The sequence below is a fragment of the Mytilus californianus genome, unplaced genomic scaffold, assembly GCF_021869535.1.
Source record: "Mytilus californianus isolate M0D057914Y unplaced genomic scaffold, xbMytCali1.0.p SCAF_6, whole genome shotgun sequence".
Classification (NCBI taxonomy): domain Eukaryota; kingdom Metazoa; phylum Mollusca; class Bivalvia; order Mytilida; family Mytilidae; genus Mytilus; species Mytilus californianus.
Window position 1 is genome coordinate 96,511,299 of NW_026262712.1, and position 121,896 is coordinate 96,633,194.

Here is a 121,896-nt window from a genome sequence, read left to right on the forward strand (position 1 = left end):
TTTAAGTATCATATAGCTACATGTTTATAACATTTTCGTTGTCATATTTCTGTAAATTGCGACATAAATATTTCTACTTTCTATTTACTACGTGCTGACCTGTATTCTGTACAAGTAAACCATCCCCATAAATAACATCGTATAGATGTTTTCTGCTTTGCATATACGTTTCGACCACATATTCCACCACTGTAAAAATAAATGGAAAATCAAACGTATCCGGATGTTATAGTTATCCCCGCAACATTGTGACAAAATTGCGGATATGAATTTTTATTTGCATATTTATTACAATAAAAAGAATTGAAAAATTCCCGGAATTAAAATCAAGGTTCTGGTACAATTTACCTCAAGTAACTTTCGCATATAAGACAGTTTTACAGATGATGATTTTAATCATTGTACTAAAATTCCAAGGATCTGATAAAATACATTCATTTTAAGCCCCTCTCTCCTATATCTAGTGCAATAGTTTGAAATATGTCACGTATAAGACAGATAGCCATAATTATTAACTTCTTTCTCTAAAAAGGAAAACTGCAAACGAATACCTCGTTTAAAGAAATGACAACTCATGATTTAAACAAGTTGTTTAAACTGACATCATCAGGATCCCTTTTGTTTCTTTTTTTTTTACTTTACTGACACCGTATCTACTATGTTTGATAAACTTTTTCTATACAAACAAAAAAGAAAAAGAAAAAGAAACCTCATGCTCTCCTTTTACCGAAGTCGTATCAGCCAGACTTTATATATGAACTGCTCAAGATGAAGGACACCATGCTAGCATTATCTTTTAACTTCAGAGTTACACTAATGTCTAATAGATTTACACGATTAAAATGTCTTACCTTGAATTTTGGGGAAATAAAACCAACAAAGAATTGATGAGGATGACAGCAATCAACCAATTCATCATAAGAGAGAAATATAACTAAAACATGTTCCTCTCGTGTATAAGTTTTATACGCTAGTAGTCTAAGGCATTAACCAATCGTAAGTCGATATGGAATATAAAAAGAGAACTTAAAATAAATATTCTAGCACCTTTATGAATATAAATTCAAACCAAAGATTAATAAATCTTCTAACGAGGAAGTTCGTCAAATTCAGTTCTTTATGGATATAAATTCAAACCAATTTGAAAGATTTATAAATCTTCTAACGAGGAAGTTCGTCAAATTCAAAGAGGAGGAGGGGGAAACTTCATATTAAAATTCTATTGTTACATGAAACTGTAATCTATATTTGTCTGTCATTCTATAAAATATAGGACGTTTTTATACAGTGCCCCATCTCTTTTAATAACTGTGAGATCAAAACTTTAAATATTAAGTTTGAGAGTCAAACGTGTGCTCAACAAGTCTTCAAGTATTTATACCGGTACAACATTAGCTTTCATCTTTGGTTTGACGTTTCTTATGAGTGTAAAACCAAAAAAACACTTCAAACGTATCAAATCTATATGGTATGTGTTATTTTCATTTTATGTTTAGTTTCATTAACAAGCTATAAATCTCCGTTTATAAATGTTTACAGTGAAGGCTATAAATATCTCTTTTTTTAAAAGCTGATAAATTCATTTCATCCTGAAGTTTTTTTTTATTGAATCAGTTAAATAAAGGGATGTATCGCCCTCATGCATAGCTCTTGATCTGATTCCTTGTCCGAATTTTTTGGTTTTGTCAGCACTTCAACGTTTGTATTAGGCTTTTAATTTTCAAAACAATTGCCTTGTAGCATCACAGTCAAAATGCCCATCTGCTGCAGTAATATCGATTCCGTTAATGTTCTGAAAATCGCCATGAAGAATAAGTTATCACTGTTGTCTGTATCTTGTAATCATGGATTCAATTCCTTTTATATAATCTATTACTACAGAGTTTTATAATTTGTGACCATGGAATGAATTATTTATCACAGATTGATATAATTCATTGTAAAGTTATACTAAGTTATCACAAATAAAAAAAAAATCTTTTATGAAATCGTTTCATTTTTTGTTTTTGTTATATCGAATTATAATTCGTTATAACGGATTTAATTAGTGATAACGTTTCGGTGGAATATTGTATATATTTCTGTCATTTACGGAAGCCTATTAGGACCTCCCAAAAATATAATTTGAATTCGATATCACGAATTAAAATCGTTCTCACGAATTGTAGAATTCGTTATAACAGATTAAATTCGATATCACGAATTTATGGAATTAATTATAATCGTTTTTGTAATTCGTAATAACGGATTTAATTGGATATCACATTTTTTTGTAATTCGTGATAACGGATTAAAAACGTGATAACGAATTTTACAATTCGTTATAACGGATTCAATGTGTTTTCACTAATTTGTGTAATGTGTAATCACAGGGTTTTTTTTGTAACTCGTGATTACTGATTAAATTCGTTTTCACAGATTTTTGTAATTCGTGATAACGGTTTAAAATCGTTATAACAAATTGTATAATTCGTGATAACAGATTAAATTCGTTGTAACTATTTCTACGAATTCGTGATAACGAATATAATCCGTTACAACTGTTTATGAAATTTATTTATTATATTTATTACGATTTTAATCAGTTATCACGAATTACAAAAAAATTGTGTTAACTATTTCTACGAAATGGTGATAATGAATTCAAACCGTTATAACGATTAATACAATTCGTTATCACGATTTATGTTTGTTATTACGATTTTGATCCGTTATCTGGAATTACAAAAAAATGTGATCACGAATTTATTTCGTAATTACGAATTACAAAAACTGTTATCATAACTAATTCTGGAAATTCGTTATCACGAATTTAATCAGTTATAACTAATTCTTCATTTCGTGATAACGATTTAATTTCGTGATATCGAATTCAAATATATATTTTTGGGAGGTCCTAAATGGGCTTCCGAAAATTGACATGACTTTTTTACGTATTATGTCTGTTTGTTTTGTTCACACATTGTTGTCAATATAATGGAATTCTATGCGACTGTCATACAAGTGAGAGGTTTAGCTAGCTATAAAACCAGGTTTAATCCACCATTTTCTACCAAAGGAAATGCCTGTACCATGTCAGGAATATGACAGTTGTTTTCCATTCGTTTGATGTGTTTGAGCTTTTAATTTTGCCATTTGATAAACTCTTTGATGATAAGTCCTGAATAGTAGTCAGTAGAACAAAGTATAATTAGAAGGGAATACTTAGAAACCTGTAATTACTTAATTCATTATTTTTGTCAAACAGCAACAAATATAACACCAATGCAAAAAAGTTGAATGAAGCAAACATAATTCAAAATCCCCCTTTTTTTAATGTATCAAAAAAGGACAGAAAACATCACCGTTGATTAGTTAAAAAAAACTAGCCCTAAATCATTCGTTCAGACTTTATATTCGTACGAGTTAAAATCTTCAAAGACAATCTCCTTTTTCTTTGAGAACTTTGGATTTATTTTATACACTTATTTACATAAGTTTGATATAGAATGTTTATCTCAACGACAAAAAAGAGGTTTATTTGCAATTTACAGTTATGGTCTATTGTATATAAAAAAAAAATCTGTTAAGTATTTGCAGGTCAACTAGTTTATCTTAAGCATTTATTGATAGAAAATCAGCACTTATACCGTACAAAGTAGTGCATGTTTACTGATAGAAAGATTTACATTATTTGTAAGTAGGCGATCAACAATGTACATGTGCTTCAATCTGAAATATATCAATGTAAAATTTACTGCTTTTATCAGTGTTCGTTGCAATTTTTTTGGGACTTGCTTAGACAAAAATGTGTGGAATAAAAGAAAAGTTTAAAGACGAAAAAGAAAAAAAAAATACTGAAATAAGAACAACTTGCTCGATGAGTTTTAAAAGAGAGTTGAAAACTTTATACCAACAAGCCTCGCAGCAGATGGTTATACATCACGTGGAACAAATATCTTAACTCTCAACTGGCATAAACAATATTTAGGAAACATTGTTGTAAACAGATACTCAAAAGTTATTTTGTCGCGATTTTAGTTTTAAATCATGGTGTTGACGGTTTCTGTAAGACTTATGAATTTTATTGTTACTTTTGGTATCGTCTGCCTCTTATTTACCTTTATTTTGATAAACGTTTAAGTTATATATGGATATTAAAGATATAGTGATAAGCTTTTAAACTCTTTTTTAAAATGCAAACATTATACCAATGCTGGTATACAGTATACACACAGTTTACCCATCGACTGCATGCTAGTATATAGTATACACATATTGTACCCATCTGCTGCATGCTGGTATACAGTATACACACAGTTTACCCATCCGCGACATGCTGGTATACAGTATACACACATTGTACTAATCTGCTGCATGCTGGTATATAGTATACACACAGTGTACCAATCTGCTACATGCTAGTATACAGTATTTACACATTGTACCCATCTGCTGCTGTATGCTGGTATACAATATACACACGGTGTACCCATCCGCTGCATGTTGGTATACAGTATACACACATTGCACCCATCTGCTGCATGCTAGTATACAGTACCCATTTGCTGCATGCTGGTGTTCAGTATACACACATTGTACAAATTTGCTGCATGCTAGTATACAGTATACACACATTGTATCCATCTGCTGCATGCTGGTATTCAGTATACACACATTGTACCAATTTGCTGCATGCTAGTATACAGTATACATACATTGTACCCATCTGCTGCATGCTGGTATTCAGTATACACACATTGTACCAATTTGCTACATGCTAGTATACAATATACACACAATGCTGAATGTTAAGAAAATCTGTGACATAGCCTATTTGAGCTTTTGATTTTGCCATTTGATAAGGGACTTTCCGTTTTGAATTTTCTTTGGAGTTCGGTATTTTTGTTATCTTACTTTTTACTGTAACTTGACCTTAAACAAATTTATTTGTACAATCATTTTAATTGATATATATTTTGTTTTCTGTTTAGCAAACTAAACCTGACATCACAGGAGACAGAAGTCACCTGAATGGTTAAAGTGGAAACTAAAAAAAAATCGATTGACAGCTGCTATGTCATTCATCTTTATCTACATGTATTATATATGGGAGTTATGCTATCCTAAGCAGTATCAAATTCTAGGACAGTTTCAACATTGCATTTTACAGTACCAAAGAAAAATTTCATATGAGTGCTAGTTATTTAAAGTTTTGTTAAAAAAGGGGGAGGAGAAGATATTATGATTGGAAAATAGCAAAACTTATATATCAATCAGTGTAAAGATGTTAAAAATTTTATGATGTATGAACGCAAGCAATATTCAGATAATTAACATGAATCAGATGTATTTTTTTAAAACTTGGTGAATCGAATGTAAATGAATTAAGTTTGCTTCTTTTATTCGATTTAATCTTTCAAAATTTAAGTAAAAACACATGCATTTTAAAAATTTATTTCATATATGCTAATGATTTGCCTTATCGTCGAAATACATATTCATGTTAGTCTAATTCATGTGAGACCATTTTTAAATAAACAGAAGCAGCCTACACAAATGTTAAAAATGAAAACCCTTAGTGTCTGTTTAGCCAAAACAAACAAAAAAAATTCGTGTCAAACCTAAAGAGGAGAATTCAGTGTATATCAGTGGTTTTACAGCAAAAGCTAAAGACCAAGACAATCAAATGGTGTTTTGATATAAGATAATGGAAACTATGTTTTGCATTGAGAAAACAAAGTGTGCAGTTAGTGAATAACATGTTTACATTCTAAAGAAGATTGACCTAAACATGTCATCAGACTAAACACTTCTAGGAAAACACGTTTAGACCTTAAGCACTTTCCAAAACATGCTTAGATTGTAAACATGTTTAGCCCATAAACATGTAACCAATTCTTTAAGAGGAAATGTGTTTAGAAAAGTGTTTATCTACATAATTCTAACAATGAACTCGAACTATCCTACACACAGTGGCTGGTGTATTATTTTATCGTTTATGGACACAACTTAGACCATCAACGAAAACAATTAAGTCCGTACCCCCTTCAACAATGAGAAAAACCCAAGGCCACGCCATGATAAAATATCGACCAATTTAAAATACAAAATCAGAGAGCTAATTCATGCTAAATCAATTAACAAAAATCAAATATTCCATCCAGAAATCAACGACAGCCACTGATTAACGGACGCGGTGATTAAACCGACTCCTAACTTCGTACAGATATAAGAAGATGTGGTATGAGTGCCAATGAGACAACTGTCCATCCAAGTCACAATTTATAAAAGTAAACCATTATAGGTCACAGTACGGTCTTCAACACGGAGCCTTGGCTCACACCGCACAGGCACATTAAGGAATTTGGCGGGGGTTCAACTTTTTTCTGAGAGATTAATCTTCCCCTTACATGGGACAGTGGTTAAACAGCAATGCAAACTGTAAAAAAGGTTGAAAAGGGCTTGATTCGTTAGATGGACAAACAACAACTAACGAAAAGACAATAGAAACAAAGCACCGATCTATGAGTGTAACATTTACTGATAGCTTTGTTAAAAGCTTAACACAGCTAAAAATGTTTGAACTTAAAAAAGTAATTGATGAGAAAAAAATCATACGGCAGTGCACTACTTTTTTAGCTACGGTTATTTGAAAGTACCCAATTTCAAATGATTTTCCCATTTTTCATCAATTTGCACCAATTTTGGGGCTATTATCATAAAAAAGATAAACTTTTTTTCATACTTTCACTAAAGATGAAGTGGACCAATCTGAATAAATTTAACTTAAATAAAAATATAGGTTGGTGTTAATATAAGAAAGTTTTATAACATTTTGTTGCTTTTTCGTGTCAAATTGACCATGTTGTCAATTATGTGAATTTGGGATTTTTCTCTTTTTTTTATACCAAAAGCATATTATTTCAACTTCTTTGTTATAAATGATTGAAAAACGACTTATTGTAAGTGCACAATTTTTTCACAAAGTTTAGTTTGATTATAATATTTTTCGAATTCATTGATATTTTCCCCTTGTATCACATGTTTTGGAAATAATTCCCGAACGAGATTCCAACGAGACTGAAACATCAGAAGAATACATCCTAAAGTCAGCACCAGTGTTAAAATTATCGCGTACCGATACACTAAAACACTTAAAAGATGTTTGCATCATCAAAATGAGTAGTATGTGGTACATGTACTCCATATGCTGGCATAAAAAAAACTTCTGTGGTATCGTTGCCGCTGTCATTATATATTTTTCATTATCAACTTATTATCATCCGTCTTTGATAAATATTACGTGCTTGACTGCTGGATTCAACAATATTTCGTCCTATATTTGGCCATATCAATGTCTATTGTAGTTATGCTCAGTACACAATGAAGTGCGTGTAACAAATGTGTGTCACCAAACAGCCAAATGACGGCTTATTAAGAAATATGGAAAGTCGCGCCGGAAAAAGGTGATCGTGTATCTCAACTGAATTCAAATTATACTATATGTAGCAATTTACTTCCAGCTTCATGAAAAGTGCAATTCTGGAGAAACACGAGTTTTTGAACCGGCATTATTACAACAAAGGCTAATTTACAGTTGTGAATAACTAATGTTTGCAAAAGTTGTATCGGAAACAGTATGTGCCATGGGATTCATACTGAACATTATATTTGACTATTCCCTATAATCACCATTCTACTTTATGCAGACGATAGAAATACATGGGTTTCTAATTACTATCAAGTCGTTTTAATCTAACTCAAGGAAAACATAGATTTGATTATTTATTTTCTAAACTTAAGCTGTCAGCATTTTTAGTCTATCAATTAATAGATAGGAAAGGATATGGGGTATCCATCCATGACTCAAAAACAGTACAATTGCATAGCACAAAACACGAAAAGCAAAGAAACAGCGTTTGTATTGCTGTTCTTCATCTCAAGGTCATAGTGAGGCCTTCAACAAGTCTATTAGCAGAAGTGTCTTAGATCTTATATTTCAGTCTGTATTGTCTTGTATTAAAAGTTCCAACAGGCATATTACATTGTACCGTTATTGGTTTTAAGGAATACACGACACAGAATATCAGAATAATTCAGAATTGGTCGGGGCTTAGTGGCATGGATTTTCGGATCGAGATTCAGGCATAACCAATTACATGTGGTGTGTACAAACTAAATCTGTTACTGTACCTTGCAATTTGAGAGACTGGGAAAATGTCGGGATTCACCATTCTGTGTCCAGGGTCATCAGGGGCGTAGCTGCCGTTAGGCACTATAGGCACGTGCCTACACATTATTTAAAAAAAAAAAAAAAAGTTGAAAAAAATTGACAACGCAATTTTTTTCATTCTAAACTTTTTTTTACTCTTTATGGCCTTAATCATCTTACTTTTAGATTCCTTCCCCATCCCTTTCAAGATGCACGTGAAGGCGTCACAACTCCTTAATCATCCTGTCAAACAACACTGTTTATACATATCTAGTATGTCCTGATTATTGTTGATGATTGAAGGGAGTTTGAGAGAACAATTGATGTGCAGAGTAACTAAGTTAACCATATTTTAACTATAGAAATCGAGTCACAATAATTGAATTCAGTTGTGAAAAATGTCAGAACCCAAAGAAAAACCCAAACTAAAAAATAGAACTATAGACGAAATGTTTAAGAAAATAAGACAAAGTGAATTTCCAGAAAGTCAAAGTGAAACGCCGCCGGTATCAAAACAAATCCCGGAAAGTGACGAAAAGGAAGAAACAGTTGCAATGGATGAGAGCCAGACTGACTTAGGTGAAGCAGGGACAGCTACGTCCGATTTGAAGCCTTCTAGCTCTAGTTCAGATTTCACTCTTAGTCTAATCAACAAATATGAACCTCCATACCCTGACATTGCTAAATTATCTGATATGGATGACTTAATAAAACAAAAACTGTTGTCTACAAAGTGGAATGACCCTCACTTATTTAAATTCCCAAGCAGGTAGGTACATAAATCAGAAAATATATAATTTGCTAAATTCAATTTGTGTTGAATTTGAGTATGAACAAAATTTGAAACAACCGAATTTGTGTTGGGGCATGATATTTTTCTCGGGACGAAAACAATTTTTTCACTTGCCTTCTTGGCAACGGATTTTTTTCTTCAAGAAAATTAACGTATCAATTAAAAACAGAAAAACGTGCACCCAGTCAGCTGCCCCCCCCCCCCCCCCCCCCCCAAAAAAAAAAAGAAAAAGAAAATAAAGGCCTTGTTAAAAAAGAATAATATTTACCTGCTGCGATTTTTATTTTAAACAAGATTTAAAACATAACTGAAAGGCTTTGTTGGGCAATGCAGATTGTAAAATAAAATACCTGGGAAATTTCTGATTGAACTGCGTTAATGACTTAATGCACATATCTGGCTGCACGTATCTACCTTCAATTACGTACCTATATTGTCTATCAGTTGTCAGGACATTTTTATTTAAATTTGATTTTCCACTCTTTCTGTTGAGTTGTATGTGGGATATGTGTAGATTTTTGTATTGTTCATTAAAATTTACTTTGATTGTTTCGATTTACAACTTTTACTCAGAAACTAACATTTTGTCATGCAAGAACCTTTTATATCTAATTATGTGTTTTCGTATTGCTGAAGGCCGTACGGTTACCTGTAATAACGATAGATGTTATCATCCTCGAGCTTTGGTCTCTGGTGGATACATTTGTCTCATTGGCAACTACCAAACCATATGATCATCTTTATGACAACTCGTATTTTCAGGGTGTTTGGACAAAAGCAGAGAAAACTTCAAAGTTCCTGGCTTCAAAATCATCCATGGATGCGCTATTCGGTATCAACTGATGCACTTTACTGTGCACATTGTGTGCTTTTCTCGTCAAAAGGCAGTAAAGAAAAGTCGTTCTCAAAAACGCCTGTTTCGGATTGGAAGAATCTTCCCTTAATTGTAAAAAGGCACGAGAGCTCAGCCAAACACCAAGGATGTGTAGTAAGTAGCGGTGAATATCTCCGCATCATGGAAAATACAAGTTCCTCAATTGCCAGTATGATATCCACAAGTCATAAAATGAACATCGCAACAAATAGACATGTACTAGAAAAAATAATTAAAGTTATTTTGTTATGTGGAAGGCAGAATATACCTTTGCGGGGTCACGTTGAAGAAAGGAGCAACTTCATGGCAATTTTGCACGAGAAAGCAAAAAACAGACGATATATTGTCAGATCATCTAGCATTTAGTGCTGCTTTAAGGGCAAAATATACTTCGCCAGACATTCAAAATGAGTTAGTAGAGTTATGTGGAAGAGAGGTTTTAAATCAAGTTATTGGTGCGTGCAAGAGTGCACCCTGCTTTGCCGTCATTGCCGACGAGTGTACAGACAAGGCAACAAAGGAACAAATGTCATTATGCTTGCGTTTTTTGGATGTCGAAAAAAACAACACGGTCATAATAAGAGAGGAATTTGTAGGCTTTCGACATGCCGAGTCTGTAAAAGGGGCTGCCATCTCTGATCTTATTGTTCGATTTCTAGCTGATCTCGAACTTGATATTAACAAAATTCGTGCACAGTGCTATGATGGGGCTGCAAACATGGCAGGCAAGTACAGCGGTGTACAAGCAAGGATCCTTCAACTAAATCCAGAAGCAAATTATATCCACTGTAAGGCACATGCCTTGAACCTTGCTCTAATACACAGCAGCAAAGATGTATCTGTACGTAACATGATGTCAACCGTACAAGAAATCGCCTTTTCCTTTGATTATTCTGCAAAACGACTTCAAGCTTTTTCTGAGGAACTATCAGATAATCAAAACGTTAAAGAACAACTAGACAGACGCACAAAGCTACGCACACTTTGCGAAACTAGATGGTCGAGTCGGGCAGACTCCCTGTTTACTTTTCTCAATGCATTTCCTGTTGTTGTGTCATCATTGGAGGTTTTGAAGGATGACAGAGATGATAAAGCAGCACAATATATTAACGCAATTTTGAAATTCGATTTTCTGATAGCACTGGTGGTAGCTGAACATCTCCTGAGTACTACAGTTGCGCTCACAAATTATTTTCAAAAAACTGATATCAACTTGTTAGACGCTGTGCAGGAAGCTCGAATAGTAGTCCAAAGGTTAGATAATGAACGGACTGACCCAAATGTATGGACAGCACTTTTTGAGAAAGCAGTTAAAGTTGGAGAGGAATTCGAGATTCCTCCAAGTATTCCAAGGCGAGCTGGACGTCAGATGCACCGACAGAATCATCCAATTAATGACCCTTCGGAATATTGGAGAGTGTCTCTTTACTTGGTTTTTCTTGATCACCTAGTTACAGAAATAACAAGTCGTGTGATTAAGAACGAAGGTAGATTCTCCGCTGAGTACCTTATTCCTTCAAAGCTCCAAACCTTAACCGATCAGACTACCAACTCAATCTTCGAAACCTTCCATGTAGATCTTGGGGACAGACAAGCATTTAATGACGAGGTTGCTAGATGGAAAACAAGATGGGACATGGTAGACGGTCAGCGTCCACAGAAACTATTAGAGACACTAAATGCTACGAATAAGGATTTATATCCGAACATTTATTCAATTCTGACAGTTCTTCTTACAATGCCTGTCTCTTCAGCATCTATTGAGCGTTCATTCAGCGCTATGCGCCGTATTAAAAGCTACTTAAGAGCTACTATGGGGGATGAAAGGCTATCAAACTTGTCAATTTTACACATTCACCGAACAAGAAGTGTGAATATCACAGAAATTATTGACAAATTTTCAGTGAGAAAAAACAGACGCCTTAACTTCGTTTAAACGTTTTGATTTTGTCATGGTTAACTCTGAAAATTTAGTACTTTATTAGTTTGACTTTGATGGTTAATTTTATGTTTATACTTTTACATTGTCCTTATTTGCATATTATATAAGGTTGAAAACCGTTTCTGGACAGTCATTCATCAGTCAGATGTTATTATTAAATTAATAATTATACTTAGAACTTTCTTCATGTATATTTCATGATAAAATTACCAGTAAATTATATGTTTTGTGTACGAGATTTGATCACTTTGATAGGCTACTAGTCTAAATGCCACATGTTAAGATAGTCAGTAAGATCCGTTACACAGTGTGCTAGTTACCTTATACGATATATATGGGGTCAGTTAATGTTGGACATAAATGATGTAAATAAAAATGGCAAACATATTCACGCCCATGTGGTGGCTCTACATCAGTGGTCATCCATCCATGCCTCCTGGAGTTTTTTTGATCCAGAAAGTCCAATAGTAGATTATATGTGGGCTATAGGTAAATATAATTTAACCCTTTCTGGACCCATTGTATAAAAAAAAAATCATCAACGTGTTGTTGCCGATAATCATAGAAGATAATTGGCTGAGTGTGAGGGTCATAACCTTTGTCAGCTCACTAGGTGAATCGAAATGAGCTTACAGGTGTTAGAGAAATTGACAACTTTGGGGAATGTGCAAGGCACTCGGAGGGGAAACTCATTTATCAAAAAAGAAAAAGATATTTGATATTCATGAGAGAAACAGATTCTTACATAGCTACTCGTGTATTATCGGATTTATCAAATTTCAAACAACAATCCCATGAACGATACAAGAACATACATGTACCACCGTTCATATCGTCAGAAATTAATTTTTATAGACCTTCATTGCAGAAAAAAAGAAAATTCAAGTCTTGTTTGAAACTCTACTTTGACGAATCGACGTCAATTCCCACTCAAAAAGCATCAGATGCAATGCGTGTATCACAAATAAAAGATAAAACTTAAATTCATAAGTCTGGGAAATAAAAAAAAGTAATTATATGATATTTTTGAAGAAAAAAAATTGGTGTGTAATCAACTGAAAACTTTTATAACTAAATAATTTCTTATCTAGGCTATACAGAGGGAAGTACAGAGGTCCAAGGATTTACAAATGTTGGTCTGAATAACTTTGCCTAAAACTGAAATGTTAGTCTAGCTCATACGTCAGTCATCCATATCACTTTAATAGCTACAAATGCAGCTGGATTACGAAGAGAAGCGCATGCGGAGGATCTTCTCGTGGATTTAACAGCAGAAGACATTAGCTTTGTTAATGATGGCATATGTTTGTGTACCAGACAATTCGAAAAACAAAAAATAAAAAAATATGCTTGATATGAGGTTGAAGTGTGAAATTTTGGTAAATAAAATATTACTTGTTTTAGATGTTTTATTGAATATAATGTAATTTTACAAAAACAAACAAGTAATAATTCATGCCTCTACTACATGTGAAGTACTGAAAACACTAGTGTCGATTTTTAACATCATTGTGCTTTCCCTGATATGGTGTACATCCAATTGTATGTGTGTTTAGCATCACACGAATGATTAACCATGCTAAATGAATATATAATTAAAAAACATGGCTTAATGTAAAGTACTTTTTGAAATAAAGAACCCAACAGCAGATGGAGCCCTTGTTGGATATGTCGTTAAAACATTGTATTTTATGATTGTTAAATGTTACTTTTTGTTACCATAGCATCATATTTTTCCGCATTGAATGCTAGAAAGGTTTCTTACCAAGTTTGTGGAATTAAATTCGTTTTTCTGTCTAATATTTAAAGCTTTTTTCGATTCTACAAATGAAAACTTACATCTGCTGTTGAAGGTTCTGATATAGATGCACACACTACAGAAGAAGTATCTGCATACTGGGAGTACATGATGCTGAATACGGAATAGATGTCTATGAATGGGCAGTTGGTGAGTACATTCATTCCAAATAAAAAAAAAAAAGATCGGAAAATACCATGCTTATAATTTTGTCCACTTGACGCGCTTTCGACTTCAAAAGACACATCAGTGACGCTAGAATATAAAAAGTTAAAAGGCTAAATACAGTACGAAGTTGAGGGGCATTGAGAAAACAATATTCTGAAAGATTTTAACAAATACAGCTAAGGTAATCTAGTCCTGTGGGAGAAAATCTTTAGTTGTTTGAACAATCTAAAATAGTTCTTGTTCAGTGTATATAAAAAAAAATGTAAAATTGTAACACGATCGATATATGTTATCTGACTTTCATCAGATATATACAATCTATAGTTTACGCTTCACACCCCACACACATTTTGCAATTGAAACTTATCGTATTTTTAATACACTTATTCTTAAAAACATCATATAGGTCGCTATATTTGTTCTGACTTTTTATCTTCATATTCAAGTTCTGCTGTAAGTTGTTTATTCAAACGAACAATAAAAATTATGCAGATCAGTTTTCTACAGTTTCTTTACCATTTTCAATTAGCATTACAAAGGCAAAAGGATACTGATCGTTTTGTCCGTAATATTGCCGGACGCATCATTAAATGCAACAAAGGAGACGGAGACAATTTTCATTCATTTCATTAGTGAGCGGCAAGGTTTCGACAAAATTTATACAATCTGTATATTTTTAGATAGTTTCATGACGTCAAAAATATTAATTTCTACAAAGTCGAAAATTTTATGTTTGGTTGAACATTCCGATCCAGACAGAGTTTATTGATACCTAAACTTGGCTTTTCATTCACAAATTAACTTAGAATAAATATGAAAAACAGCAGTCAACATTGTGTTATAATCTTAATCACTATAAAAAACAAACAAATATGTCAACAAAGAAAAACAAAATGGCACTTAGAGAAACATGAGAAAATACATAAGCAAAAATGAACGACAAGAATACAAAAAATTACCATTGCACAATAACAAAATGGCGGGATTTATAAGTACCGATCCACGCTTAAAGGATATTACCGAAAATGGACTTATCAGTAAAGGTTAATAATTTACAAAGACAAAGAACACTATAACACGTAATTAAGGGGATAAACAACGTCAGTACCTAGAATCTATACTTCAAGACCATCATGTATTATTTGTGAAGTTGAGACGGAATATTTATCAACAAGATCTTGGTATCTTCCGGAGAATATTTTTAGAAAAAGGACCAGACGTTCTTTGGCATAACACTGGTTCACCAACTTTCTGCTCAGACACTGGTGACGTTTTATGAAGTCTGAGTAGCAGCTGCAAGCTGTTGAATACCGAATAAGTTGGGATATGTATATCCCATATGCAGGTGAAGTTGTTATATTGCTACTAAGGTGGAGGAATTGATGATTTCAAAATTACAATCGACTAGTTTATCATAGATTCTGGTACTGAGATGACCGCTTTTGTCAAATTCGAGGTATAAGTCTAAAAATGAGGCAGAAGAAGCCTTGTCTGTTGTTTCTTTAATTTCTAGTTCTGGAGGATATATAAATGCAACCCAGTCAAAAAGGATGGATTGGTAATGGTAGGAACATCATCAATATACCTGAATGTGAAATTAAATGATCTGGCTTCCTTGATCTTCTTGTTTTTGAAAATTATCTGAAGGAACCCCGACTCATATGAAAATAAGAAGAAGTCTCAAAGGAGACTATAGGGATGTCGACAATTTGTTGAAAAAGTCTACTTCCAAATTCAACAAATATGTTGTTTTTCGAAAAAAAATGATATGAATTTGTAATAGACGGGGTTACGTTGCCTGTTTATCAGATCGGAAGTACCTGTTTTGAACATCCGGACTTCTTGGACCTAGCGCGCTCTAATATGCAATTTAAGATATGTTGATTTTTTTCTACACAAGCCAGGCTTGAATAATGTTTTGACATGGAATGGCTGTCCCTTGTTTACACTTAAGACAAAATGGCTATGAATACCCAAAATTGGTGAATTTAACATAGAAAGCAATGTATTCACGAATGAGGATTTGATACCAAAGTTACGTATTGATTAAGATGTGTTAAGTGAACGTTTGAATAAGGTACGTTTAATTTGCAGGTTATCAGCCGTATGGGAATGAAATACAAACTTTCCGGCCATTAGCGAGAGGAGTTAAAATGATATCAAAAGTATTCCCTAGCAGTCAAGTGTCTATGCAGATGATACACGTGAAGTTGCGATGTAAAAATAAGGCAGGATTGCAGTCCTCAAAGTCGTCAAATGGTGTTAAAATGTCAAGTCTTCCGCCAAATACTACCTCTGCCGAGGTACACATTCTACCACATACCTTAACGGAGTATAATCCAAGAGATCATTATCAAGGTGATATATCCTCTACTAAGGTAAAATGGACAGGATTTGAGTATTTTGACTGGTCTGGATTCCTACCTAGTAAGTTAATTCATATATAAAGATGATGTACATATTTGGCATATAATCAATAATGTTTAATTGACTGTTGCTATATTAAAATATTAATTTCTCTATTCAAGAATGAAAAACTATAATAATACATTTTCTTGACGTGAGTATGATACAAATATTTAATTATATCTTAGCTAAAAAACAACTTTCTGTATTTTTTCAGCTGACATTGCAAAGCCATGATAAATCAACACTGATTTCAAAGTCAATTATTGCCGAAAACCAAGACATGTCGTATTGTTTGTTGGAGGGATTGGATATATCGAATGGAAACTATTCAGCTAGTGTTAATGCTGTAAATAAAATGTACTTACGGAGTATTCAAGTGTCCTCACAAATTGTAGTTACTCAAATTTCGCCATTGTTAACAGGTATGTTATAACATAAAACTCTTGGCCCAAAGGTATTTTGGGTACATAATGTACGAAAAATAACTCTAAAAAAAGACATGTATATCTTCGTCGAATTAGACTTTATGTTCTCCATTGGTATGAGGTAGTCTCAAAAAGAGTGAAACGATGATAAAGACTCCTTTACTCTAGACCAAGACCATGAAGATCCCACTACGATCTATTAAAAAATAAGATCGCGGTGAAATCGTGGTATGGTCGGCATGAATATTCAATATTTCTTAGTTTTCCAGTTCATACCACGACCTAGCTATGATCCTGATAAGATCTTGCAACGATTCCGCTACGACAGTAACACGTTCTAGTTACGATGTTGTCACGTTCTTGTTATGTCTAATAAGACCTTACCAAGACTTGCACGATCTCTGTATGCTTCTACCAAGACCTTCCCGATCGCATTACGATCTCAATACGAGTCTACTACGATCGAAGCACGACTCCACTACGTTGTTACTGCGCTCTTTGTCCCTAAAATATCTTGACTTTCCCATTGTACACATCAGTGTCCTTACGAAAACATGCTCGCTAAAGATATAAAACACACTTAGAGGTATCAACAGAATGAGGTCGTGTAACTAAGGTGGCTAAGACATTCATTTCTTAATTTGGCGTATAAATATTCGCATACGCTTAGACTCGGTAATTCGGTTTTCATACATATATATCTGGATTTCGCGCCTTTTCTCTTGTCGAGAAAATTCACTGATCAGATCGACACGTATACTGACCTTGTTAATATGAGTGAACCTGAACCGGAATCGCCTATACGAATTGAACGCAGTGAAGAACGTGAAGGGTCTACTCGATTTTCACCTGAGGATGCTTTATCGCTGTTTACCCAGAGCCTTGATTTGACTTTGATAAAGCACAAAGAAGAGCTATTCAAGGAGATTGACACGAGAATTGGTGTTAAAGAAGCTGAAAGTATACCTCCGGTAAAACAGACTCCTAAATTCAGATACGACGGTAATGAAAAACAATTTAGTTTTAACGGTGAACGTTTAGTAGAACTTGAAAAGACCCTTAAGCTCATAGAGAAATACTCTCCGGCTTTAGCCATTCAGTACCTAGAAAAGAGCATCAAAGCCCTAAAGGAAAGAAATAAGATTCTTCGAATAGCTGACAAATACGGTTGGGACGTCGTGGACGAATATATAGACGACCCAATTACATAGGGGACCGACGACGCAACTAAGTTAAGACAAGCTGACTACCGGGCTAAAGCTAAGAGACGTGACAAAGTAATGACCCGTCCTGCTCCTTATATTCCAGAACCAGAGAGCCCTCAAGTGACTCAAGATGAGCCTTTTCGTAAAACTTCATCAGCATCTACAAGAGAAGTACCTAGAAACTACAAATATCCGATTGGACAAGGAACACAAACCCGCACAGAACCTCGCACCGGTATCTACAACCAGAATGACTACTTCACCAGTTCACAACCAACAGATAGGTGCTACTACTGCGATGGCGAGGGTCACTGGGCCTATCACTGCCCAAAGAGACATAGGTTCCAACCAGCCGAGACCAGTGGTTCTTCAGGAGCAAAGTGATGAAACAGTTAAGTACAATTTATCTCCTTTTATAAGTCACGATCAAGATTTTGAATCTGAGTGCTCCTCAGCTAGCTCGTTTAAAGTAGATAACTTACGAAGAAATTTAGACTTTTGGAAATATACTTTTTAAAAATGCTAATACTTTTGTTCTTAACGTTGTCGAATTTGGATACCTTTTTACAAATTGCCTACGTCAGCTTTTTTAAAGAACAACAGTTCAGCTATAAAACACACATCTTTTGTTGAGTCGTCAATTATAGAATTATTGTCAACAGGTGTGATTCGTGAGGTGAAAGATCACATTCCTTTTATTGTTAATCCGTTATCGGTGTCAGTTAACGACTCAGGTAAAAAGAGATTGATTTTGGACTTGAGGCACGTTAATAAGTTTAATGAAAAAAGGAAATTTAAATACGAAGGTGTTACTGAGGCTTTGCAATTCGTATCAAATCCAGGATTTATGATAAATTTGATTTAAAATGTGGATATCATCATATTAATATACATGAAGATCATCAAGAGTTTTTAGGTTTTTGTTGGTTTTTTCCAACCGGCATTCGGTATTTCGTTTTTAGATGTTTAACGTTTGGTTTATCTACAGCTGGTCATGTGTTTTCTAAAGTTTTGAGGCCACTAGTTAAGCACTGGAGATCACAAGGTTACCGTATGATCATATATTTAGATGATGGTTGGGGGATTGAGTCCTCTTTTGAGGATTGTGTGAAGCTTTCTTAGTTCGTAAAGCGTGATTTATTGTCGGCGGGTTTTTCCCGAATCATGAAAAAAGTATTTGGGACCCCACAAAAGTTTTAACTTGGCTTGGGTTCCGTTGGCATTTGGACATTTTTAATTTGGAGATACCTGAAGATAAAATTTAGCGCTTTAAAACTTCTATAGATGATATTTTTAGCAACATCAATAATATCACCGCTAGACAATTAGCACGAGTTACTGGCAAGATAATTTCTTTTATTCCCAGTTTTGGCAACATTTGCAGGATAATGTCCAGGAATATGCTCATCCTTATCGCCGCTAGCGATTATTGGGATTTTCGTATTCAGTTAACCAACGAAGCAATCCTAGAACTAAATTTTTGGAAGAATAATTGCAGATTACTTCCCAGGAAATCTCTCTTACCCGTATCATTTCTGCCGGATAGAATTGTCTTTACTGATGCAAACGTCAAATAAAATTGTACATAAAATGTGGACTCCCGACGAGGCGAAGAAAAGCTCTACATTCAGAGAACTTTCAGCAGTATTTATAACCCTATTTTCCTTATTGCCTGACTTTCAAAATCGTTTGGTGAAAATTTATACAGACAATCAAAATGTAGTTAAAATTGTGCAGGGCGGGAGCATGAGATCAGAATTACAAGAAATCGCTTTGAAAATATTTAATCTGTGTATTCACAATTGCATATCCCTTGAAGTAGAATGGGTTCCCCGGGAGCTTAACACCACTGCAGATTTTTACAGCAATTTTTTTACTTTAATGACTGGTATGTGAATGATGTGTATTTCAAGTATTTTAATTCTTTATGGGGTCCGTTCGATTGCGATGTTTTCGCCGACTACAACAATCACAAATTACCTATTTTCTTTTCGGCTTATTGGTGTCCTGATACAAGTGGTGTTGATGCTTTCGGGTTTTCGTGGAATACTTATAACTGTTGGTTAGGTCCTCCTGTTCATCTTGTAGGTAGAACATTGAATCATATGTTAATTTGTAAAGGAAAGGGTACTATCGTTGTTCCGAAATGGACTTCGTCATGTTTTTGGCCTATATTGTGGTCATCATCGAACAACCAATACAAATCGTGTGTAAAGGATTTTGTAGAGTATGTTAAACCATCTGGATTTTTTTGTCAAGGTTCGGATAAAAACAGCATTTTCATCCATTCTCAATTAACTTTCAACGTTCTCGTATTAAAGATCGATTGTTGTTAAATCCGTAAGTATATCACTCCATATCCGTTTGTATTTTTTTTTTTTTTTTTGTATTTTTTTTTTGTATTTTTTTTTTTTTTTTCTCAATTATATGCTCCTCAGCTAGCTCGTTTAAAGCAAATAACTTACGAAGAAATTTAGACTTTTGGAAATATACTTTTTAAAAATGCTAATACTTTTGTTCTTAACGTTGTCGAATTTGGATACCTTTTTACAAATTGCCTACGTCAGCTTTTTTAAAGAACAACAGTTCAGCTATAAAGCACACATCTTTTGTTGAGTCGTCAATTATAGAATTATTGTCAACAGGTGTGATTCGTGAGGTGAAAGATCACATTCCTTTTATTGTTAATCCGTTATCGGTGTCAGTTAACGACTCAGGTAAAAAGAGATTGATTTTGGACTTGAGGCACGTTAATAAGTTTAATGAAAAAAGGAAATTTAAATACGAAGGTGTTACTGAGGCTTTGCAATTCGTATCAAATCCAGGATTTATGATAAATTTGATTTAAAATGTGGATATCATCATATTAATATACATGAAGATCATCAAGAGTTTTTAGGTTTTTGTTGGTTTTTTCCAACCGGCATTCGGTATTTCGTTTTTAGATGTTTAACGTTTGGTTTATCTACAGCTGGTCATGTGTTTTCTAAAGTTTTGAGGCCACTAGTTAAGCACTGGAGATCACAAGGTTACCGTATGATCATATATTTAGATGATGGTTGGGGGATTGAGTCCTCTTTTGAGGATTGTGTGAAGCTTTCTAAGTTCGTAAAGCGTGATTTATTGTCGGCGGGTTTTTCCCGAATCATGAAAAAAGTATTTGGGACCCCACAAAAGTTTTAACTTGGCTTGGGTTCCGTTGGCATTTGGACATTTTTAATTTGGAGATACCTGAAGATAAAATTGAGCGCTTTAAAACTTCTATAGATGATATTTTTAGCAACATCAATAATATCACCGCTAGACAATTAGCACGAGTTACTGGCAAGATAATTTCTTTTATTCCCAGTTTTGGCAACATTTGCAGGATAATGTCCAGGAATATGCTCATCCTTATCGCCGCTAGCGATTATTGGGATTTTCGTATTCAGTTAACCAACGAAGCAATCCTAGAATTAAATTTTTGGAAGAATAATTGCAGATTACTTCCCAGGAAATCTCTCTTTCCCGTATCATTTCTGCCGGATAGAATTGTCTTTACTGATGCAAGCGGCTTCGCTTGTGCGGGGTTTGCTGTTCAAACGTCAAATAAAATTGTACATAAAATGTGGACTCCCGACGAGGCGAAGAAAAGCTCTACATTCAGAGAACTTTCAGCAGTATTTATAACCCTATTTTTCCTTATTGCCTGACTTTCAAAATCGTTTGGTGAAAATTTATACAGACAATCAAAATGTAGTTAAAATTGTGCAGGGCGGGAGCATGAGATCAGAATTACAAGAAATCGCTTTGAAAATATTTAATCTGTGTATTCACAATTGCATATCCCTTGAAGTAGAATGGGTTCCCCGGGAGCTTAACACCACTGCAGATTTTTACAGCAATTTTTTTACTTTAATGACTGGTATGTGAATGATGTGTATTTCAAGTATTTTAATTCTTTATGGGGTCCGTTCGATTGCGATGTTTTCGCCGACTACAACAATCACAAATTACCTATTTTCTTTTCGGCTTATTGGTGTCCTGATACAAGTGGTGTTGATGCTTTCGGGTTTTCGTGGAATACTTATAACTGTTGGTTAGTTCCTCCTGTTCATCTTGTAGGTAGAACATTGAATCATATGTTAATTTGTAAAGGAAAGGGTACTATCGTTGTTCCGAAATGGACTTCGTCATGTTTTTGGCCTATATTGTGGTCATCATCGAACAACCAATACAAATCGTGTGTAAAGGATTTTGTAGAGTATGTTAAACCATCTGGATTTTTTTGTCAAGGTTCGGATAAAAACAGCATTTTCATCCATTCTCAATTAACTTTCAACGTTCTCGTATTAAAGATCGATTGTTGTTAAATCCGTAAGTATATCACTCCATATCCATTTGTATTTTTTTTTTTGTATTTTTTTTTTTTTTTTTTTGTATTTTTTTTTGTATTTTTTGTATTTTTTGTATTTTTTTTTTTTCTCAATTATAACTTTCCGTCTGATATTATCATTCAATTTGCGACAAGATCGGGTTTGTTATTTTGTTATTCCTAGAGCGTATTTGGCGGCAAGTTCCGTGTTAACATTTCTTTTCTTGAATTATTTTTGGGGCAAAGCCCATAATGGTTTTGTTATACTGAGTTTATTTTTGAAAAGTCCCGTTTGGTATTATTATTGTCGGTGTTATACTAGTAGTTTGCGACAAATCCTGTTTGGGCATAACATTTATAAGAATTTGTTTTGCGATACGTACTTGTTGAGCATAATCAGAATTGGGAGTTGCATTTAATATGCATTTTATAGAGATAAAACCGTTTATACCGTCTTGTGCACTTACTAAAGTCCCGTTTGGGCATAACTTTGGTTTATTTAGTATTTTATTTTTATTTCAGAGATAAGTCCCGATTGGGCCCTCTCGTATGCATACATAAGTCCCGTCTTGGGCATTATTTAGATTTATTCCGTAATTGTTCTATAATGAAGAGATAAGTCCCGTTTGGGTCCTCTAGCACACTTACAGCAGTCCCGTTTGGGCATTGTTTTGTTTTGATTTATTTTGAAGAGATAAGTCCCGATTGGGCCCTATAGCAGGCATACACCGAAGTCCCGTTTGGGCATTATTCTGTTTTATTTTGTTCGGTTTGATTCGACAGAGATAAGTCCCGCTTGGGCATCTAGCACGCATGACTAGTGTCCCGTTTGGGTGTTACTTTATTTCATCATGTTTTGACGAATTTTACAAAGATTAGTCCCGTTTGGGCCCTCTCAAAATACCATTTAGTTTAATTTTGTTTTATCTTTATCTAAACACATTCAGTCTGTTATTATACTTGTATATCAAAATCGAGATTATCTTTGAATAAATTCATTTACATATAGTATTTCACTATATGATTTTTTAAATATAATTAACTTCTTTTCAATTTATTTTTCAGTTTAGATTCAAACATTCGCATTGGGAATCCTTAAAGCAATTTTCAAATCCTGACTTGAAAGCTCTACAGTTTCTTTATGTTCAGTAGTAACTGCTTCAAAAAGTGAAAATACTTTGAAGAAATATAAAGGATATTTTAAAAGATTCAAATACTGGTGCTTAAAGTACAATCTGCCATTTTTGCCTACCACCGTTTGTACTGTTGCTATTTATCTTAACTACTTAATTTAATCTAGAGTTTCCACTGCCGTTTTAAACGCAGCGTACTATTCAATTAAGTGGGAACATGATCTTAATTTATACGACAGTATATTAAATGACAAATTACTAGACATGATATAAGAAGGTGGCATAAGATTGTTATCTAAACCTTTGAAAAGGAAAGAACCCATCACCCCTACGATTTTGAAGAGTATTATTGCAAAATTCGACAAAAATGACGATTTGCCATGGTTGAGGATCTGTGCTATGATGCTGTTAGGTTTTGCTGGGTTTCTAAGACACGATGAGTTGGCACACATCCGATCTTCTGATTTAACGTTCAACGATTCTCATCTACAAATAAACATTCAAAAAAGTAAGACGGATAGATATCGACAGGGTAACACTATATTAATTTCTAGAACTGGCACAAACCTTTGTCCAGTTTCTATGCTACAGAAATATTTTCGCGTTGCAAGTTTGCCCGTTGGAAGCGACGAATACATCTTTAGAGCTCTGTCGTATTTTAAATCTATTGATAAGCATAAACTAGCCTGCAAGAATAGGCCTTTATCTTACAATCGAACTAGGGAAATTATTTTAGATGCACTTTCTGACAATGGCCTAAATAGATCTTTATTTGGCCTTCATAGTTTAAGGAGCGGCGGTGCTACAGCAGCTGCTAGTAATTCTGTTCCCGACAGGCTTTTGAAAGCTCACGGTAGATGGAAGACAGTCAAGGCTAAAGATGGTTACATTAAAGAAAATTTGGAAAAAAGACTTAAAATTTCTCAAAATTTGGGATTATAAATCTGTGATTAGAAGATCCTACCTTTCTTTGTTTTTGTCGAAACTGATCAGTACAATTTCTCATCCCACATTGCTTTTTGTTTTATTTACGTATTATTAAGACAATCTTTATGTTCGTATGAGTATAGCGAAGAAGAACATAAATTAATTTCTTAATTTGGCGTATAAATATACGCATACGCTTAGACTCGGTAATTCGGTTTTCATACATATATATCTGGATTTCGCGCCTTTTCTCTTGTCGAGAAAATTCACTGATCAGATCGACACGTATATTTTGCATTCATGATATGTTATTAAATAGAGTTATCTCTTTTTCTGATTGAACGTTTTTATATTTGTAGATTTCCTACCATTATTCGGAGATTCGGAGACCATGATTTACATGACCAGAATTGTCACAATTTATTTATTTTAAACTGATCAGTACAATTTCTCATCCCACATTGCTTTTTGTTTTATTTACGTACTATTAAGACAATCTTTATGTTCGTATGAGTATAGCGAAGAAGAACATAAGTAGTAGTATCGTAGTGAGGTCGTACTGTGGACGACAAGCGCATAGTAGCAGCGCATTATTGTCCTCCTCATCGCAGTATAATCGTATCAATATCGTAGTAGAAGCGTAATGAAGACGAAGTGAAATCGGAACAGTCGCAGTGAAATCGTAGTAAGGTCGCAGCGAAATATTTTCCCCGATCACACCACGTTTCCTATACGATGCTTCTTTGCCCATCCCGATCTTACTACGCCCTTACTACGACCTCCCTACTACGACTGATGTTTTTTTACGACTGCACTACGAATGTTCAAAGTTAGTCGTAGACCACGACCATGAAAACTTGGCACGTCCTTACTACGACCTTACCACGACCACCAGGATCTTACTCACAATTTCTGAGGTCGTTGAAAGCGCCTCTACAAGACCTATATAGTTATACCCCGTGACACCCCTCATTATTTTTCTCTAGAAGCCATTGAATAGACCAACCCCCTGTTTTTAACAATTTTTTTTTTAATTTTGAGCTCTAGTTTCCGATTTTTGATCATAGCGCCCTTCGATACCTTGCGCAAAAGATGCGCCTGTTATTCTTCTACAAGACTTATATAGTCATACCCCGTGACACCCCTCATTATTTTTCTCTAAAAGCCATGGAATAGGCCAACCCCCCTGTTTTTAACAATTTTTTTTTTAATTTTGAGCTCTAGTTTCCGATTTTTGATCATAGCGCCCTTCGATACCTTGCGCAAAAGATGCGCCTGTTTCTCCTCTACAAGACCTATATAGTCATACCCCGTGACACCCCTCATTATTTTTCTCTAGAAGCCATGGAATAGACCAACCCCCCTGTTTTTAGCAATTTTTTTTTAATTTTGAGCTCTAGTTTCAGATTTTTGAACATAGCACCCTTCGATACCTTGCGCAAAAGATGCGCCTGTTTTTCTTCTACAAGACCTATAAAGTCATACTCCGTGACACCCCTCATTATTTTTCTCTAGAAGCCATGGAATAGACCAACCCCCTGTTTTTAACAATTTTAAATTTTGAGCTCTAGTTTCAGAATTTTGATCATATCGCCCTTCGATACCTTGCGCAAAAGATGCGCCTGTTTCTCCTCTAGAAGACCTATATAGTAATACCCCGTGACACTCATCATTATTTTTCTCTAGAAGCCATGGAATAGACCAACCCCCTGTTTTTAACAATTTTTTTTTTTAAATTTTGAGCTCTAGTTTCAGATTTTTGAACATATCGCCCTTCGATACCTTGCGCAAAAGATGCGCCTGTTTCTCTTCTACAAGACCTATATAGTCATACCCCGTGACACCCCTCATTATTTTTCTGTAGAAGCCATGGAATAGACCAACCCCCCTGTTTTTAATAATTTTTTTTTTTAATTTTGAGCTCTAGTTTCAGATTTTTGAACATAGCGCCCTTCGATACCTTGCGCAAAAGATGCGCCTGTTTCACCTCTACAAGACCTATATAGTTATACCCCGTGACACCCCTCATTATTTTTCTCTAGAAGCCATGGAATAGACCAACCCCCTGTTTTTAACAATTTTCTTTTTTAAATGTTGAGCTCTAGTTTCAGATTTTTGAACATATCGCCCTTCGATACCTTGCGCAAAAGATGCGCCTGTTATTCTTCTACAAGACCTATATAGTCATACTCCGTGACACCCCTCATTATTTTTCTCTAGAAGCCATGGAATAGACCAACCCCCTGTTTTTAACAATTTTTTTTTTTAATTTTGAGCTCAAGTTTCAGATTTTTGAACATAGCGCCCTTCGATACCTTGCGCAAAAGATGCGCCTGTTTCTCCTCTACAAGACCTATATAGTCATACCCCGTGACACCCCTCATTTTTTTTCTCTAAAAACCATGGAATAGGCCAACCCCCCCTTTTTTTAACAATTTTTTTTCAAATTTTGAGCTCTAGTTTCAGATTTTTGAACATAGCGCCCTTCGATACCTTGCGCAAAAGATGCGCCTGTTTCACCTCTACAAGACCTATATAGTTATACCCCGTGACACCCCTCATTATTTTTCTCTAGAAGCCATGGAATAGACCAACCCCCTGTTTTTAACAATTTTCTTTTTTAAATGTTGAGCTCTAGTTTCAGATTTTTGAACATATCGCCCTTCGATACCTTGCGCAAAAGATGCGCCTGTTATTCTTCTACAAGACCTATATAGTCAAACTCCGTGACACCCCTCATTATTTTTCTCTAGAAGTCATGGAATAGACCAAACCCCTGTTTTTAACAATTTTTTTTTAAAATTTTGAGCTATATATATAGTTATACCCCGTGACACCCCTCATTATTTTTCTCTAGAAGCCATGGAATAGACCAACCCCCTGTTTTCAACAATTTTCTTTTTTAAATGTTGAGCTCTAGTTTTTTTTTTTTGAACATATCGCCCTTCGATACCTTGCGCAAAAGATGCGCCTGTTATTCTTCTACAAGACCTATATAGTCAAACTCCGTGATACCCCTCATTATTTTTCTCTAGAAGTCATGGAATAGACCAACCCCCTGTTTTTAACAACTTTTTTTTTAAATTTTGAGCTCTAGTTTCAGATTTTTGAACATAGCGCCCTTCGATACCTTGTGCAAAAGATGCGCCTGTTTCTCCTCTACAAGACCTATATAGTCATACCCCGTGACACCCCTCATTATTTTTCTCTAAAAGCCATCGAATAGGCAAACCCCCCTGTTTTTAACAATTTTTTTTCAAATTTTGAGCTCAAGTTTCTGATTTTTTAACATAGCGCCCTTCGATACTTTGCACAAAAGATGCGCCTGTTTCTCCTCTACAAGACCTATATAGTCATACCTTGTGACACCCCTCATTATTTTTCTGTAGAAGCCATGGACTAGACCAACCCCCCTGTTTTTAACAATTTTTTTTTTAAATTTTGAGCTCTAGTTTCAGATTTTTGAACATATCGCCCTTCGATACCTTGCGCAAAAGATGCGCCTGTTTCTCCTCTACAAGACCTATATAGTCATACCCCGTGACACCCCTCATTATTTTTCTCTAAAAGCCATCGGATAGGCCAACCCCCCTGTTTTTAACAATTTTTTTTCAAATTCTGAGCTCTAGTTTCCGATTTTTGAACAAAGCGCCCTTCGATACCTTGCGCAAAAGATGCGCCTGTTTCTCCTCTACAAGACCTATATAGTCATACCCCGTGACACTCCTCATTATTTTTCTCTAGAAGCCATGGAATAGGCCGACCCCCCTGTTTTTAACACTTTTTTCAAATTTTGAGCTCTTGTTTCCGATTTTTGAACATAGCGCCCTTGGATATCTTGCGCAAGAGATGCGCCTGTTTCTCCTCTACAAGACCTATATAGTCATACCCCGTGACACCCCTCATTATTTTTCTCTAGAAGTCATGGAATAGGCCAACCCCAATTTCTGTAAATGTGTATCTTAGTTCAATTAAACAATGACATCAAAGGTGCCGTATTTTACAGGGAAGGACTACTTTTACATACGTTCTAAATGGAAGTGGGTGCATTGGTGGTTTTACACCTACAAATAATCCGTTGACAGATACAGATTTACTGTGGTACTGAATATTAGCCTAAAAAGGGATGTGACTTGTTTTATCAATGGATGGGATAAATACCATTTCATGATAGAGTTGAAATTGCAATATTTGGACGGAATGTCTGCCTTTTTAGATATTTTTCATTTAACGGCCGTTGCTGTCTTATTCATTTTTTCGGTTGTTAGATATATCGCCTTATTGTTCGCTGGCTTATTGTTCGCTAGTTATTGTTCGCTAGCTTCAGCCTGGTACCCACTTGGTATTAATGTCATACCCCGTGACACCCCTCATTATTTTTCTCTAGAAGTCATGGAATAGACCAACCCCCTGTTTTTAACAATCTTTTTTTTAAATTTTGAGCTATATAGTTATACCCCGTGACACCCCTCATTATTTTTCTCTAGAAGCCATGGAATAGACCAACCCCCTGTTTTCAACAATTTTCTTTTTTAAATGTTGAGCTCTAGTTTTTTTTTTTGAACATATCGCCCTTCGATACCTTGCGCAAAAGATGCGCCTGTTATTCTTCTACAAGACCTATATAGTCAAACTCCGTGATACCCCTCATTATTTTTCTCTAGAAGTCATGGAATAGACCAACCCCCTGTTTTTAACAACTTTTTTTTTAAATTTTGAGCTCTAGTTTCAGATTTTTGAACATAGCGCCCTTCGATACCTTGTGCAAAAGATGCGCCTGTTTCTCCTCTACAAGACCTATATAGTCATACCCCGTGACACCCCTCATTATTTTTCTCTAAAAGCCATCGAATAGGCAAACCCCCCTGTTTTTAACAATTTTTTTTCAAATTTTGAGCTCAAGTTTCTGATTTTTTAACATAGCGCCCTTCGATACTTTGCACAAAAGATGCGCCTGTTTCTCCTCTACAAGACCTTTATAGTCATACCTTGTGACACCCCTCATTATTTTTCTGTAGAAGCCATGGACTAGACCAACCCCCCTGTTTTTAACAAATTTTTTTTTAAATTTTGAGCTCTAGTTTCAGATTTTTGAACATAGCGCCCTTCGATACCTTGCGCAAAAGATGCGCCTGTTTCTCCTCTAGAAGACCTATATAGTCATACCCCGTGACACCCCTCATTATTTTTCTCTAAAAGCCATCGAATAGGCCAACCCCCCTGTTTTTAACAATTTTTTTTCAAATTCTGAGCTCTAGTTTCCGATTTTTGAACAAAGCGCCCTTCGATACTTTGCGCAAAAGATGCGCCTGTTTCTCCTCTACAAGACCTATATAGTCATACCCCGTGACACTCCCCATTATTTTTCTCTAGAAGCCATGGAATAGACCAACCCCCCTGTTTTTAACACTTTTTTCAAATTTTGAGCTCTAGTTTCCATTTTGTGAACAAAGCGCCCTTGGATACCTTGCGCAAGAAATGCGCCTGTTTCTCCTCTACAAGACCTATATAGCCATACCCCGTGACACCCCTCATTATTTTTCTCTAGAAGTCATGGAATAGGCCAACCCCAATTTCTGTAAATGTGTATCTTAGTTCAATTAAACAATGACATCAAAGGTGCCGTATTTTACAGGGAAGGACTACTTTTACATACGTTTTAAATGGAAGTGGGTGCATTGGTGGTTTTACACCTACAAATAATCCGTTGACAGATACAGATTTACTGTGGTACTGAATATTAGCCTAAAAAGGGATGTGACTTGTTTTATCAATGGATGGGATAAATACCATTTCATGATAGAGTTGAAATTGCAATATTTGGACGGAATGTCTGCCTTTTTAGATATTTTTCATTTAACGGCCGTTGCTGTCTTATTCATTTTTTCGGTTGTTAGATATATCGCCTTATTGTTCGCTGGCTTATTGTTCGCTAGTTATTGTTCGCTAGCTTCAGCCTGGTACCCACTTCCACGTTTTAATTTCATCCCAGCGGTCAGAACTTCGTCTCAATCTATTAGACTATTGAAGCGCACAATGATCTTTCTCTTCTCTTTCTCTCCCTTTTTTCCTGGTAGCCTATGCACGGCTTGGAACAGCATTTTTTCGATGCGCTCCTTAGATATCTCTTAAGTTTTTTCAAAGAAGATCCTGACAAGTAAATCGTTCACTTTTGGCATCTTGGCCAAGGGGGTTCCGCCCACACCTCTTATCACCAAGTTCCATTTTCGGCCCCAATACTCCAGCATTAAACGTTCTTTTTCTTCTGCTGTGTTTTTCCCCTCAATATCAGGGATGAGTGTGTTGTGTATATCTTGTATACTATCATCCATAAGTTTAGCATGAGAATCAAGGTTTTCTACATTGTCCCTTATTACCTTGACCTCTGTTTTCATAATTTCGACATCCCCCTCTAACTTAAGGTGCTATCTTGCCAAGCATTCGGACACAGATTTTGATTCATACAGTTGTTTTAATGTCTCGTACCTTTCGTGTTCCCATAATTATCAACCGTAGCAGTATAATATGCAAAATTGACTATCGACTCGCGAATCTGTCTCCGACTACTGACATCTGTTTACACGGGAAATGGATTTCGGTCTACTTGAATGCTCTTTTTAAAATAACGTTTGTAGCAATGAAAGTCTTTTTTTATTAGATATATGTCCTTAAAACAGACAAAGTTGTTTCTAGATCATCTATTGTTTCTATATTAAGACCTACTCATAACTCACATAGACTTATTAACTAGTTTTTCAATGAAAAGGCGGAGAGTATAAAAAACACCACTTCATGCAATCTCCATGCTACCGAAAGCCATATTATACAACTTTATCTCAATTATATGAGATATTATTATGTAACTTTATTTAATATAATTATGCGTTAAAGACGTGTTTTTTGTACTAGAATTTCAAACTAATGGAACAAAAGAGTAAATGTTTCTGCCTAAAACCATTAAGAAATATTTAAGATGGTAATTGCATAGAAAAGCGCCAATTGACAACAACACACGATTACTATCAAATGATGTTTCGACAAACAGTTTTCATTATAATCGGACTAAATAATGACCTAACACCTTAACGTTCAATTCAAAGGATAGAATTTTTCACGAATATTAATATTAAAAGTGATACAGTTTTAGCCGATAACAGTTCCTGAGGAAAATAACATTGTCGATATTTACATAAGTGTAACTTTAATTTTCGTTTGTTTCGGTATTCTGTGTTGAATTTTGTTATATCTTATTTTTCAAGCTTTTATTGGTATATCGAAATGTGTATCCTTCATATCATTTAATAGTATTTGCTGTTGATAAATAAATGAATTATGATCAATCAATAAAGGTATAGTATTTTTCCGATTGTGCCTTCTTCAAATAAGGTTCATGTATAAATCGATTCTCTCAAGTGAGCCAGAAGCTGATACTTTTTTATGTTATCTGCGTTTACCACCGGTTTTTATTGAGATTCTTGTAACAAGTTCAAAATATATGATACCAAATTCGCTTTCCGTCCTTCTTTTTAAAAAAATATGTAGAAGAAATTTTCCATAATGATTTTCTTACACCCAATAAAAAAATTGAACAAACGTTAGATGATGTATATTCGTATCCACTGTAATCAAGAATTTGATGTGAAATTGGTGATAACATCGAGATGTAAATGATATTGTATATACATGATAATGGCAAAGTATTTCGAGAAAAACCGTACATACTAGCGGAAAGAATGGATAACAACTGTCATATTCCTTACTTGGTACTGGCATTTTCCACCTATTTCAACCTTTTGACCCCTAAACCATACTCTAGTTTGAACAATCATTTGCCGAGAACAAAGTTTTCTTTAGAGATAAGAAATAGTTTTCTAACACCGATCGAGAAATGTGAAAAAAAATGCATGAAAATGAGAGAAATCAATTCTCCTCAATTGAATAGGTTGTAAAATTGGTTGCAATGGGAATAGTATCGGAAAAAAACAAATCATCAAACATTATTGTTCTTCGAATGAGACTAACATTTTAAATTTTCTATATAAAAGACTATCCAATAAATCAAAAGCAAGCAAATATAAACACTCTTGAATAGGATGATATATATTTCTAATCGAATAAAGAAAATACAGTAGGATACATGAAATACTTAACAAATGTACAAAGACGTGAATGCAAATTGTAAATTACTGTTAATATTTTGTAGCGTATTTCAAATATTACTCCTCGCAGGATCAAGGTAATAGAACTTTTTTTCAAATATTTTCTTGTGTGTTTCTCCAACTAAATCTGTTACAGACTACAAAAAATATTGCATTGATTTAGTAGGGTGAAAAAATGTCAAATTCATGTCTTATGTATGTACCTTTAAATAAAACATGTGCATTTTCAAATCATTGATGTGAAGTATTCATTTATATGGGGTAATCGCATTTTGATACAAACCATTCATGGCTTAGAGATTGATCCAGAGAAGTTTAGTCTACACTGGAAAGATGTATATTTGAAGTTATGAAGTGACGCATAATCTATATGTTCTTGTGGAAGCAATGTATTCCAGTATACTCTCTTTTAATCCTTACATTAATACCTACGATGCTGATAAAGTGTTTTTTTAATTAATGATGACTGTTTGAAGGTGATAAATTACACAATATTAACATTTGCATTGTGCATGTTTCCGAGAAAAAAAACGTTGACTTTTTCCTTTAGCAGGAGACATAAATATAAGAAGATGTGGTATGAGTGCCAATGAGATAACTCTCCATCCAAGTCACAATTTGTAAAAAGTAAACCATTATAGGTCAACGTACGGCCTTCAAAACGGAGCCTTGCCTCATACCGAACAGCAAGCTATAAAGGGCCCCAAAAATGACTAGTGTAAAACTTTCAAACAGGAAAACCAACGGTATAATCTATATAAAAAACGAGAAACGAGAAACACTTTTGAACCACATCAACAAACGACAACCACTGACTTAGGACAGGTGCAAACAAATGCTGCGGGTTTAAATGTTTTAACAGGCGCCAACCTTCACCCTAATTTGAATGTAACATCACAGCATAGAAAACACACTATGAAATAATAATTGAAATGGCTTAACTCAATCAAAAAACATATTAACAAAAGTAATCATACACTGAACGAATAAATTTGATCTCTGACACAATGTAAATACAATATAAATAAAAAAAAAGGGGAGGACATGTACGTATACCCTTTCGACATGTACATTTAAGTTCGTACGATTGCATAATATTTTTTTTTTTATGCGTGTATATTTTTTTTATTTACGAGTTTATACTTTTCATGGCGGTCTCATAGGAGATTGTTCGCGTCGAATATAAAATACATCAAGGCTGTTGAAGACCAGCAAATAATGTTTGGCCGAAAGACATGGAGAGAACGAGAAATATTTAGTAAAACATAAATTATTACAATTATTCCGTTGATAAGAACCTTTAGATAACAATTCTTAAACTTTATCTAAATACCTACGTCCACCCAAAAATAAATTTCGTCTAAGTTAGAGATAAAGCATGCAGATAATCGTGGTGATTCTGTTTAATAGATTGCCAGACTTTTGACAAAGATAAACTTAATTCAGACATTCCATTTAACGTTTACACAGCTATTACCAAAACATCTATAAAAACTGACATAAATAAGATTTACAATTTAACCAATTGTACATATTTGAACGTAACAAATTTTAAGGTTTACCAGTGGTCTTGCGCAGTTTGTAAATAAGTCCATATTTTACACAAACGGGCACATCTCACAGTTTTGTCACAAGGTTAACATATATACGGTTTAACAAAAAACCAACAATAGCGTTATAATTTCGATGTACTAAAATGTCTAGCGATACATTGCGCCGTAATGCCAAAAAGGTGGGTTTCCCACAACTTCTTTCATTTAATGTGTACCATTTTTAATATTAAGTGATGTGACAATGTATTACATGGAGTTTATGTCGTAGTGTTGTTTAACGTTAAACAAAGGATAATCTTCAATATGATTTTGTTGAAAAGACTTGTTTGAACATTCATTATTTTAATTTGTTTTTAAAATATGATTATATTGATATAAACTGGTCAAAACATATCTTACCGTTGAAATTGTTTTCCAATACGTGTCAAATTTTTCTCTGGTGAATGTCGCGATTTCACTTCTAGCCATTTTATGACACAGCAATAACAGTTCTGATAATGCAGTGTATTCTTTTTTTTCAATATTGCAGTAAATTCTTTGGCTTAATAAAAGTTCTATCATCAAAGTTAAATTAAACTTTCTTGTATTCTGCTTGGCTGAAAATAGAAAAATAAAAAAAAAAAAAAACTACCGTTAATTATTTTCAAAATGTATATGAATACTGTTTTCTTATTCCTGGGAATACTGATGATAATACTCTGCTTTTGTTATATACATGTATAATTGTCGTCATTGTATTTTTTACAGTGCCATTTCCATACTTATTTTCCTTCATTATTTGATTTATCACTTCATACCTCAGATAATAGACATACTGATAACAATTATACCAGCAATACAATTTTGTTTATATATTTGTAGTTGGCTTATTACCTTTTGCATCCTTTTCCTGACACAACGCATCTAATCTAATCAGGACACAGCGTTCATTCCTTGGTGTCTTGTTCCTTTTATTATGCTGTAGTATATTCCTAAAATCGTTGGAACTCAAATCAAGGATTTTAAAGGGATGTGATGATGGGAATATAGAATCAAATTTAAAACGGACGGCTTGAAAAACAACCCTGTACAATAGATGTATTATTCTTAAGTGGTAAATTTCTTCATTCGTCATGGTCCTAGAAAAAGAATAAAACGAGTTTAACGTTAACGAAAATGTGATTGTTGTACCGATTCAAACATTCCGATTGTAGTAATTTGATTATATTAAGTTTACGCTTGTCCTTAAAAACACTTGGAATGGTAGTCATGTGCTCTAGATGAAAACCTGTGTAACGTCGTAATACCAGATTTCGTCACAATTGTTAAAGTAAAGATACAAATCCATTATACGGATAAAAAATTTGCTCATAACGAAACAGGATCTTGTTTGTCCATTAGTTGTGAATAAACTATCCTTTATTTCCATATTTTTATTTTTTAAGTTTCATTTCGATTAAGTTCGTAATAAATGGAATTTAATAGTTTGTATTCAATAATTTGATCATTGCTTTAAACCAATTTTGTTCCATAGATCTGTAAACGGGGGGTTTCTTTATAATGTTAAGCCAGCAATATAAATTTGTTTTAAACAGAAGAGTTGCTGCGCATAGCTGTAACCTTACCAATATGTAAAATATTTGGATAATTTTGGTATCAAATAAAAGCGTAAGTACATGGAATCGCCGTAGAACCCTTGTTGAAAGTTTTTCTTGAATAATAAAAAAAAAATGTTGTTCAGATCTGAAGTACTAGTACCTGTGTTTGTACTACCAAACTTTCGGGAATTATGTGCTCTAATATGCAATTAAAAATATGTTGAATTTTTCTGCACACGTCAGGATAAGGTTTACTTATGATATGAAATGACTGTCCTTTTAATTGAACTGAAGACAAAATAGCCATTGATGCTTGGAATTGCAGATTCAACATAGAAATCAATGGAGGTATGAATTAGTGGTGTTATTCCTGTAGCAATAAAGATTATTTATTATTTTACACTGATGCATTTAGGTATCCAATACTGTGAAGGAAGATCCATTTCTTCATCTTGAGTAGAAATTTCAAAGTACAAACAACAGACCTACGAGCTTAGTAATAAGAAAGGCTTTAAATAGGTGCATGACATTAACGGCACAAATTTTACTACGTAAGATGCACATATTGCTGATAAATAATGTTCAAAAGTGTAAAAATTGACATTTTTCATAGATGTTTTAACAAAACTCCGCAATGCCATATCAGAAACTTATAAAATACAAACGGCAGCTCATTTCATTAGACATAAACAAGACCCCAAAGTTTAATAAAATCTTTTTTTTTGAGTTATTGTCCGAAAATCGGAAAAATCCCCTTTTTTATAAACAAATTACCATTACTCGGAAACGTAAAATATAAAATTTATAAAAACCAAAAGCGAGCGTACGTCTATAGATTTAAATAATTTCCCAAAAGTTTCAAGAAAATTGGTGGAAGCGTGTTTGAGTAATTGTTCGAAGTGTCGACGACTGACGGACAGACAACCGTATACAATAATAAGTCCCGTAAACGAGGGTATAAAAACATGATATAAACGCTGAAGTGTTCAAAATTTAAACACGAACCTAAAGAAAGCCTAACCCAATATGGAATGAGAACTTTTAAAAAAGTAGAACCATTCCTTAATTTCAAATACTTTCTACAACTTTTAGTAGAACATTTCAATAAAAAAATAACTATATTTTCTACGAATTATAAATCGTACTCACCTCACTCTTGAAAACCTAGTTTCGTTTTGCATTTTTTCTGAAAACATATTAAAAAAAAGGTAAAAAATAAGCTGTATAATTTAGTTTTCACTGTAAAATGTTTACTTGTACACACCAAGGGGGATTCAACCCCTAAATATCATGATGGCACCCCATTGAAATTCCTTAGGTATTTTAACTAAATTGTGCTAGATTGTTTATACAATTGACCTTTTCATATAATTAAAAGTTAGATAATGCGTTATAAGCTATGACATTCTATTTAATTGAAAGCCCTTGACAAACGTTTTGCAACAAATAAGAGGATTGTATTAATATCAAATGAGATGTTGTTCAAGGGAAAACGTTTAAGTTTCCAATTAAATTGCATCCACTGAATAAGTTTGTCCATCATAAAAAGTATGTACTTTGTAAATGTTAAGACTGAAGTTTTTGAAATTAGGATTCAAAGGGGTTTTATAATTGTACTCACGTTGTCTATTTCGATTATAAACAGTGCAAACTTATGCGTGTTTTGTATGCTTTAATCGGTTTAAATTAATACAGAATAATTACACAATACATGTTTCTGTTACAAAAACTACAAAAGAAATAATTATCAGCAGCTGTAAAAATCCCATATATATAAATGAACATGGACATATAATGACGGTGAAAACTTACGTGCCTTTATATTGGTTTTACATTTATGATTACCTGTCAATGCTTTTGAAACCGCATCAGTAGCATCTACTTTATCATCTTCATTTGTACTGTAGTTGTTCTCAAAAGCATGTTCATTCAACCCTTGTATAGCCTAGAATAATTGAATATTAACCGTCGTACACAAGCATCACACAGGTTGGCACTCCGAGGCGGGTGGGGAGCCGTCTTGACCTTGTTATACAGTATGAATGATTCGTTCATTGTTAAAGACCCTTCATCAACTGTCAAGATGAAGAACAGGAATAAAAGCCCTGTTCATTGATACTTTTCTATGTTTTTATGTATTGTGTGCGATGTTGTCCCATGTACATTTACTCCATATCCTTTCATTTTCTATCTTTACTTAAAAGCATTTGGCACAATTATAACAAACTCTGTACATGATATAATCTGTTTTTCATGATATGCCTCGGACAAAATCAGAACGATTAATTACACGTAAAAATATTTTTACACTTCTTTCAAAATCTTTTTATTACCAGACGGTATTGTGTTCATTTGTGCAGACTTCATATATACAGTTTTAGTATTTTGAACTTAACATCCTTGTTTACAATATGTTTCTCCTTCTTTGTATTTTAATACCCTTTCTGCGTACACAATGAATTAAAGAAATCTATTTTTGAAATTCTGTATAGTTCAATTACGGTTATATTTATAGATAATACCTTGATTTTAATTCAATATACCAACACAATGAATACAAGACATTTTCTTTTACATATCGCATAGATTGAGTCTTAGTAATAATCATTCAAATACCAAGTTTGCAATCATGTGATGTTATTTTGACACAAAAAATAAAAACCAACTTAAACAGCTCCGACTACTATACATATTGATAAGGCAAATGAATAAAGATAATGCGAACTACCTTGCATAGGTCTTTCCATATTTTAGTGAACTGCTCATCAGAAAGTGTACCATGGTTATGATTACACAATACTGCTTTTCTGTAATATTTAATTTTGGATAAATTGGCAACTACTGTCCTTCTATTCGGCGCTGGTAGTTCATCTGTTATTTCGAACTTAGGTCCTATATTTCTAAGAAGGCAAATCATAAGTTGAAGATCGAGCTTTTCCGATGTTAAACTACTATCTGCAAGAACACACGAAAAGTTCATTACTTATCAGTTGAACAAATTATAATACGTAGTTTCAATATCCGGCTAAGATTAAAAATAATCAAGACATACGAGTTTTATTTGTCGTAGAATATTGGATATTAAATAAATGGAAAAGGTTATTGAAATAATGAAGAATGTGTTGTTATAGTTGTGATTGGTTATGGTACATACAAAGTACATGGACAAATGAAAAACAAAATCTATAACTGAGGCTTTATTAACTATAGTTTTTGAAGATCACTATTTGACATTGGTATATGTAGGGTTTATGATTTAAATATTAATGGATCACAAAGGATTTTGTAAAGACTGTCATTAATGGAGAGTTTGAATAAACTCCTACTTCATGAAGAATATGTACTTTTTTATGCCTTCCGATTTGATGACACGAAGCCAGCCATTACTACATATACGTATACAAAAAAAGAATTTTAATCTGTAATTAAAAAGTTGCATCAGACGTCAATATGTAAAATACATAAAACTATGTACAGTTTGTTTTACAATAGTAGAAAAACAGTACTTTCACTTTGTACATGTGTTGTAGGTTAATCAATTTATTGTTTTATTAGTCGAAATAATTTTTTCAATATTGTTTTTTTCTTTCTGTTTTCAAAATGCCTACTGTTTTAAACAGTAACAGAAAACAACCAATTGTGTCTTAATTAGAAGCATTTGTAAATAAACTCCTCACAGATACCAGTATAAATTAGAACCCATTTAGTTTGAGACAGAAAATCATCTATTATTTTTATTTTCGACCACAATATAAACATCCTTTAGAATTTTGAGTGAACAATTATTTCAGAGAGATTTGGTGTAAATATATATATATATATACCAAGTAATCGTCCTCTATAGTAAATGAATCGAAAATAAAGTCGTTTAGGGCATTAAAAATGCTCTCCCATCCTAGTGTAATAGCTGCGTAAAACGGGGGATTCCTGATGAAAACATCACGTGAATCTTAATTATACTAATGTAAATAGTTTGAAATTTGTATTTCATAGTTCGAAAATTATCTGTAAATAAATTAAAGGTTAATAATAACAACTACTCAAAAATACTATTTTAATAATTTTGAACGCCAAACACTCGTTTCGTATACATAACACTTCATTGTCGCTCAAATAAAAGCTCCTTGTAGCCCAAACCAAGTGCGAAGTTTTCGTAAAAATTGAGCTTTTATATACAGTAAATTTACAACAAATGAACAAATTAATAATATGTTATGCCAACACAAAAGGACTGACTAATTGCATGCTTTGGAAGGCTCTTTTATAGCATTATTACACTTTCACACAATTTTACCACACGAAGCTCTTTTAAAAATCTGATTGCAAACTCGTATTGATATTAAAATTAGAAGATGTGCTATGATTGGTAATGAAACAACTTTCCACCAGAGATCAACTGACTTAGGAGTTAGCAGCTCCCGTGAGTGACGTAAAAGGTAAATATGCTTGAAACACTTACTGGAACTATAATGAAGTGATTCAAGCAGTTAATTTCCGTCCTGAAATTGTATATTGTGAATTTTATATTATCCATTGGGTTTTACTAATTTTCGTTGATATCATTGGTAAAGGTGATTTTAACGTTTAAATGTTCGACGAACTCCACATTTCCTACAGGCGTGGAGGCAGAATATATTAGAAACATGAAATCAAGTATCTACAAAATCAGTTTTTCGTGTATACATGCAAATAAGTGGATTCACATTATTTATGTTCTACATTACAGCTAATCAACTGATTGTAAGTATTCCTGTGAAATTCAGTGTCGCAGCTTTAATAGTAGACCTGTCTTGTTTATGAATCTTAGTTCACGGTCATACTTGCAAATACCCGTCGAAATGCCATTTATAAAAAAAAATATTACCTACTATTACCTTGATGATATAATACTGGGTAAACTTACATCGCGGAAATGCTTTAAATTCGATAAATATAAATAGCAATAATTGTCCTTTTCTAGAATTATATGTGTAAATTTAAAATAATACATTACAATAAACTCATCATAAATACCAGACGTGAAATTGTTTCCACCAGACGCGCGTTTCGTCTTCAAAAGACTAAACAGTGAGACTCGAATCAAAAAAGTTAAATAGACCAAATAACGTACGAAGTTGGGAAGCATTAAGGACTCAAAATTCTGAAAGGTTTGCCAAATTTAGTTAAGGTGGTCTTTTCCTGTAGAATAAAATTCTTAGTATTTCAAAAAGTTATGCAAACAGTTAATTTATAATCATGAACATAATATCAATGATAATTCAGGTAAACACAAATGTGCGGACTACTTGGCTGGTGATACCTTTGGGGAGTAAACCTCCATCAATAGTGGGATTGACTAAGTGGTTGTCAATACTCATCACAGATTCCAGGCTTACAGTTTTGTACGCGTTTCGTCTACAAAAGACTCCGGTTTGCCGAATGCAATATACATGATATAAGAAACAATTTTTAGCTCACCAAAGGGATAATACTGAACCATCATAGGAATTCTCTATCCGGGATTTCCAAATAACATATCATAAAGAGTCATTACAAACAACTGGGGTTGTGTCGAATACTCGCGGAAACTCTTTCAAATTATTAGCATCTATATTATAGGCAATGCAAACAGGTCCGCAGAGTAACTGTAAAGCTACCGACTCTATGTCTTTGTGAATTAGATGTAGATTCTAAACATTTATAACGATTTGCATACGAAAATACAACTTAAGTATCTTTTTTTCTTGAAATAGTGCAAAAAATATGTCATGGCTTCCCCTTTCCCTAGTATCCTTCATTATAAACCGAATGAAAATTTGAAATAATAAAAAAAGAATGGTCAACGTAGAAATAAAACATAATTTGTTTAGAGAGCGATGCATCATACTTTGTAAAAATCAATTCTGATACAAGCAAAATATTCTCTGCAACTTACATCACCGTATTGCAACATATTTGTTTCATTCTGACATGTTTTTCAACGAAATATCGGTAATCCTATGGGAACAATAGTGTTAATTCGTCTAATCACCTTGTCTAGTTTTGTCCATGTGAGGCTTCATACAAGTGGCTTCTCAAACAAAAAGTGAAAGGGAGCTACAGATGTTCTTTAACTTTTTGTTCCGATTCATATACGATGCTATATCATTGAATAATCTAAAGTACGGTGACCATATTGAACACATCTAAATGCTCTTGAAATCAAGGACAGTAAAGTCTGGTTTATATCTTATATCTAGAAATTGACAACGAGCTTGAATTATTCATTAAACTTATATAATAATTATACAAACCTTTGGTTAAAAGATAAAATTGTGTTTTGGTAATTCGATTCTTTTGTCTGAGTTTTTCAAGTGTATTCGTATTTTTTTTGATGATGTCGGTCAGTCTTCCTGGATAGAATTCTTTATCAAAAACATGGCGAACAGTGGATACAGCTAGACATGTAACCAGGTGAACAACCAAAAGATAGTTTATTTCTTGTTTTGTTATTTTTGCACAATCTAGAAAAACAATGATTTGCAGCTTAAACACAAATGCTACCTAGTTTTTATTTATATTTTTTGTCCAGATTAAGAATTTCTGATTTTTTTTCCTTATAGAACAATATACCTGTAAGCGATGATAATGCGAAACAAGTAAACAACAATCACTTGACATAATCTTTGAATACAATTAAAACATACATGTTCCGAGAGTTCTTATTTGTTTCACATTAAAATCATTTGCATGGTAAAATTTATGCATGTCTATTAAGTAGTTCATCATTGAAAAAAACTGAAAACTGCATTTTGAAAATTCGAAGTTTAAATTAGAGTCATTATTCAAGCAGGAAGTGTCTTCGCTTCGATCGTATCTTCTGTTACTGGAATTTTCATTTTATTTTACTAATTTGTGGTTGTGCAGAGATTCTTTGACTTCATTTTTGCATTGCTTGAAAGATCAATCGTTCATTACAATCTTGTTATTCAACTTTTGTACTTTCTTAATTCCCTTTCAGAAAGAAAACAAATTGTTTTTCTAACTGCTGCAATGCAAATTTCTTTTATCTTTGGTTTGTGTATGACCAGAAAGAATTAAACAGTTTTACTATTGTTTACAATTTCTGATAAGGTTAGAAAAATAATAGATACAAACATTTAAAATTAAAATTAGCACCGTTTACATTATATCTAAAAGAGGATGTTTTGAAAACTCTATCATCTTAATAGTGAAGGAGTTTAAAAAGAAAAAAAACAACATTACATTTAACTTCTGATCGTGAGTAGTCAAAACATTTTTTTTTTAGCAACCGCAACCATTTGTTAATTCGAATTTTAATTATGTACCATAATAGTATGTAAAACTCTGACGATCAAAAGTGCGAGAAGGGAACTACATGCAATATATACATTTTAGTTTTCAACATGTTCAAGACGCATAATAATCAATTTCCGATTTACATTTTCAATAAAGATTGGAACTACGACAATAGATTTATTGTGTCAACAACAAAATTAAAAATTTTATGTTACCATTCGGCACCATTATTACAAACAACAAAACGAAAGACATAATTTGAATATTTTTGGTTGTATTTGAAATAGTATATTCGAATACAAATTCACGTTTGGTAAAAGAGTCCCCCTACAAGACACACAAAAATGCTATTATGAAAATTATTGATATTGACAAAGGTCATCTGCCGAGCCCAAAATCTGTCTATTTTGTATTATTTCATCTTATTCGCATCAACATCTATTTTTATATTTCGTATATACCCCTGTTTGTACAGTATCGACAATTTTATACGATCTGGTATCTATTAAATTTACCTGTTGTGTTGTATTTTTCAATAAATGTGATGTTTTTAAAAAATATTAATTATTTGGCATTGAAATTTTATGTACTAAGAATACGAATTTTACATTAAATATTTACTCTGCCTTTTTGCTCGACAGTTACCTATTAGATATTTAAAACATTAGAATGTTAGCGCAACCTTTTGAAAGTATCATGTATGAAGCAAACATAAAAATTCTCCTTTAATTATTTAATCAAATTTATTATGTATACCTGTTTGTGCGTATTCCAGTTCTGACGAAATAGTTGTTTCTGAAAACAAAATGGAATAAATCTTCCTCGTAATCATTGCAAAAGTTTCTAACCAAGTTGCATTATATGATTAAAACCACGTGTGAGAAAACTGATTAAATGTCTATCACTATCTTTAATAAGTTTTTACTTATTTTTTCATCTACTGTTTAAAAAAAAATAGGTAAAATAATGTGAAAGAACTCATAAGTATCTAACATATCGCAATTGCCTTTCTAATAACAGTGTTTTTAAAATATTTTATGTGTGTATAAAGTGTGTAGTGCTTCTCATTTATAAATTACATTATGTTTTGTTTTGTCTATTACATAGCTCATAAAAGCTTATGTAATTTGTAAACTTGCGCAAACAAGTAACGTAGTGATAATATGTGTCAAGAATTCGGGAAATGTTAAAAGTAATGCTTGTATTGTGTTGATTAAAAGCATTACTGAGATGTTCTTTTCTTTCTGAATTAGCAATAATGTTTACGATTCAACTCTTATCGATGTTGTTTCTCGCACTAACGACACGACATCGTATATCGTACTTACGACTTTCTATGTCGTATTGACGACATTGTATGTTAAAATAACGACATAAGTTCGTGGTAATACCAGCATCCTATTTTATAATTACGACAAGGCAAAATCTAGGTAAATTCGTATAAGAGTAAGTGTCCTGGACTATTTTTACGTATTTTTAAATTTTCCGCTTTTATCTTAAGAACTTTCAAATAGAAAGAACTATTAAATAACAGAAATCATCAGCACAAAGGAGGCTAAAGATAACAAAGGGATATTCAAACTAAAAAATTGAAAACAAACTGGCAATGCTATGGCAAGAAATGAAAACGATTAAAAGACAAAGAAACGTATATAAGATAGAAAATAAAAATTGAGCAACACAAACCCCACCAAATCCGGGGTAGATATCATGTGCTCCGGATGGGTTAGCAGATATTGCTTCACATAACATTCTAGTCTGATTGTGTGATTTACAATTTACATAAAGGCGAAGACATCTGAATATAGGGAAAATATAATTAAGACTTGGCGCTTCTAAATGACGATTGTTAATTCATTTCAGTCCAATTTGCATTAATTGCAATATCTATATTACAAAAAACCTATAATATGAATTGACCAAATTTTATGATTTAATAACGGATTTCAGAAGTGTTTTGTGTTCAAATCTAATTGCCGACAAACGTTTCTGTGATGATAATTTATCTAAGCTGTAAACGAATAAAAGCCCATACAATTATAATTTGAATTTGTGGCTCACCTTGGTAACAATTAGACAAAGAACAAATTAATTTTAAAAACGTAAATCCCCTTTAACTAATATTTAGCATTTATTCAGTTGTCGTTTTCAAATAGAAACATAAGGTTATTTTAAATATGAAATACGAAAGTGCTGTCATTATTAATCATAATCAAGCACTTGCGAAACCTCGTTTTGTTTCTCCTTTTTGAGGGAATGACCACCTTTGTGATGTGGTATATAGGGGAAAAAGGCTAGGGTTTAGGATATAGGAGGTTAAAAAAGAAGGAAAAAGCTGAAGTAAGAAGAGACCATTACAAAAAAGCTTTGTTTGAGAAATGAACACCGCATGTGACCCACTGTTTTTTGTGTCATTGTTTACAATACATTCCGTAAAAATGAACACGAATTTAGGAGGGCATTTTGAGTTTGTCAATGCGCTGGTACATTTAAAAATATATAGTTTACTTCACACAAGCTATAATTATAATGTATTATTCTCCCAAAATACACGACACAGTTAATTGAAATAGTCATATTTCCAACTGTGTGAATATTTTGTTAAAATTATCACAACAAAATTTTTCACATAAAACTATCTTGCAAGAACAAGGCGAATTACAATAAACAAAACATGTTATAAGTTTGAGGCACAATTAATTATAATGATTAGAATTAATTATAGCTTTAATCCTACTTGTACGTAAAAAAAGTCAAAGTTACAACACTAAATGAAGACTTAAAATTTGATCCATTTCTGCGAGAGGGGTTATGAGGCATTTAGTCCTACAAAATTTATCCATTCATTTAGATATCTTTGCCTTTTTGTAAAATTATATTGCTGATGATTTCAGCTGATTACAATTTCTTTCTTTTTGTAGTTCTTAAGATATAAGAGAAAAGTGCCAAACATGACAATATTTGTCTTATAAGAATTTGTCTAAATGATTCAGTCTCGTTCTTACGTCGTAAATTGTTTAAACCTTTCCCTAATAGGTTTCCGCATAAAACATCTGTTTTGAATGACAATATATTATTACATCGGTTGCAATAAATTATCGTAATTTTACAGAGCAAAAAAAAACAAAAAACAACCCAATAATTTTACATGTGAAATAAGCCCGAAAATATCACGCCTCTGACGTCATAGAACATTTGGTGTTGTCAAGACGTTGTCGATGACGTGACTTCAGAAACGATTATGAACTCATAAACACAGATATAGTTGCTTTTATTCCTACTTTGTTCATTTAAAAGTCCATAGTCAATGTAATCAAAAGAATAACTAATCAAAAATTCAAATATAAAAAATAATCAACTCGTGAGCGAACACAATTAATAATTTACTAATGATTTACGGGCATTCATGAATTATTTTGTTGTTCGGTCACTCGTTGAATACTTTTTTATAATTTTAATTCTTGAATTAGTGATTCTTTTATTAAAACTACTCGGGGGTATTGCACTATCCCTCGCTCAAATAATAACACTCTGTAACATATTTACCCACTAAGTCGTCTGTACTTGTCTGTTCATCTACTAGTCCTAATTTTAAACAAAACAAAAAAGTGAAACTATTTCTTTAATTTTAGTTAAGCTTTTGTAGACTGTTAAAATGTTATTCGCAACTCAATTCAATATCAAATATGTTATCTAGTTTTGGTGTTCACATCACATATTTTTTCGTTTTAACTTATTCACAACTTTGCAAGACCCGAATAAAACATGTTTTCCTTCATAATTGATATTACTAAAAGCTACATGAAAGTTGACCAAAATTATGAATTTGTTTTTGGATTGAGTCATGTAAAATCAAAATGCAAAATCCTTAAGGTGTTATCATATATGTTTCATACAGGTAAATTTGACTCTTAATCCGTAATCCTGGTGAACTAAATTGAAAAAAACATACCTGATAACTGTATCTTATTACAAAAGTCCTCATTTCCAGCCGTTAATGTTATTGGATGAAACTCATTAAGTCATTTTCTACCGAAGGAAATGCACGTACTAAGTCAGGAATATGACAGTTTATTTCCATTCGTTTGATATGTTTGAGCTTTTGATTTTTGCCATTTGATAAAGGAATTTCCGTTTTGAACTTTCCTTGGAGTTCGGTTTTTTTGTTATTTTACTTTCTACTGAACAGTTTTGAATTGTTTTACATTGGTCATTTCGGGGCTTTTATAATTGACTATGCGGTATGGGCTTTGCTCATTGTTGAAGGCCGTACGGTGACCTATAGTTGTTAATTTCTGTGTAATTTGGTCTCTTGTGGATAGTTGTCTCATTGGCAATCATACAACATCTTCTTACTTGTATATGAACATAGAATAAGCAGATCATTATTGACAACATGAGAAGTGTCTGACAATGTCTGAACAGTCCTAAATTAAATTAAATTAAGTCTGAAAATTGACAGAAAGACTAAAACTGCCTTAATTATTAGATGTTTTAACTTTTAAGAGCTGTTCAGATAAAAATTGGTGTATTAGTGATAAGCAGGTGAATGAATTGTTTGGCCATGTGACCTATTTGAAAGTAGTATTTTACTGACGTGTTTGAAAAAATATTAAAACAATTTTATGCTGACTAATGTATAATTTTGTTGTTTTACCTTTAAGGAAGTTTCGACCAATATTGGTCATGTTTGGTGCTGGATTAATTCATTAGATACACTTTTTTAACAAGATTTCCTTAAACTCATTCTGATAAATTTTGGTCACATTTGGCCAACTAATGTTTTTTTAAGTTAATGATGACCAACAACGATCAAGTGACCTAGTACGAAATATGTAAATCCAATCTTAGCTGTTTACTCGCGGATTCAAGGTTCAATTTGGATGAATAAAAGATAATAGACCTAGACAACACTAAATTAACAATTTTGCCAAAGAAACGATATCTAGGATACTAAAGCCGCCTCTAATTAATTGCTTTTAGTTTTGTACAGCGATAACTTTTAGAAGTTCTCGACTTTCCCTACAAAAAGGCATCACGTTTCAACAGATATTATAAATACGTTCAAATTATTGGTGAAAAATTACCAACATATAGGTTGTTTTATTTGGATAATTATACAATAGTTACCAACCCACCAGCACATAATCATGAACAACCAGCACCAAACAGGACTAAATCATCAGCAAAACGTCAGGTTCCCATCAGCACAGATCAGGGCGAAATCACTAGCACATTTTAAGGACCCATCAGCATCGATCAGGACCATATCACCATCACTTAACATTCTCACACAGAAATCTTTTTCCTACCATAAAACATATTGTCACAGAAGAAAGGACTACAATTTTATTGAGGAAAGAACAGAATGTCCTGTGGTTATCTGTTAATCTAACATTGCTCTAGCAACATAATGGAAGACATTTGTCAATTGTGGTGTTAGCCCTGTATAACCATACATGTATGTTATTCAATGGCAAATGCTGATAGAGTTGTCAATCTAGACATATTGAAGGGTATATATTTTGGCATAGCATATTACCTTTTTCGGTGTCAATTTTGTTCATTTGATATCTATCCTGAACCTAGTTACATGATATATAATGATTTGTTTACCTTTCAAGTATTCTTTACTTGTACACTTATCTTCTGGTTCTGTAAATGGAAAATGAAAGTACGAAACTCATCGAATATCTAACAGATGACCGACTAGCCGGTAAGGTTAAAATCTGATTACAAATTTTCAGAAACAAAGATTTGTAAATTTTCTGGTTTTCCTGAAGGTAAACTGAAAAAATAAAATGATCTTGCCAGATATATAGATGAGTTATTAACATCAATATATATCCAATTGCAAATTGGTTGCACAGAGCATTTATTAAAACTAAATGTCTGTAATAGTTCGCTTTGAAAATGCAAGTCACATTCCTATATTTCCAACATGTTAATAAATACACAAATATCCCTGAAGTCACCAAATTAATTACCTCATAAGAAACCTTTTAAATCTCAGCTTTACAGCAGACCTCAACAAAAATATGTTTACCTTCAATGCTTAAAACTTTATTCTGTATTTTGTTTATCATCTTTTTAAATATCTGTTAAAACTAATATAAGGATATTAAATATAGTATAAAGGGTAAATAATCATCATAAATTGAACGTAAGCTAAAGTAGGGCGTTATTTTGGCTGTGGGGAATGAATAAATACAGTTACGTCCGTACGGATTGGGGAGGTTAGATCTTAATTATCCATTGTTAAACTTGCATATTTGTTTCCATCCAAAACATATATAAAATATTTGTCACTGGACTGTTAGCAAACAACAAACATCTTAACTGATCTTAATTGTACAATACAGTTAAAACAAATAGGTACCGATGTATGTGAAGTTAGCAGCCGTTTCGTTATTCGTTATTCGATATTGAATATCCAAACCGACATTCAAATTTTCTAAGTTAAATATAATTAAAAATTAAACATTCGATAACATTCAAAGTACGATAGTTATTAGTTAATATAACTGTATTTTTTATAAGAATTTTTTTTATGAACAATTCAAGTTATCGTAAATAGTCGTTGTCCTCAAATATAAACTTTTATGTAAATTGAATATTTCTCTGTATGACCTATAGATTTTTATCAAATAGAATATAATCAAGAATGAACATTTAAAAGATGATATTTCAAGAAACAAAAAGAAACGGTCCCTCTATTAAGATTTAAAAACATAAATAGAAACAACTATGGAAAGCTAAAAAAAATATATTTTCGATTGAATAAATATTCAGCTATATCCAGGAAATAGGACCAAGGGGTTGGCTAGATCTTCCTGATCTCTCAATCTTCATAATATTATGTATATAGTTAGTTAATTTATAGATATAAATGTTTGAGTCATTGGATTACTCTCACTAAAAGGTAACTAAATTCTGTAATGACCCTGTTTTTTTCTTATTTGTATGAATTCTGTCCTTACATTTTTCAAAGTATTAGTAAATAGAATCTTAACCTATTGAATTTGTGTTAACATATTTTTACATTATGACTTTGGCATTTTGATTTTTTTTAAATTTTCTTAAACAAATTCTGAACATTTAAATTTTTTCTAGATACGTTTGAAACTGAACTGTTTAATATATTGATGTCAAAAAAATTATTATCAGAAGCATGTTACTGTTGTTTTTTTTTGGCATCTGGTATCTATGGTTGATAGAATCATCAGTACATTTAAATAAATGATATAATTATATATAAGAAATTTTTTTATGAACAATTCAAGTTATCGTAAATAGTCGTTGTCCTCAAATATAAACTTTTATGTAAATTGAATATTTCTCTGTATGACCTATAGATTTTTATCAAATAGAATATAATCAAGAATGAACATTTAAAAGATGATATTTCAAGAAACAAAAAGAAACGGTCCCTCTATTAAGATTTAAAAACATAAATAGAAACAACTATGGAAAGCTAAAAAAAATATATTTTCGATTGAATAAATATTCAGCTATATCCAGGAAATAGGACCAAGGGGTTGGCTAGATCTTCCTGATCTCTCAATCTTCATAATATTATGTATATAGTTAGTTAATTTATAGATATAAATGACATCCAAAGGAATTTGGATAAACTTTTGTCTTCTAAGTTTATGAAGGGCTCAAAGTGCTAGTTTGATAATCAAAATTTAAAGTGAAAAGCTACCGCAGACCGTTGAAAAAACAATAAGACCCCCTGGTTTTTTAAATATCCGCAAAATTAAATACTATTGTAGACTTTGTATATATACAGATGCTATTAAAAGGATTTCCCAGAAAAAATGTCATCTTCGATATGTACAGATGGCTTAAAGTGTCACTTTTTAAATAGAAATCGTCAAAAATTTAGGTGAAAGGGCCGAGGGCATTTGCTGGATCTTCCTGATCTCTCAATATATATAATGTTATGTGTATAATTAGTTAATATATATATATATAAATGACATCAAAAAGAATTTGGGTAAACTTTTCGTCTTCTACATGTAAGTTTATGGAGGGCTCAAAGTGCCAGTTTGATATTCAAAATTTATAGTGAATAATTACCGGAGACCGCTGAAAAAACAGTGAAACCCCCTAGTTGTTCAATATCCGCAAAATTGAATACTATTCTAGACTTTGTATATATACAGATGCTATTAAAAGGATTTTCCAGAAAAAAATGTCATCTTCGATGTGTACGACGGTTTAAAGTGTCACTTTTCAAATAAAAATCGTCAAAAATTAGGTGAAAGGGCACAGGCCGGTGGCTAGATCTTCCTGATCTCTCAATCTTCATAATATTATGTTTATAGTTAGTTAATATATAGATATAAATGACATCAAAAGGAATTTGGGTAAATTTGTCGTCTTCTAAGTTGACGGAGGGCTCAAAGTGCCGGTTTGATATTCAAAATTTATAGCGAAAAATGATATGATGATACTTCACCGCTGAAGTTAGTGATTAAATAAAATGTCATCATGGGGTTGCAATTATCTGCCTAATTCTGTTTAAGTATTTATTTGAAATGTCTAACAATTCTCACCCGGCTACCATTCAAACATTCGATTAACAAAAACAGACAAGATATTTTAAGGAGCCTGTATCGATCAGCTGATATTTTTACGTTTAAATGATTCAAAGTAATAGAAATATTTGCGTTGTGCCAACATATTGTATAGCATTTTGCCTGGTCACTTTTCCATATATCCATTTTAGATTGGAAGATAAACAGCAAATCATATGGGTTAAAATTGTGACTTAGGTGCAAAATTAAACGTAAGCTAAAGTAAGAAATCACTTTCGTTCTGATTGCGGACGTTAAATCAAATTATCCGCTTATGGAGATTGCAACATACTCTCTCTGTTAAATAACACAATACAACGTTCTGATGATGCATCAAGGGAAGATTTTTGTTTTATCCAACACACCTAAATTTTCTTCTTGGAGCTGTCATCTCGTCCATCGCCCAAACTACCTTGCCTCAACTCCGTTATTGTTATACTTGTATAGTTGTTCCCATTCAACAAATATATAAAATATCTGTCACTGGCCTTTAACAAGCACCAACAATCTTATCGTATCTTAATTGTACAATACAGTTTAAACAAATACGTACCACATTTTAAAGGCAACGGAACTTCAAAAGATGTTTCATCTGTAGGGACTGTTAAAAAAAAGTTGTAATGCTTTCTCTCAAGATCAAACATCGTATCATATTACTAATTATCAATATCAAAACTTAAAAATTAACAAATTCAATTTTTTTTTAGTCAGATTAAAGTTTAATTAAAGGTGACAACTGTTTCTGTATAAGACCCTTTTACTTTATGGATACATAAGGTTGCTTGATTATATGCATTTTATGTAAATAAATAATTTTGATATGGTTTGTTTGAGTCATTGGATTACTCTCACTAAAAGGTAACTAAATTCTGTAATGACCCTGTTTTTTTCTTATTTGTATGAATTCTGTCCTTACATTTTTCAAAGTATTAGTAAATAGAATCTTAACCTATTGAATTTGTGTTAACATATTTTTACATTATGACTTTGGCATTTTGATTTTTTTTAAATTTTCTTAAACAAATTCTGAACATTTAAATTTTTTCTAGATACGTTTGAAACTGAACTGTTTAATATATTGATGTCAAACAAATTATTATCAGAAGCATGTTACTGTTGTTTTTTTTTTTGGCATCTGGTATCTATGGTTGATAGAATCATCAGTACATTTAAATAAATGATATAAAGTGTGTTGACCATTCATTCATTTTTGAGGTGGAAGTGGATGAGTCGTAGTACTTATGTTGTATCGATTTCTGCTGTTCTTCCTCATAGCCATGTTGAAACAGTCTTTGCCAAGGGAGCACACACATGTACAAGCACGAGCGTCACTCATCTATTGGAACATGTAAATGTTCAGCGACGAAGAGATTTCAGATCACCGATATGGAATCTAATTATTCATTACTTGTTTGACATTTTTTAAAGAAAAAAAACTTAACTGTGAAATTTGTCAATACAATAAAGCAAGTGATTATCATTACGAGGTTGAAATTATCGGTCTATTTCGATTTTAAGTGTTTATTTGAAATGTCATAGAATTCTCACCTACTACCCTTGATAGTTGTCTATATATCAATTATAGATTGGTAGATAAGTAACAGAATTATTAGTCAAAATTGTTATTTAGGTCCAACAACTTCTATATGTATATGGAGTAGTTTAACGATGTCATTTATATTCACTAATTTGTAGGTCTTTGTTACATGATATGTTTTCCTGTTCAAAGTAGTTTTCTTTCTTTATTTTTACGAAATTATACAGCTTAAACACAAAAGGGTAAACAAGTAACTTGAGGACTCAACTCTTATAAGAATTAAGCTGCGGTTTGGGTTGTTTCAAATCTCATTTAGCTGATAAATTTTACTGATTTCATTTTTTCTGAATATCTCTTTTGTTCTCATTGAAATCACATAAAATTGATAAAATTTTCACTCAAAGGCAGTATTTGCTATAATTATTATAGTATATACAATGTATTAGTAGTTGGATGACCTTTGCGGCCATGTGACTTTTTTAAGGTATTTTTTTCTGATCTTTTTGTTCCTTCAGGGACAATTACACCAATGAAGAGTAAATTGTAATTTAGGCAAAATTGATTTATTTGTAGATCTTTTTTACTTTGCTGGTCATTTGCACTATTACATGTTCCCTAATCTAAACGTTCTCAAGATAACAGCTAAAGCTGAAGAGTTTGCTATATAAATGACATTTCAGGGGAAAAACACAAATACAGTTATTTCATTTTTATAAAAATTATTAGGTAGATAAACCTTTAAACTGCTTATTATTTGTATTATGTCAGTTTTACGCATACTGATTTATTATTTTAGTAATGAGTGAACAACTGCGGTTTTGCCCTAAAAGTCAATTTTGAACAATATCGGCCATGTGTGTTGCTGGATCAAGTCACTGTATATTCGTTTTAATCTAGATTCCCTAAGTATCGATATCATTTGGTTGGTCACATATGGTCAAGTAATGTCAGAGACGATGATTTTAATTTTAAGTTAACGATGACAGAAATCGACCAGTTGAACTAACAACAGTACCTGTTCATATATATTTTGCAGAGTATGAATCTCTATTTTTGGTCGTCCCTATTATCGATTTATTGTTACAAATTAATACAATGTTGCTTCGGAAGACAAGTGCTGTTGACGCGCGGAATCAATATGTTGAAATTAAAAAGGTTGAATAATAGAAAAAAAATTAGAGTACACCACACAGTTAGCCTATTTGCCAGATAAAAAAAGTATAACAAAAATACCGAACGCAAAAGTAATATCAACAAGAGGAATCCAATAAAAACTGACAAAATTAAACATTATCAACAAACGGAACTAGTGAAAAACAAACGTCATTTGCCTGACAAAAAACGAAATTTAAGTTACAGAAGCCGCATCTAATTTAATTTATCGTCAGAAGTTTTGTACGGCGATTACTTTTTTTCTAGTCAGTCATACTAGAAAACCAGGGTATAGTTATCTTTGATACTCTTGTTACATCTTTTTTTTAATTATTACATGGCTATGTTATAAAGGCTCCTACGTTTTAATATTGTATTTATATTGTGTCATAGGTCAAACTTATTCGTTCAGTATATGTTTGCTTGTTTCTGTTTAAATGTCTATTTGATAAGACAGTGTGTCTTTTTATGTTGTAATGTTACATCACTGTCTCAGGTTAGGGTGAAGGGTTGGCGCCTGTTAAAACGTTAAAACCGCATGCATTTTTATGCATCTTTCCTAAGTCATGAGCCTGTTGTTCAGTGGTTGTAGTTTGTTGGTGTGGTTCATAGGTGTTTCTTGTTTCTCGTTTTTTATATAGATAAGACCTGTTTCCCTGTTTGAATTGTTTTACACTTGTTATTTCGGAGTGCTTTATATCTTGCTTTTCGGTGTGAGCCAAGGCTCCCTGTTGAAAGCCGTACTTTGACGTTTTGTTCATTGTGACTTGGATGGAGAGTTGTCTCATTGACACTCATACCACAACTTCTTATTTATATAGACTCCACCCTGAAGGATGGCATCACGTTCCCATATATTTTTATTATTATTTCTTTCAAGTGTAACATTTTAATACAAAAATAACCTATGAAATTTTGAAATATATAACCCCTGAAGAAGACCATATAATGTATGTTTAAACGAACTGATTTAAAAAAGTAACAGTTTTGTATAGTCATGATACTTGTTTATTTCTTTTGACAAAAATGGAAAATACATAGGTTATTTTGCTGGTTTTTTGTTTTGATGATCATGAAAAACAAAAAATCGAAAATGTATACAATACACTTCATTACGTTCATCTGAAATAATACAGTCACCAATAAAAATGTTAGGTCCCTCAACTGTCAGTTATGAAACACTACAAATCCAACCATTGTCAGGTAATTTTATCCCTTAATAGGCTAATCATATTATCAGGGCATTTTCAATTTCAGAAGTTTTCCAATACAATTTCTACCTCGCGAGATACGTTAAAAGTATTGGAGAGAAGTAATCAACATAATGGTTGTTTTATTGGCATTATGATACAATATAAACCAGTCAGCCGGCATAGAATAAGTACCCATCAATATACATGTAGTGCAGGGAAAAAATCACCAGCACATTAAATCCCACCTTGCCACATATTGCGACCGTAGGAAGGCTTAAGATTTCACTGGGGAAGGAACAAGACGTTTTCTGTTGTTGATTTGCAAATCTAATATTGTTGTGCTAATCTAATGGAAGAAATAATTGTCAATTGTGGTGTGAGATTAATGTTTAAATAACTTCTTAAAGAAAAATTAGCTAAATTGGTGTCATTTGCTTGTTGTTAACAAGAGTTATACTTTAAAAAGAAATATTGGAAACGTTTGTGAGAGGATATCAATTTACAAGTGTATTCGAAAGTCAACTTTGCATAATTTACGCTAATATCTTTATGTTTCATATTTTTAACCACATTTTGATGTATTTGATATCACTCCTAAACGAATTTTTTTCTTAGCCTAGTATTACCATACGTTATCCGATGACAACTGGTTGTAAATGTGTTAAAGGACATTTATTTCGGAATAGCAGATTATCTTCATCAGTTTTGATTTGTTTTCATTTTGTTTCCTGAACCATGTTACATTGTAAGGAAGGACATATTTACCTTTCAAGTCTTCTATATTTTTACACGCACCTACTTCTGTAAATGGAAAAAGACAGTACGAAAACTCATCGAATATAACAGAGTACCAAACAGCCTGTAAGGTTAAAATCGGTAAAACAATTTTAGAAAGAAAGTGTTATAACCTTTTATGTTAATATGAAGACCTATTGAAAAAATGAAATGAATAGATGAGTTATTAGCATAAAGATATAAGCGATCACATAATGAAAAAAATCGTTTCTCGTCTTTATATAAATATAATTGCCTTAATTTTCTTGTGGCAGCTGTTATCCCGCACATCATTCTGTCAGCATTCCTTGCATAAACTACATTATTGTTTATTTGTTCGCGTCCAAAATATACAGAACAAAGCACTGTGGTTTAAGCAAACAACAGACGAACAATCGTAATTTTTACATTAAAGTATTACAAATACGTACCGTGTTTTGGAAGTAAACAAATGTTCTCTTTCCTTGATATTTTATCTTTAACGTCTGCTGAAAAAAAAGTTGTATTACTCAAATTCACGTACAGTATCACGAGTATTGAAGGCGATTGACATAAGCTAAAACTGATATAAGGGGTAAACAAGGACAGTTTCATGCGATACATGATTTACCCTTACCTGATTCCAAATTAAAGAATAGACTCAATGTCATATGGCGTTCAACATAAATGGCATTTGAAAACGGTGTTAATAGAATTCAAAACATTTCACAAATGAATTAGGAATATAATTTTTTACCAGCACTGCATCAACATGATGAATCAAAGTAAAGAATTAATGGTGCATTTGAAAATGTCTGTACTAAGTCAGGAATATGACAGTTGTAATCTATTCGTTTGATGTGTTTGCGATTTTAATTTTGCTATTTGATTAGGGACTTTCCGTTTTGAATTTTCCTCGGAGTTCGGTATTTTTTATTTTTAACTTTTTACCAAATCAAGCATCATCTGTAATACGTAGAATCAAAAAAAGTTAGTAAAAACGATTTTTAGAATACCTACTTCTATTTGCAGAACGTACACAAACATAAATTACTGATCCAAATATCAAAACGATAATTAGCACAGCAACACTTGTTCCTACCCATGCTCCAACGTTTTCTACAAATGAAAAATATTAGAAAATTGCACGTTTGTTATTTACAAACTTATTGCAATGGGTGTTTGTGAAGTAAATGATTCATAATATTCATTAAATTTAATAGCAAAATATTTTGTCTGCATCTATTAAATAGAGTCTTGTGCTCGTTTACATTGACATCCGTGATTTCTATCCAATGACAGGGAAAACTTCTATCAGAATCATTTTTTAGGATTTGCCTTCAACAGGACCTTTCAAACCCAAACAGTTCGAACATTAGTTTATACATTAATTTCTAAAATTGTCTAAACAAAATCTAACAATGCTTTCACTTAATGTTCTGTCAGATACATGCATTTATGTCCAACATATGATTCCGCTTATCAGAATTTAATTAAAAAAATAGTAATTCACATCCACCTTTTATGATGATATTACTTATTAAGCAAACAACTTATGAAAACTGAAAAGTTTCCTTCTTGCTTAAGGTTATGTGATACTATTTTTAAGTTATAACGTAATGAATTTTTAAAGATTGGTATCATTGTATATTTTGTACCACGACTGATGTGTTCCTTTTTCTAATTTTATTAATTTTTTTTGGGGGTAAATATGCTATATTGATAACATACCGTTATTAGTTAGTCACCCAATTAATCTGCTTATTATGCAGTAAATGACGAAAATGTTCCCAAATAAAAGATTGATTTTGACGTGTTGACTCATAATGAAATTTATTAGTTTGCTTAAGAAATCAGTATAAGTATTCCCTCCTTTAAAATATTTAATGTATTCCGGTATTGTACTACAGGAGTAGAATTGCCTTCGTAATAAACAACGTCGGCGAAAAAAATAACAGTTTAGAAACTTTTTATAAAATCTTTCAAAAAACCTTTGCTAAAGAGATAAAATTGCGTATAAATAAAAGAAGATGGTTTACTGTAAAACATATAAGAATTGAATGCTTCTTTTTGTAAATTTTTTTTGCGTGCAAAAGCGTTGACCGAAGTAAATTTTGTATGAAGCGTGGACGCTTTTCATTCTAAAAATGTGCGCACGGTCAACGCTATACAACCCTATAAAATAACTTAAAAAAACAGTCAATACTTATATTTACATGTTTTTGCTAGAATCATGAAAACACGATTTCTATCAAGTTTTTCTTTTATTTACCTGTGCACTTTATTGTGGAAGCTCGTGTCATCATGAATGTAACATTTCATTTTTAAATGAAGGTTAATTTCAGAATGACGCGAGATTGCTGTTAGCAAATCAAAATAACGTATTGTAATGAAACATACATGTAATATAATTATTTGAATGTGACCTTTCTCATGTAATACATTTTTAAAACTAATATTCCAAATTAAATAATGAACTGTAAACTTATTTAGTATGTCACATGTATTTACCGATTGTGGCCTAACCACGATTGTGACATTTTGGCTAAATGTAGATTTACATTGCCGGTGATGCATGCACATCAGGAGACTATTATCCATTCGAAACACCTGGTTTTGCTCATTTGGTCATACGATTAACTCATTTATTCCCCTTGATTTGTATCTTCTTTATGGATTTGTGATATTTAAATAATGGTAAACTACTATAATTGCATCTAATTTACGTGTGTTCAACTTTGCCCCAGCACGAAAGAACATTAACGGGTGTAACACGGACACTTTTTATGAATAGAGTCAATCGTACATTTAGTGAGTTCATATGCAATTTATCGTACACCTTGTGACCCAATTACCTGTCTTTAAAGATATAATATATAGGAAAAGTGTTCTTTAAAATGATATTTATAAAAAGCAAATTATATCTCAGAATGCTTAAATGAAATAAAATGTCTACGACTTTACTGACTTAACCAACAAATGTGTCCATGAACAATCTTCAGTATGCTTAGTGCATATAGTAGTTAAACTGAAATCTTTTGTGTCGTCTAAGTTTAACCATACGGAAGATTTCCGCTGTCCTCTTCATTTTCAATGTATTTGTTCAAGTCGAATTGTGAAAGCGCAAAATCAGTTTCAGTGTCAAATAAACAATCACTTAATTAAGACATTGAAATGGTTAATAAAAATATATTGTGTAACGTCATCAATCCTTGGATTTACCCGAATATCACCTTTCTCAAATAAGCATGCAACTAAACTGAAACATTTGATATTCAAAAGATGTGAATCCAAAAATTCAAAACGAGACAAAACCATTATTTTTCATTACACTGTATTCTCAGTAAAAAAAGCTTTCTTTTAAGATTCATACGTTTGCTTTTTTTACTTCATATTTACGATTATCTAATAGATTTCTCTTTTTATTTTATATTTATACGTCGTTGAAATTTTTAAATCTTTAACATGCGTTATTCATATTTCTGGTATTTATCTCTTTTTTTTATTTGGTTTGGTTTTGTTTGTACGTATGTTTGTTTAGATTTTTCATCTTTTTGTTTTTGAATGGAGCGGTATACGTATATATAAACCGCTGTAGATACAATGGTACACAGACGAACATAGATAGAAGAACATATCATAGAGGTTTAGGCGCCCGCTAACATATTAAACCCCGCCACATTCTGTATGTGCCTGTCCCAAGTCAAGATCCTATGATTCAGTGGTTGTCGTTTGTTGCTGTGTTACATATTTGTTTTTCGTTCATTATTTTGTAAATAAGTTAGGCCGTTAGTTTTCTCGTTTGAATTGTTTTACATTTTTCATTTCGTGGCCTATTATAGCTGACTATGCGGTATGGGCTTTGCTCATTGTTGAAGGCCGTACGGTGACCTATAGTTGTTAATTTCTGTGTCATTTGGTCTCTTGTGAAGATTTGTCTCATTGGCAATCATACCACATCTTCTTTTTTATATATAGACATTATACAAGAGTATACAGGTACTTTTCTGGAGGATATACCAATAACGATGACCTATAGTTCTTAACTTCTATGTCATTTGGTCTCTGGTAGAGAGTTGTATCATTGGAAATTATACCACATCTGCTTATTCTTATAATAAATACAATAGAGATATGTAAATGTGTTTGTATGTTCAAAATGTGGAATGTATATTAGTAGGCAATTCCTCACCTATTCTTATAAGTTGGGGCGGGCAAAAAAAACTGCGTTTGGTCCCCACCCCAATACCTATTGGCATTTTTTTTTTATTATTGAAAATAAGAAAATGGTTAAGAAAGTGAACTCAACTAACTTTTAGACTAATAGACTGTTGTAAAAGAAACACAGTTTTGTTTCTGCTTGTCACTTTTAGAAGTTTGCCCTTTCCTTACTTTCAGTCTACTTCTACTTCACTGATATGTAACAGAGTAATCAGCAATAATTTTACTCGGACACAGCTTAAGAATTGAGAAGCACTAGTTTTTATACAAAATCTCTAATTTAACATCATATTGCATAAATCGGTCTTGGTCCTTTTCTTGTTTTATATTTTAAATTATGCAATCGTCTTTAAAATGCAAAATTTCTATTTAAATCATCGTACAATTGAGATTCAAAACAAAAGTAACAAACAAAACGGGTAAAAAAAAACAATCAATCATATTCATCAATCTTTTGCTGCTTTAAATGTCTCCATACCTTTGTTTACACTTTTCTGTGTTACTCCAGACCCTACAAAAAGATTAAAGTATTGAATATAATTTAAATGAATGTTGATATAATCCAATTCTATTTTCACAACAAATAGAATATATTACTTGACGAATGGAATGAAGGGAATGCGGTGTAGGGTATATACCAATGCGACAACCCAGTGCATGCTATACAAATGCAACTTACCAAACTTGAAAACAAATTTATCAAGAAAGTAAAGACAATTAGTCCTAAATTTCATGTTTTGGGAAAGGGAATTAACTGTGTTTTGTTCAAACTATTCTATGATTATGAGTATTAAATAAAAACGTAGAGTATCAAAACACCCGTTGAAATATACCATGCAAATCCTTCCTAGCCAGCCTAGACTAAAACTGATTTCATGATTATAATTATCATAATTCTGGTCGGAGAATAGAAAATTCAGTTATACTGTATATACCAATGCCTTCACTAAATAAAAGTCAGATTAGACAAAAAATGTAAAAACAAAACACATTTTATCTACTTAAGAAAAAAATTGAACTTTAGAAGGCTTGTATTAGACGTGTTAGTAAGGGGATTTAAATACTGCTATCATAGTGTTAAGTAACAATATCTAGACAAGACTTATTTAAGTGTCGCATTTCTCAAAATTCATTGCATTGCGAGGTATCCATGCGGAGTAAAGTTAACCTCTGTGGTGTGTTTGGTACAATATAACGAACAGTTAACATCGATTGTAAGACGTGCATGGGCCTTTCATAGATATTTACATATGCATTTGATTTTGTTTAATTTGTTTGATTTAGGAATAAAAACAAACTTAAATTTGTCCTTCCATAAATTCAGCACACAATTCACAATCTTGATTCAATTCGTGTCATGGATGTCTCCACAAGGATCCTACAATCCTATTTGGTATTTCTCCACAACAGCCGAAAAATGCATGTTGCTAAAAAAAAGGAAATGTATCTTTCCCGTGCCACACTCCATTTCTTCATTCAGAGACCCCTTTGAAAGTATAACACAACTTTCAACAGTATTTCAGTTATATCTTTGTGTTCAGTTCACTTGGTTGAGGAAACCGCAAAACAAAGAAAAAACACCGACCCTTCACAGAAACACTTTGCCGGAATCGTGCCTGAATGTGGTAGTTCTTTAAAACTAAATTTGATAACCTCCTTTGTACGAAAACATTACTGATAAAAGTTAATAGAAAAAAAAAGTCAAGGACAATGTAAAATGATGATAAATTATTCAAACATATTAACGGGTTTTTAATGTATGGTTCTTTTTTCAAAATTACATTTGATTGCAAGAGTGACATTTCTGAATAAAAAGAAAATAGAGATAGTAAAATGAACAGGAAAAAACAATATATTTCCCATCGAAGATTAAAAACCTATCAATTCGGATATTGGAACCTGATTTTGCAGAAATGGTACTTCTAAAATTCCTCTTTCAGATTTATTATACACGACACCACAGACAAGCCGAACTGACAGATGACAACGTTTCTGAAATATGAACAAACAAGAAAACATGGTTAAAATGCATATTGATTGAGGAATTATGATGGAAGTCGTCACCAAGACGACCATTCCTTTTCTAATTTGTTAAACTGCATGATATTCGTTTAAAAGGTGTAAAATGTCCGTCTTTGACCTGATAACCAATTCCAAATATAGATATGAAAATTATATTGGGTTCAATGGAAAATATTTACTGAGGGGATGTAAATACCTTCTAATCCATATGGGAATGAATAGTTTGTTTGTGATTTAATTGAATTGACCGGCCAACAAAGAAAATAAAAAGCTATTATTCCATTCTGTAGTTTTATTTGTTTTTTTTTTTGATAGAATTTAAAGCTATTATCTATTCTAGAAACATTTCGTACACTTATAAAATAACATGTGGTATGGTTGTCATTGAGAAAACTACGCACAAGAGACTAAATGACGTAGATGTTTGTTTTAGGTCATCGTATGGCTTTTAAAAATGACCCATACCTAGCAATCTATTAAATTCCACGAAATGAAAAGCACATTTTAAATAAATATCAAATACACAAATATATTAAAATATTTTTTATTGAAACCTTCAATTAAAATATCGAACTAGGATGTGATTTTATTGCATATATTTTTTGATTTATGAATTTTGATCTTTTGAGGATTTTCTTGTAGCCGTTCAAAATCGTGTTGTAATCAAATAGTAAGAAAAGCGGGAACAACGATCTTAATATTTGTCGATCACTACTATAAACAAAACAATATTATGATTTTGATAATGCTAATATAAATATATGTAGATCCCGATCTTCCTTTTGGCTAGATCCTCCTCTGCTTATTATGAAATATAATGATATTATTTGAATGTTAACTAATCATCTCATCAGTATCAAACATACCCACATATGTAACTATAATGAATAATTATATGGGCTTCTTAGGATGATTCCAACGATAGCCTGTAATAGTTTTCGTACCTAACATCAGCGCTAGAAATTATATTGACTCTTCTTACACGTCTAATAAAATGACGATTTTAATTTCATTGTAGTCTAGTCATTAATTGTATGTAAAAAAACATAATTATGTTTAAAACTTTCCGAGCAATTTGATCTCAAGTACGATACAATGAAACTCTGTCTTGATGTCAAATATATGTAAAATGATAAGTAACTTTTATACAACTTTGTAAGTAATATTTACCTGTACTATTTTCATTGGCTAAGAAAGACATGTCATCTAATTTAGGCTTAACTATTACAGTTGTGCGTGTTTTCATATCTACCAAATCTGGAAATTTATACATATTATATGTATTGACTGCAGAAAGCAACCAACTAGCATACTTAATAGAATTTGAATCGTTCGACATTGCCAGCGAAGCTGGAAAATGTTAAAAAATGTAATGATTTGTTCAACGATACTGATAAAATAAAATGATATATACGAATAAGATAAAAAATAAATACTGTCGTATCAAATTGCCTTCGTCGGTGTAAATCGTTTTTCCAAAGAAAATGATATATATCCAGTCTCGCCTTATGGCGTTTTCTTTTTTGTTTTCTGGATTGGTATTTTCAAAATGAATTTACCAGTTCATAACATAAGAAAAACAGTATTGCATTTTGTATATCTTGAGGCATATATATATATATATATATATATATAAAACGAGACTTTGCGGTGATTTTTACAACATGTTTTATATGGTAAATTGTCCATTCATTATGTAGCAACATTTTAGCTTCAGCTGTAAATCTCAAAGTTGATAGATTAATTCATGGTTTGTGTTTTCTATTCCTGTTTCCTTGATAAAGGGTTTCTACTGATAAAGAAACAATGCGGTATCGGGTTTTAATGGAAAGTTGAATTAGTGTGTCCCATTTGGTTTGTTCGAAATCAAGATTTGGTTGACCGTTGTGTAATAATTATGTCATTTATGATCAAATATGAACATTTGTTATTTATACAACTTTGTACTTTTTTCCCCGAATTCAACTTTTATCTGGATGTTTAATTGTTTTGAGCAAAAAAAAGTATCAGATTGGTTCTTTACGAGCATACCACTCGGTACGCTTGAGGCAACCGTTTGCTCGTGCGAAATACTTAGAACTATAAAATACATACAGTTAGTATCTTAAAGGGGCATTGGATACGAATAAGACAAACAAATAAAATATGATTTTTTGGGTTACAACCATTCACAAAAGCGGCACAAAAAATAATATTTCGCTTTTATCAGTTAGTTTGGTTCAATTCCGTCAAAATAAGCAAATAAAAAAAATCCCATCGCTGATGTATTATTGACTTGCAAGGCCTCATTTGAATCCATATTCATTCAACCTTTAATTTTGACCTTAGAGGAGATCGGTTGCGCATGTATTCATAAGGTGGTTCATTCATTAAAAAAATTAAAATGTCAGCATTAAAAATCGAAAAAAGGGAGATACAAGGAAAACCCATTTCGTGTACTGATCCGGCCGACAAAATCATTCTTAAGACTATTAGATACATATATTGCAACCTATAACATGAAATCAAACAGAACTATACATGTCGTCTTTTACTTTTGCACGTACTTGCCTGTCTACATGTATTTATATTTATATTGTTATCAAGTTATAAGACCGTCGGCAGGTTATATCGATGGATACTTAGATGTCGTAAAGTCTAAAAATACGCACGAAAATAACAATTCAATTCATTATTACTTGTTCCTTTCGGAATTTTGTAATTGGAATATATGGTTTAGTATGCTGAAAAACAAATTTGAGAATTTGGGTCAAATCGGTGAACATGAATTTAACAATTAATGCTCTTTTTTTTTTAAATCTTTGTAATATTCCTAGTTAAACAAAAACATTATTCTAATACTTAAAAGGATTTAATTTAAAACAAGGATACGGTTCTAAGTCTAAATTAAATTTTTAAGAATTTTAACGAGTGGTAAAGGACAAAAGACGGCTTAATACATGTCTTTCATCAACGTGCAATTCTTGGGAGAGTTTCAAGACTTACAAAAAAAAACATTGTAACAAATAAAATAAAAATAAATTGGATTAAAATTATCAAAATTTGTATTCATCATTATATCATCTAGGTACACGTCATGAAATCAATTTAAATTTTCCTGTTTAATCTGATACCTTGTCATTACAACAACCTTTCATATTGTTGATATATTGTCTGGATTGGATTTCATTTTTGTTTTTGCTGACAAAATATTTTCATGTTCCAAGTGAAGAACCTCGTAACTAGTTGTCGTATGCAATAACTGAATACTCTCCTCGTTATTTGAGAAAATCTACTTAATTAATTATACGACTGCACGTGCTGTAGCTCTATTTATATTTATATTTATGTTTGTATCTGGTCATATGACTGTCAACAGTCTTCGGAGATCACCTCGATGGTTAATCAGATGGCGTCGTGTCTGAATACGTACGAAATGCTGATACATTGTAACAAGTCCATACATTGTTTTTGTTTCTTTTGGACATTTTGTAATTTTGGTATACGTTTTAGTATATTATAACTCAAATATAAGAATTTGGGTCAAAAGATGAACATGAAATGGACAGCTTACGTCCCTATAAAAGCACAAATATAACAGAAAGGACGATCCTCGCCATTCTCTTATTGTCCTTTATATTTTCTTAATTTTACAGAGCATGCATTTCATCTCTTTACGCTAAAATCAAAGCGTAAACCATCGGATAAATGAAGTTTTCGATGTGAAAGATATAAGCATCTAGGAAAAGGATCTCCATAATAATTCTTACCACTGCCGTTGAAAAACAGTGTTGCATGCTTTGAAAATTTTGATGATTTTCCAGAGTCCTTAAATATCATTTCACATGAGTAATACGTAGGAGTACGGTCATCGGTAAGATTAAAGGTGCGTGTAAAGGAGTTTACTGAACAGCTGCAGGTAACATCTTCACGACACTGCCCATTAAAATGATAACACTTGTGTGACGCTACGTTGTATCTAACACTATCAACTGATCGATTGTCTATCAGAAACTCTGCAATATATCGGTCAGGCTCTATACATGAAAAACAAACCAATTGTACTGCGCTATATATCCCTGATATTTTCACAGTTTTGCCTTTGATTTGCATATCTGTGCTATCAATTATACCTAAAACAAAATTAATACTTTAGTCAACGGTGTAACTTGATGTAGCATTGAAAATAACTTTGAAGTTCGTCTATTTGGAGCTCTTTTTTCTGAGCGGTTAACTATACTTTTATGAAGATTGCTACATGTACCTATGGAATCAAGAAATGAAACTGCTTTTGCTATTCTGCATACGTTTGGTAATAAATCTCCTAAAGTGATATACATCACCGGCTTTTAAGTTTGTGGGTACAGCTACATCCAGAAATCGCGTCGGAGTCATGAAATGTATTATTTTCATTTTATAATTAATAACAGTATATACAGTTTGGCGAAATCGGTATCTTATATTTACTGTAATTAACAAATAGATAATAATAAATCAATTCTCCTAATATATTTGTTAATGCACAAACTTTAGACACCTTAATTTCCTTTATCGAAATTGCGTAACACCAGCTCACTTAAGGAATCTGTAAAGAAATGTTATTAAAAGCGCCATGATTAATGTCAATATCGCATTTTGGAAAATTATTTTAATATATCAGTTACAACTGGGTGTGGTTTTGTATTTGAACACCCTAGTCATCAATTGGAAACGGCTGTCCTGAAAGGGAATGTCTACCTTTTTGACGGAAGAAGTCAAGAAAAACAGTTTGCTTTATCCTTGAGGTGAAGGAAATCTGAAAGTGGTTAGATGTACTAATATAGAAAACAAAATTACAATTTGTTTTCTCTATACAACTGCTAATTCACCTTTCCTCGCACGTTTGATAAGTACATGTTAATCCAGGTAGTTTTTAATTTTCATAAGGAGAACATCACCCTGAGGGAGAACACTTCCAGTTTTCACTTTAAACAAAGAAGACGTTATTTCGTAACCAAACAACAATCTGATACATTTGAAGTTTTTGGTCACGCACCAGTTGATGATTGGTATTCAAACACTTTGTAAAAGGAACTATTATCAGATTACTTGTTTTGGAATGGATTGACAGTCATATTAACTGCAAAAAACCTAGAGGTGTGTCGGGCTTTTATCAATACCTTAAAATATACCATTATAGATAAACAGACACCTGTGCCTTTTAAAGCATGTTCTTTCTGTTTGTTATCTTTTGCGATGTGTGTAGAATAGATGGTTTATAAATTAAACTGATATATATACATATATAAGGTGAATGTTGTTTCGATTCTACAAGATCAAAGAAGATGTGCTTTAAAGGTCGTCCGCCTCATTTGTCGAATAGTGTTATTTTCTTTAAGGGATTCCTAATACGGCCTTCTAATAATACGAAAAAATTGAATTCAAAATAAATAAAGAAGATGTGGTATGATTCATAACTCCCTACAAGAGACCAATAAGGTAGACGTGACCAACTATAAGTCATCGTACGGCTTTCACCTGTTTATCTGCTAAAGCTGTAACGAGTTACTTTTGTTGTCTGTTATTTATAATGGATGTGTGTGTGAGTTGCTTTAAATACAGATAAATATATAGTAATTAGCAATATACTGAAATAAATGTTGCCTTTTCAATACCTTTCGACTTTGAAACTTCCGTTGTATACATCGAACGTCCTTGCCTGCATGTCCAAGTTCCATTAATTGTATAAGCGTCAGTCGTTAATATTGTAAGTACAGCAGTATACCTGGATATGTTTACATGTGAAGTTAGGCCATCAAGTGAATAGGTACAATTGTAAGCTGAACCATTTAAACTACAAACAACTTGTTCGTTGTTGAATTTATCAAGAAATGACACTGATTTTGATGAATCATTTAATCTACAGATAAGATGTAGAGCATCATCGTCAATTTGCCATGTCAGACAAGGTTGGCTGTTGTATGTCAATCCTAAAATATTATAAATGTATGTATGAAATGCAGGTTTTTTGGAGATTGAGTCTTATCTTTAAAAAAAAGTTTTTAAATAAAATGTTTATTAAGAAAAAAACAAAATTTTCAGAGCAAATTATACGACCCTTACCTTAGCCCCGATCTACATTTCATTTCTTGAATAAACCTGTGAATTAATAAACATAGTCTAGTTTTGACCATCGTGTAAACTCCATTTGGAATTTTACAAACATAAATTTTCGAAAATACCCGAGGTACGGTTCAAATTTACTTCTTTCTATGTAATCAATAAAAGTAAATAAGGAGGTCAGGTTAATGATCTTCTTTTACCCTCAAACCAGCACAATGATTCATGTTAGTTGTTTCTTTGAATTGTTTTTGACTAAAGCAACCTTCAGAACAAATTGAAAACAAATCTACCACGATTACAATTGTTTCCCTGCCCAGCATTTGCCAAATTACTATGCAAATTGGAAATGTTAGTATACCTCAATAATATAGCAACCTGACATAAAAAATAATCATGACATCGAAACAGCAACTCTATTCACCAAATATTCATACATTCATTTTTATATAATTATATGTCAAATGTATGGCTCTTCTTCCTACTAAAATTAGAAGGGGAAATAATTTATCATATATTTTATTTAATTTTACTTTGAATGCGTCACACAAACTATTATATATATGAGATATGATTGTTGGAAACAAATATAACTAATTTACCGAACTCCAAGGTAAATTCAAAAAGAGAAAGTCCATAAAAACTGAATAAATCAATCAACAAAACGAGTAAAAAGCAACTGCCGTATCCTGACTTGAGTACACGCATTTTTGGAGACAATGGTGTTAAACCTGGTTTTATAGCTAGCTAAACCTCTTACTTGTATGACAATGGTTATATTGCCTAAATTGTTTGAGCAACCCAAACAGACATAATAAGTAAATGTGACAATAATGTAGAGTCAGTTCAATGTTGAAGTGATTTTGACCAATTATGATCAAATAGAGAAAACCTATTTAAAAGCATATATTGTATTTAGCAAAACCTTTTAGAATTTTCGGTCCTCGATTTTCTTCAACTTTATTTGGCCTTTTTTAATCTTTTTGACTCGAGCGTCAGCGATGAGGCTTTTGAAGTCAAAACACGCGTCTGGCGTAATGATATTGATTTAGGTACCTGACGAGTTTGTATTATAAAACTAAAAGTGAATTCTCAAAACTGGAAGAAGCTGATGAGTTCCAAATTTTCAAAGAAAGAACTGCAAACTATTAATTTTTTTTAATGAAGGCTTTCTATGTAATTTAAATTTTTATGCATATCTGTATAAATTATGTATCAACATCTGAGATGAAAAGACATTCAATTGTTCTGTGCACTTAGTCTATTAGTTTTTAATTGTTATTTGTTTTGGAAATAAGTACTTACACGATGGGTCAAGCCATTCCCAACTGGTTTTTATCATTTGTTCTTATGTTGTGATGTAACCCCAATGTCCAGTGTTAGTGGGAGAGTTGAACACTCACAACATGTTAAACCTTCATACATTCTTTATGTGCCTATATCAAGCCAGGAACCTGTAGTCTCGTGGTTAATGTAAATTGAAGCCTGTCATATTTGTTTTCTTACATTATTGCAGTAAAGTATAAATCAGGTCGTTTTTTTTCTGTTTTAACCTTTTTTACATTTTGTCGAACCGGAGCTTTTTACAAGTTACTATGGGGCTTTGCTCATTTCTAAAAGCCGGACTTGTAATTGATCACGTATTTGTAATTTGAATATGGACAATGTCTTACCAAAGAGTTTTCTGTGATGCTGGTACATATGATATACTATTGAGTTTGTCTGTATAGGTTTTAATGGTCATTCATATTAACTTTCCTTAATTTGCTAAGTTTACTCTTAGTAGGTGTAATCATTATTATCAAGTAAACCTTTGAAATGGTAAGAATTTCATGTGAACAAATTCATTTATATATATTTACAATTTGTCTTTGTACGTGTAAGGGTATTTTGTCTGTTCCTCTGTTTTTGATATGTTTCAGTAGGATACTGTTTGAGTTATGTTTTATTTAATATTTTAGATTTTAATTTCCATTTTGTATTTTGTGTTTCGTTTTGTTTATTTTTTTGTTTTTTTGTTTTGTATATGCTTGTTTATAGAAATCTTACCTACTAAGCTGTATAACACGAAACACACACATTGTACACCAATCATACATGACCTGTAAATAAAATCATGTTTTAGGTTATACAAGCCAACTAGATATCGAAGTAGAAACAAATGAAAATAATAGAATTGTACATTCTTTTATGAAGTTTTTTGTTTCCATCTGATCGAGATCAAAATTGGGAGGGTTGATATCTTACAAAACTAGCATAACCCCGGCGAATGTGCATGTGCATTTTAAAAATGTAAAACATTGAAAGCTATTGACGTTAGCTGTATTTGAATTTTGTTACTAAATGGGGAATCAGTATTGATTGCAGATTTTTAGAAGTCTCCTTTTCATGTAAGTTAGCTTTTTTACTTGCGGCAATGTAGAGGTTGACATATTGTATGAAAACCTGTCCGATATTCAAGACTGTATGTTGACCCCGAGATATCATTAATTTATTGTTGTGGTATTGTTGCTTAACTGATATATATCTAACCTCGCCTTTGTTCGAAGTATTCCCAGTTTTAAATGTGAAAATAAAACCCAACAAATGATCGCAACATAGACACTAATATATCTCCCATGGTTTGGTATCTATAAAGGCAATTATTTGACGTTCATCATAGCATCATGATTTACATCTCAAAACATTTTGATCCGGTGGTAGTGTTTGAAGAAATAGTCGTAAAAATGGTAGCCAGTCGACCATCCGGGAAGGTTGAGAAAAAAATAATGGACGTACATTATGTTCGTATATCTCATTAGTATTTTACGACCTTCAGCCTTAAGATAGTTTGAGATGCACGTCAAATGATTGCCTTTTTTGTAAACTACCAGAACCGTAATTGATACATTTTATAAGACCTATGCATCAAACAAACATCTTTAGACCAGAGGTGGTAGCGTGTGAAGGAATAGTCGTAAACATGGCCGGCAATCTTTATGAACTTTGAGAAAAAATATTGAAAAAAATTGAACTGCCTCATCCCATTAATTGAATTTCATCACGCATTTACTTGTAACTACTTATCTGTAAAACCTAAGAGGTTCATCTCGAAATATTTTTGAGATAGAGTTGGTAACATAATTTGACAGATGGACAGACAGAAAGAGGGATGGACAGATATATAGAAGTGTAGTATCGGAAGGTATTAAGTCAAACCATCTTAGGAAGAATTACCGGAAGTACCCACAATCCCCCTCTTTGGACGAATGGATACTACGAAGCAGACGCTCAAGTTACCACAGAGGGCCATCCAAAAGCATCAATCAGTACGGATATGTACTAAACCACAGAGATTCAGACGCGACAATTATAGCATTGGCGCTGCAAGCAGCCTTTGGTAAAATCTTTAACCAGAAAGGTCCATTTTCTGACCAAATTAAAAATGGAAGGGACCACAACAGCAGTCGACATTTGATATTGGAGAACCCTGAAACGTCACTAATTTCCAGTGTTTGGCTACTCTTAGTTTTTCTGTGGAAGTAATTAACGAGTTTTGTGGGTTCAATAGGGTTCAGTTTGTACTTCGGGGCAGTGTTTCAGTCACGTAGTTGTTTTTTATCCAGGTATCACTTTTAAAACGGTTCGAAATTCGTAGAGCCCTTGTAGGGAGAGGTGTGAAACCCGTGTGACTGATCCTTGGTCTTGGAATTTAGCAGCCGATAATATTGTTACGATTTAGTAATCGTATGATTAAATTAATGGATCTCGTGTTGTCCGTAATTTATCGTAGTAATTTTATGAATCAGCTGTTTTATTTACGCTCTTACATCGCGGTTTTTACGATGGAATTTCAACTCGTACAGAATATTTACGGTTGGTTGGCAGGTACGTTTATGAACGTTGATGTGGGAATGTGTTTTCCTTTGTAACTTACTTATTTTCTTAATGTAATAACTTGTGTTTTAGCCGTAATCATCTAAATCCCAACAGTGCCATAATCTATTTACTCGAGCAGCCATATTAGCTGTGTATTGGCGGTTTATTACACGAGATTTCTTGTTTACATAATAAACGTTTTGATTGGTGGATCTACTGACCAAAAAATTATAAATAGACGGTTGATAAAACGAACTAGAGATCTAATCTCATTGTCTGCAAGAGAAGTCACAAATAAGCTAGTCATTATATTTTTATATTTAGTCAACCTTTTAAAATGTCTAAGCCACAGTCAACCTTAAGTCTTGTACGCAGGTTTTAAATGTTTAAAGAAAAACTAAACCTTCTACACATGGCTATTGATTGTTTTGCATAAGTCAACCTTCAACCTACGGGAAAGTCCCGTCAACCGTCGTTCCACTTAGTAAACCTTCTATCGTTATGATAATATGACAGAGTTTTTTTTTTAAATCTACCTTCATTTTAACAGAAAGAAATAAGATAAGTGAATATTTTATTAAATCAATCCATATAAGTATTTTATACTATCGGTAACGGAAAGTTGAAAAGTTCAACCTTCTACCAAATCAACCTACGGGAAGCAATCAACCTTCTTGTAATTTTAAGTCAATCTTCCTGAACTCTAAATTAGATAATAACGGCATGTTGTATATAAATATAAATGTATAGTTTGTGATGAATTGTAAATATTTAATTAATAGATGCTACATAAAGTACATCTGAAAGTTATACCTGACTTAGTTATTAATTCAACTTTATACCAACTCAAAGGATCCACGCAAATTATGTTCGATCAAGACTCTTATTCTAATTAATCTTATCCACTCGGTTTAAGGGGCGAAATCGTTACACTGGTGTCAGAAGTGGGATTCTTATAAACTTTGAATTTGGTGGTTGAAATTTTAATTTTAAAATTATATTGAAGAAGCTTTAGTATATTTGATTGATGTCAAACTGTTTCACTAAATTTTTATAAAATCTTAATTGAATTAGATAATTAACATTTTTATTGCATAATGGAGGATTCTGGAGAAGTAATTATAGCTATTAATCATTCTTTCCAAGAGGAAAATGATGGGGAAATAACCATTCCTTTAGATGAACAGAAGGTTGATAGTGTTGACTATGCAAGGCAGACAATAAGCCATGACAAAGAACAATATTTATTTGTTTATGAATTAAAAAACCTTTAAAGTTTATTCCATGACCAATTAGGGGAGATAACTAATGATTTCTCTAATTGCCAAAAAGAAGTTATCTGTGCTGTAAATCAGATAAAAAAGATTTTGAAGATGAAATTTCTTCTATTACGGGTCGTATAAGTCAATTTGAAGATGATGTACCTGAAAACAAGAAAAACATCACTACCATTTATAAAACGATGGAACAAAATAAAGATTTAGTTAATCTTACTAATCACATGAGTGACATTGTAAACACTGAAAACATATCAAAAGTGATATCAGGTTTTGGGCAAGCAGATACTGGTGCAAATAATCAGACAAATCAAAATACAGAAAAACAACAACAAAACACAGATAATATTTATTTATTTAATAAAGACAAAATGTGTAATATAAATCAAAATTATACCGTACTGGATAGACCTCTAGTTCTAAGATTGACCAATTCCCATACCCATTCACCCAAGTCTAGTAATGTAACCATGAAGCCACAGTTGTATGAGGGAGATGAAGATTTAAATGAATATTTAGCTCAATTTGAAATTTTAGCTGATATAAATGGTTGGAATTATGCAACCAAGTCATTATATTTGGCTGGTAATTTAAAAGGTGGAGCAAGAGCTCCGTTAAATGAACTAGATAAAGAGTCTAGGAAAGATTATGATAGTTTGGTTAAAGTTTTGGACAAAAGATATGGTTCAGCTGAAAAATCAGATTTATTTAGGGCAAAACTCCAGACCTGAATGAGATGGAAAGAAGAAAGTTTACCAGAGTTGGCTCAGTCATTTAAGAAATTGACTAGGGAAGCTTATCCAAGTGCCCCATCCTCAATAACTAGTGTATTAGCACTAGAGCATTTTATTGATGCTTTACCAGATGCTGAGCTGAGACTAAGACTTAGGGAATCTAACCCCAAATCTATACATGAAGCAGAAACACTAGCTGTAAGGCTAGAGACATTAAAATTAGCAGAAAGAGAAAAAGGGCGCATGGTTAGAAGGGAGATTCAGTCATACTGAGAATAATACAATTAATACAGAGTTGAACAATGACGAGGGGGGGAGATTTTAAATCATTTATGCACGATTTGTCTGATTTTAAGAAGGAACTGGTATCTTTAACTAGAGATATTAAGGGTATGACCCAAAATTAGAATAGGAAAAGACAAGGGGGAGATAATCAACAGAGAAATTATTAAAATGGTCAGAGAGGACATTATAATAACCAGAATAAGAATTTTGGTCAGGGGAACAGAAATTTTAACCAAAGAAATAATAATGTTGGTCAAATTAGGCAGAATCAACCTAATTTTTATCAACAGGGAAACCAGTTGAGGTCAGACTCAGGGGTCGGTACCAGACCAGGTCAGAATGGCCCAAATCGATGAAGATCAACGAATCTTTGGCAAATAATGAGGGCCTATTTGTAAGAGCTAAAATTAATGATAAATATTTAGCTTTTCTTGTTGAAACATGGACAAATGTTACTATTTTGAGTAAGAAATTTATTAATGAAATCAATCCCTCATTGCTTCCAAAAATTATTCCTGTGAATATTAATTTAATTACTGCTACTGGTGATAGTGCACCATTTATAGGACAAGTTGATGTTGAAATTTGTCTTGGAGATCATATTTATCACCACAATGTTTTAGTGGCTGATGTTTGCAATGAATGAATCATTGGTATGGATTTTCTTGTGACTAATTACTGTGTCTTACATGTATTAAGTCAAAATAAGTTGAAAATTAAAGGGGATATAATTCAATGTTTTCATTATGCAAGTAGTGCTAAATCTTGTTATAGAGTTGCTATACAAGAGACAGTAAATGTGTCTCCTTATTCAGAAATGATTGTTTCTGGGAAGTCAATTGAACCTATTTTTAGAGGTGTAGCTGGGTTAATAAAACCTTATGAAAAATTTATTGAGAAAATGGTTTATTGGTGGTAAGATCAATTGTACATCCAGAGATATATAACATTCCTTTAAGAATTATAAAATAATGTAAATAATGAGCCCTGCACTTTATATAAGGGTACCATTATTGCTACATGCAATACAGTTAATGAAGAAGGTATTCAAACTTCTGAGTTTGTTAATAATGTGGCTGGTGGCCAAGCTACAGTAAATAAAGGGAGACAAAATTTTAATTGAGTATAGTAATATATTCTCAAAGTCCTCTGAGGACATTGGTTTAATTGATTTAGTTGAACATACCATAAATACTGGGAATCACCCTCGAGTACGTCAGCGACACAGACGAATATCCCTAGCTAGAATAAAAGATGCTGAAGCTGAGATTCAGAAGATGGTTAAGCAAGATATTGTAGAACCCTCTACAAGGCCCTGGAACTCCAATATTGTTCTGGTGAAGAAGTCAGACAACAGTTGTCAATTCTGTATTGATTTTCGCTCCGTAAATTTACTGGTTTTACTACCATCCTACCCATTACCTCGTTTAGGTGACACTATAGATTCCTTGTCAGGCTCCATGTTCTTTTCAACCGTTGATTTAAAGAATGCCCATGGGTCCATGTAATAGTGCCCTTTTTTTGATAGATTAATGGAAACAGTTTTATCAGGTTTGACCTAGAAAATTTGTCTAGTTTATCTAGATGATACTATTATTTTCTCAAAATCCTTTGAGGAACATATGAAAAACTTGAAAGATTAAGATTAAAAGCAACTAATTTAAAGCTGAATCCCAAGAAATGTAACTTTTTAAAGACAGTAGTTAAATTTTTAGGTAAAATAGTTAGAGAAAGTGGATTAGCTACTGACCCAAATAAAATTCAGTCAGTTAAGGACTGGCCAGTGCCCAAGAGTATAAAAGATGTAAGACGTTTTCTAGGATTAACATCCTATTATAGGAAATTTATTTTAAAATATGCTGATAAAGCTAAACCTTTATATAAGGTTACTGAGAAAAACCAGAAATTTGTCTGGACAGACGATTGTCAACAATCCTTTGAGGAATTAAAGAAAACCTTAATTAGTGCACCTATTTTAGCCTGCCCTACAAGGGAGGATTTATTTATTTTAGATACCGACGCAAGTAATGTTGGTATGGGAGCTGTGCTTTCCCAACTCCAAGATGGAGTAGAAAAAGAATTTGTTACTTTAGTAAAACTTTCAGTAGATCTGAGAGAAAGTACTGTGTTACTAGAAGAGAGTTTTTAGCAGTAGTGGCCTCTATTAAACGTTTTCACCATCATTTATATGGTAAATACTTCAAAGTTAGAAGTGACCATGGTGCATTAAGTTGGTTGTTTAATTTTAAGAATCCGGAAGGTCAGCTAGCTCGTTGGTTCGAGGTCCTGGCACCCTTTGATTTTAAAACTGAGCACAGAGCTGGAAGGTCCCATAATAATGCAGATGCCCTAAGTAGACGTCCTTGCTATAATAAAGAATGTCCTCATTGTGCTAGAGCAGAAATGAATTATGAACTTTGTCCAACTCATAAAGAATCTGACAGTTCTAAGGTTGAAAATTGTAATGTCACTGTAAGTGAATCTTGCAAAATTGTTCAAGATGTCAGTCAAATTTAAAACCTAGTATTAGCTGTTCAAATGAAAATATGAGACCAAACATGACAAGTGACGAATCGTGCCACAAAGTTAAAAGTCATGTCATTCATAATAAATTTAATAGTAAGGGTCCAGAGAAAAACCCTGATGTACTCCCTGAACATTCTAAAATAGTGAAAGTTTGTACCAGATCTAAAGATTATGGTTGCAGTCTAAATAATAGTCAGAATGAGAATTTTGAGAAAGTCAACCCAATTAAAGAGATAGATTTGGAAAATGTTTCAGAATCTCAGTTATCTGATGATGTAATCAATATGATCTACATATTGTTCTTCCAGCTAATTTTAAAAGGTTCGTGTTGAACCAAGTTCATAACACAGTGACCGGTGGTCATCTAGGTGTAAGGAAAACTCTGTCAAAAATTAAACAAAGATATTTTTGGTATAAAATGAGACAGGATGTTAAACTTTGGTGTACCAAATGTGATATTTGTGCTTCTAAGAAAGCACCTTGTAAAAAACCTAAGGCTCCAATGAAACGGTATCTTGTGGGTGCTCCTTGGGAAAGAATGGCCATTGATATTTTAGGACCTTTACCATGTAGTGTGAATAATAATCGCTATTTGATGGTATTTCAAGATTATTTTTCCAAATAGACGGAAGCCATACCGATTCCAGACACTGAAGCAGTTACAGTCGGTAAGAAATTTGTAGAAAGAACAGTTACCATTTGTTGGGTTCCTCTTTCTTTTCACTCAGACTAAGGGTCTAACTTTGAGTCTCATGTGTTTAAAGAAATGTGTAATATTTTGGGTATTCTTAAAACCCGTACAACACCATTCCGGCCAAAATCAGATGGTATGGTTGAAAAGTCAAATTCAACTATTGAAACTATGTTATCTGCTTTTGTAAGCAAACACCAAAGGGATTGGGATGAATATATTTATTTATTATTGTTGGCCTATCGGTCATCAGAACATGAGAGTTCGGGTTCATCTCCATGTTCCATGTTATTTGGAAGAGAAGTTAATTTACCAGTAGATCTAATTCTGGGCAGACCAGAGACTGAAAAGTCATCTTCATCCTTTAAAACTGTTTATGCATATGAATTATCCCAAAAGTTAGAGGTGATTCATCAGTTTGCGAGGAATAAATTAAAACATTCAAGTGACAGGATGAAAAGAAATTATTATCTTGGGACAACAAATGCAAAGGTTCGCTGATGGCGATCCAGTTTGGTTACACAATCCTCGTCGTGTAAAGGGGTTGTGTCCAAAATTACAAACAAATTGGGAAGGTCCATATATTGTTGTAAATAAACTTAACGATGTGATATATCGTGTACAGAAAGGTCCAAAGACTAAGGCTAAAGTAGTGCACCAAGACAGTTTGAAGCCCCATCTTGGAGAAAATGTTCCCGTTTGGTGTAAATAAGACACTTGGAGTTTGCGGTACAGAAGAAGCTGTTGGACATTCAACATGGATCATTTGTTTGAAGAAATGAACATTGGGGGGTGGATATTATATATATATATATATGTGTGTGTTTTATAAATAATTCTATCATGCATTCTACAGTATTACCTTAGAAAATCCCGTTAATGCCTTTGTGACTGAGAAGTATAATGTATCCTTTTCTTTTCTCAGGTTTTACTGTCCAGTATTGGCTTTATTTATTCACATATAGTAGAAGGTTTGGTTTATAAGTTTGTTTTATACATATGGATTTTATATCTATTTATAGTGCTATTTGAGATTTGTTGTTGAATTTGCATAACCTACTTACTGGTATGTGAATAGATGAGTTTAAGTTAGAGTGTATAGGATGAATTTGGTATTGTAAGACAGTTTTGTCTTATGGATTTTGTTTCCAAATTTTCAGCCAACCAACCAATTAATTGATTAATTTAATAAATGTATAGATAGTTTCTGTGCATTTGAGGACAAACGCCTAGTGGTCAGGGGGCTGTGTTACGATTTAATAATCGTATGATTAAATTAATGGATCTCGTGTTGTCCGTAATTTATCGTAGTAGTTTTAAGAATCAGCTGTTTTATTTACGCACTTACATCGCGGTTTTTACGATGGAATTTCACCTCGTACAGAATATTTACGGTTGGTTGGCAAGTACGTTTATGATAGATGATGTGGGAATGTGTTTACCTGTTTAACTTACTTATTTTCTTCATGTTATAACTTGTGTTTTAGCCGTAATCATCTAAATCCCAACAGTACCATAATCTATTTACTCGAGCAGCCATATTAGGTGTTGACAAAACGAACTAGAGATCTGATCTCATCGTCTGCAAGAGCAGTCACAAATAAGCTTGTCGTTATATTTTGTCAACCTTCTAAAATGTCTGAGCCACAGTCAACCTTAAGTCTGGTACGCAGGTTTTAAATGTTTTAAAAAAAACTAAACCTTCTGCACATGGCTATTGTTTGTTTTGCATAAGTCAACCTTCAACCTACGGGAAAGTCCCGTCAACCGTCGTTCCACTTAGTCAACCTTCTATCGTTATGATACTATGAGACTGGTTTTCTGGTAATTTACTTTCATTTTAACAGAAAGAAATAAGATAAATGAATATTTTATTGAATCAATCCTTATAAGTATTTTATACTACCGGTAACGGAAAGTTCAAAAGTTCAACCTTCTACCAAATCAACCTACGGGAAGCAATCAACTTTCTTGTAATTTTAAGTCAATCTTCCTGAACTCTAAATTAGATAATTACGGCATGTTGTATATAAATATAAATGTATAGTTTGTGATGAATTGTAAATATTTAATTAATAGATGCTACATAAAGTACATCTGAAAGTTATACCTGACTTAGTTATTATTTCAACTTTATACCAACTCAAAGGATCCATGCAACTTATGTTCGATCAAGCCTCTTATTCTTATTAATCGTATACACTCGGTTTAAGGGGCGAAATCGTTACAATATAAGCCATATTGCCTTCTTGGTGCTCCTGGCAGTTCATAAGCACGATATTTTTTTGTTTGCCGTTTTGGTCACATATTTTATTATTGTAGGAGGGGAGAAAGGGTAAGCCGGGTTTACTTTGCCCGACTTTCATTGTAACTTGTTCTCGTTACTTTTAACTTTTCGGGATTGTTATAGTGGTGACGTTGTTGTGTATGGGGATCTCGAATCGTATAAAGGGTTCTCTAGGGGAAATTGCACTCCGTGTTTACTGTCAAAACATAGTAGGTAACATTGAACAGTTCCAAGGCACCAGTGTACAAATCTGGCATCCTTGAAAATTACTTTTAAAACACCATACACGAAAACATTCCAAATCAAACAACAGTAACATGGCAAAGGTGAACCACCTTTGAGGGGTTGTTATCCATTCCTGGGGTGGGCCCTAAAATTGCAGGTAATATATGTGAATTAAGGGATGATCTAGGGGTCTTAGAGATTGAGGATAACATCCAGATACAGTATTTCAGGTTGACACCCTGGGATATCATGGATTTTAGTTGTTCTTTGTCTGATACCAGGGAGCTGGTGGAAAAGGAGATCCTAGGGTAAAAGAGGAAATGGGGCACAGAAAAAAGGTCAGCGAGTTGAGAGCTTAATACAGGCAAGGGGTAGGGATCCCGGGGAACCAGAATATGTCACCCTTGGGGAAGCGAGCAGTTATTTTTGAGACTATGTCTAGTCATGTGCTAAGGACTCCATTGCAAATGAGCCTCCAAGGGAGGAGATGTCAGCTCGGTCATCTTCCCGGCCTAACAGGTGGACCTAGGACTTTCGTGAGTGTGGGAAACTTGGCCGTAGTTCCAAGGAAAGTTGGACTTACTCCAGAGGAGGGGCCAAAGAGGGGGATAGCAAAAGGTCCCGGTCTTGTAGCAAGGTTTTGGTACTCATATAGGGAGAATGCGACCCCAGTACGTAGGTCTATAGTAATAGTCTGGAGTACAAGGGAAGACAGGGGATGGGAGACCATAGACACTCAGGACGGGATACCTATGGAATAGGTAGCACAGAAACCCCGAAATCGCAAGGAAAGCCAAGGGGCCCACCTAGGGATAGAGCACAAGTCCTACAAAAGAGTTTCATGTATGATGGGAAAACTAATTGGCAGGCCTTCTATGCTAAACTCTCCAGACAAGTTCAGGTAAGTGGATGGTCCCCGAGTGAATGCAAGGACCAATTTTGCTGGTCCTTGGACGGAAAAACCATTGGTTTCTATGCCTTGGAGGCAGGATCGATTTGTCATCCCAAGCATTCTGTCACCTGCCTGAGGACCATATGTACCAACAGGCAGTCACGAGGTTATGTCAGGGTGCAACAGACAAGTTATTGTGGATTTTGGCCTCTCATGTTAAGCCCAAGAGTATAGAGGATGGAGTGGATAAAATCAGGTGGCATCAGCATAACCACCAAGCTAGCTTTAGCTGGTCTGCCAAAAGGGAGGTAAAAAGTGTAAGCCCAGAAACCGGGGTATGGGGTTGACAACTGCAGGGTGTATGCCACCTCTAAGCAGGAAGTCCAGTGGTCCTCATCACCCAAAGAGGTTAAGGAGTTGCAAGTCCAGTTTAGCACTTTTAAGGGGGAGGTACATGGCACCCTGGGAAATTTAATGTCCGAAACTCAGAAGTTGTCCTGTGCTGTGAAGAACAGTGCCCGTCCCGGATCCAATAGCCCTCTCCAGGGGGTGGATGTTTACACTGCGTGGATATAGGTCATTCTAAGAGGGAGTGTCCCAAGATCATGGATGTTTAATTCCCGAGACAGAGTGACGAGGAGGACCTAGAGAACTAAGGGTCCTTTAAACGCCAACGGGTCGACCCACTAGGTCTAAGGTTGGCCGTGGAACAAGAAGTTATAAAGGACCTCAAAATATGTATTTCCCAATTTAGGAAAGGGGTTGCTCATGGGTTGTAAGATTTTGAGGTGAAATCATTTCGGGATCAGGTAGAGGGTTTGGGACAGTGTCAAAACCCAGGTCACGTGCCAGAGGGTATTGCCGAGATTCAGAGGTAAAATTATAGGAGTTGGAAACCCCTTTATAACCAATGCAGATAATGTGTAATGACGACAATCATATCAAGGTTATGTTTTTGAGTAGAAAAAATTCAATGATCAGGATTGTTGATATTCTACAAATAGTTTACCTCTTGTTGATTTAAAGGAAAAGAATCTATTTCAATCTAAACTGAACAACAATTGTTGTACAAGTTTCTTTAATGTGGCAATAATGAAATAAAAAGAAAGAGATGTGATATGATTGCCTAAAAGACAACTATCCACCAAAGTTCAAATGAAGAGGATGTAAGCAACTATAGGCAACCGTCCTGCCTTCAACTATGAGAAAACCCAATTTCGTATAGTCGGTCATAAAAGACTCCGACATGAAAAATATGAAACATTTCAATTGAGAAAACTAACGGCCTTATTCATAACAAACAAAAAATACAACCACAAATATGACCGACATTAACCAACAACAAACACTGAACTACAGGCTCCTGACTTGGGACAGGCAAAAAAAGAATGTGACGGGGTTAAACATGTTTGAAGGTGCCAAACCTCTCCCTAACCAGGTGGGACAGTGGTGTAACAGTACACTATAAGAACTATTCAAATCAGTTGAAAAGGGCTGAACTCTTCATATCGACACAAAACAGAAAAACATCTAACAAAAAGAAGACCGAACGTGGTAGGGTATTTATACATCCCTAACAACAACAAAAACACAAAGTACACATCTGAGAGTACTATTTCAAAGCCAATAACAACTAATAATCAATCACGTATCTTAGACTAAAACATCAATCCGTACACATCCAACATCCAATGGATTGAGTGCAACAACGGCATTAACAGTCAGAGAAAAACATCACCTTGTACAATGCCAAAATAAAAGTATCGATAGATTGTAGTACCGTAAATGTGCATATGTGTATAACAATAATATTTAGTATGATTTTAATTTACCGATGACAAAATCAATATTTATACCAATAAAAATATTAAAAAACCTAATTAAATTGTTGAATTGGTAGCCTTTTAGAATAAGTATATTTAAAGGATTGATATGTTTATATGGATCGTATCTAAATTTCTGAGTTCGGTAATCAACATTACCGTAAAAGATAAGAATGTGCTATTCCGTTTGAAATTAGTTTTCCATAGGTACAGCCAAACTTCCAAACCAAATCTTTGTATCTATGGAAAAATTTAGTAATTTGTGATAAGGAAATCTGTGAATTAATAATTTACCAGAAATACATAGATTGCAATCAATGCAATCTAAAACGTCAATTCAGACAAGGGCAAAGCGAATGAGTTGGGATAAATAAACACCGTAAGACGTTGCCGAAGGAACATTCCTGTCCCAAAAAGGAAAATTAACAATAAGGAAAGGAAATCGTCCTTTTTTTTCGTAAAGTTTTGTGTAGAGTTAATCGTGTAAAACTGAAATAACTTAATCTAGGAAAGGACAATGTAAATGTTTAAGTTACCCTTTCTGTTAATGTAAAATTCATTTTATAAACGTCGAAAAGAAAACCTGATTTGTTTATATTATCTCCAGCCCATTGTTTGTTAACTAGTAAATTTAAAATTTATGAAATGTCAAAAGGTTATTTATATGCATTGCATCCTATTTTGAAAACTACAGCTTTCGTGAACAGCCCTTTTGCAAGATAGAGCAAATTGGAAGGAACTACACCACATCATGAGTAAAACTATCAATATTGTCCGTTTATCTTGTCTGTGTAGGTGTAATCTTAAAATATTTTGGATTTCTGAATAAATATTGTAGATAATAAATGTATTTACAGGTTACTCAAACATTTCGTAAACATAATTTTATGTCAACAGTAAATACATGTAAAGGAGAAGCAAAAGATACCAAAGAGGTGATCACATCATAAGTCGAAAACGAACTGACATTGCCATGTGAAATTAAAAAAAACCTATAGACAAGCAGCATTATATAAAACACAACATAGAAAACCAAAATGTAGTTTCGTTTCAATTTCATGAATCATACCAAAGGAATTATGATAGTATGAGTACGAAATTTTATCGATTCGAACAAGACATGTCGTTTTACACCATGAGTTTCAAAACAAAAGAAAACAGTTTTTGAAATAAAACACGTACAAATTTCCATTTTTGTAGAGAAAATATGTTTTTTCTTCAACCAATCAAGCAAGGTTCTCGACAGTGACACACGGCTCCGGTTTAATAAAGTAATAATTTTAAGTTACTGATTACAGTCCAATATTTTGAGAAAAAAGAGTTATATATTTCAGTTTTTATTATAATTATTAACCATTGAATACAAATATAATTTGTTTCTTGAAAACAGGCAATTTTAGTGTGAATAAAGTCATCATAGATACCAAAAACCATTGCAATAAATGAGTATGAAATGAAACAGAATATTTTCATACAAAACTATGGGGATATAACATTACTTACATTTAAATTCTGTTAAATATTATCTAAACAAATAAGGAAGATAACACTTCTATAATACTTAAACTGTTTATTTTCTTTATCGGGTAAACATTTAAATTTATTAATGTACAGTGATAATATTTCCTTGTAAAACGACTTTCTCATCTATAAAAACATGTTTTCTGAAAATATTATTCACGATATGCGCGACATTTTCATTGCAGTTATATTTGTTAAATTGACGTGTTATTAGATGTAAAGTCGATAGGAATATATGAACGATGGCAATGTTTCTTTTTGCTGTCTTGTTCAAAAGAACAGATTCCAATCAGACATTATTTGGTATCTTCTAATGGAACATTTCAACGTGTAATGTTAAATTTTGATCCAATTTTTCTCATAGAGCAGGAAGTATAAAATAAGATTGCCTCATTCATTCCTAGATAGAATTACACTCAGAAATCAGCAATGAGGTTCGCTTGAGTCCTTCATTTTAAATCAAAAGAGTCCAATTCAATTGTCATGTTGTTAAATCTCCAAAATTGTAGAGACTGAATATCAAACCATCACTTGTATACAAAACATATACATCTTTTTATGAAAGGATATTTGTATCGGATCGATAAACATTATAACTTTGATTGATAACTTATTTTGGATTGTATGGCGATTATTTTAATCTGATAACATTTTCGTATATTAGTATTGATTTTATGACGGATTTATCCTGAAATTATGATGTGATGAAGTACAGTATACGTTAAAGAAGTGTTACTCCAAATAATGGAGGTATAATTATGAGAAGAAAAGTAAAGTATACAAACTCGTTTATTTCCCCTTTCTCGATTAACCTTTGAATGGTTTTTGATAAAATTGAGAATGGAAATGGGGAATGTGTCAAAGAGACAACAACCCGACCATAGAACAGACAACAGCAGAAGGTCACCAACAGGTCTCCAATGTACATAATGACAAAAAATATCTTCCACTCATCGTAGTCTATCTCATTTTATTTCCTCAATTGTAAAATTGTATGACTACATAGGACAAAATGACACCTAATTTCACTATTTGTATAAAAATAATGATTTCTAAGTAATTACTTGTCATAAATATATGCCCTAATGACAATACATAAACTATACACATTTGTGAATTTAACATAAAATTTTCATCAAAATCAGACCTCAAATTAGTTTTTGACAATGTTTTTAAAAAGTTTGTTTTTATATAAGATAATAGGGGAATTTGGGAAAGTTGAAACACTTTTGACCTAACACTGTACTTGAGATTCATTCTTTTAAATGTACAACACTGATCACGTGTTTGTTAGTATATAAAACTTATGTTCCAATCAATAACTATGCATAATTACTGTAGTTTAAAAACCTTGATAAATGTAAAAGGATCTTTATATCATAAAAGGAATAATTCCTATGGTAACACGAAACACGACAACGGTGTTGAACGTGAAGTAATTATAGACGTTATTGATAAAAAATATGCTTTAAAACGAAATCAATTGACAGTGTTTATAGATTTTGCTCCGTCTAAAACGTTTTTCATGTTTACCGAGTTAAATGCAGTCGATAAAAATAATTTAAACCTAGTGTATAACATATATATCAATCTATTGAATGCAGTCAAAAATGTTATAAAGTTTGATAGGAAAATTGGAAAATATATTCAAATCCTATTCTATTGTAAAACATTTAAATTAGGTATGTTAATGGAATTTGATCAATGAAATAATGAGAATATGCAATTAACAATGGACTACCGTTTTTAGTATTCTATTCACCAGAAAATCGGATCAAACATAGAAATCGATATATTGTATAAACCTACTCATTCCAAACAATATTTGTATGCGTGTTATAATTCGAAATATGAGATGTGTTACACAATACCTTGTATCTAGTATAATTTAAATGCAATGCGTCACATGTATATTATAATTCAGTACTGTTGGTATACCTTAGGATGCTAGTTTAACACAAATGTGAGCAATATCAGATTGTTCTGCTATACGTTTTAATTAGATCAATTATGGGTGTCATATTTTCTTCTCCCTTGTCTTCAAAATCATAATTCGGCATCATTATATTATATAAATCAGTGTTTTTGGTACTCAAGATTATTGTTATCAACAATATGAACAATATTAATTTATTATACTTTTATTTCTGTCTGTAATAAGTGCAAATGTTTTGTCAAAGTAATGAACAATATAAAATGGTATTTGAAATATTAAGTACTCATGATACCTCGGGGTTGATTCATACATATCAGCGTTAACTATATACCGACATTTTTTCGACAATAAACAAGAGTAAAATATTTTTCTTGAAAAAAACGAACAGGTAGTATAAACTAGCACTGTTGTACCTCCCAATGGATGTTTTATTTTAAATGTGAGCCATATAAAGTCACTGTAGATTTATCGTTTCATTAATTATATAAAATCGAATTTGTATATACATGTTGCAATGTTTTCTTTTGATATAATTAGATAAAACTTGTTTGTCCATCGAATTCGTTTTTTTATTATTTACTACATTTTGTAATTTTAATAGACAATCTAAATTTAAAGAAAGAAAATAATTCTATAATAGAGAAGCATAAGGGGAACAAAATAACGACAAACGAATTCGATATATACATGTTCTGTGAAAAAAAAGGAGTTTAATTTATAACATTTTAACATATCTTTTTAATATTTTGTAAATCAATAATATTAAGGTAATGGTGTGTTTGTTGTTAAGTTTAGCACGGATTCATTTGGGTCCAACTTTTCCCTGTAGTCATGCTACTGTGCATTTCCCTTTCACTACTGATATAAAGTAACAGGAAATGTTTAAGCAAACAGTTAACACGATAATGTAACGCACGTTGACTTTCGGTGCTAATATAAAGTAAGCTTGTGACATCTCTTTTGAACATCCGTTTACTTCTGACTACATGGACAAAAGGTAAACGAGCCTTTATTTTAGTAGACATCAAAAACTTCCATTTTTACAGCGTTACAGTTATTATTGTTCATGTGCGTTAACTAGAAAAATGCAGAATATAGTAGTAGCTAGACATACCGAATATGTGCACACGATGTGAATTGTGCGCTTAAATTATTTTTTCTTAGTCTGCAAGCAATTGTATGTGTAAGCTCTGAGTACGTGAGAGTGGTGTCGGGTTTAATATGATTATGTTCGTTTGTACTGTAGTTTGTTGTATTACCTCAAATCAGTGTGATTTTAAACACACATGTATAACAAACAGCATATAGATGCAAACATAATGCTAAGTATTGTTTAAAACTGAAAGTGTATTGTGGGCTTTTTTGCCGATTTGAATGGCTCACGTTGACACGGTTGACTTTTGTAAAACAGGAACATACACGTTATTGCTTTATCCAAAGTTTTATCGAGTCTTCTTATGTATAAGCTAATGAACAAGATACATCATTCGCCTGACATCAAACCTGTACCATATGGCGATATGACTATAGATAATGATTTAGAATTATTATATCATATTCATTTATACCAATCAGTATTTGTTTTGATCAAATTTGTAACATTAATCTTACCTAGGACTTGCGTATTTGCCTGAACCTTGGACTGATTTTCCTCTGGAATAGGTTTGTTTTATTCCCCATCGAAAATAAGTCATTGTACAAATTTTAAATCTTCGAATAAGGAAGTATGTCTCATTTCAATAGTCTGTCACAATAGTTAATTGTTGTGTACATACAGGATTCGGCCTGAAACTGAATATATGTATCTAACGTAACGCACACATGAACTCACATATATTAAATAATTATGATTGAAAATCATTATATGTTACTATTTATAAATTTTACCTGTAAAAACATTGTCAATTCAAGAAACGTGAACAGATTGGATATTGATGAGCATGGTAAGTTGTTTTTTTTGTTTGGAGATAACAACTTCAAAGTAGCTTTTATACTTAATAATAATTTCAAAAACAATGAAGGAAACGATATTTGTATAAACATATTTGTATCTCCAAACCCACTAAGAGGAAATCAATAGTGTAGAAAAATTGTACACATTGTAAGTGTTTGATGCATATACTATTTCTAACTAGTAATACTCGGTATTCATCACATTAACGGTACCAGTTTTACTGCACCGGATTTGCATTTCGACAATTAATGTCTCGTTTTGTTTGGAGATAACAACTTCAAAGTAGCTTTTATACTTAATAATAATTTCAAAAACAATGAAGGAAACGATACTTGTATAAACATATTTGTATCTCCAAACCCACTAAGAGGAAATCAATAGTTTAGAAAAATTGTACACATTGTAAGTGTTTGATGCATATACTATTTCTAACTAGTAAAAGTCGGTATTCATCACATTAAACGGTACCAGTTTTACTGCACCGGATTTGCATTTCGACAATTAATGTCTCGTAAATAATGCTCCGGGACAATATAAGTATAAGACTCATTAACGTGATGAATGTTGCAGGATTTTAAATAGATAAGGATTGTATTCATTGTACATTCAAGTCTGAGATACATCATGTTATATAATAGTTGTATATCGACATGAGAACTGATATTTTCAAGACCCAATCGAGACGTTTAACAGTTCACTGATTTTTAATTTGGATATCATCGAAATTCATTTATGAAGAGCTGCTTTCTCTTTGTAAATATTAGGATGATAACATGTTCGATCACAGTCGCCTAAGCTTAGATGCACAGATGTACATATTCATGGCTGGTACAGTTTCCCTCTCTGGGCTGTTGTTAATACTTTGATGCTTCACATAAAATGCATATCAAAAAAAAATAAAATTCTACAAAATTCCATTAGTATTATTGGGGCATTAAAGTCATGTCAAAATATGACGTCATGAAAATTAAAACTCTCAAGCTGATGCTATTAATTATTTGTACGCTCTTAATTCCCATAATTGATTATCGAAAAAAGAGTTTTGAAGTAGGCGTTGTTGCATCTTTTATTCTATAGCTTTTTCGCACATTGATGCATTTTTGAAAGTTAACATGCATTAGGCGGGTCCTTAGTTACGTCAGGTCCATTATTTGCTTGTCGCAAATTATAGCCATCGAAGATGAATTGTAAATTAAAATTCTAAATATAGAAAAAGAAGATGTGGTATTATTGCAAATGAGATAACTCATCATAAAAAGATTAAATTACACAAAATTACCAACTATAGGAAACCGTACGGTCTTCAACAATGAGCAAAGCCCATCCAAATATGTAACACAGCAACAAACGACAAGCACTGAAATACAGGCTGTTTGGTTTGAGAATATATAGGATTTTATATATTTTTCGTGGGGATATTCAAAAAATAATGCATGCAAGCCACATATATATTTGAAAGTGTTAACTTTATGAAAACGGACCTGCTATTTTAAGGCGTAATTGTACATCTTTGGACTTGGTATTTGTAACAATGTTGATTTTGTCATCCTCAATTTTATGTTGTAAGCAAATCATTCTTTTTTATTCATTGTAAAATGAATGTCTGAAGAGGCAAGACGATGGTTGAAAGCGGTAATAGTAATAACCACGTTTTTCGTTTTTCTGTATCTTATTAATCAATGATGCTATTGGTGTGACAGCATTGTAAGTATTATCATCTTTTATTACTACAGACAAACAGATGATAGGCAAATTAATGAGGGAGTTTAACCTTAAACGAACAAAAGCTATATATCTATTTAGTCTAGTTGGTTTATTAGCATAGGGCGTTTGCGACTGCAGAAAATGTTGCCATGATGTTACATAATCCGGCTGGCCACGTTATTACCGGAGACCTCAACATTGTCAATAACACTTCCCTGCGAAATTTGTTATCTGAAGGTCCGAAATATCGTGAGCCTAAATCCATCAATTGGAAATACAACTTCAAAATACTGATGGATTCAGTCGAGGATTATGCCAGGCAATGGGCTAAACGCGAGAAAGAAGACGTAGATACTCTTTCCGAATGGATTAAGGCTGTGAAGTCGTTGATACAAATCCGAATTAAGAAGCTAAATGGGTCTATCAATACCAACGCTACGTCAATTTTTAAAGACCCAAATGTTGCAAAACACTTGTTCTACCTCCATGACAAATATGTTGTTGTCCCCGAAGATAAAGCCCAAAACAACATAGTTTTTGTGTGTAAATATCATTACATAAACTGCTTGATAAATGAATTAGGTATTAATAATTCATTTGGAAACTCAACATATACCCTCACGACACTTACCAAAGAGGAAATCCTGGATAATCATAGGTCTGTTCTATGTTCCTTTGGAATTTCAACCAAAGATGAAGAACTGGATCTTCCATCACTGTATTGGATACCTAAACTACATAAGTGTCCTTACAAAAAAAAGTAAAATCACAAAAATACTGAACTCCGAGGAAAATTCAAAAAGGAAAGTCCACAATCAAATGGCAAAATAAAAAAAACAAACACATCAAAGGAATGGATAACAACTGTCATATTCCTGACTTGGTACAGACAACGGTATATTGCTGGGTCTTCCAAGTGCTCCACGAAACCTCTTTCTAAATTATTAACATCTATTTTATCAGCAATCAAAGCCGGGCTCCAAAGTTGTTGTGAAACTGCCAATTCTGATGGTGGCGTGAATCAGATGTGGATACTAAAAAATTCCAAAGATCTTTTAGAGTACATACAATCTAAGACTCTCTCATCTTGCAATGGTATTAAAACATTTGACTTTTCTACACTTTACACAAGTATTCCCCATTGCAAACTAAAAGACAAATTGAAAGAGTTGGTATTACTTTGTTTCATTAAAAAGAATGGCGAACGTAGATACAAGTATCTTGTCTTGGGGAGGGATAAATCCTACTTTGTAAAGAATCACTCTGATTCAAACAAAAAATTCTCTGAAACTGATATTATCAAGATGCTTGATTTCTTGATTGACAACATATTTGTTACGTTTGGAGGACGTGTTTTTCAACAGACTGTCGGAATTCCAATGGGAACCAATTGTGCCCGTCTTCTTGCCAACTTGTTTCTTTATTATTATGAGGCTGACTTCATACAGGAACTTCTTAGGAAGAAAGATAAGAAGTTAGCAATATCCTTTAACTTTACGTTCCGCTATATAGATGATGTTCTCTCACTAAATAATACAAAATTTGGTGACTATGTTGAACGAATCTATCCCATCGAACTAGAGATGAAGGATACTACATATATAGTTAAGTCTGCCTCATATATTGACTTACATCTAGAAATTGACAATGAGGGTCGGTTGAAAACAAAACTTTTCGACAAAAGAGATGATTTCAGCTTCCCAATTGTGAACTTTCCATTTCTATGTAGCAACATTCCAGCAGCGCCTGCATACGGAGTATATATCTCCCAATTGATACGATATTCCCGGGCTTGTATTTCCGATCATGATTTCCTTGATAGAAGATTGCTGCTCACAAGGAAGCTATTAAACCAAGAGTTCCCAATGGTGAAGTTGAAATCATCCCTTCGTAAATTGTACGGACGCCATCACGAGTTGGTTGACCGTTGTGGAATAACCGTTTCACAGATGATATCGGATATGTTCCTTGTGTCGTAGCTACAATACCCTTCCCTTTTCACGAATGTGACCTACCTGTCTGTTTGTCGTTTTATTTTTGACCATGGCGTTATCAGTTTGTTTTCGATCTGTGAATTTGACTTTCCCTCTGGTATCTTTCGTCCCTCTTTTACAGACAAATCGGTTCAAATCTTGAAAAGTTATTTTATTACCGCATTAAGACAGAGCTTTATTTTATTTTTAGAAACATAGTCTCTTTGTTTATATCTTTTTTATGACAGTGTCATCACATCGGTATAAAGATTATTTAACCGACCATAAGAGCGTTTGTTTGCTGAACAGAAATCTAATTGATCACTTTACACAATGTCCCTGTTAGATGGCTATCTTATCAGTTATCTTTGAACAATTATCCTGTTTTCGGAGTGACATTCATGTTTGTCCTTATTATCGCGTTTGCATCCACAACATTTAATAGAACAAACGAGTTTCCCGAGTCACATGTATATTGGTTTTTACAGTAAATATTTGTTCTGAAAAGAAACATTTTTATCAAAATTTGATTATTTTCCAAGGACTGACAGACACTTTTTACGATTATGTCATAAAATTGGTAAATTTTAATGTGTAATATATAATGCTTTGACGTTTATCGGATAAGGCGTCGAAATGTTTTGGAGACATCCGTTGTTGTTCCTGGGCTAATTATACTCACTAGATATTGCAGTTTAGCTAATATATCAACTAGATGATTATCTCAATTCAGATTTGAAACAAAAGTGCACAATGTTAGGCCAAATTAACCGGTATATTTCGTTTTGTGTGTTAAGGATGACATGAAGTAGATAACCAGTACTGCTTGAAATCTGCAAAATACATAAGTTGCAATCCCTGTTACTTTCTTTATAATAAGTATGTCAAAAATTATAGTTGCTGCGAATCATACTCCATGGATATATGAGTAAGACTCGAGTGTTTTTATAGTAGCTATTTAGTAATATTTTTATTTCTTTCAATCTTTCAATTTATCTATACTTTCAATTCATATATATTCAAGAATATGATATTGTTTAGATATACATGTATAACGTTTCCAGTTATCAAATGCTTATGCAGTTTCGGAATTCATAATGTTAGTTTGAGTTGTTTATTCTTTATATATTGTTTTCTATATTTTGCTATTGCTAAATTCACATTTATTTGTAAGCACTTTCGTTCCAATTGCTGTGCCTGAGATGTTTTTCCCAATAAATTGGTATAATGTAAAATCCTCTAGTTTATTGAATATTTTGTTATAGGTTTACTAGTTCCATTGGATATTTCCAGTCAAAATAGTATGGCTACCCATCAAAAGTCATGAGTTATTGTTGTGTATAGATTAATCAAATGTAATGACACAAGTACTGCATCTACTCTTTTTAATATCTCATTTGATAGATACTCCACCATGTCTAAATTATCGGAAATAAAGCTTTAAATATGCTTCAAGAACGGTTTAACAGATTGTTTAACAAAACCACTTAGTCAATGCATTTCCATACAAAGACCTGCAATTATAAATCTAAATCTACAAATTACCAACAATACATATAAAAGATAAGTAAAAATGGAAAGATTTAATTTCCATCTATATCTATTTATTTGTTCAGGCTGTTTTTTCGATTTATTTTTTATAACTTTAAGCAATGATAACGTCGATTTTCCTTATTAATAGTCGACATTATATAAAAGATATGTAAAAAATACCAAAGGGACGTTCAAATTCATCAGTAAAAATAAACTGACAACGCCACGCCAAAAAAAGACCAAAAGACAAACAACAGTATACAAGACACAACATAGAAAACTGAAGACTGCGTAATACACACGAACACCTAGAACAACCGGTCGTGATCTCAGGGACTCCGTCGTGTTGCTCATACAAGTACAAACCCGATGATAGGTCTAATTCGGTAGGTCACATTCGAGGAACAGGACATAATTGTGTTTACGACAATTAGAACATGTCAGTCGTAATCTGCACAACAGATATTCCATACTCGTGATGGCGTCCGTTAAATGTACGAAAGGATGATTTTAATTTCAAAACTCTTGGTTTACTTCCTTACCCGTGAGTAACACCCCTCTATTAATGAAGTCCTGATAAGTAATACAATCCCTGAATATCGTATCAACTGGGAGATATATACTCCGTATGCAGGCGGTGCTGGAATGATGCTACTTTGTAATTAAAAGTTCACAATTGAGAAGCTTAAATCATTTCATTTTGTAAAATTTATTTATCAACCGACCTTTATTGTCAAATTTTAAATATCAATGTAAGTCAAGATATAAAAAATATAAAAAAACTAAAATACTGAACTCCGAGGAATATTCAAAACGGAAAGTTCAAAATCAAATTGCAAAATCAAAAGCTCAAAACACATCAATCGAATGGATACCAACTGTCATATTCCTGAATTGGTACAGGCATTTTCTGATGTAGAAAATGATGGATTAAACCTGGTTCTATAGCTAGCTAAACCTCTCATTGGTATAACAGTCGCATATAAAATTCCATAAAATGACTACAATTTGTGAACAAAACAAAAAGACATAATAGGTAAATTGTCAAAAATAGGGGTACAGCAGTTAACATTGTGTTATATAAATTTTAATCACTATAATTACAAACAAACTTGTCAAGAAAGAAATACAAAAAGGCAAACACACAAAGCACATAAGCAAAAACGAAAGACAATAATACAAAAATTTTCGACAACACAATAACATCATGACGGGACGCATAACCACCGAGCCACGTCAAATGGATTTTACCAAAAATACACCAAAAAGCAAAAGCAACAATCCACAAAGACAGATAAAAGAACATTCATTATCTGCTCTTTGGTGTCTCTTTGACATATTCCCCCTTTCAATTCTCAATTTTACTATAACGCACAATTAAGATGATAAACAACGTCATTACCTATGAGGTAAACTCAACTGTATCTGTTGTATCAAATTCGATGGGATGAATGCGTTTAACGTAGTAAACAATGATAGTGGTTTTTTTCTTACATTAGTTGATTATACGGTCATGTTTCTTTCTTGTGTTATTTTCATTGTTGTCCATAAGACAGGGTGAGTTATAGAACCGATACTATAAGTTATCTCAATCAATGCTAAAACAGCAGACCTATATCCATTATTTTTTTCACAAAAAATCTCACGCATAAAACAATGATTGTAAGCTATACGGAAATGTTCAAAACTTAGTATTTTCACGTCAGTTTTTCTATGATAACGGTTTTGGTGTTTAATGGATGAATTTTTTCGCTAGACTTCAAAAATTCTCCAAGGTAAACATTTGTACCTGTTATATGTTTGTCGTAAGTTTTATATCACAAACTATGATATTTGTTACTTTCAGGTTTGAAGGTTTCGAAGATATAAACTGACTGTGTATTCGATTGATTACAGCAAATAAGAAACATTTATAGATGAATGAATATTCGTCGATAATTTGAAAAAAAACTTCTGAAATGTATAACAAGATCACAGCTTTATGTGTGGTATTAATAATCCTGGTAACAGGTAAGGTTGATTGTGTCAAGAGAAGTTTGATATAAAAATCATGAAAATATCTAATCGAAGAAATCAACATGTCTTACATAGTTTTTTAACGTGATAAGCAAAACTGGTCAATAATGTTGAAGGGTAAATGTCTGTCTGACCGTCTGTCTGTCTGTCTGTGTGTATGTTTGTATATGTGTGCTGTATGTTTGTATGTGTGTGTGTGTGTATGTGTGTGTGTGTGTGTGTGGTGTCCAGCGAAAATAATTGATTTACCGAAAATCCAACCAATTTAGTTGTAACAACCTTGCAATAACACATTCAGAGGGAGCTTCACTAAAAAAATCAAGTATTGTCATCATCTTAAATATTGTTATGATAAGAGTCTAAACCTTAGGTAGGTAGGAAAACATTTAATTTGAATATTATAGTTGACAGAACAACTCGAACAATGAAGGTGTATTTATCCAATTATGTACATTTTGTGCATTCGGTCGTTAAGATGTAACTGGCCAGCTTCGTTTAACTTTGATCTTGAAAAATATCAAAATATAACATAACGATGATAGATTATTAAAATTTGTGCAAAGATGGAGGCGTATTTTTCTAATTCGTCATTGCTAATTGAATCACTGTTAAAATTTTAAAGTTAAACAAAAAAAATTCTTTGGATGTTGATAGATCAATTTGTCCCGATTTTAAATCGTCCTAGAATAAACATTCCCCATTCTTTGTAGAAACTTCATTCCTGTCATCATTACCTACATAAACATAAATTAAACAGAGTCTGTAGCATGATATGTATAATTATTTTTTCGAAATCGTTGTTTTCCTTTCTTGAAGTATTTACTTAACAAAAATTGCTTATCTATCTTGTATTTTAATTTGCATAAAAAGTTTGAAATGGATAAACAAAATGAAAGCTCAAACTACTTTTTGTAGAAATTAAAAAAACGTCATCCTTAATAATAAAAAAACATAAATGTGTGAAGTGTGATTTGCCCAAATGACCATCTCAGTTGCGGATTCTTAAACACTAAATCATAGACATAAACTCAATATTAAATTTTACGAAAATTTGGCAGATCATGTATGACATGAATGTATTGTTTAGTGTAAATATAGACATTATTTAAGAAGATAACATTTCAATTGCTAGAGTGTTAAGTTCTTAACAATCAATGGACATCGATTGATTAACTAACTGATTGATTGGTTGATTGATTGATTGATTGATTTAGTGATTGATTGATTGATTGATTGGTATGGAAAAATCCAAAAAAGATTGAATCTTTCTGAAACATAAAATGCATTTAACTTTTATATATCTAGTGAATGCCAAACTGCACAGGTTAGTCTACACTAGTAGTTTTTGATTTGTAAATACAGCCATTTTTGTCCATTTGTTATGATGAACCTTAACGTTGTAACAAAGAATATCTATACATTGAAAAAATCAAATACTATTTCCGTTTTTTTTATTTAATCTTCCAGAGAGCAACCTATGTAGCATCGATATTTGTTTTAATTGGAAAATTACTACCAATGCACTTATTCTAAAGTGTAAAGTACCATCCGTGATTCATCGATTAATGATAATTAATCAGTTTGATAAAATTCTAGCCGATTGTGTCCCACCACCGACCACGGCTCAAAACTGCGCAAGTGATTTCAAGAACGGAAGTATAAGATATGATGCCATGAGTAATGAAACAATATTTACTATGACGGGGACAATCAATCACCACCTAAATGGAAACTGGACATGCCGCCATGGAACAAGTTTAGATATAGCTCAAGTTGAAGTCACAGTCATAATAGGTTTGTACATTTTATCACGAAACTGATTTGCCAGTCACTGGTGATCTCAGGGCTTATCTACTAATATGATGTTACCGTCATAATATATGATTATCAAAACTACAATTATGATGTCCCTTCACTTAATGGTTCAAAGTTCGGTGATTATGTTGAACGCATTAAACTTGAAATATTGGATACCCCCGTCTTTTTTTCTGTAAAAATTACATCTTTTAATTTGTAGTATCATCGAGTTTGTACTCACCATGAGCAACAAGATGGGCCACGTGGGGAGCATGACCATTTTGTACTGTTTAGTTTACACACTTCATTTAAGTTTTGGAAGTATCTACACTACTACAATAATTCCAATCAAAGAATCCAACTTTATATATAACTAATATAGGACAACGGTGGTGATTAAAACTACACCATTCCAGGCCATTATGTTTTCAACATAATTAATATAACCAATAATTAGTTCCTGGTCGAATCCGTTACCGATACCAATAATGTATGTCTTCTTTATTGCAGCACCCATGTCACAAGGTATATATAATAACAGTCCTCAATTTTTATACTACTTAATTAAAAATAAAAAGATAAATATTATCTTAAAAATAAACAGAATTTGTAAAAACGTAAGTGCAAGTGAATTATTTACATAATGCATATATATATATTTCCGGTTTAACCCTGACATATGTCACAGGGAGTTTCAGGTTGTAGTAAGAAACCCAGGACAGGTTCTAACAGAAAGATTTTGAAAATATTGAAAACCGTACACCTTATAATCAGCATGAATGTATTTGATGACAATATGAATACTTAAAATTCAGGCTATAGTCATAGGTCCTTTAATTGAGTCACGGACCTGCAATGTCGCGGATGTGTTCTGGTGAATAATTATGTAAGTACGTATCACAATTTGTTTATATGAGGGTCCTGAATAGACTAATTTGACATTTAGTTAGGGACTTTCCGTTTTGAATTTTCCTCGAATTTCGGTATATTTTGTTATTATACATTTCCTTTTATTTCCCGCGCGCAAATTTGTATATCTAATTACCAAAAAGAATAATAACAGTAATACAATGAAAACAATCATCAAATGTTTGAGCATACGATGGGTCGATGCTTCAACTCACTTGTGACATGTCTTCGTGGTCTTAAATCGTTAGATACCAGTATAGTCGTATGGTATGTATTTTTAGCGATTGTGTCTTATTCTCTAATATTAAGTTTTGACGATGTGGATTGACATGGCGGTCATATTTAATGCATTCATAGCATTAATCGCTTTTTGCATGGCGGTCGATGCATGCATATTAAGGGACGCTTATCCATATCGACGCACCAAGTCATCATGTATATATTATTGATGTGCAATTTACTGTTTCTTATATTTTTGTATTTTCACTATTCAGTAGAGCGGGGTTTTTTTTCAGAAAAATTAAAAGAATTGAATCAAGGAGACTTAGTCAATAACAAAACAAGAAAAGGCACACAAATAAAGTCTTGTGGTAATGTATCTATTACTTATATATTATAGTTAGGTAAAAAGCAACACGTAAATCGTCACATTACACACTTCATTACTGTCAAAATGGCCCGGGGTCTTTCGAAATATATATGTATTTTTAAATATATATCTTCGAATCAAAGAGTAGTATGAATGATTCAGTTTCGTGGTCTTGTAACACTTGGATTTTAGAGACAATTGAACATACAGTACTTGCATTCGAAGGTTTTACTGTTTAGGCCACGCTTTAGTCTTAGCGAATCAACCAAAGATTAGACAATAATCGGTGACCGATGAGTTACATGTACTAAGAAACTTATGTCGACCTTAAATGGGTTCGATTCTCCCTCTTTTCATTTAGCCCCACACGTATTCAAATACTTTCGATTGAGCGTTATTGCTGTAGGTATTTTTTAATATAGAAATATTGAAATTGTGAAATTAACTTTTATCGGTCCTTCTGATTTAAAACTAAGAGTGATTGACTGGTTGATGATTAACACCACTTTCAACATTATCTTGCTATTTCTTGGTGGTCAGTTTATACTTGTAGAGGAAACCGGAGTGCCTGGTAAGAACCACCGAACTTCGTTAGAAAAAATGACAGTACTAGTCAATTAGTATTGCAGTCGAGTGCACCTGGATTCGAACTCACAATCTCAGTCTTGACTGGCTAGTGATACAGTAGTTTGACCACTTAAATTGCTTAGATCATTCAGCCACCAAGGCCCCTAAAAACAAACAAATACGTAATTTTTCTACCTACACTCCTAAATATGGTATGATAAATGAGTAAACAACCGTAAGTGGCGTGGATTCCTCAAAACAATGCAGTTTTTGTATTGAAATGTTCATATTTAGTCTTTTTTTTATCAAACGTCCCAACGACAAATTGAACATTCATTTTTCAAAATAAATAAGTCTTAACACGGTCGAACACTTGATAGACAAATCAGATCAATGGTAGGTGAAAGGTAAAGTCAGTCAAGAAATAGACTAAGATGCATGCAAAGAATAAAGCTGACATCCATCAAAAGGGCAATACATAGAAGAAAATAAACAGATTATATTTATCTAAAAACGATAATCTTATTAGTTACAACAATCGTCATGAAAGAAGGAGGGCGTTAATAGCTTACTGTACAGTGTATTCCTTTATTGTAGTTAGTTATAAACATATTTATTGCCCCTTTCCAGCGTACTGTTTTTCGTTTGATACTGGGCGACCAAAGTAACTTCTTGTTTTTGAAACGAAAATTGACGAATGAACTAGACATTCGCCAGACTGCATGTAAAAAATGTCAAGACAATGCATTTCAAAGTTGATACGAAAAACATGAGCCTGGAAACCTGAATAATTGATGAATGAGCGTTATTAAGTGCTGGTTGAATGGACTATGTAACTATATAAATTCATTAATAAAAATAATAAAGGAACACACGATGATCAATAAATGAATTAAAATTCAAGTTTATGTATGAGATATTGTTTGTTTGAGAATCATCAAATGTGTTGAATTAGCTTATCGTGTGATTACTTTCTAGATTGCTAATATTAATAAACTCGTCCCAGTACCTGTGTATGAGGACAGTTCATCCAAATACATATTCACAATTGTCGGTTGGGAAAATGATACGGTTTATTCTTTGCGCGTTGACATAGAGATGTCTTGATGCATAAATTAAAACGATATGATTTGACTTTACTGTTTTGGATATTCATGATATTATATGTATGGTTCAAATTTGGTAACATGAATACTAGCATTTAATCTCTACAGAATTTGTCGTTGTTGTATAAATTAAACAAAAAACAAAACGCTTGTTTCGATATGAAATTTTTAAATTTCGAAACTGAATAATTTTTAAATTGGTTCATTTCAATTACTTGAGAGCTCCTGTTTTGGTAAAACGCTTCCTTTAAATTTATCAAAGTTTTTTTACGTCCAGTAGCAATTATTAAGCATATTCAGTTCGCATAAAAATCAAGTCTAACATTTGATTCATAAGTCACATTAGTGAGGTTGATGGTTCAACCGAAATGAAAGGTTAAACGTTAAACTGACAGGTACAAAGTGGAAAACGGACCCGTTCGAATGATACTGAAAATATTCAATTATAAGTTATTTAATCTACTTTCACTGCATGTGGACAAATTTAAACTATATTATTTAAATATTTATATTTTATTCAAAAAAATTCTCTGTGTTGCAGCATTTAGAAGTCTTGCATCAACAGCTATAGTTTTCTTAAATTATTATTATGTATTTGTCATTAATTCATTATAATGAATATAGGATTCGGAGGTGCGATGGTACTCCGAACCGCGATGGTCACGCTGAAGTGCGATGGTTAACACTCTGAAGTGCGATGGTCACATTGTGACGTTAACTTGTTGATAGCTACGCTGAAGTGCGTTGGTTAACACGCTGAAGTGCGTTGGTTAACACGCTGAAGTGCGTTGGTTACCACGCTGAAGTTCGATGGTCACATTTTTACGATAAATTGTTAACAAATACGCTGAAGTGCGACGGTTGCTACGCTGAAGTGCAATGGTATGCCTGTAACATATCAATATTTTTTTATATAGATTAGACCGTTGGTTTTCACGTTTAAATTGTTTTACACAAGTCATTTTTGGGGCCCTTTATAGCTTGCTGTTCGGTATGAGCATAGGCTCTGTGTTGAAGACCGTACTTTGACCTATAATGGTTTACTCTTACAAATTGTGACTTGGATGGAGAGTTGTCTCATTGGCACTCATACCACATTTTCTTATATCTATGAACTACTTAAAAAAAAATAACATTATTAAGATTTAAGCAATGTGGCTATAAGTAGGTAAACAAAAAATAAGACAATTACGATGTAAGTGCATAGCTTCATGCAAAATGTTATGAATGAATATTTAATACAGCAAATTTGACGAATTGAATATTTTGATAAACAATTGATTTTATTGTTCTCAAGGTCTTTCAATGTGTACACTCTTCCTTTGGAATCATCCATCTGAATGTCCATTACTATCCCTTTCCTCCAATACCCTGACAAAAATACATTTATTCCTGCGCTTAGTGCTGAATTCGGTCTAAAATCTATTGTGTCATTTACATTTACATTTGGATTAAACGTTTGCATGTCCATGACTTGGGCCTTTCTAGGAAACAACTCAACAGGATACAATTCCCTTTCCCATGTGTCTCTGTTCTGTTAAAAAAAAATATGTAACGGTACATGTATTAGTTTCAGTTTATTTTTAAAATATCTTGCAATTAAGTACTTAAAACAAATGATATTTTACTTGACATTTTAACAACATATCTATTTTTGCAATTATGTTTTCATCTTTTTATATCGTTCAAGCCTTTTTTACTTATTAATTTCTCTTAAAAATGTGTATTGTTTTGTTGTATTTATTATATGGTGCTATATTCTAAATAGAATTAAAAAAAATGAAAATCAAAGTTACAACAAGCCAACCAGTCTACCAATATATGTAGGTCTTTTACTCAGCTAGATTATTATGCATTCGAATCTTTTTATTATAATTTATGTAATTTTTGCATTTTGTGTGTAAACATTTTATGTATGCTTTTACTGAATAACTACATTGTATGTATTGTACACTATGTGAAACTCATTTTATGTTGTTACCTTTTTGAACAGACTTAAAATAATACCGTATTTTATAAATTTACCTCAGTGAAAATATTGGAATCAGAATATCTCCGTTTGTTTGTAGCCAAGCCAGTAGGAAAACATGCATAGTTCTATAATTTTGATAAAGTTTTATTGGTATATAATAGATATAAAAATAAGAAAACAAAATGTACAATATTACATATGTAATTATATCCGTGTGACGGATGCATCTTCTTGAGGTCCATTTGCCATCTGTTGTTGGGGTATGTTGCTGATATTGGTTTTCTTGTTCTGTGAGTTTTTGGCAAATCAACTGCTGAAAGACACTGCTGGTATTTAACGTTCAGCTTAAAAAGCAAACGAACATTTTCCAGAACTACTGGGAAAAAAGACTTTCTCAGGGTTTCGTACACTGTGTGACTTTTCCTATGATCAGTTTTGTGATTTTTTCTGCATGTTCGTCTTTTGACAGGACCTTTCTTTGAAACTCTGTTACAGTTGTACTTCTATGAAATATACTATTGAACTCCTTGTCATATAAAAAATTAGCAGCATATTTTCTAATACTTGTTTCTCCCATCTGAAGTCCAAGTGCATCTTTTATTCTTATTGCTCCTTACGATTTGTTGTTAAATTTTACCTTGCATATTGCCAAAACCTCATCCTGAACTGCCCAAAACTGTTCCGGACTTGGATCATTTGTAACCTTTTTTCGTTCGTTTGTTATAACAAAGCCTTCGTCAACAAACTCTTCTTTTCCTTCATGCAATTTCATATTGTTTTTAAGAAACGTTGTTTTCCAAAACGTCATAATATTCAAACGTCATGGTAACTTGTTATAACGAGCGAATATGTAAGCTACGTTAACGCAAACTTTTGTAATTTTTAGGAATACTAGTAGCTATATTTTAGCATTTAAAATTGTTTTTTTACCCAAATTTTAATTTTAGTTTGAATTAATGCATTTATGCATTATTGTTTTCTAAATTTTATTCATCCTGCTTCTAATTATCCTAACATATATGTTCCAACATGACCATCGCAATTCAGCGAATGAACCATCGCACTTCGGCGTGGACCATCGCACTTCAGCGTCCCCATCGCACCTCCGAGTCCTACATATTATCTAACGAAAATCGATAACGTTTCGAATTCGAATGGACAGACGATAGATATATCTATCGGGGTTGCTTTTCTGCTTGAGTGATTTACCTAACAAGGAGGCGGACACTTTGAAGTTGAAAAACAAATTAACATCAGTTTGAATTAGTTTAACGGGGGCGTGGCTTATTGGTTTGACGGAGGTTAACCTTATCTTAAAATAACTTGAATGGTCGCAAAGGAATATATTGGACTGTTATTAAAATAGTTTAAAACGGATTGAATAAGATAGCAAACCGTTTTTCATTTTTGTTAATCTTATTCAATATTCCAGTAATCTTTTTTAAAGAGGGTTAATTCCTATTTGGCCAATCAATCTAAATTCTGGTTACTAGTGTATTCACTATCTTATTATTTGCCACTGGACATTGAGAGAATAATTCAATAAAAAGGAAGTTGGTGAACTATAAATCAGAAAGTGCACCACGCAGTCATGCTCACATGAAGCTTAATACAAATTTTTCAGGGAGCTGAAATATTCAAATTAATGTTTTTGTATATTTCATATTAAAACCAAATCGATATATTTTTATTTCAATTTACTTTGCGTTTGAGTTTATACCTATCTATGTAAAAACAAATACTAACTATTGCTATATTCTGATATAAAAAAGAGAAAATATCGTTGATTACAATAGTACAAGTATTTATTACAGACTGTATATTATATAGGCCGCTCAATGCAACTGATTGATTAATTGTTCTCTCAATGTCCAGTGACAAACATTCAGATAGAGAATACTTAAACAATATAAATCAAATACGTTTGCATATTTCGAAGTTGGTCGCCCAGTATTAAACGGAAACCGTACGCTGGAAAAGGGCATTGAGTATATTTATAACTAACTTCAATAAAGGACAGTACTGTAAAATAAGTTATTAACGCCCTCCTTCTTTCAGGAAGATTGTTATGACTAATAAATTTATCCTATTTAGATAGAGAGAATCTGTTTTTTTTTTCTATTTATTACCCTTTTGATGTCAGCTTTATTCTTTATATGCACCTTAGTTTGTTTCTTGACTGACTTTACCTTTCACCTTCCATTGATCTGATTTGTCTATCAGGTGTTCGACCATGTTAAGACTTATTTGTTTTGAAAAAGGAATGTTCAATTTGTCGTTGGGACTTTTGATAAAAACAAAAAATTGATATGAATATTTCAATACAAAAACTCTGCATTTGAACTCTTTTTTTTATGGAATCCACACCACTTACGGTTGTTTTCTCATTTATCAAACAATATATAGGGATTTCATGTGTAAATACATATCTCCAGATGACGAATAAGTTGTAGGAATAAAAAAGACGTAATAGTTTGTTTTTAGGGGCATCGGTTGCCGAGTGTTCTGAGTGGTCCAACTACTGTATCACTAGCCATTCAACAGTGAGGTTGTGAGTTCGAATCCCGCACGTGGCAGGTGCACTCGACTTTGATCTTAATTGACTAGGATTATCAGTTTTCCTACCGAAAGTCGATGGTTCTCACCGGACACTCCAGCTTCCTCCATCAATACAAACTGACTGCCACGAAATAGTACAGTAATGTAGAAAATGGCGTTAAACTCCAATCAATCAATCAATGTTTTTATGGTGATTATGATTTTTGACATTTTTACCTGTTACTTCTGCTTGTTTTGTTCACACATTTTTTCAAAATAAAGAAAAGTTTATGCAAATGTCGTACAAGTGAGAGGTTCAGCTAGCTATAAAACCAGGTTTAATGCACCATTTTTTTTCATAAGAAAATGCCTGTACCAAGTCAGGAACATGACATGACAGTTGTTTTTAATTCTTTTGGTGTGTTTATTATTTGTTATTTGATAAGGGACTTTCCGTTTTGAATTTTGCTAGGAATTAGGTATTTTAATTTACTTTGATTTACAACATAGTCTTTTTTTTATTGAGATATCGTCAAGTTCACAATTACATCATATATATTATTCCCATTTGTAATCAAACATATTGGTTTGTAAACGGGGTCTTTGGAGTCTTGTTCTTTTAAATTATTGTAAATATTATTTGCAGATAGAGGATGCATCACGCTTCTGTTTAGTTGGACATTTGGTAGTTTTATTCTCTCACTGGTGATTTGTCTGACATTATATTCAGTTATAAATTTCAGAGATCAATCATTAGCAGGTAAGTTACAGAAAAACCAATTGCCATATCTGGATTGATAGGAAAGCAAATACTATAAGTTATGTCATACAATTACATTTCTTATCGGCTTGTAACCGTTGATGTTTAAAACAGGAGTTATAATGCTAATGCACATTTAGTGTTACAAACAAAAATGAACAACGACTAACAAACAAAGCAAACATAAACAAAACAAAAAGATCAAATTAACGGACAAAAACAAAATTCAGATTTTAGTACTTAGGCATCATGTAAGAAATGATATCGTAAAATATAAAACTTTTTTGGTGTTTAGTATAGCTCTATGCTAGCTATATGGGAACAGACTTTGTTTAACACTAAGGAACATATGAAAATGTGTTAAGTTGTTGACATTTTAATTGAATGATAAGGATAAACAAAATATCAGTTTGTCAACGTATCTTACCAATATGAAACATAACTGATAATATATTACATATGGTTTGATTTTTCTTGTTTCTCAATGGTTTATTTGATCACGATTTTTCCACTTTATTTTATTTTCTCACTATTTTGACATATTCACTCTACGTTACTATTTTATAAATGATATTAACTCCATGTTACTAAAGATAGTAACATCCAGTCAATACCATTTCCAAAAATAATAACATCATGTCAATGTTACTTTTAAACTTACACTTTTTACATCAGTTTGGTGGTTAAGTACCATTTGATACTTTGAATTATACATGAAAAAACAACTATGTACACATGTTCTAATATACTAAATGCTAAAATACATAATATGGCATAACATTTGACAGAAAAAATAACGTAGAAAAGAATATTTTGGTTGTTTGTCATGTGATTATTAGAGAAATCTTGTTTTAGAGGTGGTTGCATCACAGACATACAGGATACTCAATTGCATTACTGCAAAATGTACATGTGGCTTTACATGTATTCAGCGTAAAAAACCAAGGTCAATTTTTGGTAAGTAAAATATCAAAATTTTATATAGTGAGACTTATACCTCTGACTTCATTTGCTTGACAGAAAAAGATATATAACCATTTACCAATACAGAAGATAATAGACATGAGTAGATATGACAAATATGACAAAACACGTCAATGGTAATAATTTACTTGCCTTCACCATTTGGTAAACTTAAAAGTAAATTCTTAAACATCAGATCGTTTTTCTTACTAACAATAAACATATTATTTTATTTCAAAAAAGTAGTCAGCTCGTTTTATTATTATATACAAGCATTAAACAACCAGACTTAAGCTGGCAGCCACTTTTAGCAGGCAATCAAGATAGCAGCCATGTTTGCCAGCAGCAAATTTTAATGATATGTTTAAAAATAAAAAATTAAACTATATAAGACTAAAACGTTCGAAACATATCAAATTCTTAGTAAAATATAATAGCACCTTCTTTGACAGCGGAATTCGAAATTTTCACGGCTTGTCGTGATTCTAAAAAGATGATAAGCCGTTTTATATAACAATGACGATAGCAGCCACTTATTTTTTTGGAGGACACTTTGAGTAATAAAATAAATGTACAATTTAAAATTGCACTTTCCGTTCTTTTTTTTTCATGTTTTTATTCTTAATGATTATCAGGCACAGAAATAATTTAGGAATAGAAAAATAACAAAAATCAAAGTCTAACTACCATTGTTAATAATAAATTTAAGTAAATTGTGAGGAATCGTTTTATATATATTTCCTAGGTCAATATTTGATATGAGGTATCTCTGATTCAGAACTTTGCAGTAGGGACTTGTCGAGGAATTCAAATGAGTGGTTGGTATGGAAAATATGTTAAGGGGCAACTTCGAACACTGTGATGGTCAGACGGACCCGAATCACAGACAAATTTGTAATGGCGAAAAGCCTCGGTAAACACAATCAAAATGATCCCTACGGCAAAGTTTCAAATTAGACCTAGCTCATTTTAAAGGGGTTGACCGCAGCTATTCACCACTGAAATATTGTTCTGGGATCCGAACCCGTCTGGCCATCACATGTGTTCAAATATGCCCATTAACGTAATTTCCATACCAACCACACATTCGGTACTCCTCGTGCATATCCCTACGACAAAGTTCCGAACCAGACCCAGCTCATTTCAAATATATTGACCCAGACTATTCTCCACTTAAATGTTTTGGGGGATCCGGGTCCGTCTGGCCACCACAGGGGTTCGAAGTTGCCCATTAATGACTTTTAATATCAACCACACATTCTTTTGGTACCAAAACCAAAACTAGCTCATTTCGAAGGTGTTTACTGAGGCTATTCGCCACTTAAACATTTTTTTGGGATCCAGGCCCGTCTGTCCATTACTTGTGTTCAAAGTTACCCTACATCAGCGTTACAAACCAGAACTACCTAATTTCAAATATTGACCTAGGCTATTCTCCACTTACATATTTTCTGGTACCCGAGCCCGTCGGGCCACCACAGTTTGTTTATGTCAATGTTTTGTATAGGCACATTTGAAAAGGAAAATTTCAGTTTTAGATTAATAAATTGGTAATGTTTTAGAACGAAACTGAGTCGTACACATTTACAAATCGGTCCTTTCATTTTCGACATGATGAATTATTTTTCGTTTAATGCATAGAAATACAAAGATCGAGGTGTAAACACTGGCTATGTTTGCAATCTCCGTGTAAACAACTTTCTTTACTTACGTTTCTTTTGGTACAATTGGCACAATTTAATGAGACGTTTTAAAATACATTCGAAGTAATGTTTAGTCTTTTTATCATTTTGTCGTGCATTTGTACGTATTTCTTCATCAATCTCGAACGGTTGTAGAAACACCTCACAATCGAAAACTTATTTGAGACAAGAACACATATAATATCGTGATGATCATAGTTGTGAAGAGTTTGTTTGCAAATACTTTTTTAACAAAATATTCAAAATGCAATTGGATAAAAACTTTTTTTCATTTTTTATGATGGTTTTGTGCTTCATAACTTCACAGAGGTGTAAGTCGAATATATGAATTTTGGTTAATGAATATCAGTATTGAATATATTATCTTCTATCTTGTTTCAGTTCTGCAGAATATCTTGATTGTAATACTTGTTTCGATAGTTTTCATCCTAGCGGGTATTGTTGGACATCTGACAGAGAACGATTGTACGATACGTAAGATAATTATTATAAAAATTGTTTTAAATGGAACAATGTATTGCATCGAAAAATGCTTTTTACAAGGGGGAGCAATCGTGAGTTGAGTTGCTTTTGAAGTTCAAATTGCGAGGGTGTGTTGATACAAATTCATGAACATAAAGTCTTAAAGTTAAATCAAGCTTATCTGTGCTTAGAGCTGGGCACCTGTATATTGTTGATGACTACATACGGTGGCCTTCAATTGTGTTTTTTTATTTGTTAGGTTTTTTGCTGTCTCGTATACGTATACGTCAGGTATAAGATTTTGATAAATAAAAATAAATTGACAATTAAAAAAATGAAGCAACTTGGTAATGCCAGTTACAGATTACTGTTTGTTTGAATCAGAGTTTTGTTTTACTTAAAGTATACTTTACCTTTTCCTTAAACAAGATAATTATATCTACTTGGCCATTTCTTTTTGAAAAACATAATTGGATTAATTCTTATATAAACAATGAGGAATAAATGTGTCAAGGTTTAACTTTTTTTCATTATTGTACACCGATGAGAAACGCCTGGGACTGATTGTTTAACCACATACTGTATTTGACATCAGCTTAATATAAACAAAATATGAGGAAATTCGGATTAAGATTGTCAGTTAAAAGAAATTAAAGTTTCTGGTACGATTGTTTATGCATAAATTTATAAAGAGTATTACTGTTATCAAAAAGTAGTTCACTTTCATGTATCGTTATTTTTATATCATTATCTTCCAATCGTGTGAGTATATTTACAAACTCCATATTTCCCCAAATTAATTAAGCAACTACAATAAGGTGTATATCAATATTTAACGTTTTTGTGGGAACGACAATTAACCAAAGGAAATACATTGTTGCTGAAATAATATGTAATATATATATGTAACTATCAATAATCTCCTTTTTACAGAAACAGTGCCAACCGTGGTATTAACAGTGGTATTCACAGTGCTTGGTATTGCCGGTGGTTTTTTTAGCAGCCTTCTTATTAATAAAAACGAAGGTATTTGAAGAATTATTTTCGTTGTTATGTTATGTTAAATGGTTTCGTGACAAAAGAGGCTTAATGAGGAAATCTAAAACAAAAAATAACCGTAACAAAAAATAATAATAATGAACAAATTACTATTTAAATGGTTTATGAAAAGACATGATATACAATTTTAAAAATGTATCTCAAAAACAGAGAAGAAACCAAAGAGAAACATCAATCACAAGTGAAAAAAGCCAGACCACACCAATGCCAAAATGAGGACAAAACATTAAAAGACAGATTACAATTAAAAAAAAATCTTTGCTTGATTAAGTGTCCAAACATTAAAAAGTGAAGACCAACGTTGGTTTGTAAAATCCCAGTTTATTTGTAAATACGATTTGACATTAATTTTGAGAGGCATGAAATATTTTTGCAATTTGATTTGAAAGTATGCAGCTAGTTTTCAATAGTAAATTCATATATGAATGCCTTATGTTACACTAACACAAAATGAATATTTATTGTCAAATTTTTTGTTGTGTTATTTTGATGTTATTTTTTTAACATTCACAGTAAAGTGATTATTATATTAAAATTTAGGTACCATTTTCTTCTTTTAAAATAAATACAAGTATAAATGTAATATTGTTCCGGTTATGGAAAATACAGGTACACAAAACCAGATATCAACCGTGTCAGAAAATAATCAGCCACCAGGAGCAAATGTTGATGTTGACATAGGTAATTTTTAGTCTGTGCGTAACATTTATATAAATGGGGGAAACAAAGGAATATTTTAAACAAAGCCAGCCATCCCTTTGAAAATATAACTGAAAAAAATAAAGGTAATTTGGATTAAGTAATATTCGGGGAGGATGGACCTTATTAATTATAAGGGTGGTAATTACTTTTTCATCTGAAAATGTTTATAACAATGGTTCGATGTCTGTTTCTGTTGAGGTAACACTTCTTTAAAACCAAATAAACAATCAAATACATTATTAACGGCATATTATTATTATTGGAACATATTTTTATATAGATTAGACCGTTGGTTTTCCCGTTTGAATAGTTTTACACTAGTAATTTTTTTGGGGCCCTTTATAGCTTACTGTTCGGTGTGAGCCATGGCTCCGTGTTGAAGACCGTACTGTGACCTATAATGGTTTACTTTTATAAATTTTGACTTGGATGGAGAGTTGTCTCATTGGCACTCATACCACATCTTCTTATATCTATTATGACCGAACAGTCACGTTTTGTATGTAGCATATGGCGTTTTGATTCAACCAGAGATTGGATGACCGAGAAGTTAGCATCTAAAGGTTACTTTACTGTCTTCAACAATGAGGAAAATCTATATACCATAGCAAGCAATAAAAAGCTTCAACATGACAAATGTAAAACAATTCAAAGGAAAAATAACTAAAGCCCTGATATGTGTACTTTAGATTACGTTTCGGCCTTCAACAATAATCAAAATTTTACAGTATACTCTAACATAGCTTTAAAAGACAATGGCATGAAAATTCGCAATAGAAAACCAACGTTGGTTTGTAAAATCCAACTTTTCCTGTAACTTCTGTTCAACATAAATTCCGACAAGTATTTGATTTGATAAATTTAATAATTTGCACTTACTTTGGCTTTATGTAGGTTTTTTTCAATGTTGAATTCATATATGTAGGTTTTGTTTACAGAATCACACAATAAAAATAACTCTGCCGTTTTGAGTTTATTTTTCTTTATATTTTGCTGGTTTTTCCAGCAATTTGATTTTTCAGAAGTCAGATGTAGGATATTCTAGCTAATAACTAATTGCCAAAAACTTTTTTTATGTTATTCCTACTATAATATGAATAAAAAATTAAATATTCATTTTCTTCTCTCAAGTCATATGTTATTTATTATTGTATAGAAAACACAGGTATACGAGAACAGGTACAAACCAGGTCAGAAGATAATCAGCAACAAATAGCAATTGTCGAAGCAGAACAAAACGACCCTGTACAAGGTAATTTTTCGTCTGAGGATAATTTTCATAAAAAAGAAAAATACAAACCCTAATTATACAAAGCCTTTCCCTAAATAACTTAACTGAAACAAAATTATAAGCAAAACATTGAATCAACAAATATTTCCAGGGAGTGGCATTTTAAGGATGTTTATCTCTATCAGATTCTAAATTAATATTTCTAAACGAAAACATAATACTACAATTTGCTTATGGAAATGGGTAGAGTTTTTTCTGTTGAAGTATATAAAATTTTGACATCATAATAGCAAATGTATGACACCACAAAGGGAAAGTGATTGTTGAATGACGTCAATAGTTAAGTGTCGCGGATTATGAGGTGAAGTGACGCACATTCCGAATAAGATACATGTAACTATAAGGTCAATGGTTTAAATATTGACAACAAATAATTTCAAGGCACAAAATCTAACTTATTTGTTTATTTAAAAAAAAAATATATACCGAAAACAATAAAGAATTAAACATTGTGACTTTCTTTAGTTACGAACTGGTAGAATGTGAAATTTAACCCTTCAAAATAGTTGTCAACGCCCAATGCAAATTATACTTCTAAACGAAATGCATTAGAGGGGGCACGGTAGTATTTCCTGACCCATAAGGGATAATGATAGCCTATTTAGAATTTTCAACACTTTCTAACACTGCCAAAAATTCTACTTAAACAGTTAACTGAAGTACTTTCCTTATACTATTCAGAAATGAATTGGAATATGTATCATGACGGTTTACTTTTTTTGATATCTTTAAAAACCTAAGGCCACTAGTGCTTTTAGGTCTTTTATCATGTTGTGAATACAAAATTTAAAAAAATTCTCAAAGTTCATTTTCACCTGTATGTAAAATTATTTCATATTTTTCTACACCTGATCCATCCCTCAGTTTGGGAAAGTATGTTCAGTTGATACTGTATTTTTTGTCCAATCGCACTGTTCAGATACATTGACTTAAGTAGGGTACACAAAAGAGCAACCTAAGTTCTGGAATGCAAATACTACAGCGCTACCTTAACCAAGACCTTACAAACTTGAAATCAGTCATGACACCTATGATGCATAGACTGCTGACTAGGAAACAAATTACAATAAAGAATACTAGTGTCCACTTATTTCTTGCCCAAAAAAAGTTAAAAAGTATACCCCTACCCCAGCTGGCAGATTTTCACTTTTTTTTTATCTGAACATTTTTACTTAACGAGTGAACAAAAAACAAATATATGTTGTTTCAAATCAACACAGAAGTAAACCATGGTGATTCAGGATGAATTATTGGATTGACAACTATATTTATAGTTAATCTAACTGAACGAAACAGTTTAAGCACCAAATCATGAATAATGTTAGTAAAGTCCATTCCACATTTTACAGCATGCCTTACATTCCTTCAAGCATTTCCAGATTATGAAGGCAATATAACAAGACTCTTCAGATGGCAGTTAACTATTATTCAAAGATCTTTTTGACAATACATGTACTAGAATATATCTCTAAGTTGACTGTTTGTCTATTTCTCATGTATGCATCAAGTTAAATTATGTCCCCTTACATAATCAATTTAGATTTATTGTGCTTTTCAGGGTCAGAAAATCAAATAAATTAATGACATTTGCATGGAAAATGAATAAACTATTTAATCTTGCTGATATACAAACATAATCACATACTTTGTTCCCAAAAAATGCCTTGTCAATGTAAAGAAACCCCTATTGTTATCTCTATTTCAGCTAAATATGTGGGCTAAATAAATAAGTAAGGACCCCCTAACCACTTACTGGTTCCAAAAATGCTCATACTGGTGTCATGTTACCACAAAACTACAAATCAAACCTAAAGAAAACTAGTATAGCCGTACTTGTGTGGAAAAAAATAAGAAATTATGCACTTTATTCATTTCGGTGAAAATAATAGGACGTACAGGCAACTAAAATAGGTCGCGTCTCAAATTCCAGCTGTTGCACATGTGTCAGACACTGCGAAAAGTTAAAGCAAACATTTATAATTAAAAATGTATTGCAAGTTACATAAAAATAATGAAGTTCTACTTTCTAAGTAAATTTTTACATTATTACCCACAGATCAGGCAAAATTTGCTGAATCAGCAATTTTCACTCACAGGGGTGGAATTTAAGGTCTGTTTTTATTCTAGTTGCCCTTAATCAACTTTTTATTGATAAACTTACAAATTGAATAGGTAAAAAAATACCTTTATTGATTTAGTGTAAACATATATATCCCAGTTAAGGGGGCACTGTAGTATTTCCTGACCCACAAGGGATATTGATAGCCTTTTTAGAATTTTCACCACTTTCTAACACTGCCAAAAATTCTACTTAAACAGTTAACTGAAGTACTTTTCTTATACTATTAAGAAATGAATTTGAATATGTATCATAACCGTTTACTTTTTTTGATATCTTTAAAAACCTAAGGCTACTACTGCTTTTAGGTCTTTTATCATGCAGTGAATACAAAATTTAAAAATATTGTCAAAAATTCATTTTCACCTCTATGTAAAATTATTTCATATTTTTCTATACCTGATTCATCCCTCAGTTTGGGAAAGTATGTTCAGTTGATACTGTATTTTTTGTCTAATCGCACTGTTCAGATACATTGACTTAAGTAGGGTACACAAAAGAGCAACCTAAGTTCTGGAATGCAAATACTACCGTGCTACCTAGAATTAAGATTGATCAACCTGAGCGGAATGACCTGCAAAAGTCGGTTAATAATGCAAGTTTTAATGAGTTTCAAACTATTTTTTCCTAACATATCACTTGGGCGGACCCGAAATTATTTTAACCGTCTGAGTCCCATATTCAGATCATTTTCAAACATTTAAAACCTTTTTTTTCGAGGAATGCATATTCCCGCACTAATTTGACATTGTAAACATTAAGTTTACATAATTACAAAACATTTCCTAACTGTACTGTTAACTCATATGGCGTCAATAAAAATAGGGTAAATCGTGAAGTTGATGTGTAAAACTTCGTTTTAAGTACTTGAAATTACTGTATGATTTGTACAGTCAACGGCTTATTAAACGTTTTTAGTTTAAGCGAATTTCATAGTGTAAAGTGTTACTGATCGAAAAAAGTTCTAATTCCATACTATTAGAATTTGATTTCTTGAAACATATTTGATATCTGAAATAATTTAACTATTAAAAAGAAGGTTTTATTATGGAAAAAAAATATATTAAAAAAACAACTGTTAAATCTTTTGTTGTATACACTTGGATGTATAGTGTCAAGTCTGGATTACTTTTTTTTTAAATAGTGCCGAAGACTATAATTATATCTTCATAAATGGGAAATTATATCCAAATCATTACTTTAGCAACTAAACAATATGATGTTAATTAATAGATAAGCCGAATCATTATTCTTGCTTTGCTGCCACTTATTGAGATTTCAACCGGCTTGTCAGCAGGGAGGAATGTTCGGGTGGTTCGTCAGCGGCAAAATACAGGCCGGAAAGGACATCCCGCCAAACAAGAGGAGAAAAATTAAAACATTCTACTAAAAAATCATACCCGGAATTGATTAAAATACCAGTACTTATCTTTTAAAGCATAAAAAAGTTCTAGAAAAAAAGAAAGAAAATACCCAAACATCGGTTGATGTTATAGCCTCAACGTGGAATAATTATTTTTATTTTCCAATCCATGTTTAAGACAAACAGTTGTTTGACTGTAATTGCTTCAAATCAAATACAAATATTATGAACAGTGATTTCCTCAATATTATTTTGGGACAATTTGTTCACTTTATACGATTTATTTCATTTTCAGTCATAGTGGAACAGAAACTATAATTCAGACACACTTTGGATGTTTGAATGGAATTTGAATACACATTTCATAATCATTCAATAGCAACGAAAACAAAATTTTACGCTAATGAAAGAAGCACTGTTAGTGAACATCTACATTTACTCGAAAAACTACATATTGTTGTTAGATTTTAATGCCTTTTTTCAATTTGGACAAAAGAGATTAAATTTAGGTCCTCTACTTAGTCCCTTTGAAACACTGCTGCATTTGTTTTAATATACGTGTTTGCAAAACGTATTTTAAAACTAAAAATATAAAAGCACTCTTCTATGTTTTTTGTGGGGGGAGTGAAGTTTACGTACAATACTGCTAAAATATCTTTATTTTATTTTTTTTCTGTTTGTGCGGCATGGTCAGTTCTTGACGATCCGTCACTTATTAAATCACTGGTTAGTTTTTTCTATGGACTCTTTATACATGTTATATGCAGATTTATCAAAATAGATTAGCCAACCAATGTGATAGTAATCTTAACTTTTAAAATTGCATCGTATATTAGATATTTCTTCAGAAGCACGAACTTAAAAAAAGTTTTTAATCTTTCGTCTACCAAGCATCTACCATGTAAACACAGAACACAGAACAACAACACTTGATCTAATCATTAAACAAAGAAGTTATACTTTGGTTTTGTTACATTTTATTATCACGAAAGCCTGTTTTTAAAATAAGTTCATGTCTGTTACATAAACAGTGTTTGATTGAGTGACAACTTTAATTATCATTCCAATTGTGTGGATTTATATATACTATTATCTATATGATTACACAATATTAACAATATATTAGTTACAGGCATTCGTTAAAACACATTCATAGGCATATAAACTGTGATGTTTTACATGTATAACCTTGGGTTAGCAAACGGAGAATATTACATATTTAGATGTATATAAAATGCGTTGATGGTATTAATCAGCTAATGTGAATGTATTTACAGAATCAGCAGTACTTTTACAACTTGAAACGAGTTAACTGAATAGTAAAGTTTTGATTCGTAAGTTTTTCTATCATATGCGTGTATACACAATAACCATCCCTTCAAACACTGTATAACTGCATAGAAAGTAGTTTTATCATAGAAATAAATGCATGCCTTTTACAGATAAAGATGAGAAGAACTCAAGACACTAATATGACAAAAAAAAACAAAATGACATACAAGGTTACAAAAAAAAAGTGAAATTAAAGATTGTAAATTTCCTAACCCTTACACTTGGCTTAATTTGAGTTGAATACTTTTTTCAAACCAAAGGATAAACATGACTAGATCCTGTAGAATTAAAGAACCTTAAGTGACTTTAGTTTAGTCTGTTTTCCTAAATGTTTGATTCTTTTCTGTTTTGATTTCAGACAGTACTATTGTCGTACACAAAACTATTTGAAGTAACTATGGTCTTGACCTTAGCTACAAGGACATCAAAATCATTTTATCTTCTCTTTGAATGTGATCGTATATTAAGTAATATTTCAATCTTATGTATAGTATTTGATTCAGCAGCCGGAAACCACTTGTCTGCCAAAAAATTTTTTTTAGCTATTTAACGACCTTGTCATTTTTTTAGGTATTAAAAGTCAGAATCAATCAAGATAAGTTTGTGTGAGAAATCCAGTAACGATATTGATGAATATAAATTAGGTTATGTAAACCCCTTTCCTGTTTAAATTTTTGACCTTTCAAGTATTGGTGTCAAATATATCGACGTTGTAATGCTATTCAATGAATATTATGATACCGTCAAACACGACTTTAATGCTAACAAGTATGTTGAATTGCAAGGCAGTGAATATCTGCTCAAAATTTGATTTTAAATAAAATATGGCGGTAAACATCTGTATCTAAATGAACCGAAGAATGAATCAAAACATACCTAACGGTATATGTATAACACATTTCTATATAGAAAGCTCTTCAATTAAAAACAAACACTAACCTGAACGAAATTTGAGACTGAAAGTCAATTGACACAATTACATCTAGTATAAAGATAACAAAATCTCAGACGCATACAAAACGAGACAGAAAACCAAAATTAAAGCAACAACACAGAACAGGAACACAACACACAAAGAAAATAGAAAACAACAAAACATGCGCATATACATGTAGATCATACCAATTAATTAACGTTTATATAACGTTTATACATGGTCGTGTCTATTTGCAGTTGGCTTGAAAGAAGATAATATAATTGGTCACACAAGTCTAATGAGGATAAAATGACTGACGAAACGTTAAAGTGTATGGGTATTTTGCATATTTATCGATAAACTGGTTTTGTTTCCACTAGAGAAAAATTGACATTTTATTACTCAAAAACTGAATGATCAAAGTTTTGTGGAAGTAATTATATAACATAACATTTAGACAATATTTAAAAAAAAAAGAATATATATGTAACTGTAGAATATGGCAATAAATATATATTATAATTTTCTCATAATAACTCATGACTACAATTATATTATTGAAAATGTTAATAAATAAAATAGGATACAATATATAAATGTTTGCTTGATTTCTGTTTGGTCATTTTCCGTTTGAATGTTGTTTTCACGTGTGACAGTGCCAAACAATACATATGCCCTCGAATAGGAAATGAATGAGAAGGAAAAAAATACATTCCTGGATGGAAGATTATAGAACATATAAAGCTACTTCAATTATGATTGTATATAGACAATCCCCTGCTGTTGGTGTAGTTTACATTTGATTTTTACATGCTCTGCACATTTTAAAACATGCAGATAACCACATATTTATATGTATATAGTAAGTTCTCTAAAATGTTCTTGATCGAAATTCCGTTATAAGTTCACGTCAATAATCTAGGATATTGCCAATCGCACTTTTCAGACACGTTGACATTGAGAACCATAACAGATATATGCAACGTGTTTGACTTTTGTTCGGAATCAAAGTTAACATGGTACGATTTTAATTTGATGTTATGAATATGTATCTTTAAACATTCTGTTAGTGTTTGCCTATACATGAATGCAGCAACTAATAATTTACATCAGGTCAAATGGAGGTATGCGTGTTTCTTTTTTGCCTACTGTTCTTAAATATCAATTTCCATATAATGATTTGAATCTTCATACTGTTGAACAGTAATTATGTTGTCATCTATATCTTCATATCTCTCGGTAACATCGATATAATGACCAGACGTCTCTCCGTCATCGGGTTCCAAATAATCAGAAGATGCTATGTCATAAACATTCTTGTTATTTTCATCTTCCGGCGCTGCATAGTATCTATAAGAAATTAAGTTTCAAGAAATATATCTTGTTTGTTCACTACATTCATTCAAAGAGTTTTTTTTTATATTAACCATGCATTACAATCATTCGATTGAATACGGTGTGCATATCAATATATGATTGCCAATGATACAACTCTCCACAAGAGACCAAATGACACAAACATTAACAGCTATAGGTCACCGTACGGCCTTCAATAATGAGCAAAGCCCATACCGGAAAGTCAGCTATAAAAGGTACCGAATTCACAAATGTAAAACAATTCAAACGAGAAAACTAACGGTCTAATTAATGTACAAAAAAATTAACGAAAAACAAATATGTAACACAGCAACAAACGACAACCACTGAATTTCAGGCTCCTGACTTGGGACTGGCACACATATACAGAATGTGACAGGGTTAAACATGTTAGCGGGATCGCAACCCTCCCCCTAACCTGGGACAGTGACAGTGGTGTAACAGTACAACATAAGAACGAACTCATCAGACGGATACAAATAGAAATACAAATAACAAAAAACACGTGGACGTGACCGGGTATTTGTACATTCTAACAACAAAAAGACACTAAGTACAGATCTGAGAGTACTCGCGGTTACTGACAGCTAGTTCAAAGCCAGTACCAACTAATATAAAAAATTAATTATGCATCTAAGACTTAATAGTTTGGTTGTTTGTTAAGTTCTTGACTTATATGTTCACATATATATGTTGAAGATATCAACGTACATGTGTAGTACTATCGACTTTTTGCAGAACATTTTATCTCCGTCAAAGGCACTCGGAAGTCTTGAATTTGCAGTGAGGTGTTTATTTTTGCTTCATGTTGAATGCTTCAGTTAGACTAAGATATGCAGAACAACCATAACACACTGTTCTGGATTTTTTAATTTTTTTTTCTAATTTGTAAGTGAGTAAAGATTTGGTTAAATAAACTAATTATATGTTACACAATATTCCTGCGTTTCCCTTTTGCCAGTATAAAATAGGGAGACACACGAAGGAAACTCACTTATGCTTGTCTAAGGTTATATCTTGATATAATTTTCTCAAGTTCTTTATTTAAGAATGTGATGACAGTCTTTTCATCTGTTTTAAATTAAGAAACATTATTTTATTTACATATTCATGAAAAATTATCACTTATAATGAATTACTTACATTGCACCTCGTGTAGTATTGCTTTGATTTTGCTTCATAGCGTTCGCACCTAAAGCAAGATTACAATATGTTATGTCATTTGCATGTTTATTAATGTTTGCAAGGTGTTGTCTTTTATTATGTGCTTTTGTATGGATTTTTTTTATTATTATCTTGTTTTTACATGCTTGGGGATTTTTGATATGTTTATTTCGTTTCTACTGTTCAATAAAATTATCAATGTATGTAGTATTAGAATTTGAAGCCAGTTTCCTTCTTCTATATCAATATGTTAGCAAACAATTCTGAAAGCATCTTCTGCAGAAAAATATGTTTGTTATTACCTATCTTAATAAATTATCTACATGTGAATGCCTATGGATGAGTTCATACCTTGGATTGTTTTAATTTTGATGACAACTGCCGTTACTCCAACTGTTATTATAAATACGATAACACCGGTCAACACCAGTAATATGATCATGTACTGAAATTCAGATTGTCCTAAAAAAATCTCATAAGTTAGTCATGTTAGTTGATAAAATCGTTCATATATATGTGTGTTGTAAATAAGATATAACTTACAACGTAGTATTTTCATTTTGCTGCGTCATCTTAAATATTCCAATAGCTGTCAAAGTGAGTATGCTTATCTACCGAGTAGTCGTTGCTATGGAAATGAAAGGGATATATCACTAGTAAAAATTAAGTCTTAACAACAATTCTTATTTAAAAATCTTCTGAAAATTCTAAGACATAAAAAAGGTCCTAACAGAGATTAAAATGAATATAACTTTATAAATTGTGTTGCATCTCAACCGCTTGTAAAATTTAATTTCATCAGGAATTCTCAGTTTTTGTTCAGATATTTTTTCGGGCGTTCAGGCAATTGGCTTGCAGTAAATGCGGTACTGGGCAGTAGCTCCAGTTTTGTGTATTACTGTTTTGCATTGGCAAATAACAGCTACGACAGTATGACCATAAACTTAACAGATTTGACTGTTGGAAAATTGTCTGCATAGTTCTGACCACAGTGAACAAGTTTGAAAATTAAATGAATCACTGAAAATGGATAAACAATTTGTTGGTCAGGCTTTTCAGAGATGTTCATATCTAAATGGCCTTTACAGTTTAAAATTGATTTAGTTATGTATGTAAAACATAAAACATTTTGAAAAAAATTCTCTGTTTGATTGTTTTTAATTAAGTCGCCAAAACGAGGTTGTGGAGAATTACTGTTTTTGCTCAGTTCTTCATCTCAAACAATGTTTTTCCAGCTTTGGTCTCGACATAAAATACTAGTAGAACAATTTTGATACAACAATCCCATAATGTTGTAAAGATATGAAGATATGGTATAATTGTCACTGAGACATCTCCCCACCAAACACCATATGATATAGAAATAAACAACTATGTGTCACCGTACAGCCTTCAACAGTGACCAAACCCACACCGCATAGTCAGCTTTTGAAGGCCATGAAATTGTTGACAAATGTAAAACAATTCAAACGAGAAAAACTAACGAGCTGATTTGTGAAAAAACACAATGAACGAAATACAAATATGATATACAACAACAAATGACAACCACTGAATTGCTGTCCCGTGTCTTTGGACAGGCATACATAATGTGGGGGTTTAACCATGTTTGACGGGGCTCAACCGCTCCCCAACCTGGGACAGT

At 32.5% G+C, this 121,896-nt stretch overlaps 2 protein-coding genes across 7 annotated transcripts; one reads left to right on the forward strand and one right to left on the reverse strand.

Moving 5' to 3' along the window:
- Positions 1-32,311: 32,311 nt before the first annotated feature.
- Positions 32,312-88,207, reverse strand: LOC127704681 (uncharacterized). Of its 4 annotated transcripts, none has more exons than XM_052208816.1 (20): positions 87,994-88,207; positions 70,377-70,429; positions 67,883-68,197; positions 65,999-66,361; positions 63,420-63,506; positions 60,706-60,738; positions 57,027-57,125; positions 56,459-56,512; positions 56,019-56,054; positions 51,925-51,972; positions 48,406-48,444; positions 46,336-46,374; positions 43,546-43,584; positions 41,784-41,993; positions 38,240-38,466; positions 37,357-37,456; positions 36,661-36,697; positions 34,808-35,052; positions 34,334-34,530; positions 32,312-32,518 (listed from the first exon to the last, which is right to left on the reverse strand). In XM_052208816.1, the coding sequence occupies exons 1-20, from the start codon at positions 88,074-88,076 to the stop codon at positions 32,432-32,434; spliced, it is 2,391 nt and encodes a 796-aa protein (XP_052064776.1). In that variant the 5' UTR covers positions 88,077-88,207; the 3' UTR covers positions 32,312-32,431. The 4 variants fall into 4 exon arrangements, with proteins under 4 accessions (XP_052064776.1, XP_052064775.1, XP_052064777.1 ...); XM_052208815.1 differs by having other exon boundaries at positions 56,459-56,515; XM_052208817.1 differs by lacking the exon at positions 51,925-51,972 and having other exon boundaries at positions 56,459-56,515.
- Positions 88,208-88,269: 62 nt separating this feature from the next.
- LOC127705325 (uncharacterized) lies at positions 88,270-118,550 on the forward strand. 3 transcript variants are annotated; one of them, XM_052209639.1, is made up of 13 exons: positions 88,270-88,325; positions 95,393-95,556; positions 97,030-97,356; positions 97,870-97,884; positions 98,784-98,858; positions 105,687-105,800; positions 106,656-106,757; positions 108,848-108,940; positions 109,862-109,954; positions 110,597-110,668; positions 111,846-111,941; positions 116,740-116,796; positions 117,968-118,550. In XM_052209639.1, the coding sequence occupies exons 2-12, from the start codon at positions 95,505-95,507 to the stop codon at positions 116,772-116,774; spliced, it is 1,074 nt and encodes a 357-aa protein (XP_052065599.1). In that variant the 5' UTR covers positions 88,270-88,325; positions 95,393-95,504; the 3' UTR covers positions 116,775-116,796; positions 117,968-118,550. The 3 variants fall into 3 exon arrangements, with proteins under 3 accessions (XP_052065599.1, XP_052065600.1, XP_052065601.1); XM_052209640.1 differs by having other exon boundaries at positions 111,855-111,941; XM_052209641.1 differs by lacking the exon at positions 97,870-97,884.
- The last annotated feature ends 3,346 nt before the right edge of the window (positions 118,551-121,896 follow it).

Bases quoted from the DNA above. Each gene is read 5' to 3' on its own strand.
- LOC127705325 (XM_052209639.1), top strand. From the start codon at position 95,505: ATGTATAACAAGATCACAGCTTTATGTGTGGTATTAATAATCCTGGTA. The intron at 110,669-111,845 runs GTAATTTTTAGT...ATTATTGTATAG, and splicing joins AAATGTTGATGTTGACATAG to AAAACACAGGTATACGAGAA. The intron at 111,942-116,739 runs GTAATTTTTCGT...ATGTATTTACAG, and splicing joins ACAAAACGACCCTGTACAAG to AATCAGCAGTACTTTTACAA.
- LOC127704681 (XM_052208815.1), bottom strand. From the start codon at position 88,076: ATGACTTATTTTCGATGGGGAATAAAACAAACCTATTCCAGAGGAAAA. The intron at 57,126-60,705 runs GTATGGAGACAT...TTTCATTTGTAG, and splicing joins ACAGAAAAGTGTAAACAAAG to AAAACGTTGGAGCATGGGTA. The intron at 43,585-46,335 runs GTAAATATGTTA...TTTTGTTTTCAG, and splicing joins AAGTACAGACGACTTAGTGG to AAACAACTATTTCGTCAGAA.